Genomic DNA, 144179 nt, shown 5'->3' on the forward strand with positions numbered 1-144179 from the left:
GCGATGAGACTCCAGCTCGAACGACCTGGTTCTTTCGCAATCTCTAGTGTCCCTAAAGCCGTTCGCGCATCCTCTTCCCCTGCAAAAGCTCAAGGGGCTGGAGTTCGTACCGAGGCAACCGACTCGAGGCGTGATCCCATCAGTCTTCCAGGCACTGACCTCGCACCTACGGTCGCGGCTTACTCAAGGCCAGTTACCACAGACATTTCCTCGCAGCCCGGGGTGGCCAAAATTGCCGCAAGTCATGGGAAATTCGTGGTTCGCGAGGAGGCTTCTGGAAGTAAGAGGAAAACCCCTCCGACCTCGCAGCCCGCTCCGCAGACCCAAGCTGATAAGAGGAAGAAAATGAGCACCTCCGCAAGGCTGAGCGCATCTGACCTCGTGGCTGGTGGGACGTACTTCGCCCCCCTCCTTGATAGTTTGGACCGGGTCCTCGGTAATCATGCCAAGAACCTAGACAAAAGGGAAATGTCGAGTGAGGCGGTGGACGATTACGTCGCTCGCCACGGCCTCCTGGTAAGATTCTTTTTTTCTCTCTTGTGCTTCTCTATTTCATCATTTTTGAGTGCGCTGACCTCTCAAATTTTGTAGGCTTCCTTGGGCGTCTTTAAACAAAAGGAAGAAAGAGCTCGCACCGCAAAAGAGAAGGAGAGGCTCGAGGCTTCCGCCGAAGTGCTGAAAAAGGACAAGAAGAAACTGGAAGAGAGCCTGGCCTTCGTGACCGGTGAGTCTAGGAAGTACCAAAACCAGGTCGAAGGCTTGGAAGACCGAGTAAGGGAGGCCAAGCGAGCCAAAAAGGAAGCTGAAGATGTTAGTGTAGGTGCTTTAGACCCAATCAGATTGGGCATGTTGTACACTGACAATTGTAATCATGTTATTATTTGAATAAGGAGTTGTTCAAATTCACAAGAAGTCATTCTATTAGTTTCTTGTTATTATTGTAATAACCGAATGAAACTAGATAGAGATCCATATGATGTATACTGTGATTAATCTATAAAGATGTAAGATGATGCATCACAATTTCTAGACATCATTAAACGTCCCAAGTCGTAGCAATGTGAAGAATGAACATTGACAATTACGGTAAGACTTGTATGTGCTATGTTTTTGCTATGTGATAGCAATGGGGGTCTCACACTCATACGCATAGGGATGTCTAGACAAGTACATAGGTGACCAATGTTGGAGAACGTGTCACTGGACATGACTCGCTATGAGAATCCATTTTGGTTATATGTTGATGGTATTCTAATACGAGGTGAGTGTAACTAATCCTTGGACCTGAGGTTGTCACAGTCATCTCATAAGAAGATCAGTATGCTTTGACATCGTTTCAATGAGCCTAGACAAAGGCTGCATGTGGGCGATCATTGGGTATATCGTGAGCCTTATGGAGATGGGTGCATAGCCAATATGGGACTCGTCTATCCCTTGATAGAGGATGATGTATCTAAGGCGCCTTCGGTGGATATTCACTTTAAATCCATGGCCACGGTGAAAGAGATCAATAAGGAGTTATTGATTCACTTTCTATTAAGTGAAGATATCCGGATGATCGAAGAAAAACTTATGTGATCATAATCAAGCAACACATTGCCAACTTGAGATCACACAGGATACATTGACGAGAGGATCGTATTACACGGTAACCATGCTCGTGAAAGGTTATTTGCGGATTATGAATCCCTCTGAATAATTGGGTAGGCATGCCTTGCTAGAGGCCAATCTTATCTTATGTGTTCGTACCGACACATTGCCAACATATTCGGAAGCCTAATGAGTCATACGCAATAGACACGGTCCCTGACTTAAATCAGGAGAGTGGACTTATGGTTAAGTAGGACACTTCAGCAAGAAGTTGTGCCGTCGTAGATTCTCATGGAAAAAGAACAAATAGACGTAATGACGTCGATATAACGAGGAGTCGTCATAATGGAAAGAGTTTCCTAAAATGGTAATTGATTAAATTAGGAAAGAGTTTCTAATCTAATAATTTTCTATTTGTTGGAGTGGCAAATAGGAAATAAAATATATTTGGGCTTAAGTTAATATTTGAACTAAATTTGATTTGGGCCAAATATTAAATTAAATATTATATTTGGATTAAATTCGATTTGGGCCAAATATTAAAATAAATATTATATTTGGACTAAATTAGATTTAGACCAAATATTAAATATTATATTTGGGCTTGAATTAGATTTGGGCCAAAATATTATATTTAAACTTATAAAAGGATTGGACCATTTAATTATAATCCTAGTTGGACTAGAATATACCCATTTAATTTAAGTTCCTAATTGGACTAAATTAAATGGGCCGGCCCATATCCATTAGGGTTTAAAAAACCCTAGAGCTCCTTATAAATGCCCATTTATGGGTTGCCCAAACTACAGGGGTTTTTGGTGTCGTTTTTCAAGAGTTAAAAACGTATTCCCGCTCACTTTTCCTTGTTTCTTTTGGCATCAATACGAAACGAGGGCGTTCTTTTCCGTCCATACACAAGCCATGCCAAAGAGAAGGAGCTAGCACTCCTATTCCGCTCTCCTTGTTAACGGATGCGTGCCGCGTATCACGAGTTAGAGGCCGGACGCTTGAACGACTTGAATCCGCGAACGACTCGATAATCTAAAGGTTAGATTTATTTATTTGTATGTAAATGATTTGATTTCAACGTTGATCCAATCGTCGGAATCGGGGTAAGTTCAAAATTTTTAAACTACGCTGTTTGCCCCATAGCGATCTTGCTTTACTTTCAGAAGATGAGTTGTATCGTCAGAAACAGGTGCTCGACCTGGCCTGTTCCCAAGCCACCTCGAAGCTAAACAAGGCTGAAGTAGACTTGGCTGCAATGCAAGGTGAACTAAAGCAGGCTCGGCGAGAGGTTGAGCAACTGAAAGTCGATGTCAAGGTCCGAGTCGCAAGGGAGCGTGAGGAGGTCGAATCTGATGTCTGCGGTGCGTTCCTTTTTACTTTGTGGAAAGCGCATCCGGATCTCGACTTCTTGTTCTTCGGTGAGGAAGTGGTGAAGAAATATATCGCTAATGCTGCGAGCTCAAGAGCCGATGCCCCCACGTCCGAACCTGACCAGGCCGTGGTCGATCTTTCTACTGAGGATGCCACCAACCCTGCCTCCGAAGGCGCAGCGGCTCCAAGCCCAGATCCTCTAGGCCATTAGACTATTTTCTTTTTCTTTCCTTATTCTTGTACTTGAATTTTGGGAGCGATACATTTCTATCATTCAATCGAATTTTGTTGCTTTGCCATTTGCCATAAGCTTAGAGATTATGTATGAGCTTAAATTCAGTTATCTAAAGAACATTAACTCAAGTCTCGAGGCTAAACAACTTTAGTTAATATGTTAAATAAGCTTCCACCGGTTCGAGCCGTATGTCCAGTAGGTCAGGATTGGGAAATCAAATCAAAGCTTTAACATACGGTAGCTTGGTGATCTTAACCTATTTAACTTTTTCCGCCGTCAGTTTATACGCCTAGGTAGTGCTAGAAACCGGGCAACCATGAAGATTTGATTCTGCGTTGATGGATTCGTAGAGTCGCAAACACAAACTCCTCCAAGTCGGTCCACACGATCGGCCGTTTCCACGAACACCTCGAGTACTACTAGTAACCCTATGCGCCTTTGAGAGATCCAAAATTTTTCACCTTTTTTCTAGCTTCTTAAGTGGCCTATTTATAGAATAAAAACCCTAATTATGCCTTTGGAAAAACCCTAAACAATTTAGGTCCGGCCCATAATCATAATGGGCCGAATCTCTCTTTTAAATTGTGGAACGGGCTCGACTTAAGTGTGTGACCCCTTAGGTCCACCATTGGGCTAGATGTAAGCCAACTCTATTGGGCTATATGAAGGCCCAACTCATTAGATTAATTAAACTCTTTAATTAATAGTTTTAGAAATAATCAAATTAATTCTAAAACCCTACATATCATGGTTAACGTCTAGCAACATGCCATGAATACCTAGCCAACGATAAAAAACACAGACATTTTCAATTGCAAATACCATGAAGTAAAATCCTTTCATCAATCTATATCCCGATTGAATTTAGGGTATGATTTTATGACGAAACCCTAATCATTCAATAACTATGTATCCATTCTAGATTTATGACTTGATAGGTGAAATCAAAACACCTTTTGATTTCCACCTCACCTTAGCCAAGGATTTCCTCAGTCATGAAATCCTCGGAATACATAGGACATCTTCTCATCTTATCGATAAGTGATGAATCCTATTTTGACATTCATAAGCCTTCATATGTGATAAGGTTACGCCCAATGATAATTTGTTAATGACTCCATTAGAATCCAAAAAGAACCAAAGCATAATCAGTCAAATATAAGACTATCATGATACCTCAAGTCTAAGGATCAATCTGCACTATTGCAACACAGAAATTCCAATTCGACATTAAAAATAACCATTAGGAATTCTATAGCGGGTCAGTTCAGTATACTTATTCTTATAATAAGCACCCACATATATGCACTAATGTCCCCACACCAATGTCCATGAAACTAGACATTCTCCCAATTGAGCATGCATCATATGTGCTAGTCTATCCAAGTTATTAGTGTCCAATCCTAATAACTCTATGACTAGGAACATTTAAGATTAAGACTTATAAGGAATATGTTTCATGATCATCTCAATGCATGACCACATTCCATGAGCCTATTTGATCTATGGACTTTCTTAAGAATGGATTACAATAAATAATGACAACCATCAATGACAAACAAAAACATAAATGCCTTGCAATAATAATTGATTGTTCCTAAAGAATCAAAATGTAAAGTACGATCAATTATATGTAAATATAATTGGCTTGTGGGGCATAACTCTAACAGGTAGGTCATAATTTGCCCCCAGCTAACGTACCATGACTTTTGAGGGTTTTGGCAAGGTCAAGATGAACACTCAGGTGGGTCGCAGTTCATGAGTTTTGTCAAGATAAGAGGACCCCGGCTGGTGAACCTGACTCAGAAGTTTTAAGAGTGGTGACTCATTTTAGCGCCAAACCATGACACTGCGGTCAAGATGAATGGGCGGGCTTCATTTTGCCAACCACAACGTAGGGCGAAGACTAAGATGAATGCTCAGATAAGCCATAAACCATGGCACGTTAGCCAAGTTGAATGGGCCCCAGCTCGCAAACCATAGTCTTCTGACCCCCCCTATTATTTTCTTACTCTTATTCTTAACAACCAAAGTGTGGGTGTAAAAATATTTATTAGAGATGAAAGACACATTAATATAGTTCAAACAGAATTTTGCTGCTCAATTCAATGAAGCAAATATCAACAAAGTTGAGATGTCAATTGATAATTGAAAATGCGAGAAAGGGGAAAAAATGTTTGCTTATCGAAAATACGATCTTAGATGCTCCGCGTTCTAAGCTCGCGGGAGAGCTGCTCCGTCCATGTCGGCCAAGTGGTATGATCCATTACCGAGGTTTTCCTTCACAGTATAGGGGCCTTCCCAACTCGGGCCCAACATCCCTTCGTTGTTATTTCGAGCTCCAGGGAGGACAAGGCGCAGCACGAGGTCATCAACTTTGTAGCATCGGACTCAGACCTTTCAATTATAGTATCTTGCCACGCGCTGTTGGTAAGTTGCCACTCTCAAGCAAGCTGTCTCCCTCGTTTTCTCGAGCAGATCGAGACTCGAGGCCAATAGTTGGTCATTATTCTCTGGGTTGAAAGTGGCTCTTCGCTGGCTTGTTACTTCATTTTCCTCCGAGATCATTGCCTCAGATCCATATACCATAGAAAATGGGGTTTCTCCTGTGGTTGTGCGAGTTATAGTTCGGTAGGCCTAGAGCACGGTTTGTAGTTCATCCACCCAGGCTCCCTTTCTCGATTCCAACCTAGTCTTTAATATTTGCTTGATTATCTTGTTTACGACTTCAACTTGACCGTTGGCTTGTGGGTGGTCCACGGCTATGAAGCTTTTCCTGATCCCTAGTGACTCGCAAGATTATACTAACTGCTCGCTGGTAAACTGGGTCCCATTGTCGGTGACTATTTGTTGAGGGACACCAAACCTACAAATGATGTTGTTGCATACAAAATTTTCTACCTTTGCGATAGATATCTGTGCGAGCTCTTTCGCCTCTGCCCACTTGGTGAAGGAATCTACGGTCACGATAACATGCTTACACCTGCCACGAGCTATTGGAAGTGGCCCAATCAGGTCGATGCCCCGTATGGCAAAAGGCCAAGGGCTGCTCATATGTTGAAGATAGGCGGGGGGAGCTCGTGGCACTTTCGCAAACCTTTGGCATGCGTCGCATTTCCTCACCAGGTCCATAACGTCTCGCTTCATGGTAGACCAGTAAAAACCTTGGTGAAATGCCTTCTGAGCCAAGGATACTCCCCCAGCATGATTGTTGCAGTGGCCGGCATGGATTTCATTGAGAACCACTCAGCAATCAAGCTCGTCGATGCATCTAAGTAACAGACTGAGAACCCTCGCTTATATAGCACATCATCGCAAATACATTATCTGGCCGCCCGGGCTTGAATACGTCGTGCCTTTAGTTTGTTGCTCGGCAATTGTCCTCCTTGTAAATAGTCCATGATTGGCCTTATCCATGAATCTGGCCTTAGCTCAATTGTCAATGTCTTAGTTTTTCCCTCCGTGCTCGGTGTTGCTAGGAACTCTATGGGGATAGATCCCAATGAGTCAGCTTCTCCAACTGATGCCAAACAAGCTAGGGCATCGGTGTGAGAGTTTTGGCTTCGCGGGACTTGATTTACTTCACACTCCTCGAAGAAGTGGAACAACTCCCGAACTCTCTAGAGATACGCTGCCATCTTTGGGCCCTTTGCCTGATACTCCCCTTATACCTGACAGACCACGAGCTGGGAGTCGCTAAAAATTTTTAATCGCCCTGCCTTGACTTTCTTTACCAAGCAGAGACCAGCTAGCAATGCTTCGTATTCAGCTTCATTGTTGGTTGCTCTAAACCCGAACCTCAGTGCATAGGGGATCTTATGTCCTTCCGGGCTTATTAGGAGTACGCCAGCTCCAGACCCATGCTCGCTGGAAGAGCCGTCAACGAATAACTATCAGATTAAAGAGACTGGAGGGGCTGGTTCTTCGGCTAGTCCTGTGAACTCTGCAACGAAGTCTGCCAGTACTTGACCCTTTATGGTCATCCTTGACTTGTACTCTATGTTGAATTGGGTAAGTTTAATAACTCACTTGAGTAGGTGGCCAGATGAGTTAGGCTTCTGTAAGATCTGCTTCAGTGGATGTTTGGTTAGTACGCCATTCTGATGAGCTTGGAAATAGGGGCGTAGCTTTCGGGATGTGATCACCAAGGAAAGGGCGAGCTTCTCCATGGGGGAGTACCTGGTTTCGGCGTCGAGTAGCTTGTGGCTTACATAGTATACCGGGTATTGAACCTGGTCTTCTTCTCGCACTAATGCGGCGCTAACTGCGTATTCAAACACCCCCAGGTAGACAATCAGTTCCTCCCCTTCCTTTGGCTTTGACATAAGGGGAGCCCGCCCTATATATTCCTTCAGCTGCTAGAAAGCAGTCTCGCACTCCTCTGACCATTCGAAGCCATTTGCTTTCTTCAAAACATTGAAAAATGGGATGGACTTGTTGGATGATTTGGAGACGAACCTGTTGAGGGCGGCAACCTGCCCATTTAGGCTTTGTATTTCCTTAGTCTTGGTGGGTGATCGCATGTCCAGTAGAGCTCGAATTTTCTCAGGGTTGACCTCGATCCCCCTTTCGTTTACCATGAACCCCAGAAACTTCCCAGAAGCCACGCCGAATGAGCATTTGAGTGGATTCAACTTCATCTGGTACTTTCTCAGCACCCGGAATGCTTCCCCTAGGTTGCTAACGTGGTTAGAGACCTGTCTGGACTTCACCAGCATGTCATCAACGTATACCTCCATGGTTTTTCCGATCAGATCTCCAAACATCATGTTGACTAGCCGTTGGTACGTTACTCCCGCATTCCTTAGTCCGAAGGGCATTACCTTGTAGTAGTATAATCCCTGATCTGTCATAAATGAGGTATGCTCTTCTTCGTCGGGGTTCATAGGGATCTGATTGTACCCTGAATAGGCATCCATGAAGCTCAGAAGCTGGTGGCCAACCGTTGCATCTACGAACTGGTCAATTCTCGGCAGGGGAAAGTTGTTTTTCGGGCAGGCTTTGTTTAGGTCCGTGAAGTCGATGCAAGTCCTCCACTCTCATTCTTCTTTTTCACCAGGACCGGGTTCACCACCCAAGTCGGGTAATAGGCCTCCCTGATAAATCCGCTGGCCAAGAATTTGTCTAATTCCTCCTTCAAGGCCGCGTACCTCTCAGCCATCATTGGCCTCCTCTTCTAATGAACCAGCTTATAGTTGGGGCTGACATTGAGCCAATGTTGCATTATCCTTGGGTCTATTCCCACCATATCTTCGTGGTTTCACGCGAACACATCCAGATTTGCTTTAAAGAATTCATTCAGTTGAGATTTTACCTCAAGGGAGAGACCTTTGCCCACCTGGAGGCGCCTTTCAACATCGAGACTACTAACTACAATATCTTCTAGTTTGTCCGCCAGACTGGCAGCTCGGTCGCAGTCCACGTCACGTGGATCCAGGTCGTGGCTGACTCCCCGGCTATTAATGACTCGGGCTTCCCCCCGGAAACCATATTCACCTTTTATCCTTTGAGCCCTATTTTCAGTGCTTCCTCATAACAGCGTCTTGCCGAATGCTACTCGCCCTTCACACAACTAGTCCCTTTTGGGGTTGAAAATTTGATGGCCAGGGCCTTGGTTGAGACAACTAGGTCCAAGTCATTCATGGCAGGCCTTCCCATGACGACGTTGTAAGCAGAAGGACCATCGATGATAAGGAAGTCCATCATTGCCGTGGCTTGGAGACTTGATTCTCTAATCGTTAACGGGAGCCTTATGCGTCCTTTCGGGATTACTGCGTCGCCAATGAACCCATATAGTGGCTCTGGAGAAGCTATCAGCTGGTCTGGCCCTAGTCCCATCTGGTCAAAACATTCCCTATACATGACGTTCACCGAGTTGCCCGTGTTCACCATGATTCTACGCACCTCCATATTGCCAATCCGAGCTCAGACCACAAGGGCATCGTTGTGCGGCCAGTGCACGTCTCTGGAATCATTCTTAGCGAAAAAGATGTCGCCTGAAGCCATTTTGGCTTTCTTGGAAGGTTCTTCTTAGTTGTCATCCTCGACGAGCAGAAGGTGGCCGGCTTCTCGAACATACCGCTCTTGCGATCTGTTGGAAGTCCCTGCAATATGAGGCCCTCCATGAATAGTAAAGATGGTTCTCACCGTGGGTGGTTGGTCCGGCTCGAAGGTTTGGTGAGGACTTGGTTGGGCGAGCTGTTTGGATTGTTGATCTCTTGAGCGCCCCGCATAGTCGCGCAAGCGACCCCTCCTGATCAGTTCTTCAATTGCGTCTTTTAACGCCCAACACTCAGAGGTGGTGTGCCCTACCTCATTGTGATAGGCACAGAATTTGCTCTTGCTTTTGAATTTATCGGGAATCTTTAGGGGGTTAGGCCTTTCGAAGTCTTCCTTATTGCGCTTCGTAGCGAAGATCCTGTCTTGGGAGTCAGATAAGACACTATAACTTTCATACCAACCTTGGCGTGCTGGTCGTTCAACTTCCTGCCCATATCTCGCCTTTTTGGCAATCTGGTCGTTAGGGCTCCGTCCTCGACTTCCCTTGCGAGAGTGTTCGTCACCTCTCTTCTAACTTTAGCCAGTATGTTCCCCCGCTTTCCTTTGGTCGCTTGATTTTTTCAGGCCGAAAGCTTCCTCCCGCTGGACCTCATTCGCAGCTCGCTCATAAAACTCACCAAGGTCTCTTACTGGAGACTTGTAAATGCTTTCGGAGCTTCTCATCCTTCCGAAGCTCGGGGGAGATCGCGGTTAAAATACTTTCGTCGGAAGGGCTCTCGACATTATTCACTTCGCGCATGAACCTTTCTATATAATCTTTCAAAGATTCGCCAGACCGTTAGTATACTGTATCAAGGTGGCATGTCGGGGCGAGCTGCCTTCGGAGCGATCTATATTGGTTTATAAATTTCTTCTGGCATTCCTCCCAACTGCAAATGTTGCGGGGGTGGAGCCTTCTTAGCCACGCCTGGGGTATGTCTCCCAAGGTTGTGGGAAAGCTCGACATTTGGCTAACAAACTGGAAGTTTGCAAGTCCATCTAGACATTGAAAGCGTCCAGGTGGTCGTAAAGGTCGTTGTCCCCATTGTACTAAGGGATGCCGGGGACCTTAAATCTGCGGGGAAGGGGCTCCAACTCGATTTCCCTGGAAAATGGGGTCCTTTCTTCATGGCTTTCTCTCCGGTCGTGCGCCCCATGTCTGGCCTCCAACTGCTGGATTCTCAGAAGTAGTTCCCCCACTATAGGGTCCTGGTTCGCCGATCGCCCGGTGGGGAGTTGTTTTTCCCGTGCAGTGCCTTACTCTGAGTGGTGGTGGTCCCGCGAGGAGGTCGCCCCCTATTCTCACGGTTAGGGGAACAACAGTGGGTAGCGTGACTACTGCTGATCCCGACCAAGGAATCCCCACGTCGCGGAGTCTCAAGTCGGCGACTTCCTCCTTAAACATCTTCATAGCGATTTCTACCAGGGCTTGCACCGATCCTCTGCTTGGCGAGGTGCACCCCTAGCTCCTCATCGTAGCGTCGCCGCTCTTCCACCTCTTGAGAGCACAGGTTGGAGGAGCAGATCGACCCAGCTCGCCGCGTACCCCTTCTGACTTCTCTCCCTTCTAGAGGAGGCCTTCTGCCTGGAGGTCGAGAAGCAGCCACCTGCGCCTGTGCTGTCTGGGCTTATGTTTGTGCTAGCGTCTTAACTGCGTTAGCGAGCTGCATGACAATGTTCTCCAAAGTTTCTTAAGGTTGTTACCAAGTCTGTGTCACTTCTACATCAATGGTAGGAGTCACGGGCAGGTAGGGGCACCGCGCGGGGACTCTATGGACAGTTTTAGTCGGATGAGGCATGGAAGTGGACGCCATAACTCCCCCAGCTTGCTGAATTTCTGGCAGTCGGTTGGCATGGTTCGAAGGTCGGTTGGTCGTTACTCCGGAACCTGTCGTGTTTCTTCTTTTCAGCATTGATGTTTGACCAAAGCATGCCTTCCTTCTAGTGCCAAAATGTCGACGTTCGGAATTGGTCAACATTGATTCGTTGGCCCGCACTAGTGCGTGAATCCAAAAAGAGACGTCAATTTGGCGTTTCCAAACCATTTCTCATTTCGGAAACGGGAAAAACGGCCCAAAACATTTTTTGGGTTATTTGGGTAATTTTTGAAAAATTTTGGGTTGTTTCAGAATTTTGAAAACTTGGCTGGAAATGCGTTTTCGGCGATTACTACCCAATAGCAGAGGCAAATCCCTAAAAAATTGCTCTGCCTCCTTTTGTTTTTCCTTCTTCTTCTTCTTCTTCTTCTTCTTCTCGTCGGTCACCGCCGTCTACTTCTTCTAGTTTGATCGCCGTCGTCGATTGTCGCCGTTTGCTTCTTCTAGTTCGATCTCCCTTGATGGTCCCTGTCGTCTGCTTCTTCCAGTTCATCATAGTAGGTTTTGTAGCCCTCGTATTGGGCTGCAAGTGAGAGGTCAATACAGTGCCAGAGAGCTCCACATAATTGAGCATTATTCTTCATCCATTTTGGACACTCTGCATCAGGAATATCTTCAACTCCCTTAGTCAAGTGATCTTCATCTCCCTAGCATATGAACGACAACTCAACAGTACCCAATAATTTTCCAGAGGTAATGACAAGGCTTTTAGTAAAAACAGAGGTGAAAGTAGGATAATTTGTTGCCATGTCAGAAGTAACCTTCGTGGATGTCATAATGAGAGGGCAGACTTGGTTCAAGGCTTTAAAGTGTCAATAGCCACAAAATATATTAACCTTGGTATGAGCCATTATTTTAATGACTAAGTAAGCCATGTAAAGATAATATTTTTTTTAAATATTATTAATGATTGTTTGAATGCATTATGAACTTTATTTTTATGTTTGCTTGAATATATTATGTAACTTATATTTATTACTTATGTTTGAACATTTTTTTTTTTATTTTTTTATATTAAAAATTATATTTACAAAAAAACCTCTATATTTTTTAAATTTATAGTTTACCCGACGTTTTCGTTTTCTACTTTTTTTAGAAAAATGTCGTTTCCATGTTTTCGTTTCCTACCGGAAACGTCTCCCATTTCCATTTTTGTGCAACCTAGCTCTTGCTTTCCATCATTCCAAGTAAGGGGGATGCCTGAGTTGGCGGGTTCTCTCAGTGGTGTTGGGACCTGTCCTTCAGATCATAGTATTGTGTGTAAAGCTCTCCTGAAGATAGGTTCCTAGAGGTAGATTTTGTTTTGTTAGGTTGATAAACTTTTGTTTTTGAGAATGATATGTGTTATATTGTAAGACCTGCTTTTGAATATTCGAAAAAAGGTCATTACAGTGATGATATAGAACAAAACTGAACTCAACTCATTTCATTTCTAGTAGCGGAGATTTTAAATAAGATTTAATTACATTTTCAATATCTCATAACTCTAAACTCGATGGCCATACAAGATAATAAGAGGCTCAAATGGCCATAACATAATAAATTCTCATTATTACAAATATCACCAAATCACTAACTAGGATCTTTAAAGGTAGGACGCGTCTCCGTACACCACTATTCTTGGCCTGTAGTTCTACTAGACTCGCCCCCAATAACTGTCTTTCCTTTATTTGGAATTGCAAAGAAGATCAAGTGAGCCACAAGGCTTAACAAGTTCGAGAAACAGGGAACAATTTATAGGATCCAAGAACACGATGACACCAAGAAGAGTAATCAAGAACTCTACAATTATATACAAGATTCATAATTCATGAATTTATCAATTCAAGTTAATATATTATGTCACCATGTATCACTATGCAAATGTGCATAAAATTCCAATATCATTATCAATTCTCACAGGCTCGCAAGTCATCATTCAATACATGCAAGAGTGCATCATTTCATTATCAATATCAATTTTCTCGGCTCACAAGCCATAAATCGATGCATGCAAAAGTGCATAAGTTTCATCAAACCTCACAAATAAATATGGAGTTAACCTGCCGGGCTATGGCCACCTCGTCCCGTGCCAGGTGCTCTAGGGTACCCTTTCTTCCTCCGCGCAAAATAATAGGTGTGCAAAACATATATATATGTAACATGTACATGTATGCATCATATATGTATTTGCTACTCACATGTATTTAAATTCTTGTTTCTCAATATTCATACCTTCAACACCATTTACCCATACCGGGTATTTTACCATCATCAAATAATTCATTATATCTTACTTCATAACATTTTTCACGTTTAAGATATAAATTATAACCTAAAAGTAATTTTGAGATATTGCTATTTAAGGTTAAAGCTTGATTACGCATTTGAGGAGTATTAGACATTTAATATGTTATTTTTCCTTTCTTATAATTTTCTTGAATTCACTTAACTGGTTCCAGTATACAGCTACTTGCATCTAAACTTATATCTCAATCATAAGAAAGAATGGCAACCCAAAAAGTATTTCCTCTCACAAGCTGATGCCATACTTATATATATTTTATGTCCATCTCACAATACTGGATAACTGATCACTCATATCAAATGTTGTTTTATTGAAATGAAAACCAAACTACCTTCATTCTTATACATATGAGGAGTTTAAAAATATTTAAAATAATCTCCTAAAGTGAATTTCAAAATTCGCTTGAAATTTTTTGGTCAAAATAAATCTTAACTTTTTTCTAAGGCGAAGGCCAACTAGAACATATTTTTGTAAATGTCTTCATTTTGAAAAACTAACTCTCAGTATTTTGATAACTAGCATTCATTGTTGTAAGAATGATTTTTAATGAATTTTTTAAGAAACATAAACTATGTATTTTGAGGGTGGTAAAATTACAAATTCGTGAATTTGTACTAAAACCAAAATTCTATCTTTTTATTGTTATGGATTTTGATTTTTTTGATATTTTTATTGAATCCAAATGAGGGTACTTTCTTATTTACATTTATGTATTAAAGTAAATGAAAGGTAAAATATAAATTAAAGAAAATACAAACATTTACTTAAGGAAAGTTAAGAAAAGGTAAATAGATAGGGTGTGAGCAGGTAGCTCCCATTCAAAGGCTTATGGGAAGAGCTCGGGACGAGGTCGAGGTCATGAGCTTGCGGCTTACGAGACGGGAGAGCTCACGGGAAGGACATCCGGAAAGAGCTCGGAACGAGCTCGAGGTCATGAGGTGAACAAGAGTTCGCTGAACGAGCTCGCGGTCAAGGGGTTGAGCAAGAGCTCGCTGGACGAGCTCGTGCCAAGAGCTTGAGAAATGAGCTCACGGGAATGAACTCACGGGGACTAGCTCGCAATTAAGCTTATGGTCAGAGAGCATATAGGTATGAGCTCGCAGAAAAGAGCTCGCTGGAACATCAATAAAGCTGAACTTGTATATATATATAACTGGGTTTGCTGAACAAAACAGGGGCATTTGAACGACTGTTTAAGCATGAGTATATGGTGGATTGGCTAGGCAGGGCATGGCTCGGATAAGCTTTACAAATCAGTGAGGGGTAACAGCTCATTACGCATGTATGTATATGTGTATTTATAAGTGGATCTCATATATGGGCGAACAGTATATTTTTAGTTAAGTTTTTGATGTATCTACGAGACCTCCAAATACCTCAATGAAATCATTCGAATGGATTTAGCATTTTACATTCAAACACAGCACATATACATATAAGAAGCATTTGGAACAACGAGCTCATTCGGATATGATACACACACACACACACACACACACACATATATATATATATATGCATTTAACACTGCTTCTTTGGATGCAGAACGAGCAGAGGTTCTCATCTTCACCTAGCTATATAAAATGCCATTCACGAAGAAAGCTTGGGGTGAAAACAAACCCCATTTTGAGACCACAAGGAGACCCACAAAGAGATACGGAAACAAAAGGTTGAACACAGTGAACTAAAAAGAACACAACGAGCTAAAATGAGCTAAAATGAACACAGGGAACCAACATGTACACATCAATCGTTTCAGCAGAAGAAGATATAGGCTAGCTTGTGCAAGGATATAAGAAGATATATAAAAGAACTTGCACTACAAATCAAAAGGAAGTGCAAGAAGAACTTGCAGAACAATAGAGGAGATAGCAGAAAATCTAAGAGAGTGAAATACAGGGCATATAAGCGAGCTTGCACTAAAAATAAAGAATGAGTGCAAGAAGAACTTGCCTAATGATTTCTCTATGCAGAAAAATTTTCTCTTCCTAAAGCTCCTCTCGGCCAACAAGAAAATGGGACCAAAAGGCAGAAAGGAAAGAAGAAGAAGTAGGAAGAAAGAGTTACAGAAATGGAAAGGCAAGCACACAGCAAATAAAGGTCGCCGATGCAGATGAAGCGTGAAGAGGGAAATGCATAGTCTGCACCTGCAGCTTGGTCGAAATAGCCTGATTGCCCTTCACCTTTATAATGGTCAAAAGGAAGACCAAGGGCACTATTGACATTTGCTGACCAATTTAATTTATTATGATTTTCTTTTAAAGATTTCAAATTTCATTTCTCAATTGGGCTCAACCCATGCCGTGGGCCATTCCATGGCCCAACTTGCTAACCAAAAATAAATTTTCATCATCCAAGCCCATTCATAATATAATTAAAATTTCAAACACATCTCAATGGCCCAATCTATTTGGACTTTCCCCACATTTTTTGGATCCCATTTAGATGAGCTACCAAATTCTCATTTCCACTTACTTTTCATTCCAAAGAAAAATATTTTCAACCCTCAATTAATTAAAGCAAAAATTTTTGAACCCAAAATAAAATACTCGAAAACGTTTAGACCCCCTAACAGGTCGTTACATATATAATCCTGGATTGTCATATGTTGCATGAAATTGTGATTGTTAGTGTAGGTGCTCTAGACCCAATCAGATTGGGCATGTTGTACACTGACAATTGTAATCATGTTATTATTTGAATAAGGAGTTATTCAAATTCACAAGAAGTCATTCTATTAGTTTCTTGTTATTATTGTAATAACCGAATGAAACTAGATAGAAGTCCATATGATGTATACTGTGAATAATCTATAAAGATGTGAGATGATGCATCACAGTTTATAGACATCATTAAACGTCCCAAGTCGTAGCAATGTCAAGAATGGACATTGACAATTGCGGTAAGACTTGTATGTGCTATGTTTTTGCTATGTGATAGCAATGGGGGTCTCACACCCATAGGAATGGGGATGCCTAGACAAGTACATAGGTGACCAATGTTGGAGAACGTGTCACTGGACATGACTCGCCATTAGAATCCATTTTGGTTAAATGTTGATGGAATTCTCATACGAGATGGGTGTAACTAATCCTTGGACCTGAGGTTGTCACGGTCATCTCATAAGAAGATCGGTATGCTTTGACATCGTTTCGATGGGCCTAGACAAAGGCTGCACGTGGGCGATCGTTGGGTATATCATGAGGCCTATGGAGATGGGTGCATAGCCAAGATGGGACTCGTCTATCCCTTGATAGAGGATGATGTGTCTAAGGCGCATTCGATGGATATTCACTTTAAATCCATGGCCATGGTGAAAGAGATCAATAAGGAGTTATTGATTCACTTTCTATTAAGTGAAGATATCCGAAAGACCGAAGAAAACTCATGTGATCATTATCAAGCAACACATCGCCATACTTGAGATCACATAAGATGCATTGACGAGAGGATCGTATTACACGGTAACCATGCTCGTGAAAGGTTATTTGCGGATTATGAATCCTTCTGAATAATTGGGTAGGCATGACGCCTTGCTAGAGGCCAATCTTGTCTTATGTGTTCGTACCGACACATTGCCAACATATTCGGAAGCCTAATGAGTCATACGCAATAGGCACGGTCCCTGGCTTAAACTAGGAGAGTGGACGTATGGTTAAGTGGGACACTTCGGCAAGAAGTTGTGCCGTCGTAGGTTCTCACGGGAAAAGAACAAATAGACGTAATGACGTCGATATGACGAGGAGTCGTCATAATGGAAAGAGTTTCCTAAAAATGGCATTTGATTAAATTAGGAAGGAGTTTCTAATTTAATGATTTTCTATTTGTTGGAGTGGCAAATAGGAAATAAAATATTTTTGGGCTTAAGTTAATATTTGGACTAAATTAGATTTGGGCCAAATATTAAATTAAATATTATATTTGGACTAAATCGGATTTGGGCCAAATATTAAAATAAATATTATATTTGGACTAAATTAGATTTGGGCCAAATATTAAATATTATATTTGGACCAAATTAGATTTGGGCCAAATATTAAATAAAATATATTTGGGTTTGAATTAGATTTGGGCCATAATATTTTATTTAACCTATAAAAGGATTGGGCCATTTAATTATATTTCTAATTGGACTAGAATAAGCCCACTTATGATTCTAATTAAATTAGAATTAATGGGCTAGCCCAATCCATTAGGGTTTTAGAAACCCTAGGATATTTCATTATAAATATCCTTTTATAGGTTGCCCATTATAGAGGTGATTTTTTGGTGTCGTTTTTCAAGAGTTGAAAAACGCATTGCCGTTCACTCTTCCCTGTTTCTTTTGGCATCGATTTGAAACGTGGGTGTTCTTTTACCGTCCATACACAAGCCGCGCAAAGGAGAAGGAGCTAGCACTCCTATTCCGCTCTCCTTGCCAACGGACGCGTGCCGCGTATCACGAGTTAGAGGCCGGACGCTTGGACGGCTCGAATCTGCGAACGACTCGATAATCTAAAGGTTAGATTTATTTATTTGTTTGTGAATGATTTGATTTCGACGTTGATCCAATCGCCGGGATCGGGGTAAGGTTCAAAATTTTTGAACTACGCTGCTTGCCCCGTAGCGATCTTGCTTTACTTACAGTGTGTGTTGTTGTTTCTCTTGCAAGATACTGGGTGGGAATTGTTCTATATTTCCTTCTTGTCGCCCCTTAGTCTCCTCTCTCTCTCTCTCTCTCTCTCTCTCTCTCTCTCTCTCTTCTAGCTGATTAGTCCGATTTGGACGTCTAAGGTTTATGGGCTTCCATATAAAAGGCAAAAAAGGAGAAGAGAGTGACACAAGAAGCCATTTTTGCAATTGTTGCAATACCCTCTCTTAGCCTTTCTCATTTTTCTTCTTCTCCTTCCAAAGCCCTTCCCCCTTCTCCATTGCTCAATACCATTTGCTCCATTGGTCACACCATTGCTAAAGTAACAATATTCTTTCAACAGTGAGACTGTAAAGTTTTTGAGAGACCAGTTGTTTGAACCCCATTTTCAGCCTAATCTCCCTCGCTCTTTCTAGCTAGCACATAGAGTGAATTGATGGATTCATCCACTCATTGGGGCATGGACTGACTAAGCCCCCTGTGTTGTCGAGGGTTGGTTCTATCTAACCAAAGTGTTATTCGGGAGAAGATTGGAGATGCAATAACAGAAGAACAAGGCCAACATCGATTGTAGAAGACTTATCGGCTAAAGACTAAAGCGACACATAGATCAAAGTTGCGGACCATTAACGATCACGGGAGACTTGTCATTGGCCGACGATTGAAGCATCGGTGGTGAGGTTAGTAGTCGACGACGTCGAAGCGTCCGATAGACATGGGTCACATGAAATCAACGGTGAAAGTTGAAGACTGAAGCAGTAGTTGCACGTGGTCGACAATGTAGGCTAAGACTCGACGAAAAACGTGGAAGACCAAGGCTCGCCAACGGCAATGTGGCCGACAAAAGGCAATCAATGACAGTGTAGCAAGATTAGATGGCAAAATTGACAACGGCAGTGACGATTAATAAAGTAAAAGAAATAGCGAGTAGCGGTTATTATGCAAAACCGTTCGACTGTGGTAGCGACCGGTGAAGAAAGAAAAAGGCGACAAATCTGAGTAGTGGAAGACCGACAGTTGCAAGGGTGACGGAAGTTCGATTGACAACAATAGGCGATCAACAACAGAGAAGAAAAAGTCCGTGTGGCGAAAGCATTCTTCGAGAGTTCGGTCAATGAATTCCGGAGACTTAAATCACACACAAAAGGAAAAGCAAGAAGCTTCTAGAAAACATACAATCACAGAGAAAAAGGTAAAAAATATAGAAATTAATTACTGGAAATTTGAAATTACTCCTTGAAACAGCATAACACCCTGCCACAGAACGAAAACAGCTTCTTGGAGAACGAAAAACAAGCTTGGAAGGAACCACATACAAAAGTCAAAGCACTTGGTTAAAAAATTTCACACAAAAGCCTAGAGGGATGAATAGATAAACTGCCATGAAGGGAAGGAGCATAGCTCAAGTCAAGAAGCACAAGCAGATAATATAAGTTCTTACCAATCCAATGGAGCATGGATCCAAGAAGCATGTTTTGCCATTCGAATGCCTAAAACCCTCGAAAGAGATCAAAACAATGGAATACATTATAAGACGATATGTGCATGAAAAAAGTCAAGAGCGATCATTACCTATAGTTCCAGAAAACATGCACACACGAAATTGGGACATTAGGACAAGAAAGACCGTTAAGATGTTCAAGGGTCACTCACAAATACATTAGCTCATGAAAAAATCATTAAGATGTTCAGGGGTCACTTGCGTCGATGGATGAATGACTCGCCCCAAACACATGCAGCTCATGAAAAAACTATTAAGATGTTCAGGGATCAATAGTGTCAAGGACGAAAGACTTGCCCCGAACACATGCGGCTCGAGAATAAACCGTTAAGATGTTCGGGGTTTAATATCACCGATGGGCAAAAGACTCGCTGCGAACACACATAGCTTATGAAAAAATTGTTAAGATGGTTAGGGGTCAATAGCATAAATGGACGAAAGACTCGCTACGAACACACGTGACTCATGAATAAACTATTAAGATGTTCGAGGATCACTTGCGAAGGACTCACCCAAACACATGCGGCTCATCAAAAATCATTAAGATGTTCGGGGGTCAATTGCATCGACGGACAAAGGACTCACCTCAAACACATGGAGATGTTGAAGACTATTAAGACATTGAGGGGTCACTTACGTCGACAGACAAAGGACTCGCCCTGAACACACGCGGCTCATGAAAGACCGTTAAGATGTTCAAGGGTCACTTACGTTGAAGGACGAAGGACTCGCCCCGAACACATGCGGCTCATGACAAACCGTTAAGATGTTCGAGACAAACGAAGGACTTGCCACAAACACATGCAGATGTTGAAGGTCGTTAAGATGTTTGGGGGTCACTTACATAGATAGGCGAAGGACTCACTCCGAACACATACAGATTTTAAAGACTGCTAAGATGTTTAGGGGTCATTTACGTAGATGGATGAAGGACTCCCCGGCCGTTAAGATGTTTGGGGCTCACTTGCGTCAACAGATGAAGGACTCGCCCCAAACACACAAATTTTGAAGACCATTAAGATGTTCGAGAGTCACTTACGTCGATGGATGAAAGACTGGCCTTGAATACATACAGATGTTAAAGACCGTTAAGATGTTTGGGGCTTAATAACGTCAATGGACAAAAGACTCTCATGCAAGTCATGAAAAAAATCGTTTAGATGTTTGAGAGTCACTTACGTTGACGGACAAAGGATTCATCTCAAATACACGTGGCTAAACTATTAATGAGAAGACCATTAAGATGGTCGAGGGCCACTTGCGTCGATGGACGAAGGACTCACCCCGAATACATGCAGATAAAGGAAGACCATTAAGATGCTTGGGGGTCACTTACGTTAACAGACAAATGACTCACCTTAGGCACACGTGAATAAAAGAAGACCGTCATGATGTTTAAGGGACACTTGTGTCGGCAGACAAAAGACTCGCCCTAAACACATGCGGATAGCAAAGAACTGTTAAGATGTTTGGGGGTCATCTGCATCGACGAACAAAAAACTTTCCTCAAACACACACTGGTGTTTAAAAATCGAAGTGTAAAAGCATGAAAATGGTCTAAAAACTAAAAATGCAAAAGCGTGAGAATGATCTAAAGATCAATAACAACCATCAAAATGAAAGAGAAATAAGGGCAAGTCATGACACAACCTACTCTTCCATCCGAGAAACTCGAATGAAAGAGTAGGGATCAATTATTATGTCATAGGCAAAAGCCCATTCAAAGACCAAAAAAGCCCAAAAGCTTAAAATAACTTTTTGGTTTAAAAGGTGTAAATTTTCTTAAAAATCAAAGGGGGGTAGGGAGGAAGGGGGTTCTGATACAATGCACAAATTAGATAACTTCAACATTTGAAACCCCCTCCCTCCTTGAAGATTCTACGAAAAAAGATAAGACAATTATTCATAAAAAAATCTAATTTTAAAAGAATTTCAGAATATTGAGATAAACATTATCCATAAGAATCATAATTCTAACAAGTTCCAAAATATCAAGATAAAGGTTATCTGTAAGAATGTTAATCCTAACGAGTTCCAAAATGTTATACGTTATCGATAAGAATTCTAATCATTGACTACTTAGGATTACTCTACTCTATAAATAAGCAGGCATTCATTCTAGAAAATGTACGTTCTTAATACTTGCGAAAACTTTACTTTGCTATTTTTAGTATATTCAATATCTAACTTAAGTATCAAAGTGTTTGCATTAGGACCTCCCTATGCCCTTTAATTATTTTATTTCTTGCAGATTTAGACAATTTGACGACAACGTTTTCAGTCAAATAAATTTATGGTTCATATCTCGACAATAACATACACCCTATCTAATAGGCTTACATCCCAATGGAACACCCCAAAATTTAATAAATTTCTATTTTATTTCCATTAATCATAGTTCTTACCTATTAGACATTTTGACTTCAATTTTAAGGGAAAGAGGGGACTAATGAACATAAAAGTCTTTAAGAGATTCAAATGAACTTATGTTATTTAACAAATATAATTTACTAGTACAAGGTTTCACATGGTTTACATTCCCTTTTTTTTTACCTTGTAACGTGTCTATTTGTGCTTCTTCAATCTTTTTCTATATGCTTCTTATTGATTCTTTAGTAACTTTTTTCTATATTTTTATATATTTGACATTTTTTATTTTTAAAATCATACATCTAGTGCCTTGGGCTTACTCCCAGCCCCAGCGAAGGTCAAACAACCCACCTTGCCAGTTCACTTTTTAAACACCATTCATTAAAACTTGAGTGTGTTTGTTTATGATTCAAACAAACTATATTTTTTGCACAAGAAAATTGGTTCTAAAAAGTATTTTTAGATAATTAATTTTATATACTTCAATTTTAATAAAAATAAAAATATTCCATTGATTCAAAAAATAGTTACCATACAGAAAAAAAAAAATTTAAAATTTCAAAATCTTTCAGTTCAAAAAAGCAAACAGTGAAACCAAAAAAAAGAAAAAAAAAAAGGAAAATTCTTTAGCCCCTGCAAGATGCGAGAGGGGAAGAAAGGTGTTGAAGAAAATTTTATAATGGAAGTGAAGGACTGCACCATTAATAAATTAAATATAAAAAACCTCAATTTGGGAATTTGGGTTAAAAGGGAGAGAATGAGAAGCACTAATGAATAATTTTATTGTCTTTACTATTAAAATATTTAAGTTATTAACAAAACAAAAAGTGTCTTTTTGTTGTTATTACTTTTATTATTATTCTATATTCCCTTCCATTCTCTATCCAAATAAAATAAGGGCCTAGTTGATTGGCCATCTTTTTCATGAAAAATGATCATTTTTCACTTAAATTCCACCTTTTGAAGTGTTTGATTGATAAAATTTTTCATGAAAAATCTTTTCTCACTTTAGGTCACCTCTATTCCCACTTTTATTGGAAAATGAATTCCCATGGGGGAGGAGAGAAATTATTTTCCAGGCAAATCAACTCTCTTTCCCAGCCCTCCTTCATTCTCAGAGCAACAGTGAGTCTGCTGTAGCTTGGAGATGGAATCCATCTTCAACATCGAGTGAGGCGGCGGTGATGGCCGCTCTATAATTCATTTCTATGTGTATATATATACACACAGAAATGTATATATAATTGATTTCTGGGAGATGGAATCCATCATCATCGGGTGAGGCAACGGTGATGGCCGCTCTATAATTCATTTCTGTGTGTATATATATACACACAGAAATGTATATATAATTGATTTCTGGGAGATAGCATCCATCTTCAGCAATAGGGGGATATCTATAATTCATTTCAGCAACAATTGAAAAATGTATGTATAATTTATTTCAGCTGGGAGTTCTATAATTCATTTATATGTATATATATATATATATATATAGAGAGAGAGAGAGAGAGATTGACAGAACGAGTGAGAGAGAGCGACAGTGAGCAACAGTGGATGCGATGAGATAGGGAAAAGAAGTGGATTTGGTAGGGAGAGGGGAGAGAGAGAGATATGGGGAGCGAAGATGAGAGAGAGAGAGAGAGAGAGAGGGGGGGGGGAAGAGGCAGGGAAGAGATGGGTGGGTTTGGGGGGAAAAAATTACATAGAAAATAAATCGTAATCAAACACCCTCGCTTGTTAATTTTCATGTAAATAATTTCTAGATAATTAAATTACTTGAAATTTATTTTCTTTCTATATAAATTCTATACTTGTAATCAAGCGCACCCTAAGATTTCGATACTCTTTATAACTCCTTTCTCCCAACATTTATATTACCTCCCTTTTGTCTTCCATTCTTTATTATTATTATTATTATTTAATTACTGTATCATAATGTGCCTTATCCTGCCCTCCTTTCCTAAACTAAACATTAACAGAACCAAATGTCACCACAATCCAAACAATTACATTTGAATTGCAACATAAATCATATCTCCAACTCTCAAGGCCTCTAAAACAAGACTAGCTAAGCAGTAATTACATATGAATGACAAACGCCACGTAAGCATCACTGTTATTTATGTCAACTATATATATAAATAATAAACATACATGTAAAATGGGATGAATTCCATCGCTTCTTTTTACTTTGAAAAAGAAAACATAAGTAAAATAAGAAAGAGTATTCTTACAAGTTTCATTTCGTTTTCAATTTCTCATCATATTTTTTTAATAAAAACAAAAACTGAACACGCGCATGCGCATGAGAAATTGAAAAATCAGCCAAACGATCCCTTACAAACCTCCAATTTCACAATATAGAGTTCCCCTGATTCTATGTTTTGATCAGAACGTAATAGAAGAAAACATGGGAAGGGGGAAAAGATAGATAAAGCCGCCAGGCTTAGAAAAATTGTTTAAGCAGTCAGTAAACATGGAGAAGTAATTGATCAGAACGTAATTTCCTCAATAATGATTGCACAGGCTCATCATTCATACAACCCACGAAAACCAAAGCCGGGCATCTAAGATTAATGTGCATGGTATCACCAATTGAAAAATTTATATATAAATCTATACAATTTTATAAATGATACATAATATGAAGAAGAAGAAGAAGAATGAAATAAAAGGTTTAAAGGAGGGATTTATAAGAGAACCTCTAATGGGCGGCTTGAATTCTCACTTTGTTTTTGTGCCTTCAAAGTTCAAATCTGCCCATTTAACCTCATTAGTTCCAGCTTCTTCTTGGCCTGAAACGTTAGCGCAAGAAAACACAAATAAGAACTTTACTTCCTACCAAACACAAGCCCTCTCTCTCTCTGTCCCTCTCTCTATCTTCCATCACGCATATATATTTTCCACATACTCTTGCTCTTTAAAATATATAATTCTAATCTTTTCTCCCCGCTCTTGCTCTTGTTGGCACTCAAGTCAGTCCTATACTACAGTTCAGAAGAAAAAAAAAAAAATCTTATTGGGATAATTATACTTTCTTTAAATAGCGTGGTTGGTGTAAATACTTCCTACTCTTCTGCTGTGCACGCCAATAGCAAGCAAGGGCTCCGAACGCACAACTGGCAACAGCAATTGCCAATGCTGCCCCGATCGGCACAACAACTGCGTTTGTTGAGGCTGTTAACTCTTCAGAAATGGCCTTATCCGTACCACTGTCCCCAACCTTTACCTGGTACAGAGACACGAGCATACTACCATAGTAGCTAGCCAAAAACTTCAAAACCTCGTCATGGTCCCATCCTGCCTGACCATTGACATCTTTTTTCTTGCTTTGGGCAAGATAACAAGAAGGGCAAAGCTGTTTCGGGGGCCATATAATCTTGGGGAATTTTGGATCACCGGTTCCAAGAGATGATTCTTCTTTCATTAATCTCTCATTGACTTTGTTGTGTGCACTCCACAGCCAGAGGACAAAATCACGGCTTTTCTTGAAAGGAGTAGACACACTGTGCGGAAGATTTACTGTAGTCAGATGAAATGAATTTCAAGAGCTAATATAATCTACCTACGAAGAAATAAAGAGAATAAAATTACTAAGATGATCTTCAGCATGTTTCTACCTCGAACACATTTCAGAAAAATGTTGACGGCATTCCTCACAGATGAAGAAGTCATGAATAAATTCACAAATTGCTGTGAAGGCCGATTGGGTCTCCCCATCATCAACCCTTACAGAGAGTGAATGCAATAGAACCCATAGTCCACAGCTGCAAAATGACCAAAAATTGGGTTACATAAAACCACTGCTAAGCAAACTGTAATATGTATAGCTTGCAGGAAGATAGCTGCGCAGCTACATGAACAAATGAAAGTGAAGAACCAAATACTGGTTAATCAAAGTAAAGGTTAAGCCTAAACACTGGCATTTTGCAGGAACTTTCTTGCAGAAAAACATGAGGATATTTCTTTTTCGTTCTTGTCAAATAAGCAGAACATTTTTTGGGCCACCAAAGCCAAAAGTTTAGATCAGTCTAACATTGTACTTCAGTCCTGTTAATGCATTGTCCTATGCTCCTCTTAAATATTCCATCCCAAACTTCCAGGAGCAACTACATGCCATGTTATAACCATGTTATCATTTATCACAAATAAATGGTAGATCACCACAATTTTAGATTAAGAAAATGACAGCTGCAGCCAAAACAGAAGCTAGCATTATTGTCTGAGAAGAAGCACAGTTAAATAAGATGAATAGATGATAGACATGCTTATGGAAGTTTTCACAAAAACAAAAACAAAAAAAAAAGGATATGCCATGTCATGGACACCATTAGATAAAAATAGGACCTAAAAATTCATCTGAAACATTGTGGATGCATTATACTATTATATATCAAAATTAATTTCCACATTGTATGTATTAGGAAAAATATGATTAGAAGTCTTAATCTGAAGTTCATAATTCTAGTAGTTAAGGGGTTGTTCTCTTCGTGTTTCAGTTTTCAGTTTTAAGTCTTGAATTCATTTTCAGTTTTGTATTTTGAGTATTTGTTTTGAGAATACTAAAAATGCATTTTTTTTTTCTGTAGCATTTTCCATGTTTTGAAAATTTTGAACGTATTTGTGATGAAAAATAACTTTGCAGTTGACATCATAAGACAATTTAGATACTGAAAGGAGATTGGGGGACAATTTAGGCACATGAAGGACATTTTTAAGAATGAGAGTAGAGCTGATTATAATTTCTCTGATGCCAGCTATTATGATTAATGAACCATCACCAGTGGATATTTTCCTATGGCTAGAACAAAAAGCATATGAGTGAAAGAACTGAGAGAAATGTGTCATATGATCAGTGGTGCCAAAATCTATGATCCATGAATCTGGAGAATAAGTATTAGTGGCATTTAAAGGATAAGAAATAGGAAGTTTACCTGAATGTATCAAGGAACAATTACCTGAGATAGATGGTTTGTCCAAGGTACTTAGGAATTGCCTCAACCATTCAATCTCCTCCTGCTTGAATTCTTTATGTTCTTTTTGTTCATGGATCTGTTCTTCCCTGTGTGAAGTGGCCATATTGGCTTGCCCTTGATGCAGTTGTTCACCCTTATTTCCCCATTCCTTACTTGGTGGCTTTCCATTTAACTTCCAACACATCTCCCTAGTATGCCTAGGTTTCTTGCAGAAAGTACACCATAGGTTGTCACAGTTGTCACTCCTTGTGTGCTTAGGAACTATCATACCATTATCTCCATTCAGTTGGTCTTTCTTGAATCCATGGCCTCGTCCATTAGCCACCAATGCTGAAGCCTCAACTGGTTTAGGGTTTAGTATTACACCCCTTCTACTTTCTTCGGCCAGTATAATTGAAATAACTCATTAAGTGAAGGTAAATTAACTTTACCAAAGATTTGGATTCTTACCTGATCATACTTCCCATTAATGTTAGTGATAGTGCCTTGAATGCTAGATTTACACTTCATGAGATGTAAGTGAGTGGTATTGTTGATTTGTTCTTGATATTTGTCATGACCCAAGGAATAATAGAAGGGCATCATTGTAATAAGGTTGCAATGGTTTGTTAGGATATTTTTACAAGTTGTTAGAGTACATGGGTGCTATTAGGCTGTTGAAAAATTATGGAATTGAAATTCTAATTTCTTCTCTTACCATTCTTCCTCTCTTGTTCTTCTTCCTCTCTCTTCTATCTCTCCCTCATTTCTCTCTACATCCTTCCCCATTTCTATCCAAATATCCCTCTAAACTTCCTGTCCCTAATCCTAAGCCTCTTGGATCCCTCCGAATGCCAATTTCAGCCCGTCATGAACCCTAGGTTCATGACAAATGGTATCAGAGCCAACGGCTCTCGACTATGATTCCGTCAAATCCTATTCAACGATCTGAGTTTGGCGAATTCCAGTAGTTCTGGAATGATTGGACAGTGATTGGGCTATAGCTATCCCCGGCTTGGGGTCTGATTCAATTGGAAGGCTACTGAAATTAATTTCAGTGATTAAAACCAGAGTACGGAAGTGGTTGATCCATTACGTTAGGCAATTCTGATCAACAATTCAGTTGCAGATCAGAGGCACTCCCGTTCAAGTTTTGAAGACGAAGACGGCCATTGAATCTCGGAATTAATTCCGACACACAAGGACGTGAGTGTCGGCTCGAATCTGAAGGAGAAGTAGGAAGAGTGACTTCGACTAAGACTCTGATGGTCAAGTTGAAGGAAGTGATTGGAAGCATTGTGGATTTTTGGAGGCAAAGCCAACAGTGACGCTCAGTTGTGAAACTCAAGCATGTTGCCGACTTCTGGAGGCCACTTTGAAGGACGATATCAGGCTAGTGAATTTTCAAATATGATCGTGATAGAGGAGGTGAGATACGACCATGATTCTCAGCAACCCAAGCAAATTCAATGAGCTATCTACTAGTGGTCCTCGATCTAGAAGGTTGTGACTGGAGTGGGTGACAGAGGTCAACGCTAATGACCAGGAGGTCGCGACTGGTGCAGGAGTTCCAAGCGATCGTGGTCTGATCAGGCAAGGAAGTGGGTGTTGCAGCCGAGTTAATTACAGTAGGTCTGACGATTGTGCAGCAGCTTCCTCACGGTGATGCAGTGGGTGTCGCGGCCATTTTCAACGGTCGATGATTGGGCAGAACCAAAGGAAGGGTCCAAGGTGAGTCCAGCAGTCTGGGCGAACAGATTGAACACCTCCAATCGAAAATATTGCCCAATCGGGATTGCAAGGAGTTCCATTGACTCTCGCCTGCAAATCTCGATAATTCTTGCTCGTAACTGACATGCGAAGCGAGTCAAGCGATTTTCGGCTTGAATACGACAAAGTGTATCGATTGCATCGGAGTCGATTAGCATAGAAGACGGATTCCGTTGGGCGATTGTGGCAGGCAATTCTTCCCAGAGCAAGAAAATGAGGCAGACCCAAAGAATTCCAGTCGAATTCCTCCGACGAAGAACTGGGCAATCGCAATTGGGTCCAGCACAATGAGACGAGCAAGGCCAATAGTGTTCTTGGCATTAAACAAGGTCCACAAACGGATCTGGGGGTGCAAGCGACTTGGTGTTGTGGGTAAGCAAGACCAAACAGTTCTGATTATTTTGCTGAATTGAGGCCGACAGGGGTGAGCTTATAGCAATTTCTTTGGTGACTGCTGACATAAGCATTGAATTGGAAGGCAGGTGGCTCATCTTGCTAAGAAATTGAAGACTGTTGAGGGTGAGAGGCAATCGTTTATCCTAGGTGCTTGTTGTGAAGCAGATATCAAAAGGAGACGAGGTCTCAATTGCAACTGAATGATGTTGCATTGTCAATGACTAATTTTTAAGCAGGAGAGCAGCTTCAATTGCAACGGACCAGTGCTGCATTTTCAATGGGGTATCCTACTCGTGAAGCTAGGGGCGGCAGTACATACATGAAGCAGAATGCTTCATTTTCAATTGGAATGGAGCCTCTATGGCAGCCAAAAAAGGCTGCATTTTCAGTTAACCACAAGCATCAAACGTGGGGAAATGATTTTGAGAAGGAGATCAGCCACAGGAACAAGGAAAAAAGAAGTGGGATTGATGAAGAGTGCGAGGAATTTGACCGTATGTGATGAGATTCAACACAATAGGTAGGATTTTCCAGAGAATTAGGTGAGTTTTCGGCTATATTGCAACTCTCAATTACAAGGAGAAACAATGGAAATAAGCAACAAAACTGGGCATTCGAGAGGCCCAAGACTCTCCTACCAGAAACTCCAAATTCTTCCCCCTTCTCTCCCTTCTAACCTCCTTTTTATAGGTTGTTATCCCTCCAGCCCATGCACATGCTGGTTTGTTACACAAACCAGCCAAGTGCCTATTCTACCCCTGACGCACATGTTGGCCGTTACTCCCTTTCGCGGTGTCACCCATATTCCCTTGATTCTTGTTACGCCTTTGGTATGTTTGCTGTATTGGTGGCCTAACATTACTCCCCTCCCCAACTTTCACCTTGTCCTCAAGGTGGAAAGAGGGAAATTGCTGCTGAATGAGGCTATAAGACTCCCAAGTGGCTTCCAAAGGAGGTAACCCCTTCCGCTGGAGTAGGACATCCATACCCCGAACATTACTTCCTGTTCCAGGCCTGACCCCCAGCACTGCCTCTGGTTCAACCAACATTTCCAATTCTGCACTTAATTGATTAGGAATTTCCCTAGTGGCTTGCAACGCACCTTTGGCTTCTCGTAGCTGGGACACATGGAAGACTGGGTGGATGCTATAGTGTGGAGGCAGCTTTAACTAGTAAGCTACAGGCCCAATTTCCTTTTCCACTTCAAAGGGACCATAGAATCGAGGAGCCAACTTCTCATTGGAACGACCAGCCAATGTCTTTCGCCGATAGGGTCTTAATTTCAAGTAAACTAAGTCCCCAACCTTAAACTCCACTGCTCTTCTTTTCATATAAGCCCCCTTCGTCATTACTGCTTGAGCCCTTAATAGTTGTGCCTTAAGTTCCTCCAAAATGTGATCTCTTTCAACCAGTTGTTGCTCCACTACTGAAACAGGAGTGGAACCCACTTCAACCCTCAATATTGCTGGTGGTTCGTGCCCATAAACAGCCTGGAATGGTGTAATTCTCGAGGCTGTGTGGTACGAGGTGTTGTACCAAAGTTCAGCCCAAGGCAGCCACACAAACCAAGCTTTCAGTTTAGAGGAAGCAAAACAGCGTAGGTATGTCTCCAACGTCCTATTCAGCACCTTCGTTTGTCTATCCGTTTGTGGATGATAAGCTGTGCTGCGGTGGAGCCTGGTGCCTTGGAGGCAGAACAACTCTTCCCAAAATTTGCTCATGAAGATCTAGTCTCGATCGGATACAATGGACCGTGGTAAACCATGAAGCCGCACCACTTCCTTGATGAAGATTCCTGCCACCTCGCCAGCTGTAAAAGGGTGTTTAAGCCCGATGAAATGCCCATACTTACTGAGTCTATCTCCTACCACCAAAATCGAGTCCATTTTGCTCGACCTTGGTAAGCCTTCGATAAAGTCCATAGCAATGTCGTCCCAAATTTGGTTTGGGATAGGAAGGGGCTGCAGGAGCCCTTCCGGCTTCAGGGCTAGTACCTTGTTCTGTTGGCATACAAGCACAAAGACTCACATACCTGTGGATGTCCCTCTTCATACCTGGTCAGTATACACTGGCTGCAATCCGCTTGTAGGATTTCAAGAATCCCGAGTGCCCTCCTACCTTCCCATCATGTCCCTCATGTAAAAGCAATAGAATGAGAGAAGAGCCCTTCGGTAGGTACAGCCTACCTTTGTAGAGGAGGTGGCTGTCCACCAACTGGAAATGGGGCCTAGAAGTAGGATCAAGCTGGAGATCCTTGACCACCCCTTGCAGCCACTCATTTGCTTCTACTTCCCGAGCCAGCTGATCAAGTTGGAGAACCTGAGAAACGGTTAATGTTAAGAGGGCAGCAGAGTGGCTGATGCGGGACAATCCATCTGCTGCCTTGTTTTCCATTCCCAGCCTATATTGAATTTCGAATTGAAACCCCATTAACTTGAGCATCCACTTCTGATATTCTGGGCTAACCAACCTTTGCTCCATCAAGAATTTGAGGCTCTTTTGGTCGGTCTTGACCACAAACTTCTGTCCTAACAAATAATGCCGCCACTTTTGCACCGCAAATACAATGGCCATCAATTCTCTCTCATAAACTGATTTCCTCTTCCCCAACTGATTAAAAGCATGACTGAAATAGGCAATAGGTCTATGATCTTGCATTAAAACTGCCCCCATACCATGTCCAAACGCATTCGTCTCAACCACAAATGGTTTGTCAAAGTTTGGCAAAGCCAAAACAGGCAGTGATACCATGGCAGCCTTGAGCCGTTGGAAAGCTTGCTCAGCTGCCTCATCCCAGAAAAAATTGTTCTTTCAAAGTAGCTTTGTGAGAGGCCATGCTAACCTGCCATAGTCCTTAACAAAACGCTGATAGTATCCCGTGAGACCAAGGAAACCATGCAACTCCTTCAATGTGGTGGAAGTGGGCTAATCTAACATAGCTTTTATCTTGCTACAATCAGCTGAAACCCCTTGCTGTGATATAATGTGGCCTAAGTACTCAATTTCCAGTTGTCCAAACAAACACTTCTTCCTATTTGCAAATAGTTGGTTAGCTGCCAGCACTTCCAGAACACAACATAAGTGTTGTGCATGCTGTTCAAAATCCTTGCTGAAAACCAATATGTCATAAAAAAAAACTAACACAAAATGCCTCATTTGCTCCCTGAAGATATCATTCATCAACGACTGGAACGTGGCTGGCGCGTTAGTCAGCCCAAAAGGCATTACGAGGAACTCGTAATGACCTTCATGCGTCTGGAAGGCAGTCTTTGGGATGTCCTCAGCTCTAACACGAATTTGATGATATCCAGATTTAAGGTCGAGTTTGGAAAAAACCTTGGCCCCATGAAGCTCATCCAACAACTCCTCAATCACTGGAATTGGAATCTTGTCGGGCACGGTCACCTTATTCAAAGCCCTATAATCCACACAAAAGCGCCACCCGCCATCCTTCTTCTTGACAAGCAGGACCGGACTAGAGAAAGGGCTGGAACTTGGTTGTATAATCCCCGCCGCTAGCATCTCTCCTACCATCTTCTCAATCTCGTTTTTCTGTAGATAAGGATAACGATAGGGCCGCACACTAATCGGTACTGTGCCTGGTAATAGGTTGATTGCATGATCCTCTTTTCTGGGAGGAGGTAGCCCTTCAGGTGTTGTGAACACCTCCTCAAACTTGGCTAACACCTCCTTTAGGAATAATGGAACCTCTACCTGACTATCATGGTATTCAGCTGCCAACGTCCCAAGTTCAAGCAACATTCCTCCTCCATTCTCCTTGAAGGCCTTCATCATAGCCTTCAAGGATACCAAGCTTTTGCTCAAGCTGGGATCCCCTTGCAAGGTCACAGCCAATCCCCCAATCTGAAACTTCATTGTCAAAACCATCCAATCCACTCTCATCTTCCCCATTGCTGCCAACCACTTCATCCCAAGGATTACATTAGAACTACCCAATTCCAAGGGCAGAAAATCCTCCATGATTTGTAAGTTTTGCAGGTGCAATTTCACCCCCTTGCAAATGCCGGCCCCTTGCACCGCCATTCATGTCCCCATGATCACCCCATAACCAGTAGTTTCTGTTCTTGGCAACCCCAACTGCTGCACCAATTCTGCAGCTATAAAGTTGTGCGTTGCCCCTTCATCAATAAGTACTACCATTGGTTGCCCTTCTATATCCCCTTGTAGCTTCATTGTTTGCAGTGTTCTCAACCCCACCACTGAATTCATGGAGAGTTTGATGACCTCACTGCCATGCCCAACTTCCTCTTCTTCTTCTCTTCCATCTCCTGTTTCCACCTCGGCTCCTTCCTCTTCCCTTTCTTCATCGTAAATCATCATAACGTGTAGCTCCTTGTTCTTACACCTGTGCCCAACTGAATATTTCTCATCACAACGAAAGCATAATCCCTTTTCCCTTTTGGCTTTCCACTCGGCCTCACTGAGTCATTAAAAAGAGCCATTGCTGCCACTACTAGCCGCTGGCAGTTTGTTGCTCACCTGACCAAAGACTCTCGAATGAGGAGTCGAGCTTCTTGATTGTATGGGAAGGGTTTGAACAACGTCAGTTGTAGAGTGGGTAGGGAAATTGCTCCTCGCTGGTCCGCACACCCTACTGCAGCTGAGTATGGCTGCATTTTTATCCTCGATACACTGCGCCATCATCATGATCCGATCCAACCCCCGAGGTTGCAGCACCCTGATCTCCGCCTTGATTTCTGGCTTAAGGCCGTTGATGAAATGGCCTTCCAAGAACGCCTCAGAGATGTCCGACACTGGAGCGGCCAAAGTCTCGAACATCAGCCGATAATCCTTGACATCACCATCTTGTCGTAGAGCCAAGAACCTCTCCTCTAGCGACCCCTCTTGAGTTGAACGGAATCGGTTGAGAATTCCCTGCTTGAGCCCTTCCCAACTGTGGATCCCCCTGCGCCTAGACTCCCACTGGAACCAAGCGAGGGCCCCTGCCTCGAAGCGCAACGCGGCGGACTCGATCTTCTCATCATCGGACAGCTAGTTGATCGAGAAGTACCTCTCCGCCCTGAAAATCCAATCGTCTGGGTTGTCTCCCACGAAGGTTGGCATTACCGGTCGCCGACCTCTCCCTTCCTGACGCCATGCAGCACTCATGCCCCCCTCCATTCCGTGGTTCATGCCGCCCCCCGGGGTCACTTCGGAATCTGGGGTAAATTCCGTTGGCCATCCACCCCCATGGGCCTTAGCCTTCCTCTCTCTCGTTCCTGTTCGTCCCACCTTGTTCGCAAGATGGCAAACTGTTCGAGCATTTCTACTACGTTGCGGTTTATTGTTTGAATCTCGCCCCTCATCGTGTCTACCTTCTCCTCCAGGTCCCCTACCCGCTCTGTTAAGTTCACCATGGTGATCGACAAATGCTTTGATACCAAATTGATGAGATTCAACACAATAGGTAGGATTTTCCAGAGAATTAGGTGAGTTTTCGACTATATTGCAACTCTCAATTACAAGGAGAAACAATGGAAATAAGCAACAAAAGTGGGCATTCGAGAGGCCCAGGACTCTCCTACCAGAAACTCCAAATTCTTCCCCCTTCTCTCCCTTCTAACCTCCTTTTTATAGGTTGTTATCCCTCCAGCCCATGCACATGCTGGTTTGTTACACAAACCAGCCAAGTGCCTATTCTACCCCTGACGCACATGCTGGCCGTTACTCCCCTTTGCGGTGTCACCCATATTCCCTTGATCCTTGTTACGCCTTTGGTATGTTTGCCGTATTGGTGACCTAACAGTATGTTCCGCGAGAAGTTACAAGAGTTCGCGATGATACTTATTAAGAAGTATCATTACAACTTTTCGATGGAATATTTTGATGATTATCACGGAAATCTTAACAAGGAGGAATTCCTAGGAGTGGAGTAGCTAAAGGAGAAGACAAGATTACGAACGATCGATTCACTGCCTACTCTAGACTTTGGGTAGAAAAAGAAACATTTTGACGAAGGCAGCAGTGACCAGAAAGATGGTTGCAATATTGAGAGTAACTTTGGTGGTGAAAAGCATAATCTCAAGGAAAATTATATTGATCAAGTTGATAGGACAGTAGATCAAAAGGAGCCCACGAATCCTTTTGAAGGAGAAGTGCATGTAGAGAAATATCTCGACGAAGACGGAGAAAAAGAAGCTGCTAGATTACTTGCATGGAATCAAGAGGAACCAACGGAAAAATCAATCAATAATAAGGAAGTTGTTGCCGGAATCAAAGCCAATTTATCAATGGTAACTAAGGATTCAAAACATGAAAGTAGATTGGATGAGGAGATCTGTAAAGATCACACTTTACAAGAGCTGGAAGCTAATAAATCAAGGATTGAAATCACAACAGCCCCTAATTCCAATGCTCACAAACAGCATTGGTTTGAGCACCCAAGGCAAGTCTACAACTCTTTACCACTATATTTCCAAGATGTTGATATTTTTGCAACAGAGATTGGCCATGGGTTGAATAGGAACACAGTAAAGGCAACTATGGCTGTAGATTCGTTATCCATCCTTGTATTGGAAAGGGAGACCGATTTTGGTCGGCCAGCTATTACAGAAGGTGGGGGCATCGAACTTGAACTCGATCAGATTTCTTCAATTGAAGCACTAGGCCAAAGTATGCTTGGGATGGATCTTGGAAACCTAAGAACGAAAAAGAGGCCTAAAAGATGCCAGCAAGCAAGAAGAATGAAACGGATTGAGAAAGCGAGTATTGGATGAAAAGTAATAAATAGTTGCTGCAAGTTCTTAAGGACAAAAACTCTCTCAATAGGGGGGGAATTGTCATGACCCAAGGAATAATAGAAAGGCATCATTGTAATAAGGTTCCAATGGTTTGTTATGATATTTTTACAAGTTGTTAGAGCACATGGGTGCTATTAGGATGCTGAAAAATTATGGAATTGAAATTCTAATTTTTTCTCTCTACCATTCTTCCTCTCTCGTTCTTCTTCCACTCTTCTGTTCTTCTATCTCTCCCTCATTTCTCTCTACATCCTTCCCCATTTTTGTCCAAATATCCCTCTAAACTTTCTGTCCCTAATCCTAAGCCTCTTGGATCCCTCCAAATGCCAATTTCAGTTCGTTATGAACCCTAGGTTCATGACAATATTTAATAAAGATCATATCTTCATTAATATCTCACCATCTCATATTTATGAATGAATCCCTAGATTTCCTGATAAATATCCTATTGTAACAAGCCGTTAGCAAGCCTAGGGCGTGCTATCAATATGTCTACGTTGTGTTATAATTTTTGCCATTAATTGATCGCTATGTTGAAATCATTTTGTGTTGTTAAAGAGGCAAAAATAATGAAAGATAATATAATGTGGAAAAGTCAAAGCATGAATGTGAGTATGTTGAAAAGTCAAGAAATGAGGTATGTGCATAATGGTTGATAAGTCAAAATTAGCAATGGATTGGATTTGGATTGGAAGAAGCCACCGAGTGTGTTGTCAGCTTCTCAAATGCTGACAATGGTTCTTGATCAAACAGGAAGATCGAGAGAGAAGGAAAGATATTGAGAGAGAGAAGAATGCAGAAATAAGGGAGATAAATCAGAGAGAGAGAGAGATCAAAATATTCTCATATTTTTAATATATCCGTGGAAGAGAAATCAACACTATATATAGCTGAATTCTTAACCTCCCATGTGTTATAACTGCATACATGTGCATGTGAATGTACCAGCTGCTAATGCAGCAACTAAGTACAACCCTTTGCAGCTAGCTTTCAATTTATACTGTTTTCACCCCTTTACTATCTATAATTACAGTAGACTCCCCTTACGAGTTAATAAATGACGTGTGTGTGTATATGTTTTATATTTTATTTAAAAGAATGGAAAAAGGGATAATATATGTGTGCGTGTGTGTATATGTTGAATTGTGGAATAAAAGAAAAAGGAAAAGAAAAGATAAAGAAAATGGGGGAGTTGGTGAAAATGGTGGGCAGGCTAGCCCTCCCCCCTACTTCAACTTCTTCCTTCTCTTCTTCTTCTTTCGTTCTCTCTCTCGTTCTCTCCTTTCTTCTTCTTCTTCTTCTTCTTCTTCTTCTTGGCTTGGAGCTTCAAATGGTGGGATTTCCAGATTTTTCAGTAGGTTGCTTCCTCCTTTTGAGTTTAATCATCAAGGCAAGTTCTCTTCCTTTTCTCCATTTTAATTGCAACTTCCATTTCTTCTCCTTTTCTTTTTTCTAATACAACAGTAAATCCTTCCTTTTTGATTCAGTATTTATGAATCTTTCATCTTGTTGATGTGCTCTTGAAGCCCCATTTTCGGATATTGTGGATTTCATTTCCTTTCTTTCTAACCCCCTTTGATTTTTCCCAAATGTTGGCGACTCTTGTTGGAAGTCTCAAACGAGGTCTTGGTTCACCCTATTTCTCTCAAAGGAATGGCGTTTTCTTGGTTAGGTTAGAGCAATGCAAGATTTGTTGATATTGTGTGCATTTGCTTCGGTCTCGTCTTCATTCCTCGCGTTTTTGGGTTTGAAAAGTCAACTTTCCTAGTTCAGGAGTCAACTTTAGTATGGTGAGAGTCGATTTCTAAGACCGGGAGTCGAGTGTCTAGAGATTGGTTCTCGACCAGGTCAACTCTGCATATCTAGTTCTCTTTTGGGTTGACTAAAGCTATGTAGAAGTCGACTTTCCATGTCAAGAGTAGACTTTCTGTGCCAAGAGTCGACTTTCCAGTCCACGTGTTGGAAAAATATTGTTTATGCATTTATTCTTACTTGAGAAATGATTTTAGTGGAAAATATCCCTTCTGTCAATCATCAAAACGCAATTAAAGGTTAAATGGTGCAAGTTGGCTCAATAGTTTTGGGAGTTGTATTGTATCCATGAGTATAAAATGGGCGAGACTTGCTAAAGACGATGAGAATATGGAAATTGAACCACACTTTTATTCAATTAGTTCAAATATTGTTTTCATACTCGGTCCCTATTTAACATGTACATAGAGAACAAATATGGAAACATAAAATTAAACCCAAATAATCAGCCTAAACATTCTAAATATTGGATCTTATTATGGACTCAATCTCAATCTTTTACCACAATCTCCTCCAAATCCTTTTCAAATCATTCAGAATTTCAACACTCCCCCTCAAGTTGAATCATAAATGTTGATCATGTCCAACTTGCAAATAAACTCTTCAAACTTAGACCTCTATAACCCCTTAGTGAATATATCTGCCAATTGTTTTCTAGTAGAAATATAGGTCATGCAGATTGTCCATTTCTCAATTTTCTCATTTATAAAATGTCTTGTCAACTTCTATATGTTTAGTCTTGTCGTGCTGAACAGGATTATGGGAAATACTGATAGCAGCTTTGTTGTCGCAGTAGAGTTTGATGGGGAACTCTACTGTGATATGTAGTTCCTCCAAAAGCTTTTGTAACCATAGCCCTTCACACATCCCTTGTGCAACAGCTCTGAATTTAGCTTCGGCATTACTTCTGGCTACCACACTCTGCTTCTTACTCCTCCATGTTACTAGATTTCCCCAAACATAGGTACAGTAGCCGGTAGTAGACCTTATGTCTTATACTGAGCCTGCCCAATCTGCATCTGTATAGATCTCTATCTTCTTACTGTCTCCTTTCTTAAAGAATAGACCTCACCCTGGAGAACCTTTCAGATATCTGAGAATCTTATATACTGCTTCTAGGTGACTCTCCTTTGGTGAATGCCTATGCTAACTGACCACACTTACAGCGAAAACAATGTCAGGTCTAGTGTGAGATAAGTAGATCAATCTACCAACTAGCCTCTTATATCTTTCTCTATCCACAGGCTTTCCAACGTCTTCCATTCTTTTCCCTACCTCGATCGGGGTATTGCTTAGCTTGCAACCAAGCATACCAATCTCAGTCAAAAGATCAAGAACATACTTTCTCTGGGAGACTAGTATTCCCTTCTTTGATCTGGCGACTTCCATTCCCAAAAAATATCGCATTTGACCTAGGTTTTTTTACCTCAAACTCTTTGGCTAAGACCTTCTTCAATCTCTCCACCTCTCCTATGTTATCTCTAGTGAGTATGATGTCATCGACATACACGATCAGAATAGTCCTCCTTCCATCATTGGATTGTTTGAAGAACATGGTATGATCTGACTGTCCCTATTGATATCCTTGATTCTTAATTACCTTTGCAAATCTATCAAACCACGCTCTTGGTAATTGCTTGAGCTCATATAGAGATTTCTTCAACCTACATACTCTGGTTTCTTTTCCCTCCTTATAAAATCCCAGTGGTAGTGTCATGAATACTTCTTCCTCTAGCTCACCATTCAGAAAAGCATTTTTGATGTCAAACTAATGGAGTGGCCAATCCAGGTTTGCTGCCAAGGACAAGAGAACCCATATAGTATTCAGCTTTGCTACTAGTGCAAATGTCTTGGTGTAGTCAATACCGTATGTTTGAGTGAACCTTTTTGCAACTAGGCGGGCTTTGTACCGTTCTACTGTGCCATCTGCCTTGTACTTCACCGTGAACACCCACTTACAACCGACCGGTTTCTTCCCCCTTGGCAACATCATCCCTCCCAAGTTCCATTTTTTTCTAATGCACTTATTTCTTCCATCACTAATTCTCTCCATTCTGGAATCTCCAAAGCTTCTTGAATATTCTTAGGAATCTGGATTCTGTCAAGGTTAGACGTAAAAGCACAACACTTGGCACAAAGAGCATTGTAAGATACAAATTTTGAGATAGGATGGAGAGTACATGAACGAGGTTTTTTTCTAAGAGTAATGGGTAAGTCATCGAGATTTTTTACCTGGTCAGGATTGGGTTTTGTCTCATGAGTAGTCGGAGCTATCACCAGTTCAAACTCTTTTGGTGCTTCAGATGCGAGAGTCTCATTGGGCTTTGATTTAGGTCTCCTTGAGTAGACAAGTGTCTCACTGTCTGTTTGTTTTCCCACACCTCCCCTTGAGTTCAAGATTCCTTCTGCGTTGGACAAAGAAAGAGAGGGTGTATTGTAAGGGGTAGACTCAAAGATCGCAACATCGAAGTCGATGTCTGAGGGTCGAGCTTCACTCAAAGACTCCTCCTGAAGCAAGTAATAGGGAGTATGCTCAAAAAATGTGACATCCAGACTAACATATAATTTCTGTGAAAGAGGGTCATAACATTTGTAACCCTTCTGAGTAGGGGAGAACCAAGGAAGACACATTTGAGAGCTCTAGGATCCAACTTAGTACGTTGGGAGGCATGAATCTGGACAAACACGATGGACCCAAAAACACGAAACGGGAGAGATGAACTGAGTCGAGAATCAGGAAGATCTCCTAGAACTTTTGGAGAGGGGATGCAAATGAGAAAACTCGACTAGGCATTCGATTGATGAGGAATGCAGAGGTTAGAATGGCATCACCCCAAAAATTATTTTTCATGTGAGAGGTGAACAATAGGGCACGAGCTACCTCAAGAATATGCCGGTTTTTCCGTTCAGCAACCCCATTTTGTTGGGGGGTGTGAACGCAAGAACTCTGGTGAATAATACCTTTGTCTTGAAGATAAGGACCCAAAGAATGGTTGAAGTACTCAGTGCCATTACGAAGAATTTGGATTTTTGTGTGAAATTGGGTGTAAATCATAGTGTAGAAGTTCATGAAGACAGAACTAACCTCAGATTTATCGTGTAGTAAATACACCCAACAGAGACGAGAATGATCATCAATAAAGGTAATAAACCATTTTGTGTGGGCCCTATTGGAAACTCGTGAAGGCCCCCAAAGGTCACTGTGAATCAGAGTAAAAGGCAACAATGGTTTATAAGGAGATGAGGGAAAAGTAGTGCGAGAATGTTTTGCAAGTTCACAAACTTCACATTGTAAATCCAAGGGAGTTTTATTCGAATAAAGTGAAAGAAACAAATGTTTTAAATATTGAAAACTTGGATGGCCCATTCGTTTGTGCCATAACAAAAGATCACTACCCCTAGGACTAGATGCAGAATTACAAATAGGAGAATAACATTGTTTACTCATGTGAGCGTCATCAAAGTAGTAGTCCCTCGCATTCCTTAGCACTGCCAATTGTCTTCCCCAATGATAGGTCCTGAAAGACACAATGGGAAAACAAAAATGTAGCTGAGCAATGAGATTGGTTGGTTAGCTGACTAATAGACAATAGATTATAAGACAGATTAGGAACATGAAGGACAAACTCCAAAGTAATAAATTCAGAGATACGGATACTCCCATTACCAACTATTGCGGATAAAGTACCATCTGCAATTTTTACTTTCATGTTACCAGCACAAGGTGAATATGTGGAAAATAAATGATGGGTATCAGCCATATGGTCGAATGCACCAGAATCAATAATCCAGAGAGTATGGCGCGAAGTAGTACTAAGAGCAGTCAAAAAAGTACCTTTGTGGGCTAAGGACCCCGATGGGCAGAGTAGAAGACTGACCCAAGGCTTAAAAGGTCGAAAAAAGAGTATATAACTTCTCAAGTTGCTCGGGGTTAAAACCCCCCAATAGAGGCCGACTAAGTGTGATGGGCTATTTCTGTTTGTTGTTCAGCCAAGGCCTGGTACCCATGGGATGTAAAACCCAGCAGGTATCTTTGGAATGGCCTGATTTTTTGCAATGGTTACAAAATGGCCTTTTATTTTGTCTCAGCCTAGATCCTGTGGGAGGACCACGGGTTACAAGGGCTGAAGCTTCAAGCCCAGATGCGATTTTCTCCTTCAACATCACCTTCCTTCTACTTTCTTCACGCCGAATTTCGGAGAACACCTCCCGAATGGAAGGTAATGGCCGGCGACCCAAGACTCTGCTCCTCACATCGTCAAGCTCTCTGTTGAGCCCAGCCAGAAACTTGTACACTCTCGTTCTCCATTCTGTTCTTGAATCGCACACTATCACTCGTGCACTCCCAAGATTCTTCACAGTTGAGGTCTAGTTCCTTCCATAAACCCAGCATCTCTATGTAGTATTCTGTCACCTTTCTTTCTCCTTGCTTCATCTGCCACAGCCAAGTCTTTATCTCGAAGATTTGAGAGGCATTCTCGGGGTCGGAGTAGGTTTCGCGAACAACTTCCCACACATCTTTCGCCGTCGACAGGAACATGTATGTTTTGCTGATTACTGGTCGCATGGAGTTGATCAAGTAGGAGGTTGTGAGGGAATTCTCAGAACGCCATTTCTAGAAGGTCGCTACTTCCTTGGAAGGTGGCTGTTTGATCTCGCCGGTAAGGAAGCCCAGTTTGCCTTTGCCGTCGATGACCAGCTTGATGGATTGGGCCCATTCTTGGTAGTTCTTACCATTCAGCTTTTCTATGATAAGATATATTGAGGAATTTTCAAACCCTTCTTGGTAGTTGTTTCCCGCCAAAAGGCAATAATTGCCTAATTACAGTCATACAAAGCATGTGGCTTCTCAGCTGGTATTTTCCCTTATTCCCATGTACATCATATTAAGTAGGTACATAACATATGAGTAGACATCTTGATTGAGTGGAGAAACAAGGCTAAGGAAAGACTAAGAAAGAGCTATGGATCAATAAGTGCGGTTGCAATAATGAAGGTTGCCGGAAATCGGTTGGCAATGAAGACTGAAAAAAAGGTTGCTTTACGAAAGGTTCCCTAAAGCTCTAATACCATGTGAAAAAAATTATCCACTCTGTTCATTTACTTGATAGCCATATATACATATTAGTTTCTTAAATATGGAAGTGAATCTCTCTTAATTGAGTACTCTTCTATTTACAAAAATATAGACCTAATTGACAGCCTTAACTTTATAGAACATTACTATCAATCTTCTTAATGTATCCTTCCTTGATTTATGGCAAATCAGCCTTAATTTATGGCAAATCTTCTTGATTTTTATGCCTTGATTCACGACAATATTAATATATCACTGTTGCCATCACAAAAAGATCTTAAATTCATAGGCATCTTCCCTTCCATTGGCAGGAAAACTAGATTATCATTGCCAAAGAGCAAGCATATGTTACAGTCCCAAGTCTATGATCGAGCTATGGGGCGACATACTTGAACTTTGAGAGAAAAATTAATCGAAAGATTGTCTTATGTGTTTTCCTACCCTTATGACCTATTTTTGGCCTTTATTGATAATTGCAAACAAGAGCTCATTGGAGAGAACTCTTGAATCTCTAAGTTTAAGGGACTCAACCTTGAAGGAATTTCTGCTTAATGCTTTCATTAACTTCCCCTCCTCTTTAAGTACAACTAAATTCAAAAACTAAACTCAAAAACCTGGAAGATGAACTGCCATAACACCATTTCTACTAAAACAAAGAAATGACTTCTTTCTCAAAGCAACAGTGATGATAATCATCTTGCAAATTTCAATTTGTTGTTTTGTTTCTTATGTTGTTTTGATGATGAAAAACTGTCTTTGGAATTTAAAAATGAAATATATTTTATATCTTTGAAAACAGAAAATGAAAAATCCAAATAATGCCATGTCATGACCCTAGGGTTTCAACAGAGAATTAGGGCCAATTTTACGAAGAAGTAGGGCAGAATTTGAGAAACAAAGGGGAAAATAGAAAGAGGTGGAAGAAACAGGGAGATTGAGAGAGAATAGAGGGAGAATCAGAAGGGGGAAAGATAGGAAGAGAAGCTGAGGGGGAGAAGAGATAGGTCTGAGAGGGAGAGTTTGGGAGAGAGAATAGATGTTTCAATTGATATTTTCTGGATAATCCCTACTACAACAGCTAGTAAATTTATATAGCTACTACAACAACTTAACAGAAAATACAATATAACTACCCTAACAACACAACAGAATTAACTACTCCTCCTGGGGGAGGATTTGTTATACTCAACCCTACCGTAAGCTCTTATACATCCTAGGGTCCTAACATTTCCCCCTGTCATGAAATATTTCTTGTCTTCAAGAAATGCAAGACTTGACAAGACAACTCTCATGAAGATGGAGTAATAGTGCAGTAAACAGCTTCGGGACACTACAGCCTTCCAATCTTAGCTCTTTTCCTTCTCTTCCACAGCTTGATTGGAGCAAGCTTGAAAAACTTCCGTAAGCCCAACAAATTGTCAACAGCTCTCATATACTCATCGGTTGGAAGAAAACCAGAAGCAACCACTCTCTGGTTGTCATAGTTAGAAGCTGAAACAGGCCAACTGCTATTCACACAAAATTTCCACATCTGCTGCTTCAATGTTGGCTGTTTGGAGTTTGGAGGAATGACTAACTGTGTCCGTGGCTTTCTTTAACAGGTCATCACCATCTAGTACAGGTAAGGATGTTAAACCCACATACTTAGCTGCAGTTAATGGCTTCTGGACAGGCCAACTGCCATTTTCTAGTGCAAAAATACCTGCAATAACCCTTAGATGCAGCAATGGAGAAATGTGGACTCGCCTTGGATACTCAGACAAAAGATGTCTGTAAGCATCAAAACTAGGAGCTCCTACGACAACAATCCCAATCATCAGTCCATCCTCCAATACAGTAGACAGAAATTCGAATTGGCCAGCTGGAATAAGAATCAACAAAGAAGCAAGAGCTTTGTTCTCCACCGAAAAACTTTAGATATTTATTTGCTGAAGCCATACTCTCTTGCATTTCCAAAACAGTATTTTGCTTTACTAGTACAAAACACTGTAACCCTCCTTGAGAATTAGCATTGTCCAACTTATGCAAAACCTCAGTCCCAACCATACAGCCTACTTCTATTCTTTTCTGTGGTTGTCCTTCAATTACAAGTTGACCCCATACTTCCTTATCAAATCCACACACCTTCGCAACATTAGAAAATATCTCAACTGAGGACGAACTTCTGCAACTTAAAGTAACAATTTTTGTTTTGAAACTTTGAATTTGTTCCTCCAAGGAGATATTTCCTATACAGATTAGAGCCAATAGGAGATCTTCTCACAACCTCCTCCTGGACCAAAAGCAACAGAGCCCTAGGCATAAGAACGATATTTTGAGGACCTCCTTTACCATAACCATTGCTCCCCAAGTCCCAATCTAGGACATTAACCAATCCCTCAAATAATGGACTCGGCACCAGGGATGATGCAATAAACTTTGCTTTCTTTGCCATTTCACCTAACAGCTTCTTATTTCCCTCCTGGAACCTCTCGCTAGGCACATCATTAGCCTTGACAACTGCAACTGGTTCCTTCACATCACTATCTGTTCATTGCAAAAGGCCGAATCAATTTCAACTTCAAAAGATCCAATAGTTTTTATCTGAGTCTTTGAAAGTTCTCCATTTTCTACTTTTAATTTTGGGAATTGATTGGTCGAATCAGTCACCTCTTGATCTAAACTTCCACTAATATTATCTTGAATATCCTCTTCATGGACCTCTTTTACAAAGGAATCAGATTGTTCCTTTGTACCTACTGTCCAAACAACTTGACCGTTATAGTTTCCCTCACAATAGTGCTTTTCACTGCTAATAGTATTTCCGATATTGCAATCATCCTTCTTGTCAATGCTGCCTAAATCAGAATACTTCTTCTTCTTCTGCTCAAAATCTAAAGTAAGCAGTGAATCAGTTTTCCACAATCTTGACTTCTCCTTAGGCTGCTTCATTTTCAAGAACTCCTGAAGCTGTAATGCTTTGTTAACAACGTCCTTCGTATTATTGTTTCCTTCCTTAAGACATTCCAAAATCCATTTTCGTAAAAGAAGTTTTATCTCCCTGAGTTTAACTCTAAGATTTGATAGTGGAATTCTAATTCAGATTTTGCTTAGCGAACCTTATCATGAAATTTTGCATTTGATCTCAGATCTCTCAGATCTGCCTTGTCATCTCCTTGTGCATGTGAAAGAACACATGATCCAGCTTCTGATCTATCACCTCATCAATGGCTCCTACTTGCATTTGCACGTTCGACGTGGCCATTGTCACTTACTGAAGTTGTGCCTCCATTTGCGTCATTCTTGTTCCATCCGCCATTACTTCCTATGTCTAATTGACTGTCGAAGGCCAAGGTTCGAAGATCTACTTCGCTTCACTCTCTCAATCGCAGAAATTCACTAGTCAAATGCAGTAGCTGAGTATCAGCTGCTACGAACATGCCCATTATGTCTATCGACTCCGGTGCAACCAATGGAATTCATCGGTCTGCTTCACCATTCAATTTTTGAACGAGACTTACCAGATTTCACAGCCAAGAGTTGCCTGTAGCTCAACTGTCACGCTATGAACTTGACCCTAGGAAGAATTTTCAATTTCTTAATTTCTTACTTCTTTTACTGCTATAATTTCCTTCTTGTTATTTTTACTTACCACTATAATTCCAATTTTGTTAGAGATTGTTAGCCTAGGGAATCCACGTGCATGTGAATATAGCTGGCAGTAGAAGTTACAACTGTCTAGCTATAAGAATCTACCTTGGCAAGCTGTATAAATCGTCTCCTAACAATTTCCTTGGGTATCAATGAAGAATATCTGAATATTTTATCCCTTCTCTCCCTTGTTCTTACTCTCTCTCAATTCTCTCTTTCCTCGGTTTAGTACTCTGTTCCTTTGGGAACATCTTCCCATTCATATCGAATAGGAAGAGAGACAATGAGCAACGATCTTCGACAACAATTGTTGGACCAATGGCGGAGGGTACCCGCATGGAGAGTTTCGAGTCGCAATTGCAACAAGTCAGCTCGACTATGGTCGATTTCCAAAATCGGGTAGACTAGCAAGAGTTAGGAGCCACTCGGAATCATGAAGTGATCATGGCAATGGATCGCAAGGTGGAGAGTTCCATGGAAGGATTGGAACGAAGGCTGGATGGGTCGATTGCAAGGGTGCAAGAAGAATTGGGAGCTCAAATGCAACAGTTCATAATGATGTCCACTCGCTAGAACACGGTGAGAGTATCCCCTGACTTCTCTCCTAGAGCGAGGACTGAGCCCATTCTAAGGGACAATAGAATGAATCGGGGTCATGGCACCTCTGAGATTGAGGTGGACCTAGAGGAAGGGTTAGGTTTGATGGAAAGAGGGCGGGATGGCCCTATCAATCACCAACACCCAAGGTTTTCCATGCCCCAGATGGAGATTCAAACATTTGAGGGAGTTAATCCCAGGTGATGGCTGAGAAAGTGCAAAAGGATGTTGGACATCATAGAGGAGTTTAATAAACTTAAATAAACGGGAGATGTAGGATCTTATCTAAAATTGGTCAGGTGGCCTATCGACTGCAGCTCCCAGAAGACTCTCACATCCACCCAATGTTCCACGTTTCACTCTTGAAGAAGTCTATAGGAACACAAAGGGTGAGCCCTTCCTTACCTACACTACCAAAAGAGATCAGTAAGGCCGTAGAACCGAAGGCTATAATGGACAAAAGGATCATATACAAGCAGGGGGCACCCTTTATCCAAGTTTTGGTCAAGTAGCAAGATGATACAGTTGAGGACAGCACTTGGGAATATCTTCCTAATTTACTCAAGTAGGTTGCTAATCTAGGTTGGCCATTGTAGCAATATGATGTAAAAAATGCATTTTTGCAATAGGGATCTAGAAGAAGAAGTTCACATGAACTTACCACCAAGATATGGCCTAAACACTCCGGAGAAGGTAGTGTGCTGGCTAAAAAAGGCACTATATGGACTAAAACAATCCTCAAGGATCTGGTTTGATCAGTTTACAAAAGTAATGCTTACCCTAGGGTATAGACAAAGCCAAGGAGACCATATCCTATTCATTCACCACTCAACCACAGGGGGAGTGACAATGTTAATAGTGTATGTGGTCATCATTGTAGTCACCGGAAATGATGAGGAAGGCAGGAATAAACTCAGAGAGTGTTTGATCAATGAGTTTGGAATAAAGGAATTGGGGAGATTGAAATACTTCTTGGGCATAGAAATAGCACACTCAAAGGGGGGCATCTTTATTTCTCAGTAGAAATATATTGTGGATCTCCTAACCGAAACTGGATTGCTAGGTTGTAAAGCAACTGATACTCCAATCAAACCTAATCACAAGTTGGGAAAGGTTCTTGAAGACAGTGTAGTTGATAAGGGATCCTATCAAAGGCTAGTGCGGAGGCTAATTTACCTACCTCATACTCAGCCAAACATTGCATATGCAATAGGAGTGGTCAGTCAATTCATGCACAACGCTAAAGAAACTCACCCAAGGGCAGTGTGTAGGGTACTGCATTACTTGAAGGGGACATTCAGGAAAGGAATCATGTTCAAGAAAGGTGAATGCATGTCACTAGAGGCTTACACGGATGCAGGTTATGCAGGGTCCATAGTGGACAGGAGATCCACATCAAGCTATTGCACTTTCCTAGGTGGTAACCTTGTGATGTGGAGGAGCAAAAAATAGTGTAGTGGCTCGATCAAGTGCAAAAGCCGAATTCAAATCTATGGCACTAGGAGTGTGTAAGTTACTATGGTTGAAAATATTGCTTAATGATCTGAAAATTGAGTGGACAACACCTATGAGACTCTATTGTGATAAAAAATCAGCAATAAGTATTGCTCACAATCCAGTCCAACATGACAAAACTATGCATCACATGGATAGGTATTTTATCAAGGAGAAGTTGGATAATGACCTAATTTGTACTCCATACATCTCCTCTAATGATCAATTGGCAGATATTTTAACTAAAGGATTACCTGCAGCCGTGTGTCAAAGGATGATCAGCAAGCATGGAATGGATGACATCCATTCTCAATCTTGAGGGGGAGTGTCAATGATTGGGAGACTGATCTTGTCCTTTTCTTGAACAAGATTAGATCACTTTGATTGTGATGGATTTCTTGATTATATTTTCTTTCTAAGTTAGAGAATGTATCTTCTAGATGCTATAAATTTCTATATCTTATTGTATCCTAATATGTACAAGTTTCCAAAACCAGATTTCAAAACTATCCTATTTTGTTTTTAGGAACTTCCTAAATTGATAGGAAGGCATGTATATATTCAAACCATTCAAGTGATCTCATCCTTTAATCGAGTGCTCAAATCGTTTCAATTTTTCTCTTAAACAAGGCTACATATATCATTTGTAAAATCTTGTTTAAGCCTTTGTGTATTTATTTTAGAGACATTATAACTAAGAGATTCATCTCTCAAATCATCTCTTTTGTAATCATTTATTGTAACTCTCCTAGCAGTTTTGCTAGAAGCCCTACTTGGGTGGAAGTAAGAGCTCTAAAGAACGAAAACGGAAAAAACAACTCGAAACATTTTTTTGGTTGTTTCTGTAATTTGCGAAACGTTCCAGGGCCATTTTGTAAATTATATAAAATGGCCAACGTGTTTCTGGTGACGAGATGCGACGAAGAGGGAGGATGCAACAACAAAGGGAGAGGTGTGCAGCGGTGGCGAGAGGCGGCGGAGAGAGAAGATGCATCAGTTGTCAGCGGCGAGAGTCAAAGCAGCAGCGAGAGGGTCGGTAGCGAGAGAAGAGGCAGCGACGAGAGGGTCGACAGTGACAATAGAGGGAGGGGTGTGCAGAGGCAGTAAAGAGGGAGGGTGTTGTGGCGGTCAATGACGAAAGGAGAGACGACGAGAGTCGAGGCAGCGACAAGATGCAAGGCAATTGCTAAAGAAGAAGAGGAACAGGCGGCCAAGGGAAAAGAAGAGAGAAGAGAAAGAGAGAAATAAGGTTTCTTGGAGAAAGAAACCCACTTAAATAATAAATAATATAATATCTTGTATGTATGTATAGACTGTTGAAAAAGTAAAGGAATATGATGATATGAATGTATATATATGTATGTATATATGTTAAATAAAATCCTTTACATATTTTAGTTTTAATTATTAAATTCAGTTTGCTTACAGTCATAACACTGACACTAGCATGTATTCGCTCTTGGTTTACTTCCAAATTAATTACAGCGATAATATCATTAATTGGTGTTTCTCATTTTTTATAGAAAAATATATTGACTAGTAATTATTGTGGAACTTATGTCTATTGTTTATGTTTATTTGTAATAAAATTGAATTATTTTTTATAATTTTTTATATTAAAAATTATATTTACAAAAAAAGCCCTATATTTTTTTTAATTTACACTTTACCCCACATTTCTATTTCCTACTTTTTTGGGAAAATGTAGGTTGTGTTCTTTTTGTTGTTTTCAGCCCATTTTGAGTTTTCAATTTTTCAAAATATTGAAAACGCGTTCACTTTGATATTTTCAAAAACACATTTTTGAAAACAAGGAAAAATTTTGTAAAGGAAACCCAAAACACCAAAACACGAAAAACGTGCCCCCCCCCCCCCCCCAAAACCCCACTTCGCAAACCCATATCTCTCATCTCTCTCCTCTCTTCTTTCCTTTCTCTTCTCCTCTCTTCTTGCCATGGCAGAAACAACCCCACTGTGCAGACCCACATCTCTCCTCTCTCTCCTTTCTTCTTTCCTTTCTCCTCTATTCTCACCATGGCAGAAACCAGATCCGATCGGTGTCACCGACAAACATGGGCCTTGCTACCTTCTTCATCGTGGGTCATCGTCTTGGTCATCATCGTTGTTCTTCGTTATAGTTCGTCAATCGATGGTTTAAAGCCACTGCCATGGCCAACTAGTTGAATTGCTCCTTCTCGGCCATGGCGTTGGTCTCCTCCCCCCTTTCCTTTCGAACAGCAACCTCTGTGGCCATTGTTTAGGAATAAAGTCGACGGCAATGATGGGTAAGGAAGGAGATGGGGCGATCGGCCATGAAGAGGAGAAACAGAGGCGGCCGGCAGTGAAAGAAAAAGGCAGCGGCGGCACTAGGATGCGCAGAAAACCCTAAACTAAGAGATGGAAGAAGATGGGTCGATTGCTACGACTCCCCTCCCCTTGTGATTTTTTTTTTTTTTTTTTTGTGTTATTTGATTTTTTTGTTTTATTTTATATAAATATTAAACTGAATATGTAATATGTTTTTTTATTAATTTTTTTAATAATATTTTTAAGACTTATTTTTTATTTTTTTTTATTTTATTTGAATTTTATTTTATAGTTTAAAGTATTTGAATCAAATTTACAATTTACTAATAAATGTTTATAATTTACTTTGCATCAAAGTCATTGAATAAAATATCATAACAACAAAAAAGAAACTGTTTTTAAAATTTCAAAGCAAACGCGTTTTCTAGTTTTCTGTTTTGAGAAATAGTTTTTCAGAATAACAAAAAAAACGCATTTTCAAAAATCTCAAAACAGACACTCAAAATACAAAACTGAAAATGAATTCATAACTCAAAAGTCAAAACTAAAATACAAAGAGAACACCACCGTAATTTCCCATTTTCATTTGGTATCGAAAACGTTTCCCGCATCTGTTTCCGTGCAACCTAAAGAGGTAGCATTTACCTTACCAGTTGCTAGAGGGCCTACTTGATTTCAAATAGGAACTTTTAGTGAATTTTGAAATCCTTAGTGAGGATTTGAGGTAGCAGACTAAGCCGTGTTAAGCCAAACCACTATAAATCTCTTGAGCCTATTTCATTCCTTGCTTTGATTTTTTCAAACTTTACAGATATTGATTCATACTCACTGTTTCATTGCCCTAAAACCAACTTTCAAGCCAAAATTTGTAAAACTCAATTTAATTTTTAAATCACCCAACTCACCACCCCCCCTGGTCTTGGGTGCGTGGTGACATACTTGTGCCAATTCAACACACTTCTTGGAAAATTTCTTATGTTCTAGAACTTGTGCTTTAAATATAATATTCTATGTAGTGATCAACTTTGAACAAGTTAAAATTAATGCAGCAAAAGACAAACTAAATGATGTAACAACAATAAGAATGAAATACTACCTGAAGCCTCTAGTACCATTCCTGCTGCCGCGGCAAAACATCTGAAAGGAATGGCATATTGAGAGAATCAGTAACAGCTCCATTCATAATATTGTCATGGTTAAAACAATAAAAGCACAAGGAAAACCAGATCGGCACCCCATATAATCATTAAGGAGGCAACATTGATGATAGAGCAAAGTACAAAAAATATATATATAACAGTTCCACATTAGTTGCTTGATTTAAAAACAAAAGAAATCAGGCAAACAAAAAAGTATGAGAGTTCAGAAGAGCATCTAAGAATGAGATTGTAACAAAACCAGGTAAAAGCTATAGTTTGGAAAAGGAAATTCCAGTTTACAGCTCTTTACAAGAGAAACCAACAACTTTTCCAGGTTACATAGTCTGCAACCACATAGCAGACCCGTGCTAACACAGAATTCCATGGGCGATGTCCTAAAGATATCTCATTTACAATTAATCAATCTAACCCATAAAAAAGCCCTAACTTGGGTGTGTTGCATAATATCCTCATTGACCCCTTGTTTTCTTAGCTTTCACGTATTCTAATTCAGGGTCTGCTAAACCAAAAACCTTTGTGTTGTGTTTTAAGTTGAAAGATTCTGAAAGAGGTATTTCAAGTGAACTTTAACAGTGTACAAGATGATTTGCTATGGGTGTTAAATTGTAGAGGTAAAATGATAGATTTGGAAACTACAGTGCAATTAGAATCCTCTCCACAGAATTTTATCTTACTCCCTTAAGAATTTCATCTCTAATCCATCATAGCACAGTTGTCAAACTGATACATGATTAGAATTCAGATGAAAAAGGGAAGGAACTCAGCAGACTGGAGGTTCACAGCCAGTAGACTACAGAAGAGCAGATTCCTTAACAGGTTCACTGCAAAGAAACTCAGTTGACTGAGGGCTCATAAAATCAGTCTGCTGACAAGAGCTTAATGTAAACCAGAAATGGTTGGTGACTCGGTCAACTGGAATTCATTAGTGGTCGGGCCAGAATGCTAACCTGAGGGCCTGACTGCTTGTCATTTGGGGAATAGTTAAGGAGTTATTAACTTTTTTTTATAGTCAATTAAGGAGTTAGTTGATACTTGTTTTTAAGTTAGTTATAATTCAGTTGGTAGTTAAGAAAGTTATCCAACTGATATAAACTTCCTCAGGTCCAGAGCATTCTATAAAGGGAACTCCAATTGTAATGAATGATCATATGATTCCCTCCCTCTTAAGGAATTGATCACTGGCTCCATACCACTGAGATAAATAGCTATTCTCACAAATCACTTCACATCATGTTTTTTTTATTCAACAATCAAATTCAGCCAGTCTAATCGCTTCTTGCTGATAAATCAACCAAATGGTATTTGTGTCTGATTGAATAACCTAAACTTTTGATACATAAACATGCAGTCCTACCTGTACATAGAACATTGTCAGAATTGAATTCTGACAAGGGGCCATTCTCCTAGATCAAAGAATAGTTGAGGGAAATTGGGGAAGAGAAACAGAGGAAGAATTGAGAGGGAAAGGAAAAGAGAGAGAGAGAATTGGTGGGAGAGAGAGAGAGAATTCTATTGATAATTCTTCAAAGATGATCGGGAGAGTGGTATCAGTGTGCTTTTATACTGATCCAGCTCACCCCTAGGCACCAAAGGCCACTTGCCTCAATTACAAAGTAGTTTGAATTTAAAGAAATTCAAAATTAGGCCTACCGGCCTAACATTCCCGCTTATTCTAACAACTTGGCTAATTACAATTCCACCCCTGTAACAACACCTTCCCGTGACAATTCCCCTCTCCTTCAGCAACTTCTTGTCCACAAGAAGTTCACAATAAGCCAGCCACCTTGGGGAATTGCTTGAGTAGGTTAGGAAGGTACTCCCACGTGCTATTCTCCGGATGGAGATTGGAACACCTAACTAAGACCTGCATCAAAGGGCTCCCTGTCAGTATATGATCCGCCTATCCAGGATAGCCACAGGTTCTAAAGCCTCTGTAGGATCTAGTAATAGGATAGGTAGAGCTATACTTGCTGCATGGGCTCCTCTAGATTTCTTCAGCAGTGAGACATGGAACAGAGAGTGTATCTAAGAATCAGGGGGTTGTTGAAGCTTATATGCTACCTTCCCTATTCATGCTAGTATAGGATAGGGGCCAAAATAATTCGAACTGAGTTTGGTGTGCTGGCTAGGAGCCAAGGCTTTTAGATGAGCTTGTCAGAGCTTGAGATAAACCATGTCTCCCACCCCAAATTGTCTATCACTCCTTCTTTGATCAACAAATTGCTTAGTCTTGTTCTGAGCATTTGCCAGCTCTCTCTGCAATACCCTGAGCACCTGTTGCCTTTGCTGCAAGTAGGAATCCATCATATCCATTGTGATATCCCTCACAATGGTAAGTAGTAGAGGAGGCTTATACCCATACAAGGCCTCAAATGGGGTGATCTTAATGGAACTGTGGTGGTAGGAATTGTACCACCACTGGGCCAAAGATAGCCAACAATGCCACCCTTTAGGCTATAGGGAACAAAAACATCTCAAATAGGTCTCCAAACACTGGTTCACTCTTTCAATTTAGTCGTTCGACTCAGGGTAATAAGCTGAGGACATATGCAATTTAGCTCCCAAACTCCTGAACAAGTCTGTCCAAAAGAAGCTAGTGAAGACCTTGTCTCTATCCAATACTATTAACTAGGGAATTCCATGTAATTGAACCACTCTGTCTAGGAAAAGGCGGGCCACCTCTTGTGCTGTGAAGGGGTGAGTCAGTCCAGTAAAATGGGAGATTTAGTAAATCTATCCACCACTACCAAAATGCAATCCCTGCCTTTGGACTTGGGCAATCCCTCCACAAAGTCCATTGATATACTAGTCCATGCTTAAGTAGGAACGGGGAGTGGTTGGAGTACCCCAGGTCAAGCTAGTGTCTCATGCTTGCACCTCCTGCTAGTGTCACATTTCATTACATACTCCATTACACACCTCTTCAACTTGGGTCAAAAGAATAATTGTTGGACCCTCTAGTAGGTGTATTGTACCCCGAAATGGCCCCCAAGCGAGGATCCATGTAAAGTCTCTAGGATCTTGCTCTTCAATTCCTCCCGGTTGCCCACTACTAGCCTTCCCTAATATCTCAACACCCCATTCTTTAGAGTGAACTCGAGTTTGTTGTTGGGTTCTAACACCAATCGCTCCACGATTGCCTTTGCCCATACATCATCTTTATAGCTAGCAGAAACTTCCTAGTACCAATCAAGGACTATTGCTGTAATAGATGCCATTGATCCCTCTTCTATACATCTGAATAAGGCATCTACTGCCTTATTCTCCCTTCCCTTTCTATATTGAATTTCATAATCTAACCCCATTAACCATGCCATCCCTTTCTTCTAGAGATGTGTATGTAACCTCTATTGTACGAGGAATTTCAAACTTTTCTTATCTGTCTCTATAATGTGAACTGCACCCCCTTCCAAGTAATGTCTCCATTTCTCAACCGCAATTAGGACTGCTAGGCGTTATTTGTCATATACGCTCAGCCCTTGGTGTCTAGGGCTTAGATCTTGACTAATGAAAGTCAATGGTCTTCCCTCTTGTGATAAGATTTCCCCTACCATTGTGTTGCTTGCATCAGTCTCTAGGGTGAAGGGTTTAGAAAAATCGGGCAGCCCTAATGTGGATACTTCACTCATAGCTCTTTTGAGTTGCATGAAGGCTTCCCCTGCTTCCTCATTCCACTTGAACCCATCTTTTTTTAGCAAATTAGTTAAGGGTTTGCTTATTACTCCATACCCTTTCACAAACCATCTATAGTATCTAGTTAAGCCCAAAAATCCCCTCAGGGCCTTCGCATTCATAGGCCTTGGCCAAGTCAACATAGCTGCCACTTTTTTAGGATTAGTACTCACCCCTGCCAGAGATATCACATGCCCTAGGTACTCCACTTGTGGCTAAGCAAAGGCACACTTAGATTTCCTAATAAACAACTGATTGAATCTAAGGATTTGTTGCTGAAAAGAAGAGCTATAAACAAGGATATCATAAAAAAAAAAAAAAAAAAACCAATATGAATTTCTGAAGGTAAGGTTAAAAAATGTGGTTCATTAAGGCTTGAAATGTGGCAGGAGCATTGGTAAGGTCAAAGGGCATTACCAAGAACTCATAATGCCCTTGATGAGTGGTGAATTTAGTATTAGAGATGTCATCAGGGTTCACACGTATTTGATGGTACCCTGAGCGGAGATCTAGTTTGGTAAAGACCATTGCATTCTTTAATTCGTCTAAGAGGTCTTCAATGATCGAAATGGGAAATTTATTTTTCACTGTGTGAGTGTTGAGCTAGCAGTAATCAATGCAAAAACGTTTGCTCCCGTCTTTTTTTTTTTTTTTTTTCACAAGAAATATAGGGGAAGCATAAGGCCTCTGACTTGGTTGAATGATTGACCTTGTCAACATGTTCTTGATTAATTTTTTAATCTCGAGTTTTTGTTTAATGTCAATAGGTTCGATGTTAGGTTCCATGACAATGGAATGGTCATAGTGTCTGTGAGGTGGGAGTGACTGAGATTCTTCAAATAGGTCCCTAAATTCAAGCAAGAGTTTATGAAGGGAATCTAATTCATGTACCTACCAATGCTGTGTGTCTGATACGCTTCCCTTCCCCTCCTCAAGCTCCAGCTCCTCCTTCCCATGCTCCATTGCATGGATGGAGAAAAGTTGGGCCACCTGAGTCCATTTGGATTTTATGATCTTGTGAAGCTTCCTTGAAGTAATCATTTTGCACACCCCAATCTTTGGACTCCCAGTAAGGGTCATTTTCCAGCCCTCTTTCTCAAATGTGAGGACTGAACCCCTTCATCTAGTCCACTCCCAAAACGATGTCACAACTCCCCAATTTCAACAGCCTTAGGTCTGCTTCAAATGTCTCTCCATGCATCTCCCAACAAAACCCCACACAAGCAAACTTGCACATCACCTTGTGATCGTTTTGCTACGGTCACAGACAAGGGTTGGGTGCCTGTTAGTTCACACTTCAATTTCTTAGCAGTACCCTCATCCAGGAAGCCATGTGTGTTTCCACTATCTATCAACACCATTAACCTGCTATCTTTAACCTTACCCTCCACTCGGATAATCTTACTATTGGAGAGGCCCTTGAGGGCGTGAAATCACATGTCCTATCCTTCATCGTTATCTTTCGGGAGGTGATAGGCTTACCTGATTTTGGCATGTAAACATAACCATGAAATTTTGAAGTTGGTCCCGAATTTGAGTTCCAACTTCCTCCCTAATCCCATCTATCCTCTGCTCCAAACCTCCCAAGGAGGTTCCGATCCATCGCCATGATCGTTTCATGATTCCGATTGGATCCAATTTCTAGTAATTCCACTTGAGCTTGCAAATCAATAACTGTCGAGTGGAATTGTTGCACTTGTGACTCAAGATTCTTCATCCGAGTCCCCTCTGCCCATCGCTGATCCTACTAAATTACTATGGCTCGAACCTTGCTCTAATACCAAATTGTCAGATCCTTAGAGATCTGACAATGATTCTCAAGAATTCGGTCGAGAATTCTAGAGAATAAGGGAAACCAATATAAATGAGAGAGAGAGAGAGAGATGAGGGAATTGAGAGAGAAATTCATAATGGTTTCAAATTCAATTTCTAGATGCTTCATCACATGGGAACGAGTCCTTATATACTGGATCCCACATCCATACTCCCGCCAAAAGCAAACTTTATTTACATTGATACCCCTTCTAGAATTAGCTAACAAACTCCTAACTTTTTGCACCAGTAGACCCTGTCACTTGCACTATATACTCTCGCCTCTAAGTATTTAGACCATGACATTAGACAACATTAAAAAACTTGAATACTACACAACACTGTATTGCTAGATGTAATTACAATGAATTTATACTCCTTTTGGACTGTCATGAGGGGAAGCATGTTATGAAGGGAAGAGGAAGCGTGACATTCCTTATGTTTGGTTAGATAGTAACTTTTAAAGGGAAGGGAGGTCCAAAAGGAATGTTTTGAAACCCAGACCAGTGTATATGGGAGGGTTAGGGGTGAATCATTGGACCAGGGCTAAACCCAGATTTGTTTTTATTAAATAAAAAAATTGTCATGGCTATGGCTATTTTTGTATTTTTAATTTCGGTCTTATTCCTATTTATTCAAGAGCCTATGTTGTATTTCTTTTACTTTAATTGTTGCATCTATATTTCAGCTATCAATTCTATTAGAATTAGGAAGGCCATGTGTGAGGCCTTAAGAAAATGACAAAATAGTTTGTTGTAACTGCTAGAGGGGGGGATGATCTGCTGTATCCACACCCACACCAAGCACCTATATGTATTCATCCCATTCCATGGGAGAAGGCATGCAAAAATAGAATACAACATTATCCTACTCTCTCTCTCACTCACTCTCTCGTCTCACTCAATTCTCTTTTCTCCCTCTATTCATTCTATTCTTCCCTATTCTTCTTCTAAATTCTCCCTTCATTCTTCCAATTTCCAATCCAACCCTAGACTAAACCCTAGGTTCATGACAAATTGGTATCAGAGCCAGGTGATTTAGGTCCAATGGATATCGACAGCAACCGTCAATTTCTTCTTCCGGTGCAACTCCAACTATTCCAGTGAACTACGCATTCATGACAGAGAAACAACCAGAATATTCCCGATTGAATCTCAGAGTCGATTATGACTTGTGAGGGGGTGAGTGTCAACTCGAATCTGAAGGAGAGCAGCGACGGACACCAATCTACGGTAGGTGTTGAAGCTGACCGGCAATCGGAGGCAGAAAGGAACAAGTCACAGGAGGCGATTCTGGAAACAGCACAGAATTGACGAGGCAACAGAGTCAAACCATTTCAATGGTACGATCGGAGCCTACTGCGATCATAATTGGATTTCGAGGACTTGTCGATCAAGGCGAACTCAAGGAGTGTTGTGGTCCTCCAGCCGTGGTTGGTGATTGGGTGAGAAGGAGTTGGCCGGAGAAGATTGTTGAATTCGCAGCAATCGCAAGCAGAGCCAATTCTAGCCAACGACAGCAGAGACAGTGGTGTTGGTCGGTGATTGGGCGGTAGTTGCATGGCTGTGGTTTCAATTCTAGCTGAAGGTAGGAAAATCCGTCTCAATGATTAGGTCCAAGTTGAGAAGACTTGAAGGCGACTTGGCCGAACAGTGTTCCAGCGACTCTGGACATCTGGAAGGAGGTTAGGCACTAGGAGGTGTTAATCTCCAAGCAAGCGAGCACCCTCAGTTCAAACTTGGAAGGCACCACAGATGAGTGACCCTCTGCCAATAATTTTGGTAATTATTATTTGGAATCAAAGGGAGAAGCAGGATCTGGTGATTTCTGATGCTGATGTGAGGCAGTTGTCGCTTGGGAATTTTGGGCACTCCTGTTCGAGTCTTGAAGAGGAAGGCAGATAGCTGAGGCCAAAAGAAGAGGCGCGGCTAGGAAGATCGTTGAACCATTTCAATTCCGGCGAGCAGTGAAGTAGACGTAGGTCCGAATGATCCTGAATTTGTAGCGTTCGCGAGCAAGTTCGGAGGCTGTTTATCCATTGTGTTCGTCAACTCTAATTGGCAATTCAGTGGCAGATCGGAGTGGCGCAGCAAATTCGACGGATTCCGTGTGAGAAATGGATTCTTCCAACTTATCCAGCTCGTTGATTGTTGGTGCTTGAGGCTGTGAGCAAAGGGAAACAAAGGTTAATTTCGGCTTTGAATTTTGTTTAACTTGTTTGAAGAAGAGCGGTATGTATAGAACCCCCACCCCTTGGTCTTCCAAGTGTCATGTTCGTGAGATGTCGGCCATGGGGTCTCAATTGTAGCCGAAGGATGCTGCATTTTCAATGGGATGTCCTGCTCGTGAAGTCTTGGGAAGCAGTGCACGTAGGAGTCCATTGGAGCCTCAATTGCAACAGATGAATGCTTCATTTTCAGCTGGAACGGAGCTTCAATGGCAGCCAAAGAAGGCTGCATTTTCAATTGGCAGCAACAGGGATAAAAAGCAATGTAACTAGAAGAATCAAATATGGGAAAAGAAGTTTGAGAATGAGTCTAGTCGAAGGGACAAATGAACAAGCAGTGGGATTCATGAAGAGTGCGAGGAATTTAGCCATATGTTTCGCGAGAAGCTATAAGAGTTTGTGATGATACTGATCAAGAAGTATCATTACAACTTCCCAGATGAATACTTAGATGATTATCACAGAAGTTTTAACAAAGAGGAATTTCTCAAAATGGACCAGCCGAAGGAGAAGTCAAGATGGCAAGAAGGGGATTCATTGCTCACCTCCAATGTTGAGCAGAATAAGTATACCGGTTTAGGCGAAATTGACAAGGAAGATACCAACTCATTACCCCCGTTGGCTAGTGCATGGGCTGAAGGATTTGGTGGTGTTCCGGATCAAAAGTTTGTAGGAAATGGAATAGCATTAGATCAGGAAAATCTAACTGAAGGACCCTCAATCTACACAGATATTAGGGCTGGAATCCTTCCTCCTATTTTGGACCTACCAAAAGCTAAGGATTCTTTGGCTTGGGTTAAAATGGGCAGCGATAAGGTGGGGATAGCACTAGCAGGAGGATATCCTACTACCAACATAAAAGGCTCTAGCACTGAACAATATGATGGTGTTGCTACCATTTCAAAAAGGGCAAGCCAAATTGCAAGTGTGAACCTGTTGTCAGTATTGGGGGTAACAGAGGTAACTAAAGCAGGGATTTTGGGGGAGTGGAACACACTCGCTGAAAAGAGAGATGCTGATTTCTCTTTCAGCCAAGGGAAATCCTTTACGAGTTATAACCCTGCAAGTAGTTCTCTCCACTAGCAACAGATTCAAAGTGGTGAGGAATTTTGGAAGCCAATTGTAGCTGGGGAAAAGCTAAGGGAGGTAACTGAAGAAGTTATAGGTTTTGCCGAAGGGAACAAAATTCCCACTGCTGTATTGGTTCCTCCTCTAGTTGGCAAATTCGAATGCTGGTCTATTGCATTGACAGATGAACAGATGGTTGAAGACGGTATGGCAGCAATTCATGATGTTGTTACAGTTGAGAGAAAAGAAAAGAAGAAAAAGCCTAGAAGGATAAAAAAGGAAAGAAGCATTAAACTGATAGAGAAAGCTGGGATTGGATGAATAAAAACGGCTCAGCGTGATAAGTTTATTGGATAAAAGAGTTGTACACAATCAAGGGGTCCCTCTCATCCAAGTACTGGTGAAATGGGAACAGGGAAGCAATAAGGACAACACATGGGAGTATCTACCAAGTCTACTGTAGCGTTTTCTAAGAGCTACGAGCCTTCTTAGCATTTCTTGAGGAAATTGTCAAGGGAGGGGAAATTGTCACGGCTATGGCTATTTTTGCATTTTTAATTTCAAGAGGTTATACTGTATTTCTTTTACTTTAATTGTTGCATCTATTCCAGCTATCAATTCTATTAGAATTAGGAAAGCCACGTGTGAAGCCTTAGGAAAATGACAAAATAGTTTGTTGTACCTACTGGAGGGAGGGATGATCTACTGCATCCACACCCACACCAAACACCTATATGTATTCATCCTATTCCATGGGAGAAGGCATGCAAAAATAGGATACAACATCATCCTATTCTCTCTCTCTCTCACTCTCTCGTCTCACTCAATTCTCTTTTCTCCCTCTGTTCATTCTATTCTTCCCTATTCTTCTTCTAAATTCTCCTTTCATTCTTCCAATTTCCAATCCAACCCTAGACTAAACCCTAAGTTCATGACAAAAATACATTGATAATTAGAACTTAGATTTAAAAATAATAAAATTCATGACACCATGCTATAATAGATTTAAAAATTCATTAAATAATATTATACTACCATTAGAAAATATCTATACATCAATACTTCTACAAATTTATAATGAAAATAAAATAAAATCAAGGTCAAATATCTAAATTACAAATTAACAATTTCAAAAAATTGTTCATATATCAATAATATCGAGAATACAAATCATCATAATATTTTTATTACGTTGTCCTTTATTTAAATAGGATTTGAACTGCCAAACTTATAGATAGTATCAAAAGAGTTGGCATCAGTTCATTCAAGATCATCAAAATTATTGTTATATTCGAACATTTAAAAATAAAGTAGAAAATATTTAATAAAAAAATGGCTCGTTGAACAGGACTGTTTCAACTTGCTATTTTTTGCTTCCAAATAGACCAGTCCATCAACCTGTTCCCAGTTGAACTGGACAGTTCAGTCCAGCTCACTTAACAACTCCAAAGGTTGAATGGGTGACATTTGATAAATCCATGATTATCTTCTGGACGGGTCCACCCACTACTAGAATTAAAAATGAAAACATTTAACCTCCATTCCCTACCAATTCTGGAAGGAAATAAAAGTGTTCAAGTTGTGGGCCCTCTCTGCCTCCCTGAAAACAGACCAAAAAGGATATTGACTCTTCTCCTTTATTACATTTAGTTATTTATTTCTTGATGAGTAATATTAACTCCTCTGTATTTCAGCTCTCCCTAAAACCACTCAATCCAAGCATGGTAAATTTCAGCTTCATTTCAACATTTCCAGAAAACTATCGAAGTCAGCTTGTAGATTTGACCATTAATCTGGAGGAAATCCACACCACCATGGACATGCTGTGGATTGACTGGTTGTACGGCATTGTGCTTTTAAATTATAAGTTACATACAAATAATGGTGTACATACAGATGTAGCTCTCTCTCTCTCTCTCTCTCTCTCTCTCTCTCTCTCTCTCTCTCTCTATATATATATATATATATGTGTGTGGTGGTAATGCTCAGTGCCCAAATGTTGAAACAGCCTATCCAAAAGAGAGAGTGAGACTACAAACATCCAACTCTCCCCATGCTATAGAGTGGCAGCAGTTTTTTGTGTTGAGCCCTTCTTGTTTTACCAGAAATCTCGGACTTACATACTGCCTTCATCTGTCGGGAATTCATCAGCAAGATATGAAATCCTTTTATGTATTACCAAATACCCATATTATCAAACAGATGCAAATAATACTAATAATACACGAAAGACTCTTCTACAACACAAGGAACAAGTGTCTAAGGCAAAAGACCTATGAACTTAGCGAGGAAGCAAAAATAAGAGCAAAGATATTTCTTACTCAAAAATCAATCAATTAGCACATAACTGATATAGGGAAACTTCTCTTTGCTGTGCCAAATAGGCATTTCAACATGTAATTGGTTCAAGCAAGAAGCAAGAGGAAATAAAAATTTCGCAAGTAGATCTGGCAATTTGGCACTAGAAGAACATTCAATCATAACAGCCAGCAGAAAATAAGAACACTATAAGCACAGCCATATCAAAAGCTTTCATGTAACAAAAACATCAAAAGTAAATAATCAAGTACACTACAAGCAAAGAAAAGAACTGAGATCATAGTTATTTAGGGAAAACAAAAATTCATGGGATACCCACCCAATATCCACGAGGAACTTCTTTTCCACAAATTGGGAAGCTCCCTAGAGAACCCTTTCCTTTAACAATGATATTTTCTTGCTTGATGGCTGAAAAACTATCAGCAGGGTACAACTCATCAAAGTTCACTAGGAATTCTGCACTTCCCTTCCGGCACCTAAAATGAACCCAGAGTTGAATAATCATAGGAGCACATATCAGTAGCAAGCAAGAGACAGGCTCACGGTACAAACCTCCCAGATGGATGATGAGCCACAAGAAGTTGAAGAAATTTTATAAGTGATGCCCTAGTCTCCAGTTTGATCATCTGCTGGAATGAAGAAGATTGAGAATATCAAAGCATTTAACCAAATAAGAAAAGGAAAAGCATTTGTAGCAAAAGGAAACAAAAATTTACCTTTTGCACTAGAATGATACTGAAAGCAGTTGATGTTGCCTCCTCAGCATCATATATAGCTTGAACAATCTTTCATAAACCAGTATCTTAAAGTTAAATTTTAAATTTAAGGAGCCATATAACTTAGTAAAACACTAAAGCAAAAATTCAGAGTAATGCTCTTGCAAAACCTGTCCAGGGTCTGAAACATTTGACTGAAGATGCTCATTCTCATATTTCTCATCATCCAAGCCATATGAGCTGTATAGTGAAATGATTGTTAACAGAATAGAGACAGAGAAAGAAAAAGAAAAGGCATCACATAATAATACAAATTTGAAGGTAAGTAGAAGAATTTAGAGTGACGGAGTGGAGAACAAAAAGAAAGCGAGTGTAGCTAAACTATTACTTCTTAATACAATCTCAAGCCTTCCCTTTTCTCCATGTCACTTCTCGATCCAGCATTTCATACTTTTCTATCTTGCAATTCGCAGATACTGCCACCAACCCAACCCATTTCAACCTTTTGAGTCATTCAACTATCAGCTTTTCATATGTATTCACCTTTGTCAAATTTTGTGTTTTCACTTATTACAAAGATGCTCTTTAATCTTGTTATTTAAAAAAATACCTTTATAACAACCCCTTTTATGTTTGCTTATCTAGTATTACTCTACTTTTTTTCTTCTTGTCCAACTGCAACCCTTCATATAGCAAGCTTATAAATAGCATGAATCAACTCAACTTGTTAACAAGACCTGAAACATGGCTTAGTTCCAATTGGTATGTGTGCCATTTATCTGAACGGATCACTAGACATGAAACATGGATTAGTAGTTTATACTTACATTGATTTTAATTCTCTTTCCAAAACACTTTATATTTCCCTGCATTTCTGAAATGGTCTCCATCTAAAAAGCACGGACACTTCATAAAGTGTGAGAACTTCTAAAATGCATCTTAGACACTCATCTAAACATGTCTATTAATCTTTTAACATTTTTACCACCAGACACTTCAGGACACTTGTAAACAGTCTATTGCAGGATCTTGTGTCTACCACTCAAAAAGATAAAACCACATTATATTTTTTAAAAGGAAATTGAGCAGTCAATTAAAATTCAAAAAAATTGCAAACCATATTTATTGGTCATTTCTTCTGTAAACGTTTTGAAGAAAAAGATTATAACTTCTTTTCCATACTATACCGCTGTACATCGAGGATACATATATACAAGAATGGAATCCCTAACTGATTCTAATCTCCTATAAATTTTCAATCGATCATCCATCAATCTCCTACAAATCATTCATCAACAGAAAAGGAAACAAAAAATTACCTAACTGTACATTCCTAACTAAACATTTCCTAAATGGAGTAAATTAATACTGAAAATAACCATAAATCTACACTCCCCCCCCTCCCCCCCCCAAAAAAAAAAAAAGCTAGGGTGAAGATATTGTTCATCCCAAGCTTAGAACTCAGATCTTTGAAACATTTTCGTGGCAAGGCTTTACGTAGGATATCTGCAACCTGAGAGCTTGTTGGTGTGTAGACTAGCTTGATGACATTCTCTTCAAATTTCTTTTTGATGAAGTGACCATCAATTTCCACATGTTTAGTCCTATCATGACAAGATTCTGGGCAATACTAATGGCTGATTGATTGTCACAAAAAAGTTTCATAGGGCCTTCAATCTTTACTTCAAGTTCTTCAAGTAACCTTTTTATCCATGTCCCTTCACACATACCATGTGCCATGGCGCAGAACTCTACTTCAACACTGCTCCTGGAGACTACTGATTGCTTATTACTTCTCCAAGTGATAAAATTCCCCCAAACATAGGTGAAGTACTCGAATGTAGACCTTCAATCTATGATAAAACCAGCTCAGTTTGCATAACTATAGATTTCTACTTCTCAGTTAGAACTCTTCCTGAAGAAGAGATCCTTACCAAGAGTGAACTTCAAGTATCTCAAGATTCTATGAAAACTAGATGTCAAGTCTGGTGTGAGAAAGATATATAAGTCTACCAACTAACCTTTGATATTGGACCTTATCCACCAAAGCACCCTTCCCTTCTTTTCCAAGCTTGGTAGTGGCTTCCATGGGGTGTCAGCTGGCTTACACCCAAGCGTCCCACACTCCTCTAACAGATCCAAGACATATTTTCTTTGGGACACAGAAATTCCATTCCTAGATCTAGCCACTTCCATTCCTAAGAAATACCAGAGATTTCCAAAGTCTTTTATCTCAAACTCCTTGGCAATGATTCTCTTTAGACCAACCATTTATTTTGTGAAATCACTAGTAAGAATGACATCATCAACATATACAATTAAGATGGATAGCTTACCTTCAGGAGGCTTGACCTTGGGAGTAGCCATGAAGCTTCACCACTCTTGTGAACCTCTCAAACCACACTCTTGGTGACTGCTTGAAACCATATAGATCTTTTCAACTTGCACACCTGATTCTTTGTAGCCTGTGTCTCAAAAACGAGGGGAACCCTCATATACAGTCCTTCTTCTAAGTCACCATTTAAGAACACATTCTTCACATCAAGTTGAAATAGTGGCCAGTCTATTACTGCTAGGGACAGGAGAACCTGAATACTATTGAGTATAGCCACAGGAGCAAAGGTATCTTGGTAGTCAATACCATAAGACTGTATGAACCCTTTTGCATCAAAGCGAGCTTTATACCTATCAACACTCTTGTCTTCCTTATACTTAACTGTGAAAATCCACTTGCATCCAACCGAGTTTTTAGCTGAAGGTAGGTTAGTGATCTCCCAAGTCTGATTCTTCTCTAAGGCGGGCATCTCATCCAAGACTGTTGACTTCCATGAGGGATCCTTGAGAGCCTCATGGATGTTTGTGGGAACCTAAATTGCATCCAGATTGCTAACAAATGCATGGAAATGTGGTGAGAGACTCTTGTAAGAGATATAATTATGAAGAGGATGTTGCGTGCATGATCTCACTCCCTTAGTGCAATTGGCCAATTCAAGATGCCTTGCTAGAAATATTTTCAGAAGATGTGTTACCTTCATTCATTGAATCCGAGTTGGGTTCTTGGGGTCGTGACAATTATGTAGGAGATATTGAGTTTACAATTACAATTGGTTTATATCAAAGATCTGCATTGAGCCCTTGCCTCTTTGCTCTCTTGTGATGGACAAAGCACATCCAAGAAGTTCCTTGGTGTATGCAATTTGTTTACCATATTGTTTTAGTGGGTGAGACCAAAAAAAAAAAACACACATATATAATGCTCTAAAGGATGAGTGGTTTGAGTTGACCAGCAATTTGTTTTCCCCACTTTTCATGGGCATATACGGTTGAACTTGGGAGCAATGTTTTTCCCACTTTCCCCAACCACCCTTGCCTTGGACTCAGCTTGAGGATCGAATAATTGACAATTGTGGCATCAAGAATATAAATAGTACCTAACTATCTATTGTCCATAAAACTAGTAACTATAACAAAGCTATAGTACTTGTAAATATTTCTTTGTTATATTTGAAATTTAACACGACCTGAAGTTGATCACCACCTTTGACCACAGTCTGCATGGTGATGAGTTCACCATCGAATTTATTTTATTTCACTAGAACGTAATACAATGGCTACACTGTTTATTTTCTGATCCCCAAATAGGGAGTAGTTGTGTCTCCTTATATTTGTATACTTCTTACATAACAATTTAGGTTTTATCACATTGTAAAGAATGAAGTGTTCAAACGTTTCTTCAATAAAATATATGTGACCCATAAGCATGGAAAATTACAAAATTTCCAAGTATTAAGTTACAGTTTCAACAGGAACAAGAAAGCCTAAGAAAATAAGGAAGGAAGTAGTTATGCTGGAGCAAAATGATTTAATTATGGAATAGTTATGCTGGAGCAAAATGATTAATTATGGAAACCGTGGAGCAATAATAGATATAGGAAGAAATGGATAAAGATTTTGCATGCCTGCCCATTTGCTTGTTAATCCAGTTAAGCAAGTGATCAGATGTCCGTCCATCATCAATTGTTCGTATCTCACTTTTGTCTTGTTTAGGTTTCCAACCAGCCGCAACAAATTTGGAAGGAGGGCCCCAGAGAAGCATAGGATAATGACCCACAGAGAACTTATTGCAAAGTTCATTATTTATCTGTGCTGCCAAACAATTCAAGAGAACAGGAACTAATTACTAAGACATACGCATTGACAAATGGTATGTATTATAAAACACAGTGATGAAAATAAAAGGAGAAAAAAATTACTAAAAAATGGAATTACATGAGGGCTTAGAAAAATAAGAGTTGATAAAAGAATTGCACTGAAACTTAGTCATGGCTCATGCCAATAGATATTGAACCCATTTTCACAATGTTATTTAAGATGCTAAGTCTTTATCTAACTAAAGAACAGCCATGAGAATTATTTCAAAGTTACGGACAAGAAATATCACTAATAAAAGCTATTAGTTCCTTTTTATCCATCAAGGTGGAAGTCTAAGCCTTGTGTTATAAATGGAGGAGACAGAAGACCAAATAAAGGGCTGTCTTGTGGGGAATATGGATGCATTAATGTTTTGGCTTCATATTGCATCTTTGATAATGATGCATTCCTCTTTTACGGATCCAAGGACAAGAAGTTGACATTTTAGAAGATTATTGCACAGTGGTAAAGCACTCTGTACTATTACGCAAATTTGTCAAAGGGCAAAATTATTCTTGGAAGAAGTGATGAATCATGACACGTGTACTTCATATGCTGCTTCCCCCTCATCTGTGGTTAGATGTTATGGCCAAGATTCCTAGACCTCCAATTTATAAAATTTATTCCAATTCATAAAATTTATAAGCATAGGACCAGTAAGCCCAAAACTGAATAGGCTTATTCCTATATCAGTTTTGATTAAGGTTTAGAGGTAGTCTCATTTGTTAGAAATCTGAAAATTTTTCCTCATTGTCAGAGTTTCCTTTTATTAGAAATCTGGAAACTTTCATTATTGTTGGAGTTTCCATTTATTAGGATAAGATTCTGCTTTCATATTTGTATTATTTCCCTAATTTGTCCTTCCTTGATTGAGTTGACTAATCCCTAATTATTTGGGATTAGTTACCAAAATGGGGATCCATTCTTGTATTTAATCCCTAGTGTACAGTATACAGAAAATATACAACACAATATAGAGTAGTATTCTTTTTCACATTATTCCTATTTTGTCAATTTTTCATTACTACTAGGAGTCCTTGTATTTTAGGAAACTTCAAATACGTTGTTAGCAGTGTCCTAGCAGGAGTCTTCTAGGGATTGCTGATAAATATTCTCTTGTAAGTGAATGAAGGGCAATCAGAATAATAAATAATCTTTTCCGCATACTTTGTGTGCAAGAGATCAAAGGGTTCTCTCTAACGAACCCTAGCCTCAACATAGGTCCAAGGATGGAAGTCTTTGAAAGGATTAGCTGCAGATTTAGCTAATCAACCGTAGACTCGATCCATTAACAGATTGGTATCCGAGCCAGCCATGGGCGACAACAGTTTCTGGCAGGCTTTTGAGGACTTTATCAAGAAGTATGGCTAGAATATACAGAGGCAGGAAGAGTACCAGGCCACCGAGACAGTAGAACAAGAGTGCATGTCAATTCAGATCCAAACTCTTATGTGCAATGTGGAAGCCATTAAGGGGGGTTCTGAGTGTATGTCAATTCAGATCCAAACTCTTATGTGCAATGTGGAAGCCATTAAGGGGGGTTCTACTGCATCGGGTTTAGGGGAGGAAAGTGTGCACCGGCCAAGACAACAGCAACCAGAACCTGTTCGGGGGATTGGAGCCGGAGGAGGATTTGTGCCCCGCTACTCGAAACTGGATTTTCCCTGGTGGTGAGATGGATCCCCTACCCTAGTTTAATCACTATGAGCACTTCTTCCAGCACCAAGAGACTGCGGAAAAAGAGAAAGTAGGCCTAGCAACCTTTCACCAAGAATGAGAGGCACAGATCTGGTTCCTAAACTTTCAAGATGAGGCCTCTAACACTAACTTGGGTTGAGTTCAAGGTACTCTGTCATGATCATTTCAGTCCCCTTGTTCAAGGAAGCAGATTAGGGGAATTATCGAAATTGAAACAGACTGGATCAATAGCGGATTATCAAAGGAGATTTGAGCAATTACTAGCATGGGCAGAGAAGATGACCAAAACCCAAGAGGTTGAACTATATGTCAGTGGCTTGCATGGATCCATAGGCTGGATGTTGAAGTACAGCAGCCTCAATATCTGCAATGGCAATGCAATTGGCCAGGATTTATGAACAGAAGAATGCTGAATCCAAACTGGTTATCAGGCGTCCACCAAGGAGACCACAACCGAGTAGCCAGTTGGTGGCACAATGATCAAATACCCCTCCCTGGAAGAGGTTAATGCAAGCAAAGATGGCAGAACGTCGCACCAAAGGCCTATGCTTTAATTACGACAAGGTATTCACCCCCAAACCATTGTTGTAAATGATTGTTTTGTATTGATTTGGTTTTGGAGGAGGATAGTGAACCAGAGGAAGAGGACTTTTTACTAGAACCTGCCATATCAGTACATGCAATTACAGGCTTGACGATGTCACAGACTATACAGGTCAAGGCGAAGGTAATGGGAATTCTTGTCCTTATCCTAATCGATTCAAGCAGGACACATAGTTTTGCGAGTCCTGCATTAGCAGCACACTTGACCGCATTTATAGGGTGGAAGCAGGGATTTTCAGTCATGGCGGTTAATGGTGAACAGGTGCAAAGCACCGGGTGGTGCAGAAAGGTTGAGTTTACAGTGGGATAGCGAACCTTCCAGGCTGATTTGTTTATTCTCCGGTTAAGAGGGTTTGATGTGGTTTTAGGGATGGATTGGCTAAGCACATTGGGTAAGATTGAATGGGATTTCAAGCACATGACCATGGTATTTCCCCAAGGGGAACAGGGATTGGTGGATTCAGTTTTGGATGGGGCTGCATGTAGGGCTATGGGCCGCCCTAGATTGGAAGGTAATGGGGTTGACAAATACTGGTGGAGTTCGCCGACCTTTTTGCTGAACCTCGTGGGCTACCACCACCTTGGACCCATGAACACCACATCAACTTACTCCCTGGACCAAAGCCAGTGGACGTGCGACCATACCAATATCCATATCTGCAAAAGGACAAAATTGAGTGGCAATGTGAGCTCATGCTGAAACATGGGATTATTCAGCCCAGTCAGTCACAGTTCTCATCTCCCGTACTCTTGGTTAAAAACATTATGGCACTTGGCATTTTTGTGTGAACTACCGGACTCTTAATGCTCAAACCTTGAAAGACAAGTTCCCAATACCCATGATTGACGAGTTGCTGGACAAGCTCCATGGGGCCAATTATTTCACCAAGCTGGACTTGGGATGAGGTTACCATCAAGTCCGAATAAACACCGTCAATGTTGCTAATACAGCATTCAGGACTCATCATGGACATTTTGAATTCTTGGTGATGCCGTTCAGCTTAACCAATGACCCCTCAACTTTCAAGCCCTCATGAACCAGACATTTCGCACCCTATCTTCGTCAATTTGTATTGGTATTCTTTGATGATATCTTAATTTACAATCAAACCCATGCTAAGCATTTCGCGCGCACAAAGACAATTTTTATAGAATTATGCACCTACCAATTGTTCCTTAAAAAATCCAAATGCTTGTTCACTCAACTACAAGTTGCCTATTTGGGATGTGGTATTTGCAAGGGGAGTGGAAATTGATAGCAATAAGATTACTTCCATCTTAGAATGGCCACAACCACAAATTGTCTGAGCTCTATGGGATTACCTTGGACTTGCAAGTTATTAAAGAAAATTTATTCTCAATTTTGGGCCTATTTCTACACTGCTAATAGCTTTGTTACGTAAGAATGCCTTTGTCTTGAGCCAGGATGCCACAACAGCCTTCACTCGACTCAAATAAGCTTTGGACTCGGCACTGATCCTCATTTTGCCAGACTTTTCTCGACCCCTTATGGTTGAATGTGATGCCTCTGAGGTCAAAATTGGCGACATGCTACACCAAGGGGGACAACCCATCACATACTACAATCGGTTTCTAGCAAAATAGGACCTTTGCCTTCTAGCTTATGAGAAGGAGTTAATGGGCTTGGTGAAGGCCATTCAACATTGAACACCGTACTTGTGGGGGAGATCCTTCTTGGTACATACTAACCATTACAGTCTTAAATTCTTATTGGAACAGAAAACCATTTCTTCTCTTCTCCACTCCAGAAATGGTTGAGTAAACTCATTGGCAATGACTTCTCCATTGAATTTCATGCAGGGAAACAAAATGTCATCACCAACGCTCTATGTCAGGATGCAAGGGTCCTTATGGCAATTTCTATGCCTTAGTTGACTAAAATGTCATCACCAACGCTCTATGTCAGGATGCAAGGGTCCTTATGGCAGTTTCTATGCCTTAGTTGACTATTTTTTATTCCATGTGAGATGGAATTTAGGGATTAGCAGTGCCAGGGAGTTTAATGACTAAAATTTGGCGGGGGAACTCGGCCTACCTTGGGAAGTCCCTTTGAAGCAATGTTTAGGTATAGACCTCTTATCCTACCAGCAATATCTAATTCCACCACAAACATGGCCGCGGTGGAACAATATTTGCAATAGAGGCAAGAGATACTGACTATACCTAAGAAGGATACTGACTATACCTAAGAAGGAATTGGCCACAGCCCAAAATAGGATGAAGCAAAAAGCTGACAAGCGAAGGAGTAACCGGGCATTTGAAGTGGGTGACAGGGTTTATCTTAAGGTGAAAAGGTTCTTGTAGCAACCTTTCACAACCACTTCAGCATCCAAACTCAGCCCTAAGTACTTCGGGCACTATACCATCGAATCAAAGGTGGGAAGAGTGGCTTATAAATTGAAATTACCCCCAGAAGTCAATGCACACCCAATGTTCCATGTTTCATTGTTGAAGAGATCTATTGAACCTAATGCCACTACTAGCCAACATCTACCAACCATGAGGGGTGAATTGGAAAAGGCTTTGGAGCCTAGGGCTATATTAGAAAAAAAGGTGATTTACCAAGGTGCAGTTCCCCTAACCCAAGTATTGGTACAATGGTCACAATTGCAACCAGACCACACCACTTAAGAGTACCTTCCGAAGTTGTTGAAACAATTTCCAAGAGACACATGAAAGTAAATCAAGATCGTTATGGGACAAGCAACGTAAATCAAAAATTTGAACTTTACCCCGATCTTGGCGATTGGATCAACGTCGAAATCAAAACATTCACATACATAATAAAATAAATCTAACCTTTAGATTTCTAAATTGTTCGCGAATGCGAGTTGTCCAAGTGTCCGATCTCTAACTTGTGATACATGGCATGCATCCTCTAGTGAGGAGAGCATATTATAAGTGCTATCTCCTTCTCCTTTTCGTGGCTTATGTATGACCAGAAAAAACCTCCCCGTTTGAAATCGATGCAGAAAGGAAAAAGGGAGAGAGTAAATGGCAACATTTTTCTCAATTCTTAAGAAACAACAACACACAAAAACACAACTTCTTTGGGCAACCCCTAAAAGAGTATTTATAAAGGAGCAAGGCCTCCTAGGGTTTCTTAAACCTTAATAGATATGGGTCGGCCCTTTACTAATCCAACTAGTAATTAATTAAATGGTTTTATCCTAGTCCAACTAGGAACTTAATTAAATGGCTCAAATCCAATTATAATAAATTTAAATAAAATATTTAGTCCAAATCCAATTTAGCCCAAATATAATATTCAATTTAATATTTGGCCCAAATACTCTATTTAGCACAAATATATATATGTATATATATATATATTATTTCCTATTTGCCACTCCAACAAATATAGAAAATTATTAAATTAGAAACTTTTTCTTAATTTAATCAATTGTCATTTTAGAAAACTATTTCCTTTATGACAACCCCTCATCAAATCGACATCATTAAGTCTATTTGTTTTTTTTCCGTGAGAATCTACGACGACACAACTTCTTATCGAAGTGTCCCATTTAATCATATGTCCGTCCTCTTGGTTTAAACCAGGGACCATACATTTTGCTTATGACTCATTAGGCTTCCAAATATGTTGGCAATGTGTCAGGACTAACACATAAGACAAAATTAGCCTCTAGCAAGGCATCATGCCTACCCAATTATTCAAAATGATTCATAATCTGTAAACAACCTTTCACGGGTATTGTTATCATGTAACTCAATTCTCTTGTCAATGTATCTTCTATGATCTCGAGTATGCCGATGTGTTGCTTGATTACGATCACATAAGTTTTTCTTCGGTCCTCTGAATATTCTCACTCAATAGAAAGTGAATCAATAGCTCCTTATTAATCTCTTTCACCATGGTCATGGATTTAAAGTGAATATCCACCAAAAGTGCCTTTAGATACATCATCCTATATCAGGGGATAGACAAGTCCATTCTTAGTTATGCACCCGTCTCCACAAGCCATGATATACCCAACGATCACCCATGTGTAGCCTTTGTCTAGACCCATCGTAACGATGTCAAAGCAGATCAATCTTCTTATGAGATGACCGTGACAACCTTAAGTCTAAGGATTAGTTACACCCATCTCGTATAAGAATTCCATCAACATATAACCAAAATGGATTCTCACGGCGAGTCATGTCCAGTGACATGTCCTCCAACATTGGTCGCCTATGTACTTGTCTAGACATCCCCATACCTATGAATGTGAGACCCCCAATACTATCAGATAGCAAAAACATAGCACATACAAGTCTTACCGCAATTGTCAATGTTCATTCTTGACATTGCTACAACTTGGAACATTTAATGATGTCTACAAACTGTGATGCATCATTTCACATCTTTACAAATTAATCACAATATAAATTATATGGACTTTTATCTAGTATCATCCGGTTATTACAATAATAACAAGAAACTAATAGAATGACATTTTGTAAAATTGAATAATTCTTTATTCAATAATAAATATGATTGTAATTGTCAGTATACAACATGCCTAATTTGATTGGGTCTAGAGCACCTACACTAACACCACAAGCGTACTCTAAAGTCTTGAGGACAAGAATGGATTTTGAAGGGCAGGAGAATGCCACAACCCAAGGGCCATTTTGAAATTTTTGAATGTATTGGCATTAGCCAACTAAATTAGTTAAATGTTGCTTTGTCCATTGTACCCCTCGATGATGCTGTTAACCGAAGGGAAGAGCCTATATAAGGCTAAGTTGTATGAGGATGGGAATTCGTGTGAAGTAATAAAAGAATTATTTCCCTCCTATTTTCTTTCCCTCTCAATTCTCTCTCTCGAGAATTCTCTCTTCTTTCAAATTCTCCCTCCAAAAAACTTTCTCCTCTCATCTAGATCTCTATAATTCGCAATCTACCAAGTCTCATCTTTGAGACTTGACATGACTCACTACTGTCTTGTTGTCTAAACCTTCTTGTATTTTTCTATAGTTCTCTTCCACTTTCTGACAGTACGTATCAACACCATATGGTGAAGAACTTAAGGAAAATACCCATAAATTAGCTATGCAAGGATACCATCACTTAGAAGAAAGAATTAAGAAGTTTTATAAGCAATACCTTCGAGGCACAGTCTACCCTGGTCATCAATATGATTCCTGGATGTGCTGCATCAGGTCCATTAAAAAGCCTAGCTACTTTCTCATAATGTGGCTGCAAATAGTGGCTCAATCAATAACAGTCACAAGATAAATATTAACTTAAGATGCTAACAACTACCTTCAGCATGAAATACATACCTTATAATTTCTACAAGCTGGGCACCTGTAAGACCAGAAGAAGCATGTAAACAACTAATTCTGTCCTCAAAATAGAACAGTATCAAAACCACAATATTCTCATGATTATGTGACAACAGCATCTAAAATTGTTAGCTGCTTTCTACAATAAGCAGAAGCATATGTGGGCACAAAAATAACAATCGATCTCAAGTTTTCAGGAACTGGAATTTCCAATCCACATCAGACACGTGTATGCCCTCCATGGATAAAAAATGAGGCCTAGGGTGTAACACTCATAAATAGGGACTCTTTGCTCCACCATGGAGAGCTTACTTTTGTCTTTTCAATCCTGAAACCTATACCTAGGTCACAATCAGTAATCTACTGCTGTGCCAAGGCATGCCCTCTATAAAGAACATGAAAATCTGTTCATTATTCATTGACGTCTGTATTTATTTTTCATTCTCTAACCAAGTTGATAACCAAGAATGCATAAATGACTAAACAATATAAACGGGATAGTTAGTTAAACCATTTCTATCCCCACATCAAAGGACTGAAATTTTTTTGTACTTTTTAAATAAGGCAATTCAAGATCAACCCATTAAGTCTTCCCAATAAAAATAATGCATTTCACAAACCAAAAAAAAAAAAATTGCTTTGAAATTTAAAATTTTCATTATCATCAATGAGATAATGTTCTGATTTAGTTTTAGAAGTGTTTTTGGCACCTCACCACATTTGCACATTATAATGATACGACATAAAACATGTCAATGTTGTGGTTCTATAGATAACTTATCTCAATATTGTGACGGCCAAAAGCAAAACAAAAGTCATTTAAAAGAATTTGATAATCAAACAGATAAAGAAACAGTCTTCTCTCTTATTCTTGGGGATAGAAAACAACACCATGATCACAAGCCTTAATCCTACCATGTGGGCATTTAAATCAAATCTCGTAAATGTACATTTAGAAAACTGGTTAATAACACATCATTCCAAAAAAAATTCACCTGATTATTCCAAGACATCGTTCTGTATCTAACAAGCATGGCTTGGATCTGTTCCAGCATTGCTTGCTTAATTATAATTATACATGTAGGACATAGCATATAACTGATTGCCTAAACAGTAGGGATCCCAGAGAAATTGCATTTCTTTGCTTTGCTAAGGGTAAGAGGGAAAATCACGCCAGGAGGGAGAAAGAGTTAATAGAGTACTCGTAAAACCAGAAACCACATAACTATGCTATCTAGGAAATTGTGGAAGGGACAGTGGAGTCTTAATGAACTTCCAGATTCACTCCTTAGAAAACGGGACAAATCCGATATAAGGATCTCCTACGGGAGATTTCTATCGCTAATGGTGAAGAAAAAAATTAGCAGTAGGAGAGGAAAGGAGGCGAATAGAGTGGTCACGAACACAATACTTATCCAAACCGAACATCTAGGAAACTGCTAATTAGCAACGCAAATTGAAAGGATTGAAACTAAATTCATTAGTCTCTTTACTTTTTTATCCAGAAAAGGTCCTTTTTTTCTCACTTGATTATCCATAAAAACGTACATATACCTGCGGGTTATTAAAATGTATTTTCGATTGGTATTGTTTTTGGACAAAATCCTAGTTCCATCAAAAGCTACTGTGAATCACAAATTATAAAGAAGAAGCAAAGTCGAGTGACTGACCAGTGGGCGAAGAACTCCACAACCGCGTACGTTGCCGGTGTCTCCCTTAGAACCGCATCGAAGTTCGAGGCGTTCAATTCGACGGCGAAGTCCGGCTGGTCGCCGCTGTTGACGACGACGGCTCTGAGAATGGAACGAGATCCGACTGAGGCTACAGATGATAAGTCCAGAGCTTCAGAGATCAAGAACAGAAACGGAAGAACCAGAAGCGAAGAAGAAGAAGACATGGAACGAGATCGATTTAGAGAGAGAAAGAGAAACGTAAAAGATTTATAGACTGAGAAACTAAACTGGACGAGGGAGGAAGGGGAATTCGCTGTGAGGGGTTTTCGAAAAAGCTGGAAGCGATCTGGTTGGACTTTGGACGCTGGCTGCGTCCCAAATGGTAAATGAATGAAAAGACTAGGGCTATATTTGGAATTTCAACTACAGCCAGACGGAAAAAAGAAAGGAAAATTATATTTGTAATAGATATTTTACTCTCCGCAACTCACATTTAACATTCCTAAAATATTCTCATATGAAAACTTATATTTGTCCTCATTTAAATCGTTGACGATCAACCACCCACTATTACTCCTCAAGCGTGTGCACTCACTTTCTCACCCACCATCACCACAGTTACTTTTTCAAATAATAACAGTTATAGTAGATTAATATAAAATAGTAAAAAATTATTAATATTTTTAAAAATTAAAATAATTTCTTAATATTATCAAATAGCATGCATTTATATAATTTATATTTAAAAATAACATAATTTATAACATCGATCACTAGTTAAATCACATAATTTATATATATTACAAATAAATTAAAATACATAATTTACATAAACGATGGATGAATTAAAAAATAAAATTAATTAAAAATAAAAAATACTCTTCCTTGAAGCCCTGAACCCCGGGGTTCGAGGCTTGAGAGATACCCTGAAACTTGGGATTCAAGCGATTTGGGGTTCCCCGAACTCCAAGATTCGAGATATCCCCCAATCCCCGAATTCGAGAGATTGAAAGAATTCTGAATCCATAAATTCGAAGAAAATCAATTCTCCTGAACTTTAATTCAAGAGAAATCAATTCTCCTAAGCCTTGAGGTTAAAGTTCAGGAGATATATATATTTTATATATTATAATATATAGTTATAATTATAATTATAACTATAACTATACATATAATATGTATGTATATATATAATAATTTTTTTGTTTTTTCATAAAATATAGTTATAATATATATATATAAAATTTTAATTTTTGATATTAATAATTTAACCTAATCTGATTCGAATTTCTAAGTTAAGGGAACCTTTATCACTGAAAGGCGAGATTCGGGGAACCCCATACCCCCCAAATCTCATTGTTCGGGGGTAGGGGGTTTCCCAAACTTCACAGTTCGAGAACCCTTAACTAGAGAGATTTTTTGCTATTACAAGGAACTCCAACGAAGAAGGTGGGCAAGACAAGCGAAGTGGGCGTCGACGAGAGATCAGTGGTGGTCTATGAGAGTGGTTTAAAGAAGAAGAATAACATGGTTTGATGCGCGAAGAAGGAGAATAGGGAGAAGACTAGGGTTTGATGCGAAGAAGAACAATTTGGATGCGCGTGGGGTGTGTTTTTTGAGGGATGGTTGTTTGGAGGGTATATTTGGTATATAAATGGTTGGACAAAGTAATAAATGTGGCTGCCAATATTAAAATTTAATATTTTACCTGTAGTGGTTGTGAAAAACAAAAGTTAGGGTTGTAAATAGAATTTCTCAAAAAGAAAACAATGCCGTATAACGGTAATGAATAGGGATGTCGATCATTTCAATTGAACCATTTAACGTTAAATGTAAATATATATATATATAAAGAAAGAAATAAGAATAAGATTTTATTAAAACAAATATATAATTAGTTAATTGAAGCGGATTTATGCCTCTTCGGCTCTGCCAGGAAGAACAACTAATTAAAGGTACCAAAAAGGCCAAGTGATCTCGATAGAGTTGGGTACCTTCAGCAATTTTAGAGTTGTTTACTAATAGATTTGTAATGGAATTTTTAGAGCTTGCTAACTCACCTTTTATGATTAATATGAAATTACTGATTCAAATCCTTCTATACTTCTTCGTAACGTGGAAACTTTCATCATTATTGTGTATTGAAAATATATATAATTAAATTATTAATTATATAGTTATATATTAGTAAAAAAAACTTATAAATTATCAAAAGATGTAAAATGACTAGTATTTTGCCAAACTACAATAGTTAACATTTATTCGTCTTGGAATCAGCCAAAGCGGAGTCCAAGAGAAAAGGCAAAGGCTGGGTACTATCGGATAAGACAAGTAGTAGGGGGCTCGACCCACTAAAAAAGTCTTTGACACTGCTTTGGTTTTTTGAACATAACTCTCTCATCCGACTTTTGATTAAGGTGATTAAAAATCCTATGAAAGTTCAAGAAAATTATCTACAATTTTCATGTTTTGAGTTTTGAGAGATACTTGGCACATCAAGGCTGAAATTGGGTTTGAAGTTGACGAGAGTTCAAAAGGTGACGAGAGTCCAAAAGAAGCAGCCCAAGCAAGTCGAGAGAGAGAGAGAGAGACTTTCTCAGTCATATGACTAAGAGACCCTCTCAACCACATAAGGGAGACTCTCTCTGAGAGAATGTTCTCCCCTTACTTACCCACCCATCTCATGCCTAAAACACACTCTCGCTGTTGTGCTAAAGAAATCGAAGGAAGAAATTAAAGAGTTTTTGGCCAAACTCGCGGCACACTGCCGCAAGCCTGACCGCATGGGCTCATGACAATGCTAGTGTGCCGCGAGCTTGCGGCACACAACCGCAAGCCCAACCGCATGGGCTCGCGGCAATACTAGTGTGCCGCGAGCCCGACCGCTTAGGCTCGAGGCAATATGCTGTGCCGCGAGCTCGCAAGCCCCCAAGCGTGTGGGCTTGCAGCAATATGCTAACCAGACTTTTCCGGCTCATGGCATAAGCCTTGCGGTAAGCCAAAGCCGTGCACGCTTGCCAGAAGGGCCTTACGGCCAGCCTAGCCCTGCGGCAACCCAAAGGCCTCGTGGCACCTTGCGACAATGTGCGTCTTCTGGAAAAGCCAAGAGCCCCACTCGACAAGTGCCACGTGTCGACACCAGCCACCCTTGAAAATCGTGCCTTATAAATATCCAGTTAGAAAACAGTGAACAAGACTTCCAACTTCGGAAAAATCTAGACACTTTGAATGCACTTTTACTATTTTCGTGAATAGTCATTGGAATCCGAGACTGACTTTGGTATCGAAGGGTCTTTGCGGGAGAAGATTCCCGTGATCCTTCTAACCCATTTTTTGAGCATCAACAGAGCCAAATTCTTGCTGCGAGACCTAACGACGAAGACTAAAGCTTGTGGTGAGACCTTATGGCGAAGATAAAAAGCTCGCGGCGAACCTAGTAGCGAAGGCAAAAGCTTACAGCGAGACCTAAAGGCTAAGGCAAAACCTTATGGAAAGAGCTAATGGCAAGGGCTAGTGGCAAAGCCTTGTGACAAGAGCTAGTGGCGAAATCTTGTGGCAAGAGCTTATGGCAAGAGCTAGTGGCAAAACTTGGTGGCAAAACCTTGTGGCAATAGCTAGTGGCGAATCCTTACGGCGAGCATCCTAGCGGCAAACTCCCTTGAGGCGACATCTCTTATGGCAACCTAAGTTCACCCGACACCGAGCTCAAGTGGTCCCTACATCACAAATTTTAATGTTGTATTTTGGCAACAACAATTTGGCGCTGTCTGTGGGAAATCGCAACAAAAAGCCAATCTTAACACAAGATGCCAAGAAGGACAAGATCAATTGGTTTGGCAAACCAGCCTTCGGGGCTATGCTTTTTTGGCTAGACCTGACTCCTTAGTTGATCTGGCGCCTAGGTCTTTCGGCAAACTCGGATGTCTAGTAGGAATCCTGCGCTGGATCACGGGTCAAACCCAGATTCCCTAAGGTAGACTGATCCTATGAAGGCACGAAAAATATGAAATGGCCATGTGATAATTCTGGTATGATTTTGCTTATCGGAGTTGAGTCGCCCAGTCGCAATCTGGTGTCGATGACCATGAGTTGGCCCGGGATCGCTAGAAAATCCGATGTTTATACCTGTAGACTTACCCGGATCCCTCGTGAATTCAGTGCTATGCCTTTTTGGTTAGACCCGACTCCTTGGTTGATCTGGCGCCTAGGTCTTCTGTAACACCCAAAAATTCTTGAGCGTGTTATAACTTAGGATTTCAGGAATATAAAAAATTTTCATATCACAATAGCTGTCATACATCACACAATATCCCAAAAATCCAAATTTACACATTCTCAACTTAACAAACCCAATAATCGAATAGCTAAGACAAGCGTTAAAATCTCGAATGCGGAAGCTAGATCGAACCTGATATGGTTCACAACCATAATACTTTATTTATCATAAAATTGTTCAAGACGTTTACAAAATGAATTACATGGACATCACCTCTCGCAAGATATAACTGAACGTCTTAAACATATCCAAGACATACATAGGTTCGCATATAAATGAAAATATTCTAAACATGCTATAGACAGCAAATTAAACTTATTCTTCAGCTACCTCCTTTCCCTTAGAGCCGCTCGTCGAACCTGGAACGTTTGAATATTCCAGGGACATAGTCTAATTAGAAGATGAATCTTCTAGTGAGAAACTCCAAAAACAGTTTATATCGATACATGATTAGGTATAAATGTATGAGAAGACAACGAGAACTACTACGAAGTGCCTCGTGAACAAGTTAGCCTCCTCCAACGAGAACTTTCTCAATGGCGCACGCATAGCGCCTCTCGGGAGGTCCCTAACCATGTCACTTCGGCCCGACCTCATAGCACTCATGCAAGCACCGCATTCGTTGTTCCTTAGGCTCACTGCATTCGCTTTCTCGATGGCGCACGCATAGCGCCTCTCGGGGGATATCCGACTTTTACCCTCGGCTAACAACAAATAGGTACAACAGTATGGCTACACGAATTTTATAAATGCAACAGTTAAAAATTCAATAGCATATAATTTTCAGAAAAATACATTTCATATATGCATTATGATTTCATGTAAGAGAATAACAAGCGCTTATGTGTAAGAACTTCACGAAACACGTCTCATGTAATAGAAATCTCTCATAAGAGAATAAAAAATAGGATTTGGAGTATAGGAGTCTCACCTTGTTGGTTTATCTTTTCAACGGTATAATTTCACAGCAAACGGCCTAGGTTTCTGCAGAAAACATGCGTTTTAGTAAACCTAACCTTAAATATTTTTACATAGGGTTGAAGGGTATTAAATTAGAGGTATAACTAGAAAATTTGAAGAAAAAAGGACCCCTCACGCGCCCTCACGCGCCCCAAGAAGGCTAGCCATGCGCCCTCACGCGCAACTATTATTCGGCGCGTGTATCTCACGCGCTGCACAGCAGTCTTGGACTGCTTGACCTCGGGTTGGTATTTCGGTCATAACTTCCTCATTTTAACTCCGATTCGACCCCCGTTTGAACCTACGCGACCCTCTCTTCCCCCTCTACAAGATTATAAAAAAAAAGGACTTACCTTGTTTTTTTACTGACTGATTTTGGCGAATTCCGACGAAAACCCGCAACTCCGACGAGGCTCGTTCTCCGCCACTTCTTCGTCGCTTTCTCCCCGCCTTCTTGCCGAACTCCCTTCTCTCTCTCTAGAGAAAGCTCCTCCTCTTAGAGTGTTTCACTCCTCAAACTTGGTTGAAATGATTTGAGAAGAACCCATGGTGCCTTTCTATAGATTTCTCCAACCAATCACATTATGCCACTTGTCAAAATCTTAGCCATGGACTCCAAAGACTCAAAGCCATAATTGAGTGGATTTTGAAATCCAAAACTAGAATGAATTGAACTTTTGGAATCTAAGCTAAAACCCCAAACTTCTTTCAAATAACACTTTGGCCCTTATTTCAAGTCCTCAACTTCAATCTTTTACCACATAAGTTCTTAATTCCATCCTTATTTCATTTGGATAATTTTCTAATTACAATTACACCCTCAAACATCAAATTTATCGAGATACTTAAAATCCCAAAATTAATAACTCAAAATTACTCAATATATACAATTTTTCAGAAGCCCCTTACCATCATTTGGTCTTTTTAGGCTACAACTTAGCTTAACCGAAAACCATTTCTGATTTGATTTCTTTCAGCGTCATAAATCTCGCCTAGAGATGCTCATCAAAAATATACCTTTAACCTTAGGTATCTAAGCTCTAAGGTACACCCTACGACTGATTCGGTCATTCGTTGCCAATTCAAACATATTTTCGGTATTTTAAACTCACTTAAAATACGTGGCATCTTCACAAAAATATGGGGTATTATATTCTCCCCTCCTTAAAAGAATTTCATCCTCGAAATTTGAAACATACTCAACATTATTGAAGGTTAAATAATTATTGCATACAATTTCTGGAAGAAAATATAAAAATTCCCTACTCAATTCCCATTTCCTCGAACAGATGAGGATATTTCTTCCTAATTGTTTCCTCAAGTTCCCACGTTGCCTCGTCATTCGAGTGCTTTCCCCACTGAACCTTCACTAACGGTATCTCTTTATTTCTCAACACTTGAGTTCGGTGATCTAAAATTGCTCCGGGTGACTCCGGGTAGGTCAAGTCATTCCTTAGCTCAATTGTCTCCACCTGAACTCCGAGAGTTGGATCTGGCACATGCCTTCGAAGTTGGGAGACGTGGAACACATTATGAATCCCGGACAAACTAGGCGGAAGCTCCAATCGATAGGCCAAAGGTTCGACTCTTTCCACAATCGGATATGGTCCTATATACCTTGGCTTCAGCTTTCCTTTACCGCTTCCACGCGTCACCAAATGCTGGGGTGACACCTTGAGATACACTAGATCCCCGACCTCAAACTCTAGATCCCTTCTTCTTTGATCAGCATAGGATTTTTGTCGGCTTTGTGCAGCTCGGATCATTTCTTGGATTATTCAAATCTTATCAGTAGTTTGCTGCATAAGTTCGGGCCCTAACATCTGTCATTCCCCTACTTCGGTCCAACAGATGGGCGATCGACACTTTCTTCCATACAAAGCCTCATAAGGAGCCATCCCGATGCTGCCGTGATAACTATTGCTGTAAGTGAATTCTACCAATGGCAGATGCTCCTCCCAATTTCCTCCAAAATCAAGGGCATAGGATCTTAACATATCTTCAAGAGTTTGAATTGTCCTCTCTGATTGCCCGTCAGTCTGGGGGTGATAAGCCGTACTCAATTTCAGCTGGGTCCCCATGCATTCCTGCAAACTCTCCCAAAACCTCGAGGTGAACCTCGGGTCCCGATCTGAAACTATACTTACTGGCACACCATGGAGTCGTACGATTTCCTTTACGTATTGCTCTGAAAATTTTCGTACCGGTTGATCCATCCTCGTAGGCAGGAAATGCGCTGACTTTGTCAACCTGTCTACCACCACCCAAATGGCATCATAGCCCCTTCGACTCTTCGAAAATCCTGTCACGAAATCCATCGTGATATGTTCCCATTTCCACTCAGGAACTTCCAAGGGTCTCATCAACCCTGCAGGTTTCTGGTGCTCAATCTTTACCTTTTGGCATATATCACAATGTGCCACCCTCCTAGCCACGCTGGCCTTCATCCCAGGCCACCAGTAGATTTCTCGAAGATCTCGATACATCTTCATGGTTCCTGGATGCACGGTATACTTAGCTCTATGGGCTTCATCCAAAATTTTCTGCCTCAACTCCCAAAGGTTTGGCACGTACACTCTACCCCGAAACCTGAGAATGCCATTTCGCATCTCAAAATCTGAACTCTTGGGCTGGCCTTGCTCGTCTACCCATAGACGTATACGCCGGTCACTCCCACTAGCCTCCCGTATTTCGGTCTCCAGATCCAGTCGAACCTCCAGGCCAGCTACTAGGACAGAAGATCCCTTCGGTACTACACTCACCGTCATCAGGCTAAAAGCCTCAATCAACAGCCACTCCTGGGCCTTCAACTCGGCCATAACAGTAGGCACAGTCCTACTCAAAGCATCAGCTACCACATTGGCACGCCCCGAGTGATACAAGATGTTGCAGTCGTAGTCTTTCAGGAACTCCATCCAGTGTCGCTGCCTCATGTTCAACTCTTTCTGCGAGAACACATACCTTAGACTTTTGTGGTCTGTGAATACATCGAACGTCTCTCCATATAGGTAGTGCCTCCATAGCTTTAGAGCATATACCACCGCTGCCAGCTCCAAGTCATGTGTTGGGTAGTTCACTTCGTGTCTCTTTAATTGGCGTGATCCATATGCAATCACTCGACCATGCTGTATCAATACACAACCCAAACCAACCTTCGAGGCATCGGTGTATACAACATATCCACCAGGCCAACTAGGCATTACCATCACAGGTGCTGAGGTCAGTCTGTCCTTGAGCTCTTGAAAGCTTTCCTCGCACTTTGCAGTCCATTCGAACTTGACCTCTTTCCGTATGAGCTTTGTCATAGGTGCAGCTATCTTCGAAAACCCTTCCAAGAATCTTCGATAGTAGCCTGCCAATCCCAAAAAGCTTTGTACTTCGGTCACGCATGTCGGCTGCTTCCATCCTCGAATAGCCTCAATCTTAGCTGGATCCACTGAGATTCCTTCGGCTAAGATCACATGCCCAAGAAATGCCACTTGGGATAGCCAGAACTCGCACTTCGAGAACTTGGCATATAATTGGTGTTTCTTAAGGGTTCCTAGCACTATTCTCAAGTGCTCTTTGTGGTCACTTTCATTCGAAGAATACACCAATATATTATCTATGAAGACGATCACATATCGATCCAGGTAGGGCTTGAATACCCTATTCATAAGATCCACAAATGTTGCTGGAGCATTAGTTAATCCGAATGGCATTACAAAGTACTCAAAATGGCCATACCTCGACCGAAATGTCGTCTTCGGAACATCATCTGATTTAATTCTCAGCTGATAATATCCGGATCTCAAATCGATCTTCGAGAACACTTTCGCTCCCTGCAGTTGATCAAACAACTCATCTATCCTTAGGAGCGGATACTTGTTCTTTACTGTGGCCTTATTTAGCTGACGGTAGTCAATGCACATCCTTAGACTCCCATCTTTCTTCTTCACAAATAGTACTGGTGCGCCCCATGGCGACGTGCTTGGCCTAATGAACCCCTTATCAGTCAACTCCTGTAGCTGACTCTTCAATTCTTTCATCTCCGCTGGAGCCATTCAGTATGGCGGAATTGATATCGGCTGGGTTCCTGGCACTAACTCAATTGAGAACTCAATTTCCCGAGGTGGAGGTGTTCCCGGTAACTCTTCTGGAAACACGTCATCATATTCTCGTACTACTCGCACCTCATTGAGTTTCGGTACCTCTCTTTCTTCTAACTGAGCATAAGCTATGAATCCATGAGCTCTTCGGCTCAACAGCTTTGCTGCCTTCATTGCCGAAATCATTGATCGGGCTGTCGAACACCGATAGATTAGATGAATAATGATTTTGATTTGCAGCAAGGGTGCAACCCAAAGTCGTCTCCCAACGAACCTCAAACGGATCTGTCAAAACAAGATTAAACGGGATAGGGGGTTTGGTGAAAAACAGAAAACAAAATAAACACGAAGACAGTAAACCGAGATGCAACCGGTTGCAACCTTTCCTCCCTACCCGGGTATCATCATCCACCATATAAAGAACCTATTTATCTTTAATCCCCAGATCAAAAAAATGCTTGACAATCACCGAAGACTAAATCGAAACAAATATAAAAATCACAGAAGATCTTCTTGATCAATATACAAGTTTCAATTTCTTTTAGCACACGGATCTGAAACCGACATGAACAATCGCCCACTAAGTTTATTTTATTTCTTGCAACCAATACCCCAATCGAGCCTATTAGTCAAATCTACCTAAGCATCATGCATGCATTCATACGATCGCATAAAATACATACACACTTGAGAAGAAGCAAAGAAACAAAATCATAAGATTAAAGATGAAAACAGATATACAAAAACGTCCAAAGATTCAAACCAGGTAAGGAGTATGGCATGCAACTGGTTACAAAATCCTTAGCCTTCCATCTTAACAAGAATAATGGAGAAAAAGGAAAATTGGCTACTGTTCAAGTCCGAAAAGAATTCTTCCCTAATGGCTTCTTAATGTGCTTAAATAGAGCTTAGGGAGGAAACCCTAGGTTACCGAAACTCCACAGCTGATTTCGAATAGGATAACGTGCGTTCTGGGCTTCGGCCCCTTCATAAAAATTGTAGATCAGGAAGAGTAGATGAATTTGGGATTTTTAATCACTTGATTTGGATATCGTACTCCCAAGTTATGGCCTTTTAAAGAATCAGTGTTTGTGCAGCTTTCCTAATTTAACCCAGCTATCTGGTCCCGACTTTGAAGCGATGTTTGGAGGCCCAAACGAACTCGGATTTGGACAAACCATACCATTCCAAAAAGCCCAAGAAGTCCTCTACAATATCTCTGAGACATCATTCATGTACTGGGATTATAACTTAGCCAAAATTTGAAAGAAGCACAGAAGGTCAAATCTGCCAGCACACTTTTGCTTCTTTGTCTCCAATCTCCTTGTTTTCCTTCTTGCCATCAAAATTCCTTATGACCCAGGAAGCCCTAATCTGTCCAAAATAAAATAAAATAGTGTGAAGCCCAATTCCTATAAAATAAAATAAAACAAAATCAAGATGAATAAAATGACACAACTAACGTGCAAAAAGACTAAATATGAGGGCTAAATAATATGAAAATATGCGCTCTATCAATCATCTTTATGACCTCGGGGTTGCCTTGTCCCCGAAATTTAACCCACCTTCCCTCGGGTTTTCTTATGGTCATTATCTTCCTACGACAGTCTATATTAGCGTCGTACTTGGACAAGAAGTCCATCCCCAAGATTATGTCGAAGTCATATACTTCTAACAGAATCAGATCAGCCTAGAACCAAACATTACTCAGGCTAATTTCATATTCCCTCACCATTTCTGAGGACTTCATACTTTTTCCCATAGGTGTTGAAATCACCATAAGACACCCCATAGACTCAATTTTTACTCTTAAACTCCCAGCCAAAGCATGCGATATAAAAGAATGAGTAGACCCTGGATCTATCAATGCATGCACAGGAGTATCCAAAATGAAGATAGTACCTTGGATAACTGCAGGATTCGCCTCTACGTCCTCCTTGGTCAAGTTATAGACTCGGCCCTATCTGGTCCCTTTTCCTTCTTCAATCTTTATTGGCTGCTCTTTCTTCTTCGGACAATTCCTCGAGATGTGCCCGTGCTGGTTGCAATTGTAGCAGATCACGCTCACTGGTGTTGCTGCTATAGCCTTACCTTCTTGGACCATTCCCTTCGAGCAATTTCTGGAAGTATGCCCGAGTTGTCCACAGGTGTAACAGACAATACTTTGGCCATCGCACCTCTTGCCCGGGTGCCTCTTCTTGCATTTAAAGCACGCCTTGCCCTTTTTCACGATCTTCCCATCCCGAGGTCCCATAGTCGAGTGGGATTTCTCTGATTGTCCTCCAGCTTGAATCGTCATGGCCTTTAGTTCTGCCACCCTGATCGAGACTGTCGAACCTCGATGATTGTAAAAAAATATATTTCAAATCTACAGCAAGGGTGAGACCCCAAAGTCGTCTCTCAAAGGAACCTCAATACAAATCTGTCATGACAAGAATTGAACGAGGGGGGTTTTTTGATGAAAAAGAAAGTATGAAGATTGAGTAAAAATATAAAAACGAAACTGTCTATGGATCCAAACGCAACCAGTTACAAATCTTTCCCTTAAACTAGGTTTTCATCATCCCTTCTTATAGATTAGATCTAGCCGAGTTTCAACACCCAAAATCTGCATAAATAAATCTCCAACAACCGTCTAGAGATCAAATCAAAGCTGATATAAAAATCAAAGAAAACCTCCTTCAATCAGTCTACCAATTTTAATCTTCATTCACATAGATTCCAGAACCTAGTATCCATAACCATCCATACCAAGTTATTTGTTTCTGCTTCTTTCCTTCATGTGTTGTATCAACCGACTATAACATTAAAACCGCAATATAGAAAAGAGAAATCCACCCCGTATATGTTCATACAACCATCTTGAACATGCACTAGAATAAGCGGAAAAGAAGTAGAGAAAACTTAAAACAAATATAATTGAAATTCAAACCAAATTTCGTAGAAGCTTTCAGGATTTAAACCATGGAATGAGTTCAGATTTGCAACTGATTACAAGTGTTTAGCCCTCCATGGAGAAGAAAACAAATACATAGAAAAAATGGCTACTGTTCATGAGACAAAAAACATATATCTCTTCCACCGAATGGCCTCCTAAGGTGCTTAAATAGAGCTTAAGGAGGAAACCCTAGGTTATCGCAACTTCACAGCCGATTTTGAATAGGATAACGTGCGTTCTGGGCTTCAGACCCTTCATAAAAATTGTAGATCAGGAAGAGTAGATGAATTTAGGATTTTTAATCACTTGATTTGGATATCGGACGCCCAAGTTATGGCCTTTTAAAAAATCAGTGTCTAGTGTAGCTTTCCTAATTTAACCCAGCTATCTGGTCTCGACTTCGAAGTGATGTTTGGAGGCCCAAACGAACTCGGATTTGGACAAACCATACCATTCCAGAAAGTATAAGAAGTCTTATACAACATATCTGAAGACATCATTCATGTTCTGGGATTATAACTTGGCCAAAAATTTGAAAGAATCACAGAAGGTCAAATCTGTCAGCACACTTTTGCTTCTTTGTCTCCAATCTCCTTGTTTTTCTTCTTGCCATCAAAATTCCATATGACCCAGGAAGCCCTAATCTGTCCAAAATAAAATAAAATAGTGTGAAGCCCTATTCCTATAAAATAAAATAAAACAAAATCAAGATGAATAAAATGACACAACTAACGTGCAAAAAAACTAAATATGAGGGCTAAATAATATGAAAATATGTGCTCTATCACACCCGCGTCATATTCTCCTCGGCGGTCATAGCCTTGAAAACTATGTCTGCATAAGACTCGACATGGACCAGGCTCATCAGCTGTTGAAATTCAATTCGCAAGCCTTGTAGGAATTTTCGTCCCTTCTTCACATCGTCCATCCCGTACAGCGGCATATACTTGATTAACCGCAAAAATTCAGCCTCGTATTGAGCCACAGACATATTTGGCCCTTGGCCTAAGTTCATAAACTCTCAAGCTCTAGCCAACTTCCAGCAAGTGGGAAAGAATTTCCCGTTAAACAGTTCCTTAAACCGTTCCCACGACATCTGGGGTGCCTCCCCCAATTCTACATCTGTTGCTGACCCCTGAGATCCTGTCCGGTTAGGTATTGCTCGCTGAATAGACCTCCACCATTGGGCAGCTTCCTCTTCTAGCATATAGGTCGCACACTCGACCTTGTCTTCATTCAGGATTCTCAATCTTTGTAGGATCTTTTCGGTCTGGTCCAACTAGTATTCACTGATTGCGGGGTCATCTGCCGGTTTTCCTCGAAACACTGGCGGGTTTTGTCGTAGATACCTCTCCAAGGAATCTACTCTTCTTTGCTCAGGCTGCAATTCCAAAATTTGTCCAGCCATGCCTTCTAGGATTCTCTCGATCCTATCAATCCGGCCTTCACCGAGGTCAGCTCGTGCATCTCTTTGACCTTCCACACCACCTCCTGGGTGTGGGTTGGTGTTGCTTTCTTCGCCATTGCCTCTCTCGCGCCTGTTCCTTCTTGTATTCACCATCTGGCAAGAAGACAGGGCGATCTATTAAATCATCACGGCATGGCATAATTCAATTTGAATAAGCAACAAGAGTATACCACTAAATATTTCAAAAAAATCCTAACCTAATTCCCAAAACTTACGGTAGCTTTACTCATCATGCCACAAGTGAACTTTTTCTTAGGTTCGCTCTGATACCAACTGTAACATCCCCAATTTCTTAAGCGTGTTATAACTTAGGATTTCAGGAATATAAAAATTTTTCATATCACAATAGCTGTCATACATCACACAATATCCCAAAAATCCAAATTTACACCTTCTCAGCTTAACAAACCCAATAATCGAATAGCTAAGACAGGCGTTAAAATCTCGAATGCGGAAGCTAGATCGAACCTGATATGGTTCACAACCATTTTACTTTATTTATCATAAAATTGTTCAAGACGTTTACAAAATGAATTACATGGACATCACCTCTCGCAAGATATAACTGAACGTCTTAAACATATCCAAGACATACATAGGTTCGCATATAAATGATAATATTCTAAACATGCTATAGACAGCAAATTAAACTTATTCTTCAGCTACCTCCTTTCCCTTAGAGCCGCTCGTCGAATCTGGAACGTTTGAATATTCCAGGGACATAGTCTAATTAGAAGATGAATCTTCTAGTGAGAAACTCCAAAACCGTTTATATCGATGCATGATCAGGTATAAAATGTATGAGAAGACAACAAGAACTATTCCGAAGTGTCTCGTGAACATGTTAGCCTCTTCCAACGAGAGCTTTCTCAATGGCGCACGCATAGCGCCTCTCGGGAGGTCTGATAGCATGCATATTTATACCATATTTTGGCATTTCACCTCAGTCTTATTAGGCCATTTGAAGTAATTTTTGCTGATATTTCATTGTTTCTATTTTATTATGCTTCAAATCATCCTTACACTATTTTCTATCTTACTTCTATGGATCCAGGCTTTAGGGAATATTGGATGGGCTAGAGAAGTGGCTCAACTAAAGGAGCTTGGGCTCACTTTCAAGGAGCATGCTTGGGCTGCTCAATTTTACTGTTTTTTGGCTCACTTATTTTCTGTTGGGCTAGGCCCAACCCTAGCCTTCCTAGCTCTTCATTTCTTAGCCATGTATTTAAGGCCTCTTAGCACTTATTTCATGAAAGGGGAGGGAAGTGAAAAGAGAGAGGATTCTGGCCGTTTTTGATTGTTAGCATTTTTCTGTTTCCTTCATCTTTTGTTCCACTTTGTTTTCCTTGCTGTAATGATAGGCTAGAGCATTTGTAATCGGTTGTGTATCTTGAATCCATGTGGAATCTGAGTCTCGGATGAGCTACAAAAACATGGTTTGTTTGTTTTAATCTTATTCATTTCCATTTGGTTTAGTTTGAGCAGATTTGTGAATGCATGGAGTTCATGGCAGGTTTGTGTGAATTTGCATGGTTTCATTTTCTGTTAAATGCTTAAGAGAACAGAATGTTATAGCCGGTTGGTATAACATCTCGGAAATGAACATTATGTGCTTGAACGGTTGTTCTTGCATAGGTCCGGATAGGTTGAATAGAGAGTGGATGGTTGCATTTTGTTTATAAGAGGTTTCTATATTCATTTTGTTATTCCAATCCTTCTAATCCTTGGACGGTTGTTGGGGATGCTTTAAGTTTGATATCCAGAGATTAAAACACCTAACAAGCTAAGATTTATAGAGTGGGCGAGGAAGATTTCACATAGGGGACAAATACACAGCCGGTTGCATTCCATTTATTGATTTTCATCCATCATTGTCTTTTTGTTTTGATAATTAGTTTTCTGTCAAAACCCCCCCCCAAACAAACTGTTGGTTATGTTGGTTCTTCTTGTTGGTAGAAGAAAGTGAGGCTCCTTGTGAGAGATGACCTAGGGTGCACTTTGCTGCAAACTAGAGAAGAGATACAAACATAGATCTCTAATTCTGGAGTGGTTCGACAACCGGCCAAGGTCCCTAACCATGTCACTTCCACGCATAGCGCCTCTCGGGAGGTCCCTAACCATGTCACTTCGGCCCGACCTCATAGCACTCATGCAAGCACTACATTCGTTGTTCCTTAGGCTCACGGTCTTCCCCACGAGAGCTTTCTCGATGGCACATGCATAGCGCCTCTCGGGGGATATCCGACTTTTGCCCCTAGCTAACAACAAATAGGTACAACAGTATGGCCATACGAATTTTATAAATGCAACAGTTAAAAATTCAATAGCATATAATTTTCAGAAAAATACATTTCATATATGCATTATGATTTCATGTAAGAGAATAACAAGCGGTTATGTGTAAGAACTTCACGAAACACGTCTCATGCAATAGAAATCTCTCATAAGAGAATAAAAAATAGGATTTTGAGTATAGGAGTCTCACCTTGTTGGTTTATCTTTTCAACGGTATAATTTCACAGCAAACGGCCTAGGTTTCTGCAGAAAACATGCGTTTTGGTAAACCTAACCTTAAATATTTTTACATAGGGTTGAAGGGTATTAAATTAGGGGTATAACTAGAAAATTTGAAGAAAAAAAGACCCCTCACGCACCCTCACGCGCCCCAAGAAGGCTAGCCATGCGCCCTCACGCGCTGCACAGCAGTCTCGGATTGCTTCGCCTCGGGTTGGTATTTCGGCCATAACTTCCTCATTTTAACTCCGATTCGACCCTCATTTGAACCTACGCGACCCTCTCTTCCCCCTCTACAAGATTATCAAAAAAAAGGGACTTACCTCGCTTTTTTACTAACTGATTTTGGCGAATTTCGGCGAAGACCCGCAACTCCGATGAGGCTCGTTCTCCGCCGCTTTCTCCCCGCCTTCTTGCTGAACTCCCTTCTCTCTCTCTAGAGAAAGCTCCTCCTCTTAGAGTGCTTCACTCCTCAAACTTGGTTGGAATGATTTGAGAAGAACCCATGGTGCCTTTTTATAGATTTCTCCAACCAATCACATTATGCCACTTGTCAAAATCTTAGCCATGGACTCCAAAGACTCAAAGTCATAATTGAGTGGATTTTGAAATCCAAAACTAGAATGAATTGAACTTTTGGAATCCAAGCTAAAACCCCAAACTTCTTTCAAATAACACTTTGGCCCTTATTTCAAGTCCTCAACTTCAATCTTTTACCACATAAGTTCTTAATTTCATCCTTATTTCATTTGGATAATTTTCTAATTACAATTACACCCTCAAACATCAAATTTATCGAGATACTTAAAATTCGAAAATTAATAACTCAAAATTACTCAATATATACAATTTTTCGGAAGCCCCTTACCATCATTCGGTCTTTTTAGGCTACAACTTAGCTTAACCGAAAACCATTTCTGATTTGATTTCTTTCAGCGTCATAAATCTCGCCTCGAGACGCTAATCAAAAATATACCTTTAACCTTAGGTATCTAAGCTCTAGGGTACTCCCTACGACTGATTCGGTCATTCGTTGCCAATTCAAACATATTTTCGGTATTTTAAACTCACTTAAAATACGTGGCATCTTCACAAAAATATGGGGTATTATATCTCCCGGCTTACTCGAATGTTCGGTAGGAATTTCGTGTTGGATCACTGGCCAAACCTAGATTCCCTGAGGTAGACCAACCCTGAAAGAAGGACATAGAGGACATAACAACAAATGCGCTACGATCCATCTCGGAATCACTGGATGTTCCGAAGCCTATGCCTGGAGGCTCACTTAGATCCCTTGGTTGAGGTTTGGTCTATGCCCCCAAGTTAGACTCGACTCCTCAACTGATCCGGCGCCTTGGAGTCCCGACAAACTTGGACGCTCGAAAGGAATCCTGCAGCGGACCTTATCCTTGAGGGTCTGGTCGCCTAGAGATAATCTGGTGCCTATGACCCCCGACCGATATAGGGACTTCGAATATTCTAACACCTATGCCTGTAGGCCCACTTGGATCCATTGTTTGAGTTTGATCTATGCCGCTAAGCTAGACCCGACTCCTTGGTCGATCTGGCGCCTAGGTCTCCCGGCAAACTCGGATGCCTGACGAGGATCCCGTATCTGACCCGGGTTTAAACCTAGATTGCCTATGGCAGACGAGCCTGTAAGAGGAAAACAGGCACCCCCAAGAAGGTTCCCCACACAAAAAATACATGCAAGCCCTCCAGACGACTGAAGAAGGCTCGTCGATGAGGCGCTCAAACCGAAGTGTTGAGGAAAACCTGGGGTCACAGTGCGGATCCCACAAATATAAGCCATAGGCACTGCACCCATCCTCAATTCTCGTGATTAATGATTCTTGAGCATGAGTTGTGAGAAAGAACATGACATGCCCTGGCACAGGAATAGTCAAAGAAAAATTTAAACTTAAAGCGTCATGACAAGTAAGCAAACATGTGCAAAAGTTATTGAAAGAAAATATATATATATGCGTACATATATAATAAGCGATGAAAACACATGTATAAGCATGACAAACAAACACGTCTAAACTTTCGTACATAGGAATGATGGCCCGAAAGCCCGATATCCATAAAAAATAGGGGCTGCCATTTTACATAACCAAAATAGGGATTCAGCAAAATAAAAGCACATGGCCTAACCATCTTTGCGAGAATGGAGGTGCTCTACCTCTGGAGGAAGCAGATTCAAGAGGGCGCCGTCAGGCTCATCCAACCCATGCCTAATCGTTTGCAGGGCCTCTATAATCCCAGAGGTATCATCCGGATTAGGTACATATGGGCTCCACGATCCTGACAGGTTAGCCAGGTCATCTACTAAAGCGGCCCTTATATATTTATCGGGGTTACAAGAGTTGGGCTTGTACTTTCGCCAATCAGGGGGATCTAGTGAAGCTGTTTTCGAAAACACCATTTCAGGAAATGACTTCCCAGGACGCCTGGACTCTAGGAGGCTGCGGCCAAGGTAAAAGCCTAGCTTGGAGAAGTAGCTGGCATAGGCTTTCTTTCGTTGAAAGCAATCATTAGAGAGCCGATACTTTTTCACCACCTCTCGCGCGACCTCATTAATCTTTCGGTGCCTACTTTCACTAAGATTGGATATCTCCTGAAGAGCCTGCGCCACCTGATCCTCGAAGTTGGCGAGAGATCTTCGAAGTTGAACGATCTCCTCCCGAGTAATGGAAAATAAAGATGCCATCTCTTCATACGCTTGGCCCTGCTCCACAGATTTCTCTTTCTATTTTTGGGCCTCAAATTCTGCTGATTGACATCTTGTAGTAAGGCCCTGAAGTTGGGTTTGGAGGCCTTTGACTTGTGTGTGAAGGCTCGAACTATTGGACTCCAAGTGTCGGATATTCATGTTTGGTACTTGCTTTTCCTCATTCCATTGCTAAGACTTGTTCATCCACTGAGTGATCTCTGCCTCAGCACGAGCTATGCGCACTCGATTCATCACATTTGTCACCACGGCACCCTATCATAAGAAAATTCAAACGGGCAACCTTCAGAAGACTATTAAAAAAGGGGGGGGGCTTACAATGGCCAAGTGGCGCTCGAAATCATCCAACCCCACACATGGTTATGGAATCTTTATCCAAAACCCCCATGCGCACAGCAAATTCCTCGCCTTGCGCCCATTGGCCCTCTTTAAGATCTAAGGCGCCTTCAACTGGTGGAGGGAGGTCGACAAATTTGGGCTCTAAGCCTCGGAGATGTAACCTCTCCTCACTGTGTAGGACACAACGCTCAAAACGTTGTGGGTTAACTACCTCTTTGAGAAATTACCCATGACTAGTAGCATGGGCTGCGTTGATGGCCTCTTGGTCAAGGGGAGAGGTAACCTCAATCTCTTGTCCACCAGGGCCCCCAGAGTTGCATCTGTTAGAGTTATGCCCCACAAACCAATTATATTTACATGTAATTGATCATACTTTACATTTTGATTCTTTTTCTTCAATCAATTCTTATTGCAAGGCGTTATATTTTTATTTGTTATTGATAGTTGCCATAATTATTTATTGTAATCCATACTTGACAAAGTCCATAGATCAAATAGGCTCATGGAATATGGTCGTGCATAGAGATGACGATCATGAAACATATTCCTTTCAAGGCTTGATCTTAATTGTTCTTAGTCATAGAGTTATTAGAATTGGACACTAATAAATAGGATAGACTAGCACATATGATGCATGCTCAATTAGGAGAATGTCTCGTTTCATGAACATTGGTGTGATGACACTAGTGCATATATGTGAGTGCTTATTATAAGAATAAGTACAATGAATTGACCTGCTACAAAATTCCTAATAGTTATTATTTAATGTTGAATTGGAATTCCTGTGTTGCAATAGTGCAGATTGATCCTTAGACTTGAGACATCATGGTACTCTTATATTTGACTGGTTACACTTTGGTTCTTTTTGGATTCTAATGGAGTCATTAACAAATTATCACTGGGCGTAACCTTATCACATATAATGGGTTGTGAATGTCGAAATATGATTCATCACTTATCGATAAGATGAGAAGATGTCCTATGTATTCCGAAGATTTCATAACTGAGAAAATCCTCGGCCAAGGTGAGGTGGAAATCAAAAGGTGTTTTGATTTCACCTATCAAGTCATAAATCTGCAATGGATACATAGTTATTAAATGATTAGGGTTTCGTCATAAAATCATACCCTAAATTCAATCGGGACATAGATTGATGAAAGGATTTTATTACACGATAATTGCAATTGAAAAGGTTCTTGTTTTTTCATCGTTGGCTAGGTATTCATGGCATGTTGCTAGACGTTAACCATTATATGTAGGGTTTTAGAATTAATTTGATTAATTCTAAAACTATTAATTAAAGAGTTTAATTAAGCAGCCCATGAGATGTGCTAATTAAGAAGCCCATAAGTTTAATTAAAGAGTTTAATTAATCTAATGATTTGGGCCTTCATATAGCCTAATAGAATTGGCTCTACATCTAGCCCAATGGTGGACTTAAGGGGTCACACACTTAGGTCGAGCCCGTTCCATAATTTAAAAGAGAGATTCGACCCAATGTGATTAAGGGCCGAGCCTAAATTGTTTAGGGGTTTTCCAAGACACTATTAGGGTTTTTTAACTCTATAAATATGCTGCTTAAGAAGCTGGAAAAGGAAGAAAGAATTCGGATCTCTCTCAAGAGGTGCCTAGAGTTACTAGCATTACTCGAGGCGTTCATGAAAAGGGTCGATCGTGTGGACCGACTTGGAGGAGTTCGCGCTTGCGACTCTACGGATCAAATAAGGCAGAATCGAAGCTACGCGGTAGCTGGTTTCCTAACAGCATCGTAATGACCAACGTACCCCGCGCCATCAGGGGCCCCGCTTATGGCAATCGAGTGGTACCCTTTGTAAGGGAGTTCATCAGGCTCAAGGGGATATACAGCCGCAGGAGGAGCTAATGGGGTTCCCTCAAGAGGTTTCATAGGAGTAGGGGGGACAATCAGTTAGGAAGTAGATGAACCTGCCTCCCTCTGTTGACCCCGACTCCTTTTGTGACGATGTCGCACCTCGCTAGTTGTAACGACCCGCTCCCACTTACGGGCGCCACCGGTAAATAATCGACCGGATTACTCACCCGACAACCTCAACTGAAGGGTTAGACTATGTTTCAACAGGAAACACCCTAGGTGGGAACTAGGCTTCATCCTTCCCTTCGCTCCACTCAAGAATCGGTCCCAACTCAAATAAGAAAAATCCAGCGGACCAAGACCCGAAACCCGAGTGAGCTTCACCTCTCTTCAGCTCACCCCATAGCAAGCCAGAGGTGACCCAGGCACAAGGCTAGCATACAAACACTTCGCTGAGTATTGGGGATTTATGAGAACATACCTTGCTGATCTTGACTCGGTCCAATCTTGGCTTTACCGACTATGCCACATTCAACAAGCAATCTCACAATCATCTATCACACTATGATGATTACACAATTAAATACATTTAAGCTCAAACACAGACATTTACTCACAAGGGCATACATACACCACGCCCCCTGGCTACATACAAGCAATATTAAAAATACATAACTCGGGCAACTCAGCTAGTTGCCACAACAGCCTCCCGGCGCCATCCCTGCTTGCATCCGGACTTGCATCATCTACACATGAGGTAAAACCTCATGAGTCATAAAGACTCAGTAAGGGTGCAATGCATGTAAATATGAATATAACGATGTTTATGTATGCCAATGCATGCAAATGAGGCTAGGCTCACACATCCTCACAACCCACTAAGGTTTGAGGCATCAACCTATCAGCCCCCACCACTAGTCCTCCTCATGGCCACAGGTCCACTAGAGCTTGCATCACACAAGATATAACCACTACATGCCAATGCAACATAAAAACATTATCAAACGTATTTACCGACTTGCAAAGCCACCTCCACATGGGGCTATCCCTTACCTGGCTTGCAGCCATATCTCTGCCTCGGAACGAAATTCCAGCCTGAATCTCAAGTTCCTCTAAGATCACGGCCTTCCCGATCGAACCTAGAGGCAAACACACGAAACCCCAACTCTATTAACATCTGACATTAAACCAATGCTCTCAACTTCGCCACACACACACTACCAGAACCATCCATCAACAATTTAACAAACAACCCCGACATAGGGTTTAATCCAACAAATAATTATTTTACATTAACTCGTTTAATGCAAATAATCTGGGGAAGAAATATTAATTTACCTCGATTTATCTGGAAGAGAAAATCGATTAATCATCCACATTGGCATTGCCTCCCGAGCTGCCATTTGCGTCCAAAATCTCATTTTCGAGCTTCCGTCACTCTCCACAAGCCCCCAATTTAATTTCCAGAACCTTTCCCACTTTTTCTGAAATTTTTCGGGTTTTCTCCTATTTTTCCTCAAATTTTCAGATTTTCCATATTTCTTTTTCTTTTCTTTTTTTTTTCTTTTTCCTCCTTTCTTCTCTTCTTCCCGCGCCTCCCCCTGCACGCGCACTGTTCATCTTCTTCTAGCTTCTGCTTGCGCACAGCGCACCTGCGCGTTGCCCACCGGCCGCCACCACCCGAGTCGCTGCTGCTGCCGGCGTCACACTCTCCAGTTGCCTCCAGCACCGCCCCGAACAGCTGCCACCATCGCCTCCATCGCGAGCTGCCACAGCTAGCCCTTACGCGCCACTAGCTGCCGCCCCTGCAACCGCTGCACCCAGCCACTGCCGACTTGGACCTCCACCGTGCGCCACCAGCTGCTGCAGCCACCATCGAGCGTTCACTACTACTGGTTCACCCAGCACCATTGCTCGGCCACTGGTGCTGCTCGGCCATGGGCCATGGCCGCTGCCTCGGCTCGCTGGTTGCTGGTCCAGCGTCTTCGGCTGGCCACTGATCGGCCTTCTCTTTATCTCTCCCAATCACTCTCTCTGCTTCTCGCAATCTCTCACTCATTCGCTCGCTCTCCCTCTACGATCTGTCGGCCATCCTCCCAAGCTTTCTCCTCTGAAATGCATCGGCCATGGCAGCCTTCGCTGCTGGCCGAGCTTCTCTCCCATCATGCTCTCCCTCGTGCTTTGCCCAATCGCCATATTTTTTTTTATTTAATTCTTTTCCATCGGAGAATTTTACCGGGCTCCAAAATCACCATTTAAACCAATCCATTGATGGATCACCAATTTTTGGAGGAATAACTCATCATTTCAAATTTTTAAATTTTCGGCCTTTTCTCCAAAATGCCCGAAAAATCCATTTACTTTGAAAATTCCTCCGGGGCCAAAAATCGATTTAGAAATGCCCCTTAATTTCCCAAAATTCCAAATTTTTAAAAAAATTTGGCCGGCGGGGCCCGCTGACACGCCCGGGGCCCCGCATGCCGCGCGCAGCCGCGCGGCAGTCCCCGCTCGCCCGCGCGCGGCCCCCAGCAGCCTACTACTGCTGGCTGCCCCCCTTTGCTGCTCATCCCACTTTTTTTTTTTTTTTTCTTTTCTTGGGCATTTAAACCCAAACCTTCCAGAATTTAATTTAAATAAATAAACTTCACATTCATCTTGGTTTGCCTCTAATTCTCCATAATTAAGGCTTAATCCACCTCTTGATGAATACACAACATATCATACCAAAGTGAGGTTTTTGCCTAGGCTTCAACATGCCATAAGCCTCAATCTCATTCACTAAAAAAAATCAACACTTCTAGGAATATACACTCATAGTCTTAGGCTTAAACAAGCCATTACCCACCCCATAAAATTTACATCTCATGAATCAAACACAATAACATGGGCTTCCATAAGCCATACATTTACAACAAAAATAAGTAAACACCATGAGCTTCCACCCACAAGCTTGCCACTTTTTCTTCTCTCTTTTGACATAAGAACAACCTATAAGGGGAGGATAAAACCTCATGAGCTCAAAAGCTCAGTAAGGGTGCATATGCAAAGTAAATACAAGCATAACAAGTCTATGTAATGCAAATGCATGCAAGCATGGTTAGGTCTTTCCATCCTGACAACCCAACATGGTTTGAGGCATCAACCTACCATTTCTTTCCCACCCCCATGGCCATAGGTCTCATGAACAAATAAAGCATGCAAAGAGATACATAAAAGTCTATGCAACCTACTTACAATGCAATGCAAGGCCACCTCCACATGGGGCCATCCCTTACCTTATCCTTGAACCTCCCTATCTTTATTTCAAGAGAGCTTCCAACACCATTTTCTCCCACCTAAAATGGCATTTCACTTGTCACTCACCTTGCATACAAGAATACTAAATAGAGAAGAGAAGAATGGAACATACCTTGGTTTCATCTTCATTTCTTCTCCATTTTTTCATTTTCTCCCTTTCTTCTTCTTGGAAGACAACTCTTCCTTCCTCTCATTTTCTTTCTTTCTTTGAAATGGCAAAACTTGAGACAAGGGTTTACTTTCCCTTTAAATACTACTCTTGTCTTGAAATCTCAATTTCAAGACTTAATCTTAGCCCTTGATTTCCATTTGCTTTTTGAAAGAAAATCCCAACCACACAAGAAAGCACAATCCATGTGCTTTGGTCTAGATTACTCTCTTCCATTGGATTTCCTTTGTCTTTACAAGACTTCATCTCCACCATTGAAAGAAAGCACACTTTTATTAGGATGGCAATCCATGCCATTTCTTCTCTTTAAATCCCCACCATAGGATTTATTCTCTAATTCAAGAATACATCTCATCCATTGAATTTATATTTATTTCCCATTTAAATTAATGGGACTAATTTCCACCATCACATGAGAGACTACTTGAAAGACATAATCCCTCATTTTTCATTTAAATAAATCACACCATTTTCCAAGCATTAATGGGTGACCATTTTCCCATTTTCCATTTCATTTATTTAATTCACCATAATTTCAAACATTAATGGTGACTATTTTCACATTTCATTTGGATTTTCTTTAATCCAACACCATAATGCCTCTCATTAAATGCTTGAAAGACCAATTATCCTTTCTTTTTGAATTTAATTTAAATCATTCTCCAACTCATAATTCCACACATATATATATACATGCTCCCACATTTCTTATATATATTAATTTCTCTCAAATTCCAAGATTATGCCAAGTGTCACTCCAAGACACAAACTTGGCTTCCAATTCTTGATCTTGGTCATCCATGTGGCAATACCACATTAATTCACTTAGGGAAAATTTAATTATTCTCCTCAAATAATTTAATATCCACCATTTTCCCTATTTTCCATAATTAATTTCCTTTATGGAATCACTCCAAATCACCAAAATTCTCATTTCATGAATTATTAATCCCATATCTCCACATAAACACAAATTTGGGATTTAATTCACTTACTCACCTAATTCCACATAGGAATTATTTCCAATTTGCCAAAATACCCTTTTTATTGGATTTTCCTATCCAAATTACCAAAATACCCTTCTCATGGGCATTCTCAATCTCAAGGATCATCACTTTCTCAAGGGCATTTTTGGAAGTTTACTTACTTCCTTTCCTGTTCTCTTAACACCGGTTACACCGGTGTTACAGGACTAGAGGTGGGGGGCTGATAGGTTGATGCCTCAAACCTTAGTGGGTTGTAAGGATGTGTGAGCCTAGCCTCATTTGCATGCATTTGGCATACATAAACATGATTATACTCATATTTACATGCATTGCACCCTTACTGAGTCTTTATGACTCATAGGTTTTACCTCATGTGTAGATGATGCAAGTCTGGATACAAGCAGGGATGGCGCCAGGAGGCTGTTGTGGCAACTAGCTGTGTTGCCCGAGTTATGTATTTTTAATATTGCTTGTATGTAGCCAGGGGGCGTGGTGTATATATACCCTTGTGAGTAAATGTCTGTGTTATTGAGCTTAAATGTATTTAATTGTGTAATCATCATAGTGTGATAGATGATTGTGAGATTTCTTGTTGAATGTGGCATAGTCGGTAAAGCCAAGTTTCAGACCGAGTCAAGATCAGCAAGGTATGTTCTCATAAATTTTCAATACTCAGCGAAGTGTTTGTATGCTAGCTTTGTGCCTGGGTCACCTCTGGCTTGCTATGGGGTGAGCTGAAGAGAGGTGAAGCTCACTCGGGTTTCGGGTCTTGGTCCGCTGGATTTTTCTTATTGAGTTGGGACCAATTCCTGAGTGGAAAAAAGGGAAGGACGAAGCCTAGTTCCCACCTAGGGCGTTTCCTGTTGAAACATAGTCCAACTCTTCAGTTGTGGTTGTCGGGTGAGTAATCCGGTCGATTATTTACCGGCAGCGCCCATAAGTGGGAGCGGGTCGTTACAGTTGGTATCAGAGCATGGCTAGCTATATAAGTGAGGAAGGCTAGCGTGTTTAAGTGTTAAGTGTGGTCGGTTAGGTGATTAAAGTGAGTAATTGCCAGAGTTTTGGAATAGAGGATGTTTGGCATGATTGGATGTAAGTTGGAGTGTCTTACCTGCTGAGTTGGGGTCGAGAACAATTGATTTGAAATTTTGAGATTTCAATGTAAGGTTGGTCTGGTAACCTTGAATGTTAGACAGGTGGACTGAAGACCCTAAGGGATTGGGTCAAGTCATTGAGGCCTGCAATGGCATGTTTGGATATTCTTGTTCTTGGGATGAGAAAATACCCTGGATTGAGAAGATATACCTGTGAGAGGTATACGAGTTGAGCAATGAGGAACCGAAAACCCGAATGTGGGTGTTGGTGTCAAGAAAACTCGAATGTGGCATTTCGAAGATATAAAGTGTTTAAACTATGGGAACTCCTTGAGATTGAAGTGTTGAGGCTAGTGTGGGGACACGAAGCCGAAGCATGACTAGTTCGGGAGGGGATTAGTGGAGCGTCTCTATGTCAGGGATTTGTCGAGCATGTTCGAGGGAATAGAGTTGTCCCTTGGAAGTGGTGCAGCAAGGCATGTACGCTTGAGGTAAAATGAGCTAAAATGGGTGTTAGCTTGAGGCCCAAGGAAAAGATTTGACATCAGGCGATGTGACGAGCTACTAGGAATAAGGTTGCTTGCAGAAAAGCTCTGTGGGGAGTAACCATGTAATGCATTTGTATGCCACGGCCAGTGAAGGCATGGCGTAAGTAGAATCCGGAAGGACTCTAAGGGGAGTCAAGATGCTAAATAAATATTATGCGATGTGATCGTATTGTTATGATAATCCCAGAGGGGATGTGCCTAGGGTATGAGTGGACCCTAGTTGGCTTCTTGATGAGACGAGGTCTATCCTTGGGAATGATAGGCATGTGGCAAGTGGACCCTAGCGGGTGTTTGCATGAGATGAAAGTCCTAAGTGAGTTGAGCTGGAATCTAGGGGGAATCCAGATTGGGTATTAAAGAGTTGGTCATGTGTTGATATGCGCGTGAGAGCCATTGGGTTTGAAGTCCTGATTGAGTAAGGCCAAGTGACCGTTCATGTGATCGATGGATGAGGGGCCAATCAAAACTCTCATTATGACGCTTGGGGTCTAGTGGGACGCCTAAGGTCGGGAGATGAGAGGTGAATAGACCCTCATTATGATGCCTGGGGTCGTGATGACGCCTAAGGTCTCGAGACCCTTGATGGGAGACGAGGAGGTCACCCAATGAAGGGTATGAACGGGTATGTGGGCCTAGGGTGATGAGTTGTGGTAACAGGACATCCATAGGCTATGCGCATAATGGAAATGCCAACTTCGGATGCCAAGTGGGCAGGGGCATGGTAAGTAATGTGAAGGCCCCGAATTTTAAATTCCAAGTCATGGGAGCCTGATTGAGGTGCGCTGGAAGGCCAAGCTGGGCATCGTGACTGAATGCACTATGGGTGTGCAAGGAGAGACGAGAGGTCTCAATTTACCTGGAGGGTAATGGTAGGTGCTCGATGGTTATGGGTACTGGAGCTTGAGATAGGCTCAGCATGTTGGTTGTAGTTTGAGAGTCTCTTAAGAGGTAAGAGATGCAGAGTCTGGAGGAGCGAAGCTCATGGTATGAGCTTGAGGTTATCAGGGTAAGGATAACCAAGTAAGATGGTTTTGGTAAGATGGTGGTGGAACCATCGTAGCTCGAGAGGGCTTTAAGTAGCCTTGATGCTAAGGGTGTAAGGCTCAGTGTAACGGATCTGATGCTATGGACCGTGTGGCAGAGGACTAATGAGTTGGCTCGCATTGAGGGCAAGTGGCCCATGGGCCTGAGCAATTTAGTGAACTGCAAGTGACGGTCAAATGCCAAAGATTTGGAGCAGCACCCTAGGAAATTTGGTCAGGTGAGACCGAGAATCTCCTGCAAGGGATAGGGCATCTAGGGTAGTCCTAAGGAAGAATCATGGAACGCAGTAATGATCCAATAGATTTGTTGTCGAGTAGGACGCCCGGTAAGAATAGTGGCTGCGAGCGTGGGGAGGTAGTCATGTCAAGTTCGATATCAGAGGTGTGACTGAAAGGCTGAAAGTCACACTATGGGGTGTGAAACAGATCAGAGTAGGACCTGAGCCATGCTGTTGGAAACTGTTGTTGGGCCAGTGTAAGGGAGCCACACGGTAATAATGATTGGGTGTTGACTCTCCGAAGCACAGGGCAATACGATGGGAACCAATGTTGGGCCAGTGTATGGGAGTGACACATGATTGGGTGTTGACTCTCTAAAGCACAGGGCGACACGATGGGGAACCAGTGTTGGGCCAGTGTATGGGAGTGGCATGATGATGGTGACCAGGTGTTGGCGCGCGCCTAAAGCACAGGGCAACACAGTGATTATGCAGATGGTCAGGGGCTAAAGATTTGTGAAATGCAGTAGGGTGACGAAAGTTGTGGCCAGTTCCACAACTCGGCCGCTAGTAATAAGAGAGGTTAGGGCATTGCACCCGAGTCAGGGGTTAAGCCCTTTATTTCGATAAGTAGTGTCGAAGTGGTTTAGGGAATGTTTGGGTGTTGTAGTGCTTCGAGATGTTTGAGAAGAAACCCGTGGAAAAGAAACAGGTCTAGCGCGGGAATAACGCTACAGTTGATGCCTAGGGTTGATGGGTCTAATGCTAAGAACCACTGGATGCAGACGGTTAGTCCACAGGAGGGACTGTAGCCCTCTACGTGGAGTAACTCGTCTGTAGTGGAGACGATTAGACGCCGAAGACTTGGGGTATGCTGTAGGTTATGCCTGAGCAAGACCTAAATTTCCGTAAGGGTTGAAGTATGGTGGTAGTGCTTTGGTGTCAAGGTAGCAAGAAGGTTTGTGAATCGAGGGGGTGATACCTCGTGGTGTGATAACAAAAGGTGTGGCGATGCTCCTTATTAAAGGATGCTAACGTAGTTGTGGTTAAATTTAACCGAAAGGATTATGGTAAATTGAGATGATGGACCCTATGTGACCTTGCGGTGATGCAAGAAGATGTGTCAATTTGTGGAGCCGATAAATGGCTTTAGAATGTTACGTAAGTGCCATAGAGGCTGAGACTTACGAGTTGGAAGCCAACCATGAGATGGAATTATTGAAACATGTAAAAGTTTCAAGTAAGGGGATCTCTAATCATGTGATGTGAGTTGTGGCTGGTTGAACAAGTGGATAAGGCATGGTTTGAAATCCATGAAGGCCCGTGATTGCACAGTCTAAAGTTAGTCCTGATGTGTCGATGCGAAAATGAGGAAGTATCCTCATGTAGTACTGGATGGATTTCCGGTTGATGACACAGGATCTGTTGCCAGGTGGTGGCACCTGATGACAATGATAGGAGCGTGAGGCTCGAGAACTGTGATGAAAAGCCTTATTGATTGACCGTGTACATAAAGGTTCAGCGGGTCCTGGTGGTTAAACCAGACGAATTTTGAGAAAGAGATCTAAGGTGATAAAAGATGGTTGGTCAAAGCAAAGTTGTGCCGCTTGAAAGAGTACTACTCCGTAGCGAGAGTTATAGATGGTAGTGTTGAAGTGTGGCTGTAGTGGCCCACTACCGGATAGTCCCGCTAGCATAGGATATCCGAAAGGAGGTCATCACAAGTGTGATATAGAACAATAACATACAACACCATAATACTATCCTTAGATAAACTCAGCGGAAGCTAACATAAAGGTTTACAACATCTTAGACCATAGTCTAAACAAAATGAAATACAAGGGCACTAACAAATTTTACAACGTAAAATTTCCTCACACTTGCCCTCATCACAAATGCTAACATAGACCATCTAATTTGGAAGGTCTCTGTACACTTCTAACCCTGGGCTTTAGCCCCACTGGGCTCGCCCTCAACCACTGCTCTACTTGTACCTGGAATGACATGAGAGTAAACAAGGTGAGCCACAAGGCTCAGCAAGTGTATTTATAAAGCATGGAGATATAGAATCAAAGGCAGGGATAATCAAGATAGAATAAACAACTCTATGAGGAGATATTAGTATAACGCGACTCATAAGTTCTCGGTTTACATTAATTTCCCATGCCGTGATTATTACATATATTATGCACTCGTTCCCATGCTCATGCATATGCACCAATAGTAGGAAATTTTTCTGCATAATTCTCAAGGCTCTCACGGCCTATATATATATATATCCATTCATGAATATATATGCATCATGAAAATACATCAACAAATGATAACAATTTGAGCCACGCCTTCTGGGTTGATGGCCACCTCACCCGCGTCAAGCGCTCATAGGATATCCTTTCTCATCCACGGACTTAGCCGTCGCGCAAAATAATAGGTGCGCAAATCAGTATAATCATGCATCACATATGCATATCCCCATTTCATGTCAATCCTCAATGATTAAGAAAAATCTCAAATCATGCTTAACATGCACAATTACATAAATTAAAGTGTGCACTATCTTATGATCACAGGGTAAATTTTAATACATTTATTGACTCATACTTATAGAAATGCCCAAATCAATATTTACGGTATATTTTTACCTCAATAATAATTGCAAGGAATCAAAATTTATACATGCAAGAAACACTAAATCTTGCATGACACTAGACCCTAATGAATAAATGTCATTCCTTAAGAAATGTCGGGTGACACAAAACCCTATTTAGATTTTTGCAATGTTCAACAAGAAAACGAATTAATATTGCAAGATTTATCGAAATAAGGAAAATAAAACCCTTTTATCCAACAATGAGGGTTATCAAGAATAATTCAAAAAAATAATGGAAGAACTATACAAAAATCATAATTTTAAACGTAGGAAGGATAGACTACATAGGAAGAGTTGAATAACAACATATTTCAGAAATTTCCAGATTTCAAGCATATTTTCAAAAATCCAATCTGGGCTCAATATTTGGTCAAATACCACAAACGATATACCAAATCAAAGCCTAATGAGTCTAGTTTCTGGAACATCAACTGGATTTGAAATCGGAAATAACCACAAGGAGATATTCCATAAAAACCGAAACAAGGCAGAATTTGTAACAGTAATTTACAGAATTCTACATAGAATTCAACAAGGTTGTTATGGGTACAAATCATAACCAAAAATTTCAAATCTTATACCGAATCGAAGCCCATGAAGTCTATTTTATAGAAAAAATAAATGGATCACAATTTGGATATAACCATAGAGCATTATACCCCAAAAACCGAAGCAAGAACAGATTATTCAAAAACAGAGCAGAAAATTTCCAGATTCTGGGCAAGAATTTACAAGGATACTGTAGGCTCAAAACACAGAAAAAAATTATAAAAAATTTACCAAATTAATATTATCAAGTCTAGTTTATATAGAAACAAACGGATCTTGAATCGGATATAACCACAGAGAGTTATACCCTAAAGAGTACAACAAGGTCAGTTTACTCGAAAGCAGTAAAATTTCCAGATCTTAGCAGGGATTTACAAGGCTATAACATGATCAAATCTTAGTCAAAAAATTCTATTCTTGTGTCTAAAATGAAGCTTAAGATGTCTAGTTTACAACCCAACAAACGGATCTTAATTTGGATATAAACACAAGGAGTTATAGACCAAAGAACATAACATGGTCAGTGAATCCGAGAATAAGAATTTAAGAGCAACAACTTAAAAATGAAGGAAACAAGCCTTCTAAGATGGAAACAAGGTTGAAGAACTTGCATTAAAATATAATCAAGAGAAGAAGAACTTACACAATCATAAGGATAAGAAGAAGAAGAAGATCTTGAATTTGAAACAAGAAGGAAGGGAACTTGCCTTAGATGGTTGCAAATCCAAAGAGATGAAGACACCTCTTGAAATTGAAAATTCCATAGTCTCCACTTAAAGCTTCAATGAAGAAGAACAATGGATGAAGAAGAGACAATCGGGAGAGGGAGAAGAAGAAGGGAACAAGAAAGTAAGAAGAAAGAAAAGGAGGGAAAAAATGTGGGAGACTTGTCTCCCAACTCCTTTCAATCCATCTCCCTTTTTTTTTTCTCTAATTTGCCCTTCATACTAACACATACAATTCACATATCTCTTACCCATTTTGGTCATTTTACCATTTTCTTAATCTCTTTTTTCTTTTTAATTAAGATACCATTCTCTATGCCCATAGCCCAAGCCCAAGTCAAAATATATATATAGCCCAATCCAACTAAGGCCCAATGGACTTTTCTTGAGATTTGGGTTCAACCCAATTCATTTACACTTAAGATTTAATTATTTATCAATGGTCTAATTCAAATAAGGCCCAAACCCATTTAGCCCACAACTTTGAGACTTTTTCACACCAAATATTATTTTCATTAATTTACCCCCATTACCAACTCATATAATATTTTTAACAATTAATTAATAAAGGCAACAACTCTAATGTGCAAACTAAAATACCCATAACACCTAGACCCACTAACGGGTCGTTACAGTGGCCTAGGTGGAACTTGAGATGTTCTCCCAAGAAAAGTTGGGCATGGGGCCACGACACTAGATGGACCTTCTAAAGTATTATAACTCTAACATGATAGATCACCTGGAGAAAGCCATCGTGATGGCAAGTACCTGAGTAGGAAGGCGAGTCCTATGGCGTCGTGTGGAAGTGTGAGTTCCACAGAAAGGATATGGGTGATTTCCAGTGGATGGAGTTTAAATCGAAGTCATAGTTGATGATTGCAAGTGTAGTGCCTGGAGGAAGGTTGTGTTGGTTGAGCCGGGAGATCCGGCTAAAGCTAATCGAGTTGGTTAGATGGATGATGAGAGTGAAATTAAGATGTCGCCAGTGGGTGACGAGAGCTCGAAAGAAAAAGCTGGTGGGACGAGATTGGATCCCAAGAATGGTGTTTAGGTGATGAAATCACCTGAAAGCTGTGATTAATACAGCTAGATGGATGCTTTGGAATGTGGGAAATTGACGAGATTAACCTCGTGGTTAGGGGTTAATGGTTGTGAAGAAAGGAAATCAGCTAGTGGAGCCGATTGGTGACCGACTGGGGTTAGCCGATGGCGACTGGTAATAGCGGTAGCGACAATACAGCGGCTGGCCGGGGTCGTGGGGCGTTGAGAGAGTAGTCGGTCAGTGGCATAGGTGGCCCCTGAGTCGTGGTTGCAGCTGGATGTGGCGCTAAGCGATGACAAGAGATCGTCTCAGCTGATCATGATGGTGTTAAGGCTAATGAGGTCGCTCACTGAGTGATGTGAGCTAGTTGTAGCAAAAGTTATAAGAAATATGGGGAAGCCAAAGTTTCTCAGGGAATTAGCTAGCTGCTATAAGTATAGCAAAGTGATTTGTGGAAAATGGCCTAAGGGTGGGGTCGTGTTCGTTGCGATGACCAGTAAGATTCAAGGCGCAATGAGTCTTTTGAAATGACGTGGTGGTGTCATCGTCGCTGTCAAAGAATTCATTGCTGTCATGGTGTTGTCCTTGCCGAATAGAACAAAGGGAACCATTATGCATGGTTTAAATCAGGTGTTTATTGCGGATTGAGAATAAACCTGATCTAGGATGGCCAGAAGTGTCATGCCTCAAGAGTAAGAGGCTCTATTGAGAAATGGTGAGATTTGAAAAGTCCCAATGAAAGTGGAAGCTGGGCGAGTAAATTTGGCTAAAAGACCGCTACCAGAGTGAGGGTGTAATCATGTTAGCTTGTTGTGGTGCGGACCAAAGGCTCAAGTCATCCTACAGGTGCGATGCAATAAGTGATTGTGCAGATGGTAATAAGCCAATCACTTGTGCCACGCCCCGTGGGTGATGCCGAGGGCCGATTAATGGTTCTGCGACCTTAAGAGAAATGGTAGGATCCTTGACTCGCGGTAGGGTTTAACAGCCAAGGTAAGGCCTAGCATGGGACATGATCGTAAAAGTTGAAATGGGATGAGGAATTGATGAGGGGGTTGCTCAGTGAAGAGTTCTTGTTTGGGGTATGAAACCCCTACTAGCGTGTGATATTGGCTAATAAGAAGGCCTAAGTACCTCTGTGTGCTTATGCGAAGAGCTCCTGGTTGGGAGAAGGTTGGGGCCCGAGCATGGTTAAGCTCGAGGTGAGATTGTAATGGTGCATGCATCGCCAAGCTCGAGTTGGACTCGGATAATGCACGTATGGTTGAAATGTGTAATTACCTGACATGGTGTTAGGTATATCGATTTTGCATAATCGTATCGATAAATAAAGGTCGACTGGTCAAGGAAGAAGACCATGTATGAAATGGTCTAAGTTGACTGGGTGAACCAAATGGTTGCTTCCCATGTAGTGCTAGCATGGTTAGTTGATCGGTAATGAGAAGTTGCCATGAGGATCAACTTAAGTTGTGCATGCTTGTGATTAATGGCAGTATGCCATGGTGGCATAGGTGTTTGAGTGTCTTGTGGGCACTAAAAGAAACATTGCGGCTAATGATCAGTGCTAAGACATTGCTGGTTGGACCAGCGTAAAATTGTGGCCATGTGTGATTGGCAATGGGAAACGTTGCCGTGTGTGATCGGCGTAAAATTGTAGTAGACTGATCGGTGATGCAATGTTAGTGAGAGTTGTTTCGGTTGATGCGAAAAAGGGGAAATGGGAAGTAAACCTGCAAAGAGATGCTTCGAGGCTGAGAAAATCCATCCGGAGATGGATATTGTTGCAGTAAGCACGACCAGCGACCAGTGGTGCAGTTTGGCTGAAGGCCAAGGCGGTATTCGATTGGTGAATGTCCTCGAGAAGCAGAGGACCATATGCTTAAATGAAGCCTTGAGGTGGGTGTAACTCGAGGTAAAAGCTGATAAATGGTTTGGCTACGAGATTCTCGTGCAGGAGATTCAGAGAGTAGCCTGAAAATGTGATCATCTTGGGCAAGAGAGTAAGGTAAAGTGAATTTCAAGGACGAAATTCTTTAAGGAGGGTGGAATGTAATACCCGGTATTACATGGTATTGAAAATAAATAAATTTTGATTATTTTGTCAGGACCTCGGGTGGTCCAGGAAGACCAAAAGTCAATTTTGAGCAATTAATTAATAAAATCGCCGAATTGGCGGCTGGGAGTGCCTCGGGACTTGGATGTTCAAGGAAGAGGGCAAGGGATTGGTGAGCATCTTGAGATGAGAATAATGACGCTGGAAGCAGTCCGATCGGGAATAATTTTTGGAATAAATTCTGTATAAGCCTGAATGGGTGCTAATATCGAATGGTTGCAGGGGACCTCCTGGAAGTTGAGGGGACCCTAGGGGTGGTTCAATTTTCTGAGTAAGGCAACCCTTAAGTGTTTTCAGGTCGAATAAATGTTCCGTGTAGGCGCAGGGACGAAATCAATATTCCCGAGTAAAGGTCGGTAATTAATTTTTGAGAAATCAAAAATTTATGTGGTTTAAGGATAATTAAATTAGGCTTGGAGGGCCTAAGTGATATTATTAAAATTCCTAAATGAATTAAGAGGTTGTTAAGTGGAATTAAGGGGGTTCTTTAGTGAAATTAATAAGGATTATGGGGTTATTTTAGTAAATATATACATATATATATATATACATGTGAGAGGAGGAAGCTTCCTTGAAGTTTCCTCACGAGCGCCCCTGGTATTTTGAAATGAAATGGCCGAGAGGAGCAAATCAGCCAGAGAGTGCGAGAAAGAGAGTGAGATCGAGAGAGTTGGGCCGGGGGAGCCTAGCCGAAGCATCGCGCGAGAAAGAGCTCGCGAGAGAGATAGAGTGTGAGCGTGAGCTTGATGGCCGAACGTGGCCATGGCTGTTGCAGCGCGCAGGAGGCTTGAAGGCCGAGAGTTGCTGCAATGGAGGTGGCCGAGCATGACGCCCGCAATGCAGTTCGATGTGGCCGGCAGTAGCGGAGCCACCCGAAGCAGCGTCCGGCAAAGCTAGCGGCGGTGGCTGGCTGCCATGCTTGCAGGCGTGCCTTGCGCACAGACTCTGGGAGGAAGAAGAAGGGGCGTGCACGGGAGGCGCGGGCTGCGGTGAAGGTCGCCGATGTTAAAGGCTGTGCTGCGGCGGAGGTGGCCGGCTAGGGGTGGAGCGCGAGCAGCGGCGGTGGCCAGCTGCGTGGGTGCGTGCTGGAGGTTGAAGGAGATGAACAGTGCGCGCGGGAGGTGAAGAAGAAAGAAGGAAAAGAGAAAAAGAAAAAGAAAAATGGAAAAGAAAAGAAAAATAAAAGAAAAGAAATAAAAAGAAAATATGGAAAATTGGGGAAAAATAGCTGAAAAATTCCAGAAAAATGAGGGAAAGTTCTGGAAATTAGTTTGGGGCTTGAAGAGCTTGTTGGAAGCTCAAAAAATGGAATTTTGGGCGCGAGCGGCAGCTCGGGAGGCAACGTCGACGTGGTCGTTTCCGAATTTCTCTCGAAATGAGCCGAGGTAAGTTAATATTCCTTCCCAAATTATTTACATTAAGCGAGTTAATGTAGAATAATTAATTATTGGATTAAACCCTGTGTTGGGGTTATTTGAAATCTTGTTGATGGATGATTTTGGCGATGTGCGGCGTAGTTGAGGGCATTGGTTGAATGCTAGATGTTAATGGAGTTGGGGTTTTGTGTGTTTTGCCTCTAGGTTCGACCGGGAAGGCAGTGGTCCTAGAGGAACTTGCGGTTCAGGCTGGAGTTCGTACCGAGGCAGAGAATAGGCTTTGAGCCAGGTAAGGGACGGCCCCATGTGGAGGTGGCCTTGCAAGTTGGTAAATGTGTTTGATAATGTTTTTATGTTGCATTGGCATGTAGTAGTTATATCTTGTGATGCAAGCTCTAGTGGACCTGTGGCCATAAGGAGGACTAGAGGTGGGGGGCTGATAGGTTGATGCCTCAAACCTTAGTGGGTTGTGAGGATGTGTGAGCCTAGCCTCATTTGCATGCATTTGGCATATATAAACATGATTATACTCATATTTACATGCATTGCACCCTTACTGAGTCTTTATGACTCATGAGGTTTTACCTCATGTGTAGATGATGCAAGTCTGGATACAAGCAGGGATGGCGCCAGGAGGCTGTTGTGGCAACTAGCTGTGTTGCCCGAGTTATGTATTTTTAATATTGCTTGTATGTAGCCAAGGGGCGTGGTGTATATATACCCTTGTGAGTAAATGTCTGTGTTATTGAGCTTAAATGTATTTAATTGTGTAATCATCATAGTGTGATAGATGATTGTGAGATTTCTTGTTGAATGTGGCATAGTCGGTAAAGCCAAGTTTCGGACCGAGTCAAGATCAGCAAGGTATGTTCTCATAAATTCCCAATACTCAGCGAAGTGTTTGTATGCTAGCTTTGTGCCTGGGTCACCTCTGGCTTGCTATGGGGTGAGTTGAAGAGAGGTGAAGCTCACTCGGGTTTCGGGTCTTAGTCCGTTGGATTTTTCTTATTGAGTTGGGACTGATTCCTGAGTGGAGCGAAGGGAAGGACGAAGCCTAGTTCCCACCTAGGGCGTTTCCTGTTGAAACATAGTCCAACTCTTCAGTTGTGGTTGTCGGGTGAGTAATCTGGTCAATTATTTACCGGTAGCGCCTATAAGTGGGAGCGGGTCGTTACACCAGTGTACGAGTATGCGCTGTAGCACAATTTAATTTTTTGGGTAAATCCAGGTCGATTCACTAGGAGATCAAAACAGAAATGAAATGCGGCGAAAGATTTTTATGCGTTGAACAAGTTTGTCAGACCAATTCAGCTAAATGATTTGTTTTTCAAGATTAAAAATAAGATGTTTGTGTATGGAAGGTAATCTTGGGACAAAGCAATTTTTGTGCCAGCCCACTAATTTACTAAAGAGATATCAAAATATTAACATCGACTGATTTAAATTGAGGTTATGTAGTTAACTGTATCCCAAGATGATAATAGTTCTAAGTTAAGAACTCTCCATACATGGCATGGGAGAGTCTGGATTAAGCAACTATCATAAATTGAAATATAGATTAACAGACATTTGAGATCCGATAAGTAACCACAACTCAAGGTCATGATAGTTCTAGGTTAAGCACTCTCCATACATGGCATGAGAGAGTCTAAATTAAGCAACCACCATAAATTGGATAGCAGATTAATCATTCCAGCTTGAGTATGAAACCATTTCCAGTTTAAGTAACCTCCATACATGGCATGGAGACTCTAAGTTAGGCTTATGTTTCAACTCAAACCCAAAGATTCAATACACACATTTCTCAATTCAAATAAGGATTATGTTAATTCAATCGGAATTCAGCTCTCTTGGGCAATCAGTAGCACTGGACACAGTCCTTGCCTTGGCCCAAGCTTAAGCTTAGCCACACATCTCCAACTAAAAATTAAAGAGATAGAAAGTAAAATGCTGGAATGTAAACACAAAAATTAAAATTACAAAAACGTAAATGAAAAGTTAAAGAACATTACAGAATGTAAACAAGCATGAAAAGAAATTGCAGAATGTAACTAACAGAAAATGAAGAACATTGTATTGATGAAACAAAGTAAATGAACAACACTATTAGAATGAAAGAAAAATAGAACGTAAACAATGCTCTCTTCCCCTTATTCTGGTTAAATGGCGGATGGGGGTCTTTTTTGCTGAAGTCGATGATGGATATATATATGTATATATTCTGCAAATGGCCCTGGTTAAAGAAGAAATTACGTTCGCATGCCACCACGTTCATTTATGCGTGCTCTGACAAAAGATTGCATGCTGAAGCTGCTGTACGCTTGCTGATTTCACAAGCTGGGCTTCCTTTTTAATTCCAATTTAATTTCATGGGCTGCTTAGAGCTGGGCCTTCTTTAAATGGTGGAGCATGCGGCTTTAATTTAACACAGTGGGCCTCCAAAGATCAGCGGCTGGGTCCAATTTAATTGGCATTTATGGGCCTTCCTTTGCTTTGGACTTTGATGAGCCTCCAAGTCCACGCATGCTGCATCCATGAATATATGTTATTATATTATATATTATATATATGTATTACGCATGCAATTGTATCATAGTATATATATTTATATAGTATTGCACATATATGTATTGATATATATATGTATTATATTTATATATTATATATTATATATTATATTTACTTACTATTTTATTATTATTATATATATATTTGGGAAATCTACATGTAACCATGAAAGGCATACAAATATTCAATTAAATCCAATTTCAAGGTCAAAATAAGGGTGGAAATATAATAAAATTTGGACATTTTTGAGCATCAATCACCCTGCGGCAAGCCCAAAGGCCTTGCGGCACCTTGCGGCAATGTGCGTCTTCTGAAAAAGCCAAGAGCCCTACTCGGTAAGTGCCATGTGTCGACACCAGCCACCCTTGAAAATCGCACCCTATAAATATTCAGCTAGAAGACATTGAATAGGACTTCCTAGTTTGGTAAAATCTAGACACTTTGAATGCACTTTTACTATTTTAATGAATAGTCATTGGGATCCGAGACTGACTTTGGCATTAGAGGGTTTTCGCAGGGGAAGATTCCCGTGAGCCTTCTAACCCATTTTTTGAGCATCAACAGGGCTAAATCCTTACGGCGAGACCTAGCAACGAAGGTTAAAGCTTGTGGCAAGACCTCGTGGAGAAGGCAAAAAGCTTGTGGCGAACCTAGCGACGAAGGCAAAAGCTTGCGGCGAGACTTAGAGGCGAAGGCAAAACCTTGTGGCAAGTGCTAGTGGCAAGGGCTTGTAGCGAAAGCTAGTGGCGAAGCCTTGTTCCAAGAGCTTGTGGCAAGAGCTAGTGGTAAGAGCTAGTGGTGACAGCTAGTGGCAAGAGCATGTGGCAAGAGCTTGCAGCAAGAGCTAGTGGTGAGAGCTAGTGGCGAAACCTGGTGGCAAAATGTTATGGCAATAGCTAGTGGCTAATCCTTGCGGCGAGCATCCTAGCGGAAAACTCCCTTGAGGCGACATCTCTTATGGTAACCTAACTTCACCCGACACCGAGGTCAAGTGGACCCCACATCACAAATTTTAATTATTGTATTTTGGCAACAACACTCACCATCAAGAATATCCCTCGGATGGGCCGCGAGACTCTTAGGATGGGCTGTAAGACCCTCACGATGGGCCGCGAGACTCTCAAGATGGCCACCATGTGTCCCTCTCTCCCTCCTCTATAAATAGGAGGCCACGTCTCCGACCTCAGGTACGCTCTTTCTAGCACTTGGAATACATTCTCGCGCTCTTGCTCTCAAAAACTGATTTAAGCATTGGAGGGTTTGGATGGGGACACCCACCTACGCCCCTAATCGTGTACTCTTCTTGCAGGTCTCTCAGTCACTAAGGCTTTCTCGATCATCAAGGCTCTCTTGGTCATCAAGACTCTCCCGGTCACCAAGACTCTCTCTGTTACCAAGACTCTTAGAATACATTGGAGACGAGACTCTCAGAACACTTTGGTGACGAGACTCTCAAAACACTTTGGTGACGAGACTCTCGAAACACTTGGTGACAAGACACACAAGACTCTCAAAACACTCATAAGGCCTTTAATCCCGAAGACTCACGAGACTCTCGTGATCAACCACACACATTGTATTCTCCCACGATTATAAATAGATTATTGTATTTTGACAATAACAGTTATAAATATTGTTGGTGAGTTAGTTATTTATTAAATAAAAGTTTTAAAATTTGGAATACAAAGATTATGTTATAAATTTCAATAAAAAAATTTATTTACTTGGGAAACAAATTTAAAACTATATATGTTTGAAAGTGCAATAAAAAATAATATTTATAAACTTTAATAGTTAAAAAATAGATTAAAAATTATTTTCCTTATGATGATTTGAAAATTAAATAAATTTAACTAAATTATAAACTATTTAGCTTTTGTAATTATTTATAGATAAATTACAATTTTTCATGTTATTTTAAAATAAGAAGTACAAATATAATGTTATAAATATTGTTGTCGAGTTAGTTATTTAGTAAATATAACTTTAAAATTAGAAATACAAATATAATGTTATAAATTTTAATAAAAAATATATTTATTTAGAAAAAAAATTAAAAGTATGTATGTTTGAAAACATATGTCAGGATATTTATCTCTCAAACTAAGCAGGGGTAAGGGTAATAGAGGTAGAGGTAGACGTCGATCCTATAGGGACACCTTCTCTAGATCCCAATAGTGGTGGTTCACAGTCTTCTTCTTTTGTCTCCACACATGTTGTCCCTTTTACTCCTTTATATCCTTAGTCATCGCACCCATATTCTTTCGTTCCCATGACTCAATTCCAATAGCCTTTTGGTGTGATGCCAGGTCCTCTAGGTTATACTACAGTCCTACCCACATCCCACCCACCCTAGACTGGACCACAATCTGTCCTCTCTCATAAGTTGACTTTTCATCCCCTATGAGGTTCCTACCCATACTCATTTATACTAACACTCCATGCACATCCTTCGTCTTCTTCTCCTGTGTAGAATGTTGAGCCGACTCCATCTGAGCCAATTGATATGGATCGAGTTGATCACCGAGTAGAATTATTCTGGAATCAGAATCGTGATCAGTGAGTATCTTATATATTATTTTTAATTGATTGTTTGCAATTGTTATATACAGAAATGCATGTTTTTACTTGATAAATATTGGTTTTACAGTTTTTTCCTTGAGGTTGGTCCACTAAGTGTAGAATCAAAGATTTGAAAGAGAAAGTACACTGAAGCTTGGCTTTATTGGGATGACATGCTGGAAATAACATGATGAATGTGGCTGGAAGAATTTAACGTTAGTATAATTGTAATTCTTAATTATAGAAAGTTTTAATTTAAAATTTTATACATATTTATTTATTTTTAACTTCTGGTAGAAGGAGTTCAAGTGGCAACACGATGAGAGTGATCGTATATGAATCACTTGGAATAAGTTGGGTCGGAGAAGTTTCATGAATAATTTGAACAAAATTAAAGAAGGTGCTGATAAAGGTGAGTGGATGGATCTAATTGTGCGACAAGCATTACAGGCAAAGTGGGATGAAAAAGAGTATAAGAAGCAAGAAGAACAATACAAAAAGAATCGTGCCTCCAAGACTGGTGGGCTAGTCCACTCAGGTAGATCTATTCCTTTCATCGAGAGCCGAAGGAGGATAGTAATTAATTTTCGTACTTAAATGTAAATTTTATAAACTTATGTAGTGGTTTATATTTTATTTTATTTACTTCATACATTTGTCATGCAGACAAAGGAATTAAACTGTGAGCCCAATAAATTTGAGATTTTCAGGAGAACTCACACTCGGAAGGATGATCAAGGACAAGAAGTGTGGGTTGATAATTGATCAAAGAATGTCGCAGTAATTGTATTTATGTATATCATTACAATTTAATTATTTTTTTAATTAATTAACAACATCAATGTTTTAATTTATATAGAAGGCATTAGAGAGATTAAGTGCAGAGGCATCTTCAACATTAACCGGCGATAGCGAGTCATCTTTTGCACCTACAGTTAACGAGCGTCATATCTTTTATCAGTCTGTCTTTGGTAAGAACAAGAAGGGTCGTATCTACGGTCTTGGCTCTCAAGCTAAGCAGTCCTACCCAGTTGGATCTGATAGGAGCTCCAATGGATCATACAATTGTCATCAAAATTAGAAAAAATGAGACTCAAGGTCACCCAGATGAAAGAGAAGTTGCATTCCGCTCGAACCGAGATAATCAAGGTGTGAAACGAGAATGTGCAACTGCGTTAGTGGTAATAACAGATGATGACATGGCAGGAGTAGATGAATAGACAAATGATGACGTTATAACAATTTGGACCATCGATTCACCCTTATTAGTAATCTGGACCGTCGACTCAACCTTGACCTAGAGACTAGTTTTATGATAATAAGGAACAAAATGATGATTTCAATGATGATGATTGTAACCGGAAATTTATCAATATATTTTATTAATTAAATTAATCAGTTTGAATTTCATATTCATTTTTGTTATTTTATATATTTATATGTTTTTTAATTCTTTATCCTTAAATTAATAATTATGTAAATAAATTTTTAATTTCTATTCAATTAATTATCATAAATTTTATTTATAAATAGATATAAAATATAAACAAATTTTTTATATTAAATAAATATAAAAATTTTTATTTACATAATTTATATTTTTTAGTTACGTTTAAAAATTTTATTTTTTAATTAATTAATTAATTTATTAAAATTATTATTTATTAATATATTAAAAATAAATAATATATTTATTTTATCTATAGATTTTTTAAACAATTTATTTTTTTATAAATTTACTTTTAAATTTATTTATTTTTATTAAAAAATAAATATTTTTTATTTTTTTTATTTAGTAACTGGAAGAGAGCCGTCGCTGATTTAGCGACGGGATAAAGCTTGTCATTGAATTAGCGATGGAATTAAACCCATCGCTAAATCAGTGACGGGTATAACCCCGTCGTTGATTCCATTGGTAAAAATATCCGTCACTAAATACGTTGCTAAATTTCAGCGATGCCTTTTTTAGCAATAGAAAGGTACCCGTCACTAAATCCATCGCTAAAAAATTTAGCGACAGAATTTTTCGTTGTTAAAATGTTGATTTTTTATAGTGTGCTAGAGTAGCCATACTCTTCCAACAGTGAGATTGTTGAGTTTTGAGAGACTAACTGTTTGAACCCAAATTTCCAACCTAATCCTCATCACTTTATCTGGCTAGCACATAGAATGAGTTGAGGGATTCACCCACTCATCGTAGCGTAGACTAACTAGGCCTTCCATGCTTTCAAGGGTGAAGGGAAATGCCAACTATGGAGTATCAATGCAAGGGTTTAACCGATTTTCAAAAATATTTTTTGAAAATGCAGTGGAAATAAACATAAAAAATACGTTACAAAACCCGTTTCCAATGACCACATGCAGTGCAATACTAAACCATTCCATAGGAGATTTAGTAAATATACCTCATAGCACTTAGAAGGCCAATGTAGATGCTGGAATCCTCACGGACAGCAACACCTTGCTCCTGAACAACTCCTGAATACAAATGTTCGATTAAACCAAATCGACTCTCGAAAACACATGAGGCCTTGTCAATTCATGCTCCGGTGAATGGTTGAATCCCTCAACTCACTTTATGTGCTAGCCAGAGATAGTAAGGGAGATTGGGCTAGAAATGGGTTCAAAAAATAATCTCCAAACTAATATAGACTATCTATATGGTTGTGTTACTACTATAGCAATGGAGAAATCAGAGAAGGGAGCAATGGAGAAGGGGTAAGGCTGTGGAATCAAGAAGAGAAGAATGAGCAAAGGCTAAGAGAGAGGATGCAACAACTTGCAAAAATCAAAGCTCTTTTTCGTTTTTCTTCCCCTTTGGCATATATATGAAATACAGAAACCCTAAATGCCTAAAACCCACCAAATCGGATAAAACCGACTAGGAAAGATAGAGCGAACCAAGGGGCTACAAGAAGGACACACGTCGTCGCCCCTCTCGTCCTCCCATGCGATGTGCCCCAAAAAATCGTTGCACATACTACAAATCGATCAAGGATTTGCGACGCTATGCAACAAGAACGATCAACACCATTTTGCTCTATTGGTTAACAGAATCGATCGACAATTCCAAATAAATTGTCGACCATTTTGCCTGATTAGTTAACAAAATTAGTCAACAACCTTCAAAAGCTGTCGACCGTTTTTTTTTCTAGTCGATTAAGTTTTCATAAATTGCATCTAGGCCTACCATTAATACTTAATGACCATTTCACCTTCCCATGATGAAATCGAGACCCCCGTTAACTCTTAACAACATGCTTGCCAACTCTTGACATTTTCTCCTTATTAATTTGATCATTGAACCCGATACATTAACTCTTAGCGGTCACCTCATTAACTCTTAGTGATTATTTTAGGTTTATTCGCTTAGTCAACCACCACACCTAGATATGCTTGTGACCTTTTAAGGTCAGTACTAAGTAGCAATCAATACGCATCAAACTCTTTAACGTGGACCAAACATTTTGGTTTACAACAAGGATCTCTCCATATCCCCGATGTACCTTGAAAGACTTTGAGTGACAACTAGCATTATGTCAGGGCGATCCTACCAGTAATGAAGTTTTACTTCATAATATAACATATTTGGGCTTTCGATTCCCATGTACTATAATCCCTTCATCAATTATCATCCCAATCGAGTGAGAGTCATGGACTGATCAAACTTATTAACTCGATGACTATGTCTAAAATAGTGTGGAAGAATTGATATGACAAGTCGGAAGTCCTCCCGACATTGGAAGACTTTCCAATCACATGTACCCTGGCAAAGAGTTTCTTCAATCAAGATCACCGCTGACCGCATAAGATGTTTACCTTACGCTGAGGTCGATGGATCCCATTAGCAATCAGCTGCCTCTATACGCTACTGCACAGGTGAAAGTAAAGCGAGATCATTATGGGGCAAGTAGTGTAATTCAAAAATTTTGAATCTTACCCCGATCCCGACGATTGGATCAATGTTAAAATTAAAATAATCACATACATAATAAAATAAATCTAACCTTTAGATTTTCGAGTCGTTCGCGGATTCGAGCCGTCCAAGCTTCCATCCTTTAATTCGTGATACGCGACACGCATCCACTAGCGAGGAGAGTGGAATGGGAGTGCTAGCTCCTTATCCTTTTCGTGGCTTCTGTGTGGACGAAAAGACCTTCCTCATTTTGAATTGATGAGGAAAAGAAACGAAAGAGAGTGAATGGCAATTTTTCAACTTTTAAAAAATCACAAAAATCATTCATTGATTTAGGCAACCCTTAAAGGGGTATTTATAAAGGACCAGCGCCTCATAGGGTTTCCTAAACCCTAATGGATATGGGTTGGCCCATTTATCCTAGTCCAACTAGGAACTTAATTAAGTGACCTAAATCCAAGAATAAGTTTAAATAAAATATTTGGTCCAAATCTAATTTAAGCCCAAATATAATATTTAATTTAATATTTGACCCAAATTTAATTTATCTCAAATATTAAATTAAGCTCAAATATATTTTTTTTCTTATTTTTCACTCCAACAAATAGAAAATTATTAAATTAGAAACTCCTCCATAATTTAATCAATTGTCATTTTAGGAAACTCTTTCCTTTATGGCGATCTCTCATCAAATTGACGTCATTACGTCTATCTATTCTTTTCTCATGAGAACCTATGACAACAACTTCTTGCTGAAGTGTCCCACTTAATCATACGTCCGCTCTCCTAGTTTAAGCCAATGACCATACCTATTGCATATGACTTATTAAACTTCCAAATATATTGACAATGTGTCGATATGAACACATAAGACAAGATTGCCCTCTAACAAGACATCATGCCTACCAAATTATTCAGAATGATTCATAATCCATAAACAATCTTTCACGAGTATGGTTACCGTGTAATTCGATACTCTCATCAATGTATCTTCCGTGATCTCAAGTTTAGCGATGTGTTGCTTGATTACGATCACATGAGTTTTTTTCGATCCTCCAAATATCCTCACTTAATAGAAAGTGAATCTGTTAAGCTCAATGATAAGTAAATACGATTTTGATGATAACAAAAATATTTTTATGATATAAATATTTTTTTTTACTTTTTTACTCATGCCAAAAGTAAATTTATTTTGAATTAAAAGTGGGTACAAAGAGTAAATTTATTTTGAATTAAAAATGGATTGTCTTTAAACATGTTTTCTTATTTTAATCATTTATGTCTCAAAAGCTTATATTTGAATTTTCATATCTTGATAAATGTATTTCTCTCTCATGCAAAAAGTAAATTTATTTTGAATTAAAGGTGAATTACTTTTAGACATATTTTCTTATTTTAATCATTTATGTCTCAAAAGCTTAATTTAAATTTTCATATCTTGATATATGTATTTCTTTCTCATGTAAAAAAGAAATTTATTTTGAATTAAAAGAGAATTGTTTTTAGACATGTTTCATTGTTTTAGTCATTTATATCTCAAAAGCTTATATTTGAATTTTCAAATCTTAATTTCTCATGCAAAAAATAAATTTATTTTGAATTAAAGGTGACTAATATTTAGACATGTTTCCTTCTTTTGTTCCTTGTTGTTTGAGAAAGATTAAACATTTTTTGAATTTTAAACTTCATATTAACCTTTTCTTTAATGGTTAGTTTGTTTAGAAGATGTAAATATATAGGGTAAGTATGCAGGTTGAAGGAAGAGAACAAACTTGATAGAACATTCAAACAAGAGTAAAAATGTTCGAAGTGCTGGAAGTGTATTGTTTCGTGGAATTCTCAATCGTTGGTGACTTATTTGTAATTGTCTCTGGTTGTAAGTTTGTTATTTTTACTTACTTGTTTTTGTGAGGGGATTGTATTTGCTAGTAGTATGCTAATGGTTCTTGCTTAGGCAATGGATTGTATATTGGTTCTAGCTCCAATTAAAGCTAGTGTTGATTCTCCTTGGTGGAACCTCAAGTTAAGTCTTGAGAGTCTTAATCTAAGTCTTGAGAGAGAGGATTAGGCTCTTTAGAGCCGAACCTCTATAAATTTCTCTTGTTCCTTGTGGTTGTGGGATTTTATTGTTATCAATCCTATTGCAAGCACCACATATTAAGATCACAAATTTAAGAGTTTTTAAAAGAGTTAAAATTATTAATTTTTGAAAAATCCAATTCACCCCTATCTTGGGTATTTTTTTGAGAAACAAAATCAATAACTTCTTATTGATCTCTTTCACCATGGATATGGATTTAAAGTGAATATCTACCAAAAACGTCTTAGATACATCATCCTCTATCAAGGGATAGATGAGTCCTATCCTAGTTATGCATCCATCTTCATAAGCCTCATAATATGCCCAACGATCGCCCACGTACAACCTTTATCTAGACCCATCGAAACGATGTTAAAGCATACTAGTCTTCTTATGAGATGACCGTGACAACCTTAGGTCCAAGGATTAGTTACACCCATCTCGTATGAGAATTCCATCAACATATAATCAAAATAGATTCTCATGGCAAGTCATGTCCAGTGACACGTTCTCCAACATTGGTCACTTATATACTTGTTTAGGCATCCCTATGCCTATGGGTGTGAGACTTTCATGCTATCATGTAGTAAAAACATAGCACATACAAGTCTTACTGCAATTGTTAATGTTCATTCTTAACATTGCTATGACTTGGGACATTTAACGATGTCTAGAAACTGTGATGCATCATCTAATTTTTTTATAGATTAATCATAATATACATCATATGGACTTCTATCTAGTTTCATCCTGTCATTACAATAATAACAACTAATAGAACAACTTTTTATGAAATTGAATAATTCCTTATTCAATAATAAATACAATTGCAATTGTCAGTGAACAACATGCCTAATTTGATTGGATTTAGAGCACCTACACTAACAACAAGGACTACATAGTGCATTTCTCACCTAGTAACTGAATGGTTCTTAGCAGCAACAAATCCCTGACACCGACATATAAGACAATTGTGTTGCCTTCGGTCTAAGGACCAGTAATATAATCGAAGCTTGTGATAGATCATAGATCCTCTCAATCATGTGATGTATCACGTGCGTCACATTCAATTGACGTTCCAGTAGCATCTACCCACATGTATACTATATCTATTTCATGGAGTATGACATGCGACTCACCATCTTTTATCACTATCATCTAATACCAATCAAAGGGAGTACTTGTAATGATTCATTCCCACCTACGGGCGCTACCAGTGAATAATCGACCGAATTACTCACACAACAAACCAACAACTGAAGGGTTGGACCGTGTTTCAACATGAAACGCCCTAGGTAGGCACTAGGCTTCGTCTTTCCTTTTGCTTCACTCGAGGAATCGGTCTCAAAACATAAAAGGAAGCACAGTAGAAACGGGACCCAAAACCCAAATGAGTTTCACCTTTCTTCAGCTCACTTCACAACAAGCCAAAGGTGACCCAGGCACAAAACTAGCACATCAAAACTTTGCTGAGTACTGGGAATTTATGGGAACATACCTTTTCGATCCTTACTTGATTCGAAACTCGGCTCCACCAACTAAAGCCATATGCATCAAGCAATCTCACCATCATCTATCACACTGTGATGATTACAACAACTAGATATCAACCAGTGCCCAACAACATATACATTCAATCACGAGAATAAATATGCAGGCAACACCCGCGAATACATGCAGGAATATATTTATATATATATAACATACTACTTGGGCAACATCGTTAGTCACCATATCATCCTCCCAACATCATCCCTGCTTTCATCTAGACATGCATCATCTACAACACGAGGTAAAACCTCATAAGTCATAAAGACTCAGTAATGGTGCAAATGAATTCAAACAAGATAAAATATGAGATGCAATGACAAGTAACTATGCATGAATGGCGAGGCATCACTGCCCTCCGAACCCATCTGTTTGAGGCATTAACCTCATAAATTACCCCTAGCATGGATCTAGTCTCTCCCATAGGACTCCACTAGACCACCTATAGAACATACACAATACACAATTGCACACAACATATATTTATCTATATTACAAACCATTTGTAAGGGTGCCACCCTTGGGGCCATCCCTTATCTGGCTCGAAACTTCATCTTTGCCACGGGCAAGAACGTCTGGCTAAACTCTGAACTCTTTTAGGATCACCGCCTCCCTGGTCGAACTTAGATGCAACCACACAAGCCAAACACATCAGACATTAATCCAGGGCTTATATTTTTGCCACACATCGCAAAAGCCACCCATCGACAATCCAACTAACCCCAACTAAGGGTTTCATCCAACCAACAATTATTCTACATTAACTCGCTTAACGCAAAAACTTGGAAAGAAAATATTAATTTACCTCAACCAATCTGGGGGAGAAAACTGGCCAAATGCCCACATCGGCGTTGCTTTCTTGACTGCCATCTTACGCCCAAATCTCTGATTTCAAGCCTCTGGCACACTTCTCGAGTCCCAAAATAATTTCCAGACTTTTGCTTAATTTTTTTGGAATTTTCTCCCTTATTTTTTTTTTTATTTTCTTTTGCCTTTCTTCTCATTCTTCTTCTCCAGCTTCTTCTTCTTCCTCATCGCGCACCCACCTGCGTGAACCAACGTCGTCGCTCACCACCACCTGGCTTCCGCCGTCAACTGTCATCGCCGACCACCGCACGATCGATGCCACAACCGACCCCACCGCGGCCACCCGCGCCTCACGAACTGTCTACGCGTAGCTACCCACAATGGATGACCCCTGCCTTTGCTGCAACCAGCGCCTCCGCCCAGCCTCTGGCTGCTGCCGACCACCAACCCGGCCATCCATTGGCCAGCTGCCTCATGCGAGCCACCACGCGCCATCGCGTGCTTACTAGTGCCACCATCGGCCGTTACTTCTTGCCTCTGCATTCGCTATGGCCAATCGGCCTTGCTTTGCCACTAGCTGGCCTCCAATGCACTTCAGGCTGTTTCTTCCTATAATGGCCGGGGTCTACATAGCAACGTATTGTCCGATTCAGGTCACAACCAATCCCCGATTTTATCGCTTTGGGATTTAATCCCAAAACGCGCGTCACTATGTAGAACACCCTCCGCACTTATATGCCCAGTTCCCCCATTTGCATGGTCGATGTGGGATTCGCCTAAGGTGCTTACACGCACCTCCCCTAGGGACTCAGCGTCCTCGCTGAGGTTTGCCCCATCACAGTACTCAGAGGCTCGGGGGTCGGCTCTGATACCATTCTGTAACGGCTGGGGTCTACATAGCAACGTATTGTTCGGTTCAGGTAACAACTAATCCCAGGTTTTACGCTCTAAGATTTAATCCCAAAACGCGCGTTACTATGTAGAACACCCTTCGCACTTATATGCCCAGTTCCCCACCTTTGCATGGCCGATGTGAGATTCGCCTAAGGTGCTTACATGCATACTGTAACACCCCATCTCCTAGAACTGCCCGAGAAGAGGTGCTACGAGGAATAAAATAAACTAACTGATAAACTGAAATCTATTATCAATACTGAATATCTCAATCAACTGAAATAAAACTCTGATTCAACATCAACTAAAAACCATAAACTACATCGAAGGGACAATCGCTCAACTGAAATATAAAATAAATCTAAACTGATAAGACACTAACTATTAAACTCCCAGACATCTTTGGTCTTGAGTGGCTCCGCGTACACACACTACTGGACACTACTACTAGGTCCCATATCTGGTACTCCCTCGCTAGGACTTGAAATGGTGAAGAGTATAAGGTGAGCTACAAAGCTCAGCAAGTAATAAACTGGAAAGAATAACTGAAGCTGAATCGAAGAATATCAATACTGATAAAATACTTACTGAACTTGTACTGAGAGATATAATAATCACTAGATAGCATTTACAAGATGTAACGCACATAAACTGTAACTAAATGCAGGTATGCAACTTTGGCACGTAGGCCCACATAACTATAATACATACCTGATTGATCTGAATCCTGTAAACATAAAAACTGTAAGCACATACTGTGGGTAATAAGCCCCTAGCTCCCTGGTCGACCTCAGGCGAGCGATACACAAACTGAAACTGAAACTGGTGGGATCCCCGCGGACTAGCCACTTGGCGCGCATAATGCAATGCTCACGTACATGCTAGCACACGATATGTAGTGCTCCATAGAAAGTTATGCTCAATGCTCATACCAAAATGTATGCACATAATCTCACAAAATAATGCTGATCATGTCAAAATAAATTCTAAACATGTATTTTGATCTAATATATTGGAATACAAGGATTTACTCGAATTTTACCTTGAATTGCAATATTTTCTGGCATTTATTTAATTATTTAATGATTTATTTATTGCAACATGAAGACTTCCCAAGGGGGTCACCCATCATAAAATTACCCCAACCCAAGCACGCTTAACTTTGGGGTTTTGAAGATAATGGAACCAAATAGGAGAAAAGATGAAATTTCGGTGTGAGTGTTATACACTCTAGGCCTATTGGGATATGAAAATCACCCATCCGGATATGAGACACATAAATTGAATGGGATTGTGAGAGACATCCGCGTGAGCAAGGACCCATCCGGATACAAGACACATACACTTTTGAACACATCTGGATACAACACAAGGTATCCGGATATCACTCTCAAAAAGCCCTAGACTCATTCGGATACGATACAAAGTATCCGGATATCACTAACAAATAACTTAGACGCATCCGGATACGACTCAAAGCATCCAGATACTACTCACAATCACTGCTAGACACATCCGGATACAACACAAGGCATTCGGATATCACTCTCAAAAAGCTTTAGACTCATCCAGATACGACACAAAGCATTCGGATATCACTCATAGACAATTTAAACACATCCAGATACGACTCAAGGCATCCGGATACTACTCACAATCACTACTGGACACATCTAGATACAAAAACAAAGCATTCGGATATCACTGGACCATCCGGATATGAACAATAGCTATCTAGATGTCACTCACATAAAACTTTTTGACTCATCCGGATAGCCTCAACTTATCCGGATGCTACTCACATGCTCTGAAAAATCTATCCGGATAGGAGGGAACCTATCCGGATGTCTGCAACCTGATAACCCAGAAATGAACGAACGTAGAGACTGAAACTTGATTCAAACTTAATCAAAACTACACTATTCCGAATAAAATCTTGGGTAAACAAAACCCAATCGTTAAGAAACAACTTTAGGAATGATTTAATGATCATAACTAATGAAAACGTTGCAAAGAACATGCATGAATTGGCTGGTACTCACTGTAACGCATATATATATATCTATATGCACTGGAACTGATTCAATTCTGAAAATTTGATATCAAACTCAATCAAGACCTGTAAGAAAGGATTACAGGGGAAGGATACTTGCCTTAATCTCTCTGATCGATCGAATCGACGATTGCAATAAAAAATCTCCTAAGCAAAACACTGCCAATGCTTCTTAACTCTTTGCCTCTTCTTCTCTCTTCTATTGTTCACACGGCGTAAAGAACTATTGGCCATCACTAAATATATATATATATATACTTTGAAGCCCTAAAGCCCATCTTAATCTCCTAATATAACTAGCAGACTTGTTGATTCTAATCCATCTCCTGCATGGACTCCCAATCACTAAATAACTTGAATTCTCAATATAACTTTAATTAAATAATTAAATTCTAATCACAATTTGCTAAATGACTCTCATGTCCTAGCATTTAATTTTCATAATAAATAAATATAATTAAATGCTATTTTCTCAATTAACATCTCTAAATGGCCATATTAAATAATTAATTGGCCAAATCTCTGAAACAAAACTTAAATAAGACATTGAATAATTTCTAAATAAATTCTAGACCCTCTAATGGGTCGCTACAATTTCTCCCCTCCTAAAAAGAATTTGGTCCTCCAAATTCATAACTGGTTACTCGAACAATGAGGGGTAAAGACGCCTCATCTCTTCTTCTAATTCCCACGTCGCCTCTTCTGATGAGTGTCGCTGCCATTGCACTTTCACAAGAGGAATTGATTGATTCCTCAAAGTCCTCTCTTTTCGCTCTAGAATACTGGTAGGCATCTCTTCATAAGACACATCTTTCTAATTTCAAGATTCTGAAAATCGATCACATGCTGAGGATTTGACACATACTTTCTTAACATCGAAACATGGAACACATTGTGAACATGGGACAACTGAGGTGGCAAAGCTAACTCATATGCCAAAGTCTCTATCCGCCTCAAAATTTTAAACGGACCAATGTAACGGGGACTAAGCTTCCCTGTTACGCCAATTCTCCGCACTCCTTTAATAGGCATGACTCTCAACCAAACATGGTCGCCTACCTCAAACTCGAGGTCTCGTCGTCGCTTGTCTGCATAGCTCTTCTGTCTGTCTTGTGCTGTCTTCATTCTTGCTTTGATCACTCGAATCTTTTTTGTCGTCTGCTCAACAATTTCAGGACCTAATAAAGCCATATCTCCAATTTCTTCCCAACATATTGACGATCGACATGGTCGCCCATACAAAGCCTCATATGGTGACATTCCAATACTTGAATGGAAACTATTATTGTAGGCAAATTCCACCAAAGGTAGGTGCTCATCCCAACTACCTTGGAAATCTAGAACACAAGCTCTGAACATGTCTTGAAGAGTCCTGATAGTCCTCTCTGACTGACCGTCTGTCTGCAGATGAAATGCCGTACTAAACTTCGACTGAGATCCCAATGCCTCATGTAAAGCTCCCAAAAAATGAGAAGTAAAACAAGGATCTCGATCTGATACAATGCTAGATGGAACACCGTGTAACTTCATGATCTCCTCCATATAAATTTTGGAAAATCTGTTCAATGGGTAAGTCTTCTTAATAGGTAGGAAATGGGCTGATTTAGTCAAATGGTCAACAATCACCCATATAGCATCATAGCCTCTAGTAGTTCTGGGTAAACCCATCACAAAATCCATGGCAATATTATCCCACTTCCACTCCGGAATAGGTAATGGAAGTAATAAACCTGCGGGTTTCTGATGTTCCGCTTTAACTTCCTGGCATACTGAACACTGTGAAATATATCTGGCTATATCTTTCTTCATACCACTCCACCAATACTGTCGCTTAAGGTCGTGGTACATCTTCGCAACACCTGGATGAATAGTGTAACGACTCTTGTGTGCTTCATTCAAAATTTCTTGCTTAAGATTCCCATCATCGAGTAGACAAATACGTCCATGAAACAAGAGTATACCATCACTCCGTAGAGTGTATCCCAAAGGAGAAAATTCTTGATATCTGCCAAAATTCGTGCCAATTTCTCATCTTTTGTTTGCTAGTCCTTAATTAAATCAAATAACTTGGGTTGCACCCTCATATAAGCGCAACTCATCACTGTACTATCCTCTGGAGCTGAAATAGATAGAGTACTCAATTGCTCCAATACCTTCCATTCTTGAACCATCATCGTAGCCACAGAAGCTCCTCGCCGACTCAAAGCATCGGCTACTACGTTAGCCCTTCCTAGATGGTATAGAATCTCATAGTCGAAGTCTTTAAATAACTCGATCCAACGTCTCTGCCTCAAGTTCAATTCTTTCTGGGATAGAAGATAATGTAAGCTCTTATGATCTATATAAATTTCAACTTTCTCACCATATAAATAGTGTCGCCATATCTTCAATGCAAATACTACTGTTGTCAACTCTAAATCATGAGTAGGGTAGTTCACTTCATGTTTCTTCAATTGTCTAGAAGCATAAGCATTAACTGGACCCTCTTGCATTAATACGCAACCCAAACCTGAATGGGATGCATTGCTGTAGATGGAATATTTCTCTCCACTTCTTAGTATAGCTAAGACTGGTGCAGTAGTCAACTTTTGCTTCAATTCTTGGAAGGCACGTTCACACGTGTTGTTCCATTCAAACTTCTCTCCTTTTCTTGTTAGCTTAGTCATAGTGGAAGATAAATGAGAAAATCCCTCAATGAATCGCCTATAATAGCCTGCAAGTCCCAGAAAACTACGTATCTCTGTCGCTGTTGTCAATCTCGGCCAATCCATAACTGCTTTAGTCTTGTTTAGATCCACTGAAATACCGTCTCTAGACACCACATGGCCTAGGAATCCAATCTGAGTAAGCCAAAACTCACATTTGCTGAACTTGGCGTATAGTTGCTCCTCTTTAAGCCTCCGCAATACTAGAGTAAGATGCTCCGTATGCTCCTCCACATTAGGTGAGTATACTAGAATATCATTGATGAAGACAATAATGAATCGATCTAGGTACTCACGTAGAACTCGATTAATCAAATCCATGAAAACAGCTGGGGCATTCGTAAACCCAAATGGCATCACAACAAACTCGTAGTGTCCATAGCGAGTCCTGAAAGCAGTCTTCTGAATATCATCATCTCTAACTCGCACCTGATGGTATCCCGATCTCAAATCTATCTTCGAGAATACCTTAGCTCCTCGTAGCTGATCTAACAAGTCATCCACTCGAGGTAAGGGATACTTATTCTTCACTATCACCTGGTTCAATTGACGATAGTCAATACATAATCTCAAAGATCCATCTTTCTTCCTCATAAACAATACTGGTGCTCCCCACGGGGATGAATTGGGTCAGATAAAACCCTTTTCTATTAATTCTTCTAGCCTGGCCTTCAATTCCTTTAGTTCATTAGGTGCCATTCGATATGGAGCCTTAGAAATAGGCTGTGTACCAAGTAATAACTCAATAGTAAACTCCGATCCTCTCTGAGGAGGAAATCCTGGTAGCTCATAAGGGAAAACTTCTTGGAAATCTCGTACTACTAGTACCTCGGATAACTTCTTCTTGCTTCCCTCATCAGTGGTTACAAAGGCTAGATAAGCTTCACATCCGTCATGTATTAGCTTCTCGACTTTCATCACCGAGATCATAGGAATCGTAGACATATGATTGACTCCTCTGTATATAAGAATCACCTGTTGGGGTAGTTCAAAATCAATAATCTTTCATCGACAGTCGACTCTTGCGTAATGCCGTGACAACCAATCCATGCCAAGGATCAAATCAAAATTCTTAACATTGAGAATTACCAAATCTCCCAATAACTTCTTATCATGGACCTCGATCTCACAATTCTCAAACATTTCTCTAGCTACCATAATCTTATCTCCCGGCGTAGACACAATCAAGTGATACGGCAAAGAAATCCGAGAATGGGGAACATAACATACTGAGCGCAATGTAATAAAAGAATGCGTGAAACCAGTATCAAATAATGCACGCACATCATGACCATATAGGGATAAAATACCTTGGATAGTCCCGTCGCTCTGCTCTGCCTTAGCTGTGGTAAGGGCATAAACTCTACCCTGCACTTGTCTATCCGCGAGCGGTGGATGCTGTGTTACTGGTAGTGCTAGTATAGGAGCCGCTCTTGGCCCTCTAGCTGCTGGTGGCCTCTAATTCTCCTGCTGACCTCTATTCTGGGACGGTTGTGTAACACCCCAAATTTCTTGAGCGTGTTATAACTTAGGATTTCGGGAATATAAAAATTTTTCATATCACAATAGCTGTCATACATCATACAATATCCCAAAAACCCTAATTTTCACATTCTTAACTTAACAAACCCAATAATTGAATAACTAAGACAGGCGTTAAAATTTGGAATGCGGAAGCCAGATCGAACCTGATATGGTTCTCAACCATAATATTTTATTTATCATAAAATTGTTCAAGACGTTTACAAAATATATTACATGGACATCATCAAGTGATAACTGAACATCTTAAACATATCCAAAATTACATAGGTTCACACAAAAATATGCTAATCATTCTATAGACAGTAATTTAAGCTAATTCTTCAGCTACCTCCTTTCCCTTAGAGTCGCTCGTCGAACCTGGAACATTGAATATTCCAGGGACATGGTCCAATTAGAAGATGAATCTTCTAGTGAGAAACTAAAAAAAAAACAATTTATATCGATGCATGATCAGGTATAAAATCTATGAGAAGACAACGAGAACTACTCCGAAGTGCCTCGTGAACACGTTAGCCTCCTCCAACCAGAGCTTTCTCAATGGAGCACGCATAGTGCCTCTCGGGAGGTCCCTAACCATGTCACTTCGGCCCGACCTCGTAGAACTCATGCAAGCACCACATTCATTGTTCCTTAGACTCACAGTCTTCCCCACGAGAGCTTTCTCGATGGCGCACACATAGCGCCTCTCGGGCGATATCTGACTTTTGCCCTCAGCCAACAACAAATAGGTACAACAGTATGGCCACACGAATTTTATAAATGCAACAGTTAAAAAGCCAATAGCATATAATTTTTAGAAAAATACATTTCATATATGCATTATGATTTCACGTAAGAGAATAACACTCGTTTATGTGTAAGAACTTCACGAAACACGTCTCATGCAATAGAAGTCTCTCATAAGAGAATAAAAAATAGGATTTGGAGTATAGGAGTCTCACCTTGTTGGTTTATCTCTTCGACGGTATAATTTTACAACAAACGGCTTAGGTTTCTGCAAAAAATATATGTTTTGGTAAACCTAAACCCAAATATTTTTATATAAGATTGAAGGGTATTAAATTAGGGGCATAATTGGAAAATTTGAAGGAAAACAGGCCTCTCACGCGCACTCACGCGCCCCCGGAAGGTGGCTCATGCGCCTTCACCCGCAGCCACTTCCGACGCATATATCTCACGCGCTGCTGCCAGATTTCGGACAGCATTGCGTCGTTTTCGTATTTCGACCATATCTCCCTCGTTTTGACTCCGATTCGACCTCCGTTTGAACCTACACGACCCTCTCTTCTCCCTCTACAGGATTATAAAAAAAAATAGGACTTACCTTAGTGTTTTTTTGATTGATTTTGGCGAACTCCGGTGAAGACCCGCAACTCCGACGAGGCTCGTTCTCCCCGGCTTCTCCTTCGATTCCTTCCCGCCTTCTTGCCGAACTTCCTACTCTCTCTTTAGAGAAAGCTCCTCCTCTTAGAGTGCCTCAAATCTCAAAGTTGTTTGGAATGATTTGTAAACAACCCATGGTGCCTTTTTATAGATTTCTCCAACCAATCACATTATGCCACTTGTCACAATTTTAGCCATGGACTCCAAAGACTCAAACCTATAATTGAATGGCTTTTGAAATCCAAAGCTAGAATGAATTCAACTTTTGAAATCCAAGCTAAAACCCCAAACTTCTTTCAGTGTCATAAATCTCGCCCCAACATCTGTCGTTCCCTGATAGAGCGCATATTTTCATATTATTTAGCCCTCATATTTAGTCTTTTTGCACGTTAGTTGCATCATTTTATTCATCTTGATTTTGTTTTATTTTATTTTATAGGAATTATGATTCACACTATTTTATTTTATTTTGGACAGATTAGGGCTTCCTGGGTCATAAGGAATTTTGATGGCAAGAAGGAAAACAAGGAGATTGGAGATAAAGAAGCAAAAGTGTGCTGACAGATTTGACCTTCTGTGCTTCTTTCAAATTTTTGGCCAAGTTATAATCCCAGAACGTGAATGATGTCTTCATACATATTGTAGAGGACTTCTTAGGCTTTCTGTAATGGTATGGTTTGTCCAAATCGGAGTTAGTTTGGGCCTCCAAAAATCGCTTCAAAGTCGGGACCAGATAGCTGGGTTAAATTGGGAAAGCTACATTGGACACTGATTCTTTAAAAGGCCATAACTTGGGCGTCCGATATCCAAATCAAGTGATTAAAAATCCAAAATTCATCTACTCTTCCTGATCTACAATTTTTATGAAGGGGCCGAAGCCCATAACGCACGTTATCCTATTCGAAAGCGGCTGTGAAGTTGCGGTAACCTAGGGTTTCCTCCTTAAGCTCTATTTAAGCACCTTAGGAGGCCATTAGGTGGAAGATATATATATTTTTTGTCTCATTAACAGTAGCCATTTTTTCTCTGTTTTTGTTTTCTTCTCCATGGAGGGCTAAACACTTATAATCAGTTGCAAATCCGAACTCATTCCATGGTTTGAATCTCGAAAGCTTCTACGAAATCTGGTTTGAATTTCAATTATATTTGTTTTAAGTTTTCTCTACTTCTTTTTCGCTTATTCTAGTGCATGTTCAAGATGGTTGTATGAACATATACGGGGTGGATTTCTCTTTTCTATATTGCGGTTTTAATGTTATAGTCGGTTGATACAACACACGAAGGAAAGAAGCAGAAACAAATAACTTGGTATGGATGGTTATGGATGCTAGGTTCTGGAATCTGTGTGAATGAAGATTAAAATTGGTAGACTGATTGAAGGAGGTTTTCTTTGATTTTTATATCATCTTTGATTTGATCTCTAGACAGTTGTTGGAGATTTATTTATGCAGATTTTGGGTGTTGAAACTAGGCTAGATCTAATCTATAAGAAGGGATGATGAAAACCTGGTTTAAGGGAAAGATTTGTAACTGGTTGTGTTTGGATCCATAGACAGTTTCGTTTTTATATTTTTACTCAATCTTCATACTTTCTTTTTCATCAAAAAACCCCCCTCGTTCAGTTCTTGTCATGACAGATTTGTATTGAGGTTCCTTTGAGAGACGACTTTGGAGTCGCACCTTTGCTGCAGATCCGAAATATATTTTTACAATCATCGAGGTTCGACAGTCTCGATCATTCCCCTACTTCAATCCAACAGATAGGCGACCGACACTTTCTTTCATATAAAGCCTCATAAGGAGCCATCCCAATGCTGCCGTGGTAACTATTGTTGTACGCGAATTCTACCAACGACAGATGCTCTTCCCAATTTCCTCAAAAATCAAGGGCACAAGATCTCAACATATCTTCTAGCGTTTGGATTGTCCTCTTTGATTGCCCATCAGTCTGGGGGTGATAAGTGTTAGTGTAGGTGCTCTAGACCCAATTAGATTGGGCAAATTGTACGCTGACATTTTTAATCATATTTCATATTGAATAAAGAGTTATTTAATTCTACAAGAAGTCGTTCTATTAGTTTCTTGTTATTAATGTAATGATCGGATGAAACTAGATAGAAGTCCATATGATGTATACTGTGATTAATCTATAAAGATGTGAGATGATGCATCACAGTTTCTCGACATCATTAAATGTCCCAAGTCGTAGCAATGTCAAGAATGGACATTGACAATTGCGGTAAGACTTGTATGTGCTATGTTTTTGCTATGTGATAGCAATGGGGGTCTCACACCCATAGGCATGGGGATGCCTAGACAAGTACATAGGTGACCAATGTTAGAGAACATGTCACTGGACATGAGTCGCCATAAGAATCCATTTTGGTTATATGTTGATGGAATTCTTATACGAGATGGGTGTAACTAATCCTTGGACCTGAGGTTGTCACGGTCATCTCATAAGAAGATCGATATGCTTTGACATCGTTTCGATGGGCCTAGATAAAGGCTACACGTGGGCGATCGTTGGGCATATCGTGAGGCTTATGGAGATGGGTGCGTAACCAAGATGGGACTCATCTATCCCTTGATAGAGGATGATGTATCTAAGGCGCCTTCGGTGGATATTCACTTTAAATCCATGGCCATGGTGAAAGAGATCAATAAGGAGTTATTGATTCACTTTCTATTAAGTGAAGATATCCGGATAATCGAAGAAAGACTTATGTGATCATAATCAAGCAACACATTGCCAACTTGAGATCACATAGGATACATTGACGAGAGGATCGAATTACACGGTAACCATGCTCGTGAAAGGTTATTTGCGGGTTATGAATCCTTTTGAATAATTGGGTAGGCATGATGCCTTGCTAGAGGCCAATCTTGTCTTATGTGTTCGTACCGACACATTGCCAACATATTCAGGAGCCTAATGAGTCATACGCAATAGGCACGGTCCCTGGCTTAAACTAGGAAAGATGACGTATGGTTAAGTGGGACACTTCGGCAAGAAGTTGTGCCGTCGTAGGTTCTCACAGGAAAAGAACAAACAGACGTAATGACGTCGATATGACGAGGGGTCGTCATAAAGGAAAAGGTTTCCTAAAATAGCAATTGATTAAATTAGAAAGTAGTTTCTAACTTAATGATTAAATTAGAAAGAAGTTTCTAATTTAATAATTTGGGCTTAATTTAATACTTGGGCTAAATAAAGTATTTGGGCCAAATATTAAATTAAATTAAATATTTGAGCTAAATTAGATTTAGGTCAAATATTAAATAATAAATATTATATTTGGGCTAAATAAGATTTGGGCCAAATATTAAATATTAATTATTTGGCTTGAATTAGATTTGGGCCACATATTTATAAATGAATTTGGGCCACTTTAATTTCTAGTTGGACTAGGATTAATGGGCTAGCCCAATCCATGTCCCCTAGGGTTTGGGAAAACCCTAGGAGATTGCTTCTTTATAAATAGCCCTTTATGGGATGCCCAAAGTATGCCTCTTATTTTGTTGGTTTTCAAGAGTTGAAAATCAATTATTTTCCCGTCCATTCATAAGCCTTATTAGGAGAAGGAGCTAGCACTCCCATTCCGCTCTCCTCGCCAACGGACGCGCGCCGCGTATCATAAGTTAGAGGCCGGACACTTGGACGGCTTGAATCCGCAAACGACTTAAAAATCTAAAGGTTAGATTTACTTTGTTATGTATGTGATTGTTTGATTTCGACGTGATCCAATCGCCGGGATCGAGGTAAGGTTCAAAATTTTGAACTACGCTGCTTGCCCCGTAGCGATCTTGCTTTACTTTCAATAAGTCGTACTCAATTTCAGCTGAGTCCCCATGCATTCCTGCAAACTCTCCCAAAACCTCGAGGTGAACCTCGGGTCCTGATTTGAAACTATGCTTACAGGCACACCGTGGAGTCGTACTATTTCCTTCACGTACTGCTCGACGAATTTTCGTACTGGTTGGTCCATCCTTGTAGGCAGGAAATGCGCTGACTTTGTCAACTTGTCTACCACCACCCAAATGGCATCATAGCCCCTTCGACTCTTTGGAAATCTTGTCACGAAATCCATTGTGATATGTTCCCATTTCCACTAGGGAACTTCCAAAGGTCTCATCAACCCTACGGGTTTCTGGTGCTCAATCTTTACCCTTTGGCATATATCATATTGTGCCACCCTCCTAGCCATGCTGGCCTTCATCCCAGGCCACCAATAGATTTCCTGAAGATCTCGATACATCTTCGTGGCTCCTGGGTGTACGGTATACTTAGCTTTGTGGGCTTCATCCAAAATTTTTTGCCTCAACTCCCGAAGGTTTGGCACGTACACTCTACCCCGAAACCTAAGAATGCCATTCCGCATCTCAAAATCTGAACTCTTGGGCTGGCCTTGCTCGTCTACCCATAAACGTATACGTTGGTCACTTCCACTAGCCTCACGTATCTCGGTCTCCAGATCCAGCCGAACCACCAAGCTAGCTACTAGGACAGAAGATCCCTTCGGCACTACACTCACCATCATCAGGCTAAAAGCCTCAATCAACAGCCACTCCTAGGCCATTAACCCGGCCATAACAGTAGGCACAGTCCTACTCAAAGCATTAGCTACCACATTGGCACGCCTTAGGTGATACAAGATGGTGCAGTCGTAGTCCTTCAGGAACTCCATCCATCGTCGCTGCCTCATGTTCAACTCTTTCTGCGAGAACACATACCTTAGACTTTTGTGGTCTGTAAATACATCGAACGTCTCTCCATATAGGTAGTGCCTCCATAGCTTCAGAGCATATACCACCGCTACCAGCTCCAAGTTATGCGTTGGGTAGTTCACTTCGTGTCTCTTTAATTGGCGTGATCCATATGCGATCACTCGACTATGCTACATCAATACACAACCCAAACCAACCTTCGTGGCATCGGTGTATACAACATATCCATCGGGCCCACTAGGCATTGCCAGCATAGGTGCTGAGGTCAGTCTGTCCTTGAGCTCTTGAAAGCTTTCCTCTCACTTTGCAGTCCATTCAAACTTTACCTCCTTCTATATGAGCTTCGTTATAGGTGCAGGTATTTTTGAAAACCCTTCCACGAATCTTTGATAGTAGCCTGTTAATCCCAAAAAGCTTCATACTTCGGTCACGCATGTCGGCTGCTTCGATCCTCGAACAACCTCATTCTTAGCTGGATCCAATGAGATTCCTTCGGCTAAGATCACATACCCAAGAAATGCCACTTGGGATAGCCAGAACTCGCACTTCGAGAACTTGGCATACAATTGGTGTTTCCTGAGGGTTCCTAGCACTATTCTCAAGTGCTCCTCGTGGTCACTCTCATTCGAAGAATACACCAATATATCATCTATGAAGACGATCACAAATCGATCTAGATAGGGCTTGAACACTCTATTCATAAGATCCATAAATGCTGTTGGAGCATTAGTTAATCTGAATGGCATTACAAAATACTCAAAATGGCCATACCTCGACCGAAATGCCATCTTCGGAACATCATCGGGTTTAATTCTCAACTGATAATATCTGGATCTCAAATCGATCTTCGAGAACACCTTTGCTCCCTGTAGCTGATCAAACAACTCGTCTATCCTTGGGAGCGGATACTTGTTCTTTACAGTGGCCTTATTTAGCTAACGGTAGTCAATGCACATTCTTAGACACTCATCTTTCTTCTTCACAAATAGCACTGGCGCGCCCCATGGCGACGTGCTTGGCCTAATGAACCCTTTATCAGTCAACTCCTGTAACTGACTTTTCAATTCTTTCATCTCTGTCGAGCCATTCCATATGGCAGAATTGATATTGGCTGGGTTCCTGGCACTAACTCAATTGAGAACTCGATTTCCCGAGGTGGAGGTAGTCCCGGTAATTCTTCTGGAAACATGTCATCATATTCTCGTACCACTCACACCTCATTGAGTTTCGGTACCTTTCTTTCTTCTAACTGAGCATAAGCTATGATTCCATGAGCTCCTCAGCTCAACAGCTTTGCATCCTTTATTGCTGAAATCATCTTTACGACCTCAGGGTTGCCTTGTCCCCGAAATTTGACCCACTCTCCCTGGGGTTTTCTTATGGTCATTATCTTCCTACGACAGTCTATATTGGCGTCGTACTTGGATAAGAAGTCCATCTGTAATACCCCGAGAGCCCAGAGAAGTTAGTATATATCGAGGATAGTGTAAGAAAGGAAACAACACCAGCTGGATACCTTTTGTGCTGAATGTTGGCAAAGAACTCCCAAGTTAAGCGTGCTTGACTTGGGGTAATCCAGGGATGGGTGACCCCCCTGGGAAGTTCGTGTAGGCCCATCAGGGTAAGTTGTTCCGGTCCTTCCTATTGCTCGAACTGGATGTTACAAATGGTATCAGAGCCGACCCCCGAGCCTCTGAGCGCGGTGGTGGGGCAAACCTCAGCGAGGAGGCTGAGTCCCAAGGGGGGTGTAAGGACCCTATGGGGGGTGCGTGTAGGCACCTTAGGCGAATCCCACATCGGCCATGCACGGGGGAGATCTGGAACCGATTGTAAGGTCGCATGACGAGGACGTCATGTGCTCAAGGGGGGAGAATGTAATACCCCGAGAGCCCAGAGAAGTTAGTATATATCGAGGATAGTGTAAGAAAGGAAACAACACCAGCTGGATACCTTTTGTGCTGAATGTTGGCAAAGAACTCCCAAGTTAAGCGTGCTTGACTTAGGGTAATCCAGGGATGGGTGACCCCCCTGGGAAGTTCGTGTAGGCCCATCAGGGTAAGTTGTTCCGGTCCTTCCTATTGCTCGAACGGGATGTTACACCATCCCTAAGATTACGTCGAAGTCATATACTTCTAACAGAATCAGATCAGCCTGGAATCGAACATTACTCAGACTAATTTCGCATCCCCTCACATTTCTGAGGACTTCATACTCTTACCCATAGGTGTCGAAATCACCATAAGACACCCCATAGACTCGGTTTCTACTCTCAAACTCTCAACCAAAGCATGCGATATAAAAGAATGAGTAGACCTTGGATCTATCAATGCATGCACAGGAGTATCCAAAATGAAAAGAGTACCTTGGATAGTTGCAGGATTCGCCTTTACGTCCTCCTTGGTCAAATTATAGACTCACCCTTGTCTGGTCCCTTTTCCCTCTTCAATCTTTAGCGGTTGCTCTTTCTTCTTCTGGCAATTCCTCGAGATATGCCCGTGCTAGTGATAAGGGTCAATATTTCCTATATCCTAATAAATTATATCCCTATTTTGGCTTTATAATTATGCTTAAAATAAATAATTATTTGCATTATATATTATTACAGGATGAAGCAAGGAAGCTGTCTTCTACAATTAATTAGGGGCATAAATCGAAGACGTTGGATTACCCATTATTGTTGCTCAAAATCATGGGCCAACTATGGAGTCTAGAGGATGTTTCAAGTGCACTTGGATCAACAATCAAATAGAATCCAACATAAGAAAGGCCCAAGCCCAAGCTCAAGCCCAACACAAGGAAGGCCCAAGCCCAAGCTCAAGTCTAACATAAAGAAGGCCCAAGCCCAAAAATATGAAAAGCCTAAGTCCCACAAATAGGATGACATCATCGCTTACATCATGGTTGAGATGACATCATCGCTTACATCATGGGTTAGGATGACATCATCGCTTACATCATGGGTTGGAATGACATCATTGCTTACATCATCAATTAGATATTTTGTATTATTAAATTATATAATTAAGTGGTTTCCATTACATCTTTTAGCCTATAAATAGAGCACTTAGGTGCACTTGTAAGGGATGATTATTCTTGAATGAAATTTTAGTTGTTTTAATTGCTCTTGTTCTCTCTTATTTTCTCTTGCAAATCTTACTTCTTCTCTTTCTTATTTAAATTCTTATGTCATTTATTGTTACTTTATGATCCACCGCCTAAATGGTCGGTTAATTTCTGCCTTTAAATTCTTGCAATTTCAATTATTATCT

General features: G+C 40.5%; 1 protein-coding gene across 6 annotated transcripts; it reads right to left on the reverse strand.

The window, feature by feature from the left end:
* Positions 1–24446: 24446 nt before the first annotated feature.
* LOC127806010 (sulfhydryl oxidase 2-like) lies at positions 24447–77528 on the reverse strand. Of its 6 annotated transcripts, none has more exons than XM_052342943.1 (12): positions 77161–77528; positions 75488–75512; positions 75309–75401; positions 67645–67826; positions 63856–63925; positions 63686–63754; positions 63522–63595; positions 63289–63445; positions 51808–51848; positions 25533–25679; positions 24978–25418; positions 24447–24707 (listed from the first exon to the last, which is right to left on the reverse strand). In XM_052342943.1, the coding sequence occupies exons 1-12, from the start codon at positions 77385–77387 to the stop codon at positions 24686–24688; spliced, it is 1548 nt and encodes a 515-aa protein (XP_052198903.1). In that variant the 5' UTR covers positions 77388–77528; the 3' UTR covers positions 24447–24685. The 6 variants fall into 6 exon arrangements, with proteins under 6 accessions (XP_052198903.1, XP_052198900.1, XP_052198902.1 ...); XM_052342940.1 differs by having other exon boundaries at positions 24947–25418; XM_052342942.1 differs by having other exon boundaries at positions 63522–63598.
* Positions 77529–144179: the final 66651 nt, after the last annotated feature.

This window comes from Diospyros lotus, chromosome 7, assembly GCF_014633365.1.
Source record: "Diospyros lotus cultivar Yz01 chromosome 7, ASM1463336v1, whole genome shotgun sequence".
NCBI classification, from domain to species: Eukaryota; Viridiplantae; Streptophyta; class Magnoliopsida; order Ericales; family Ebenaceae; genus Diospyros; species Diospyros lotus.

Coding starts and splice junctions, on each gene's coding strand:
- LOC127806010 (XM_052342939.1), bottom strand. CDS start 77,387: ATGTCTTCTTCTTCTTCGCTTCTGGTTCTTCCGTTTCTGTTCTTGATC. Junction 75,402..75,487: donor CAGCTTGTAGAAATTATAAG/GTATGTATTTCA, acceptor CACTATTTGCAG/CCACATTATGAGAAAGTAGC. Junction 25,680..51,807: donor AATGGTACTAGAGGCTTCAG/GTAGTATTTCAT, acceptor GTCATTTTGCAG/CTGTGGACTATGGGTTCTAT.